Raw genomic sequence first — 126,528 nt, 5'->3', positions numbered from 1 at the left:
TTTAAGTGTTAATTGTATCTAAAAATACCTTCTCAGAAACATCTAGAATGGCACCAAATAGTTGAGTCCTGTAGCGTCGCCAGGTTGACACATAGAATTAACCATCCTCAGGCCTGTATGTGTGTATGTAGGTGGGAGGAGGGAGAGGATAGGGAACTCCATTTGGTTCAGCAACCAGCCCATCACATTCTGTTGGCATGAGCTCTCTGACCTTTGCTGAAAACAGTAGGACACAAACACTTTTTCTTCTCCACTGGATTTGAAGTGGGAATATGTGACATTCGGGACTGGTACGGTCGTAGAGAGCTTGTGGGCCTGCCAGGGCTGAAGGCAGGGCCAACTCCTGCCGAGCAGAAACCATGCCGAGTGGTAGAGCCTGGTGGTGTCATCTGAATCCTAGACTGATTTGATCCTCAGATGGAGCCTTGGAACACCCAGTTATCCAACTCTGCACATTCTCCATGTTTGCTTAAGCCAGATTCTTGCAACTTAAAGAATCCTGAATGACGTATCATCAGAGCTTATGATCGGCATAAGAAGGCCTCTGGTACCCAAATTGGTTGTTAGAAATCGACTGTTACATTTTCAGCTGCAAGTCTGGATAATGGCCTAAAGGCGCCTATAGGAGATGGCGGAAGATGTAGACGTTCCACGCCGCCGAAGCACTTCCTACCAGTAGGGGGCGCCAAATACCACATCAGTCAAGCGACAAACCTGAACACTGTTTCTATCATTTAATAGAAGTGTATTTTGGTTCTTGGGTGAGAGGAGAGAGAGGTAATTCGTGAATCTGATCACAGACACATTTCCATCTCCCTGAGAACGTATTAGGTCTTACAGGGTTAAAGAAACAACAGAGGAGCAGCCCCTGGCAGGCTCAGTGAATACTAGTTAATACTTCCGGCCTGGCCCTTCCTAAAAGCCGCGTGCAGGGTGCTAATTTGGGGTCAAAGTTCAGATGGAAAGAAAGACAAGTTAAACGCCTCGCAGCACCTTTCCCACACTGCTTCCTGTAGGAATGTGTTCCCTGTTCCCGGGCCTGAAAGCGCAGGCTCCAGTTCAAGTGCTTGGAGCCCCCAGGGGAAGGGAGCAGGAAAGCTTGACCGCGGGGATGTGGGGCGTGGGGTTCAAGCTCCCAGGCTATCCCGCTGAGAGCAGTGGTGTCCTAGCCCACCTCTTGGGCAGAACCCGAAGACTGGATTAAAGAACATTTACACAGTCCTAGCCACGATGTCGGGAACATGTGGGCAACAGGGTTGGGGAAAGAGCTCTTCTGTAGGTCTGGGTTCCTGATGCGGTGGGTGGGGACAGTCCCCTCCTGCTGTTTCTGCATATGGGGCACCCTGAAGAGACCCATGAGAAGCGTGATCACCTCCTGCGGGCCCCTAGCAGAATGGGGACTGCTTTCCAAGAGGGGCTGATCTGGGGGGGGCCGGGGGGGACGAGGTGATGTGATCTGAAGCTGAGATGAAGGCAATGGTTCCCAATCCCCTGCCGTTTCTGGGGTTCACTCGTCCTGTTATTTAACTATATACGTTTTTAAATCAACTGCCTTGGTTTCTGAAGTGATTTTATTTTGAAAAGAAAACATTATGTTGTAATATCACCATAAATGGAAAATCGGCCTTCCTTACCCAAGATAGACGGGAGCCATAAAAATAAATCTACAACTATTGAAATAAAATATTTGCCTGAGTGCCTCTAGAAATTGGTTTCCACACCAGCTCGTGGTGAGGCCACCGTACTTCCGGGGAAGTTGACTGAGGGAGCAGAAGGGCCTTCTGTCTGCTTTGGGTGACCGCTGGAGAAAGAGGAGCACTCTGGGCCTCAGGCCCTTCCCGGGGAGGCTGGAAGGGAGGCAAGGAGCAGGAGCCACACCAGGTCTCGCGGAGCATGGGGGGAGGGGTTGTCATCACACTGCAGGGGTGGGGATGGGAGGACCCTCTACCAGGCACCGGCCTTTCCCTGTTAGAGCAGCTGAGTCAGCTTGAGGGACACCTTGGGTGGGGAAAGGGGAAAGTGAGTCTGGCAGGGCCAGCGAGAGAGCAGGTGGGGTGTTGGAGGAGAGAGCTTTGTCGGGGGGCAGGGGGAGGGCTGGAGGCCAATCTAGAGCACATCACTTGCACAGAAGGGAGAAGTAGCTGGTTTTCTGCAGAAGACGGTCTTAGTCAACGAATGCAGAACAGAGACAAGGAAAGGCCCGTGGATTTCAGTCCTTGTTCCTTCACTAACTGGGAGAAGCTTTGCCTAATACTTAACATCTCTCCGCCTCAGTTTAACATGAGCCCTTTGAGTGACAATGATTAGTCTGGGAATTGGTCTTACCTTTTGTAATTTCATTTTATTTTATTTTTGCAATTTGCAAATGGGCCACTCCAGACCTTGGGGGTCACCAATACGTTTGTAGGTGACAAGGTGTGTGGGCCCTGCCCACGGTTACCAGTATCATTGCCTTCTGTTTCCTGATCAGATCTGGTCTGAAGAAGAGATACCCCCCTCTCCCTCTGTCTCTCTCCCCCCATATATAATGTGACTGTTCAGACAGGCCCAAAGTTTTCACGAGAAACTAAATGCAAGCCACATGGCCAGTCTGTGCCCTCCGGGTCATGTCTGCCTTCAATTCCACCAAATGGGTATCAGTGAAGAAAAGAACAAATGCCTTAATAATTTGCCTTGTGAGGTGCCTAAATGATTATTATTAAATAGTTCAAAATGATCAGGAGAAACTCCCGCCAAAGGGAGAGAGGCACGGACATATGACTTAAAATTGTTTTAAATTTCTGAACATCCCCTCCTGCCATATGCACAGCGCCTTCTAGAAAGGATGATTCTCTGGAAGCTCTCATGATTGTCATGTGGTAGGAATCTGCTGACTCAGAGGGGCTGGCCTTGCATGAGAAGGTGCTGGGAGATTGACAGTGAGGGTGAGGATATTTGGTGGGGGGGATGGATCAAGGTAGCAGTCAAGGAGGTGATATTAATATGGGGTCAGGAGAATGACTTAGGGAAAGACTTGCCCGATGAGGTGTTTTTTGTTTTTTGTTTTTGTGTTTGTTTGTTTGTTTGTTTGGGATTTTATTTTATTTCAGTATTCCAAAATTCATTGTTTATGCACCACACCCAGTACTCCATGCAATACGTGCCCTCCGTAATACCCACCACCAGGCTCACCCAACCCCCACCCCCAAAACCCTCAGTTTGTTTCTCAGAGCCAAATTGAGCCCTGTTTGATGGGTCTTCTCTCTGCGGACAGTCACAATATGCTTGGTTGGATTGGATTTCTCATCAAAGAGCGAAGGGACCAAACAGAAGCACGGATCAAGGGAGCAGTGAACCCCGGGGATTTATGTACACGTCCCGAGAGAGGCCTCGTTCAGAGAACTTGGCCCTATCTGCCTTTGGAAGTTCTCCTAGTGCATTAAAGCCAGGCAAAATCAACACAAAGATCAAAGCGGGTTGGTGAAAACTGGGGTCTCTGAGGTGTTAAAACTTCAATGCAGAATCTCATTTGGGGCTAGCGTCAGGAATCTTTATCGGAGATCCTTCATGGGCGTTCTAACCCATTCCCAGCCTCAGACCCCCCAGTCACAGAACCTCAGGGTGGGAGAGACCCATGGAACTCCAGCAAGGTCCTTCCCATTTGAATCGAGCCTCCCCGCTCTGGGGCCCCAGGCTTGGCTTGAATCCTTCCAGCGCTGGCTCTCTCTGTCTCCCGAGTTGGCTCCTACCGTTTGAGAACGCTTTCCAGTGCTTAGAAATTTCTCCCCGACGTTACAGTTTCCTGTAGTTTGACAAGTGTTTGCTCAACATCATTATCCAAAGAGGACTACCTAGAGACAGAGCTGGACCAGCTCCAGGAAACACGGCTGCTAGTATAGCCCTCCTTCAGCACGAGGTTGGAAGACACGTTTTTACCATCCCAAACCTCCTTCTTTGCAAACTCATGTTCAGGAGACTTTTTTTTTTTTTTGTATCCAGGCTACAAGGACAAGGAGTCAGCCTGACTCCCTAATCATGATACACTAGGGGAGACAGATGTTTACAGCAGCCTTCCCATGGAAGAAGGATATGAGGCAAGAAGGTACTTCCACACACCCCCCCACCCCTGACTTTGAAATCCCCCTTGGAATCTCCAAGCCATCCCAAAGGTTTACCAAAATTCTTTAAATTTTTTCTTCTAATTTATTTTTACTTAAACCCTGAAAAGGGGAGGTTGGGAGGAACTGTTAGGGAACTGGGAATTGTGAAAAGAAACAAAAATGAGGTTTCACCAGTAGTAACATTTAATACTCATAGAGTGCTAGGGGCCTTGGGGGGGTGGGGGGTGGATCTTTGCAAACCTGTTAACTCTTCCAAACCTCCCAGCTACCCCACGAACCAGGTCCTGCGACCATCCCCGTTCAAGGGAGCAACTTGTAGCAACTTGCCCAGGGTCACGTGGTTACTAGGTATCTGAGAGAACTCTCTTGAGGTCCCCGCTGAATCCACTTCCTCTTCAAAAAAGTTACATCCATGGCCTTATGATTGAGACATAAACTCCCCGAGGAAGTGTCAGCCCTGACTGTTGTGCTGTTCTGTTGAACACACTGTTTCCTGTTGAGTAAGGTCACACATTTTATCACTTTATTTGCTTAAATTTCAGGCTTTATTTACTAAGACCATAATTCCATGAGCTGAGGGAACTCTTGATTGTGTTGAGTAATTCGATCAAGTAAGAAATTTTGCTGTGTTTATATCCCATTTTTCCCTTCAAAAAATCACAGCCCTTGCTTGTGCAAATTGTATTGAAATAAAGACTCAGCCAAGATTATTTGGCCACAAGTCCCGCCTCTAACTCAAAGCTTTCCAAACCTTATTATGAATACAACTCACCCGGCAATGCTGTGAAAATTCACATTCTGGGGGAGCCTGGGTGGCTCAGTCGGTTAAGGGTCTGCCTTCAGCTTAGGTCATGATCCCAGAGTTCTGGGATCGAGCCCCTACGGGGCTCCCTGCTCAGTGGGGAGTCTGCTTCTCCCTCTCCCTCTGCCTGTCTCCTGCCACTCATGCTCGTTCACTCTCTTTGTCAAATAAGTAAAAAATCTTATAAAAACATTCAGATTCTGATTCAGTAGGTCTGCAGAGGAGCGTGAAACCCTGTATTTCTCACAAGCTCTCCTGTGTTGCCGCCGGTAACACTATATGGAAGGGGGGCTTGAGTTGGCAAGGGACTAGCCAGCCCGAAGAAGCCACCTACTAAGTCAGTTGTTTGATCCACAGATAAAAACAAGCTGAGTTTACTTTTACCATTTTGGCCAGTCGTATTATCATCCAAGTACCTCTTTTATGGTATTAGGTGGGGCATCTAGGAAAACCAACAAACAAAAAATGCCACACTAAATTAATCAATGTATTTCTACCCAGTTTCCATTACCTTAATGTTATACTACTCAGGCCAAATTTTTACTTAGCAGAAATGCATCTGCCTTGACTATAGAAATACGTTCTTCCTATGAAGAAAAAGCAAAAGCAAACCTAGTTCATTTTCAAACAGGCTGAGCTTTTATTTCTGTGAACAGTAAGAAAACTGGCCAGAAGCCTACTGATGCCTCAGCCAATCAGAATAATGTGACCATAAATGTCCATAAAGTCCCCCCTCAGTGAATCTCTGCCTCTTTATTTCTGTCGTGGGGATGTGTGTCTTGTTCTGTGCCACAAACTCTGCCTTTTATGTCTTTATTCTCCTCTTCTAAAAGAAGAAAGAAAGAAAGGAAGAAAGGAAGAAAGGGAGGAAGAAGCCGCCGAGGGACCTCATCAGGGGAGTGAGCTCCAGCGCTGGCGTCTGAACGACACAGTGAATTGCTTCTTGCATTTGACAAGGGGCCACTTTCTTCCTGAGCAAGCACGTGCTCACTAATTGAGCATCCGATTTTACAAACGCTGTAACATGTAAGATCTCATTTAATTCTGATATCCACACCTATGAGAGAATTACTTTTCTTATTCATACGCGCAGGTAACTGGATCGAGTTCCCGAGGCAAGGAAGGGACCGAGGTCTGTCCGTCTGTCAAGGCAGTGTTCTTTGCACCATATCTTGGTATCTCCACCTTCTTAGTGACTGAGACAGTTGGCCTCATGCTTTTTTAAATTTTTAAACAGAGAGCCAGCCTGAAAGCTTTACAAAGCCACAACCTAGAATCCTGCACATACCAGTGTCCCTGGACACTTTCTGGAACCATCTAATCTGGGTCCTGATTCCTCCTCTGCCAACTGAGCCCACTCCCACTTTGATGGTGTATCATCTTGTCCTTGGCTTGTGCTGACTTCCTCACAGTCTGCCTCCCCACACCCTGTCCCCACCCTGTCACCCAAACCGTCCCTCTGGAAGGACCTACTTCCTCTACTTTCACAACCCAGCTCCCACTTTCCCTATAAAGCAAAATTAAAAACTTGAAGCCTTCCCTGGCTGTCTTCGGCCCATCACAACCTTTCCAAACTTAGAACTTTCTCAGCACTCTTGAGGAGTGAGTGAGACCGATTTTCTTAGGTGGAGTCTCCGAAAAGGATCTCTCTCTTGAAAAATTTCTGCTTCAGATAAATCCACGTGGACTTGGAATTGAACTTCTCCACTCTTACTCCTCATTGCCCCTCAACTGCCCTTGACTTTAGAGACTGATCAGGAAGCGAGTTGCTTGAAAAGAGGCCATTATCTTCCACAGTCTTTGAATGGAGGCTTTGAGCTTAAGTCTGGATCTCAACAATCTTCCTTAATTAAACAAACATTTATGGGCACCTATGTCATGGTGTGGCCTGAACCAGGCACTAGGACTAGCGGTGAGCACGACGGCATGGCCCCCCTCCCTGGGCTCCACAGGCCAGTGAGACAACACAGTAGAGTGGTTTCAATAGTCAACCCAGGCCTCTCATTGCCTGGAGAAACGTTCCTCTTCTTTGGTTCCCCAGACACTCGTGTTGGGGTTCACTCCTTCCCTGTGTCTTCACCCTGGTTATGCCTGATGCCCCACAGCTTACCTTGTGCCCTCAGACTTAGGCTTACACGTACAGGGCGCCATTTGTAATTTTGTTCCTTTTCCTACTTATCACCTCAAACTCTTCCTGTGTCCAAGACCGAGCTCTTCACTTTCCGCCCGAGATTAGAAGGGAGAGGAAATTGCAAGCAGTGAATAAAATAAAAGATAAAATGGAATTTCAAGTGGAAAGAGGTCCAAGTGGGTCTTTAGGCCCATCTGGCCATTTTCTGAACCCACAGACTTAGCGACCGTGCCGGGCTTCTTCTGTGTCTGTCCCTCTCCATAATGAGCTTGGCCGCTCCTTCAAGGCAGGGAGCGCCCCTTCCACCATTCTGTATTTCCACGGCCTGCTCCAAAGTCTCACAGGAGCTTTGCACGCACACGGGGAGGTGTGTGACGAGGACACGGAGCCGGGAGTGGCCTCTGCTGCTTCTCTATGGATTCACCTGACATCGGATTGTGGAGTCAGGACTAGACAGCTCTCACACTACAAGGTCAAACTTCGTTCACCTTTTCTGATTGAATGGAGTTTGAATTGTGTCCTGATTTTTTAAATTATTATTTGAGAAAGAGAGAGAGAGAGAGAGGGAAAGCACAGGGGGAGAGGGAGAGAGAGAAGCAGACTCCTGGTGAGCAAGATGCCAGATGTGAGGCTCCATCCCAGGACCCTGAGACCATGACCTGAGCCGAAGGCAGACACTTAACCTGCTGAGCCACCCAGGCGCCCCATCCTGATTTTTTATAAACAAATCAAAACAGTTACATCCATGCTGCCCTTCCCCATCTCTCAGGGATGGCAGATGTGTTCAGAAAAACAACAACAGTGTCATCATCAACAATAGAAAGGCAGAGACAGAGGCAGAGACAGAGAGACATTAACCTCAGCTTGAGACCATCATGTTCGCTTTCCCATTTTTTTTTTTTAATTAGGGTTACTCCCACCTACAGTAACCAGAGCTTAATATCACCTCAAGATGCATAGCTGACATTTCAAGGGCTCCTGACGATTACTTAGCCAGACTGTCAGCCCTTCCGAACACTGGCATGTTCCCGTGAACATCTCTCTTTGAAGTCAGCAGGCATCGGGTCCGTGATGAATCACAGGGCCTGGCTTCCTCAGGACAGAGGGCTGCCAAAGCTCTCCCTGCTGCAGAGCCTGGAAACTCGCTGACCCCATTTTTTCCTGCCCTTTATTTCAGCGCCCGCTCCCCTCCCCCACACCAGTGTTGCGCCGTAGCCCCAGCTTCCCAGCGGCTAAAGAATCTAGGGTTTGAATGTGGCTCGGTGTTTCAGCCTTGCAGACAGAGGACCCTGTTCCGAAACAGAACAGCACGGGATCATCATGCCTTTCTCCCCGATGCCCACGGTTGGGTGCACATCCGTTCTTTACTTCCTTTTTCTCCCTGCCTCCGCTCATCCTCTTTGTTCCTGCAGTGAACAGAACATACAGGGTGACGACTTGCTCCACATGGCTGTAGATCCAGACAAGGGGACCCATGGGTGCACGCGTGTGTTCACGGAGGTTGCGGGGTGCCTGGACCTCCTAGGACTGAAACTCCTGTCTGGAGGAGCCACGCTTCCCCTCCCTGCCTGCTCCCTGGTGTTAAAGCCTTTCTCCGCTGTTCTCTTGCGGAAGAGGGTAGGATTCCGGGTGCAGACAGTTGGGTGGCCAGACGCAGAGTTGGCTTAGTAAGCCGGGTGAGGGCCAAGAGGAGCTCTCTAGGTCACCCTGAAAACCAACCGCAGTTTGCTTTTCACTTGGTTAACAACTCTGAAGGTGTAGGTCTACGGAGACGACTTTCTCGTCTTTCATTCTCTGTCCAGGTAGCTCGCACTGTCACCTGCCATGTTCACGGTCCTCAGTGAGGAAGCCGGGATACGCCAGTCTGTCCCAGTCCAGGCGCACCCCTGAAGCCCGATTCTCTCCTGGGCTCTCATTTCAAAAATGTTTATTGACTTTCGGGCAAGTCACCGTCTTTGCAGTGGTAAGAGAGAACAAAGATTTAGGATACAGGGACGAAAGGGATCTGGGTCCGGTCCCCTGGAAGAAAGCAGGCAGGCCAGGAGAATCTATGCACTAACGGCGTGGCCTCGGAATTGACTTCTGGCTCCACGCACAGTAACGGTGTGGGCACGGAGCAGTCACTTCCTTTTTCTGAGCTTTTGGCTTTCTGTCTGTAAAAAGGTGGTAACAACAGAACGTACTTTACATGCTTCTAGGAGGGGACAGGTGATTCATGGAAAGGATGTCCCACGGTATGTGACACAGAATTTCTGGATGAGTATCAGTTCCTATTAGTGTTATTATTACTACAAGCAAGGCGAAGTTGCTTCAAGCGAATCTAGAAGCTAGAAGGCTTTATGGAGAAACTGCCTCTCAAGTGGGACAGGTTAGCCCCTGTTAGGGGGAGAGAACACTCACGTTGTCCACCTGACGCTCCCAGGGCCATCCTGGGCCATCCCGTGGGTTGCCTGGAAGCAGGGTGAGCTTGTGTTCTAATGCACCGGACCGAGCATGATTAGACCTAGCTCTCAGAGTGAGCCTGACTGGCTATCGTTTCTTCCTTCCTTTGTGGTTGGCTCCCTGTACAACAGAATCTTTTCTCTCTCCTTCTGTTTGCTGACAGGCTGACAGGTCAGAGCAGGCGTGACAGAGACTCTCCGAGAACCCACAGAAAACAAGATCGTGCAGATTTGCAGAGTTCAACAAATACATTGACGGTTATGTTTTTCAACTTCACCTATTTATGTGAAAGGGAGAGTAGGAGTTTCTTTTAAGCTTTTTAATGATTCAGCCCACAAAAGTACCAGTTGACTAGGGGCCAATGATGCAAGGAATCTATTTTCTCCGTTGGGGTCCATGGGAATACATTTTGCTGCTCATCCAAGGGAATCTGGGGGATGTAGGCAAAACTCCTTCAACCAGAGGTAAGCATCTCGAATAACATAAACATCTTCCACAAACATGTTGCTGGTTTAAGCCTCCAAGAGGGTCTAACAATGTTTAATAAAAGAAATAAGCATTCAATATTCAACCCTCAACTCTACCCAGTATCTAGAGAGTTCCATTTTGCTTTATTTCATGAACCATGTTCAAGGATTCTTTTTTTTTAAATTTTTAAATTTTTTAATAAACATATAATGTATTATTAGCCCCAGGGGTACAGGTCTGTGAATTGCCAGGTTTACACCCTTCACAGCACTCACCATAGATATTCAAGGATTCTGTTCAAAATTTTCTTCCCACCAAAGCTTCTTCATTTCTTCTCAAAATGAAGCAGTATGTTGATCTCAACCCTATCAACCTCTTCGTTTGAGACTAAATATGGCCCCCCTAGTAATAATATCACTTATTAATATATGAGTTAAATTATCTATAATACATTATATAATTGCTATATTTAATTTATGATAATTCACAGTAATAATAATCTCTGATAGAGTCTTAATCTAGAAAGGACATGAGATTATTTGGCTGAGCCATTTGGTCGTGACCCCAAGCTTGAGAGGGATTTCAGATTTGGGCCACAATTAATTTGAGAATCGAGTAAAGAGGAGCCAGGTGGGGACCCTGTTGTAAGGATTGATTCTAAATGAAACTCGCTGAGTTATACCTGTAGAACACGATGGTGTAGAGCTGTAGTATTAGTACTACAGTGTCAGTACTACAGGCTAATGCTATAGTACACACGCTCCACATTGAAGGGGAGAACAGATTCAAGGACAGTAAGGTTCAAAAGCTGTTAAGCCTCCCGAGTCTCACTAAGGCTCTCACTACCTTAATATTCAAGTAACTCCCAGGCTGTGGCTTTGTTTTTATTCTAGAAAATTTATTGAGAGCCCGCCATGTGCCAGGCGCTGTTTTATACCTTGGCGATGCAGTAATGAACAAAACTGAAAAAAGTGTCTGCTCTCATGCAGCTTCCAGTCCAAGGGAGAAGCAGGCCTGGCCCCAGTTTCCAGAGCCTGGAGCCCGCAGGCTGGTTTTCCAAAGGCTGCCCTCTGTCGCTCTGTGTCCCTTCCTATATACGCCCTGCCTTATCCCCTGAGATCCTTGACTCACCAAAGTTCCGGGAGACCAAGGATGACAGGAGAGTTTGTCCTGTCTCATCTGTAATGAGCCCAAACTAGAAACACCCTCAGTATTTTTAGTTTCCTTAAAAAAAAAAAAAAAAAATCAGAGACCTGGTGTTTTTCTCATCTTCTCCGGACAGGACTCTTCTGCTGCCTCTGATTTATTAAACTCCCTTTTTATAAATTTAGCAATCTTCTTCACCAACCTTAAAAGATTTGTGTTCAAATGTTCAAAGACTTAAAAAATGTAAAGACAGCACCACATTCTTGCTTGATAGTTTCCTTTTTTTTTAGAACTGATGACTTGGAACACTGTTTAATTTTTATTTCAGTTGGTGATTTAATGTGATACTAATGTAATCTGTAGTAATAGTTAAATGCACTGAGCACTAATTACATGCTAGACATTGCACTAAACAATTTGCCTTATATCTCCTTTCATTGCAAAATAACCTTAGGATTCTCCCCACTTTAAAGACACAATTTTGAGAGGTGAAATGAATTGCTCAGGGTCACAAAGCCAGCAGATCATTGATCTGGGTTTTGAAATGAGCTCAGCTAACTCCAGAGACAGATCCCTAGACCGCATATAACCCTCTGCTTTTTTTTTTTTTTTTAAGATTTTATTTATTCATTTGACAGACAGAGCTCACAGAGAGGCAGGCAGAGAGGCAGGCAGAGAGAGAGGAAGGGAAGCAGGCTCTCCGCGGAGCAGAGAGCCCGATGTGGGCAGGATCCCAGGACCCTGGGATCAGGACCTGAGCCGAAGGCAGAGGCTTAACCCACTGAGCCACCCAGGCAACCCAACCCCCTGCTTTCTGTTCCAGAAAGTTACCCTGCTCCTGGCAATCATGGGAATATTATTTCCAGGGGTGGGGGGCAAGATTCCACATCCTCTTTGACCCCATGACATTAAAGCATTGGTCAGCTTCCCAAAAATCCTTCTTAATTAGAAGGAGATAGATGTCATTTTACCAGTCTTAAGAGAGACATGAATGCCAAGGTCAGTGGTCAGGTGGAATTTATGAAAACATTTTTATTACTTAATAACCATTAACTGATCTATCCGGCTACCAGAGGAATTCATTTTGAAAAAGACCACCAACAATTTAATAAGTTACGTTCTATGGCAATCGCTCTTTCCGTATGTTCAAAGTAGTTGTTTAGGACGTTAGTTTTCATCTGACTTTTAATACATAAAGCATAAAGCAAGCATAAAGTTCAAAGTGCAAATTCCTTGGACATCTATTTTTGGGGAAAAGGCCAAGGACATTTTTCTCTCTGCTAAGGGTTTCCTAAATAGGGGTCTTGAGAGTCTGTTTCTTTACCAGAGATTCAAGCCAAATGAAATATTACTTTAGTCAGGCTTTATTTACAGTTCATCTCAATGCCTGGTTTAGTCCCACTTTCAAAGTTTAACAAAAATTGATAGCTCAAAAAGTCCGTGTTTATGTAAATATGCAAAATAGACAGGTGACTATGTGCATGTGCGCATATATTTGGTTGCCTTTGGCCTGACAAAAAGGAGGCTGCCCAGTGACTTTGGTTCAGTTGTAAAAATGAATACAGGTTTTATTCAAATGCCTGGAATTTGGGGCCATTTGAGGTTCACACGGGTCATGCGCTCTGTACAGTAAGAGGGAATAGCCCACGTTAGAGAGGTTGGGGGGCACATAGGGAAAGGAGGGTAAGCAGGGTAGTGCATCCCAGACAGAGCCCACGGGGGCCACACTGCCTCAAATGCCTCAAAATGCATGAATACTTGCTAAATCGATGAACCAGGATGACACAGTCTATTTCTCTTTAGGAAAGGGGAGACGGAGAGTGCCTGGATGGCTCAGTTGGTTAAGTGTCTGCCCTGGGATCAAGCCCCGGGTGGGCTCTCTGCTCAGTGGGGTGTCTCTTTCTCCCTCTCCTCCCCACTTTTGCTCTCTTTCGCTATCTCTGCCACTATCCTTGTCTCTGTCTCTCTCTCTCAAATAAATAAATAAAAATCTTAAAAAAAAATAGAAAAATGGAAAGGGAGAGGAACACACAATTTCTAATACGAAAGTGTTCTTTTTGCTGTGAACTCTGTGAAAGGATGTCACAATTTCCCCCCAACAATCTCTGGGGCTGCCGTGTCACTCCCCATTAGGACATCCCACTTCCTGTTTCTCTTAAACCTGTTCAGATGACAATGACCTGGAGGCCGCCGAGAGTGGGGATCCAGTAGATCGAAACAGGGATCTCTAGGGTCAATCTTAGTGGACTCTGTCTCCAGAGCAGTGCCAGAAATTATCCCCATAAGGAGTTTCTTACTCAATGGGTCACATGGGGCAAAGGGGTGGTGGTGGGGAGAAAGGAAGGGAAGGTCCCGGCAAAATGCAAATAGGAAAATGAAACTTAGAAGTTAAAATTTATTTTTTGAAAAACTAAGAACTTAAGAATTTAGCTTTTTAAAATAAAACAACTGGGGCACCTGGGTGGCTCAGTGGGTTAAGCTTCTGCCTTCAGCTCATATCATGATCCCAGGGTCCTGGGATCGAGCCCTGCATCGGGCTCTCTGCTCAGTGGGAGGCCTGCTTCCCGCTCTCTCTCTGCCTCCTTCTCTGCCTACTTGTGATCTTTGTCTGTCAAATAAATAAATAAAATCTTAAAATAAAATAAAATAAAATAAAATAAAATAAAATAAAACAACCACAAACTCCATATGGGTTCAATTTGTTGAAGTATTCCGTGTGGCACTTTTCAATAGCTCGCCCCCCCCCACCCCGCCCCGTCCACACACACACACATACACAGAATCTTTGTATCCACCATCTACAACACCTCGAAAGCTACAAGGTTGCCTTTAGGGTTCTCAGTGAAAATGGATATTGAGAAGATAGATCAGAAACAGATCGAAATCCAAATAAGAGGCTCACTTTGATAGCACATATACTAAAACAGAAGTAACACCGAGAACATTAAAGCAAAAACGACACCACCGAATGGGATCTGTCACGTGCATCGTAACAGGACGAGGAGGTAAATGTAGATTTCAACATTTCCCATGCAGTGGTGTAATACTAACTCTAAGTGGACAGAGACTGTGCAAGGTTGTATATTCTAAACCCTGGAGCAACTGTTTACACACAATGCAAGAAGATACAGTAAAACAAAAGTAGAACAATTAAAATGACATTTAGGAAATATTCAAATAATACAAAAGAAGGCAGGAGAGAAGAGAGGAAACAAACAAAGGCAACAAACAGAAGTAAGTCATAAAATAGTAGGTGGAAATCCAACCACATCAAATATGACATTAGAGGTTGATAGACTAAAAAGATGGGGATTGATTGTTTTCCTAAATGCTCTGTCCTGCAAACTCCTTTTTGACATCGATCACTATTAAAAATAACAGTAGCTGATCTCTTACTTTCCTGCTGCCTGAAGACCAGCTGCATTTACACTCCTCTCCTGTTAGTTGTTACATTTCACTATAAATGGATATTTATTAAGTGGTTCCATCAGGCAGCCGTCTTCTAGCTCTCCGGAAACTAGAAATCTGGCTTCAATAAATGGTTAGAAAAGCTACAGATCTGTATGTCAGCTCCCGGTCCGAGCGACACCCACCGAACACCCATTCCTGAATGTCTTCTAGGGCAAAATGCAGCAAGGACAAGAAGAAGGATATTGCACAAATTGCTGAAGCTGCTCCCTGCTGCGGGTCCTACCTGCATCCTAGGCCTCGGTTTACAAATGTAAGAAACAAAATAAAAATGAATGGCAACAACTCTTCGGGCAGTTACCGTTGATGCTTCTGCTTCTCGCAAACCCGTCAGAAAAACATCGAACCCACAGGGTCTGGAGAGGAAGGGGTTAGTCAGATAATGAGATTTGGAGCTAAACCTTTAGCAGATGGAACTTAAGGAAACACATCTCCCACTCATTCTTAGCTTATTCCGTTTACCCAAACACTCGGATCCTAACTTAAATTGTAATGGGCTGCATTGACAAAATTTAAACAAAATCATATGGCGCTGTCCCACCAACTCTCTCTGCAAAACATCCTGAGTGAGGTTTGCTCATTTCGTGTTTGTATTTGTCCTTAGTTGTTCTTATTTCATCAAGTGAACAAGACGGAAAAACAAACACGCCGTCTCTTACCCCACACATCTGGAAGTACACGCCGTCTATTACCCCACGCATCTGGAAGTGAGACACCCACCCATCTGAACAACTGAAGTTTTGAACCGCAGGGGAAGGAAGCGTAAGAAAATTGTCAGAGTAAAGATTTTTCTCAAGCATCATCTCTTACATCCTAACATTGAGTTGAGAGATTGATGGATGGCCCGAATCCTGGGGACAACGTTCTATCTCTAAAAAGTCGTCTAAATTCATCATTCTTTCCAGGTTGTTGGTGCAGGGACAAATCGGGTGTGTGATCAACATAGTTTCTAAAACACGTGTATTTTCTGAAGGATTGGGAGCCTTCATTCATCCTAAAAGCCCAGGCGAGTTCGTCGTTTACCAACATCCACGTGAGAAGCATTTACGGAGCACCTGCGAGCCCCCGGGCATTGGGATAGCCACTGAGACGAGGGGGTGAGCAGTCGGGGTCCCTGCCCGTAGCCAAGTGAGAGAGGGGACTATGAGTGAAACGACCATGCACACGTGGACTACTGCAGACACTGCTCAGTACCACCCGCAGAAGGTCGGATGCTCTTAGAGTGTAACTGGGAACGGGTCCGGGGGTCCGGGCAGGCTTCCTGGAGAAAGCCACCAACCCAGAGATCTGAGAAATGTGAGTAGGAGTGACCCGTCCCCCACAAAGCATCCTGACGGAGGAAGCCCGAATGTCTGAAAGTCTCCTTTGCTCAATTAGACAACAAGGCTCTCTGGTTGTTTCCTTCCTTTCCAAGACACACTGAGGCAGAGCCGCTGTTTAGATAACGACGGGAGTTTAGGCACAGCTGATACCCCACACATGCCAGAATGGGGAGATAATTCATTTCTTCCATAGCAGTTTTGGGGTTTTTGTGGTTTGTGGGTTTTGGGTTTTTTTTTTTTTTTGAGGCAAAATATGAACACTAAATTCAGTGGAGTTTTCTGGGAGATGAGAGAAATGGAAGCCAACAGGGCATGGGAAAAATCTATTTTAATCTTATGGAAATAACCCTGTGTTCCCATTTTCCCCATCTCTATTACTTAGGATTACACTTTTAGGTTAAGAACCAAAATCCTACTTACTGAGGAGGATGGAGTACTATTCGGTGCGGGGCAAAAACCAAACCAAACCAAACACAGAGCATAGCTTTCCAAACACTTAACACTTCATTTTACTGGGATGTTTCTCCTCATCCAGAAGGATCTTCTACTCAGATGCATTTTCCATCTGTATGTAGCCTGGGAACAAGTCAAATAATGTAATGCTTTACCCCAAATTCCAAACCCATACAAAGTTCTGGTGGACAGAGCCTTTCCTTCTCTGAGCCTGAGAAGTCTTTCTTCCCTACGCCACTTTAGAAGAAGAAGGCTTTAAAAGGCATGAGTGGGGTATAGGGACCTGTAGAACTTTGCACCATGGACACATTCTGTTACTAGAATAGAGGGCAGGAATTCCTACATCAACAGTTGCCTGAAATGAAGCATTTTTAGCAGAGGCTCATTCCAGGCCAGCCGGGGAGAATGGAGCAGGAAAAGCCTCTCTGTGACTCAGAAGCTGCCTTCCCTTATAAAGTCAAGGTTCTCCAGACTGGTATTTTGACTACTCTTGGAGGAGGGGCTGCCTGCCTCCAGTTTTCGGGAGAAGCCAGGGTTTTCTGTTCCTCTCTACCAAAAAAGCTCTCTGTGGACAGATCTGTGCGCAAAATGCAGACCTCGCCTACATTCCTTTAGGTCAGTGGAGAACCCGTGTTACCAGCCTCCATGGTGGGTTTTTGGATAAACTTCTCGTTGTCATGGACTCAGGGACACAAACATGTTTTCAGTTGTTCTCTTATGAATTTGAAGCCTAAGGGCACCAAAGGCTGCCAAATGTAGACTTGCTAGGTTCTTCCCCTGAAAGAAATCACCGCCATGGTCCATTCTTGCTGCAAAGTCAGAAAGTCCATTAAATGCACAGATCTGATGCTCCAAATATAGAATGAAATATTGTGGTTAGGCCAGTATTTCGGATAAATGAGAGTTGCTCAATCGGACACAACTGAATGAAGGGTTTTCAAAGACGTTCATGCAAGCTTAGCATACAACATACACGTTAAATACAAATTACTTGGCAGGATCACGCCACAGCTTCGGGTCACAACCAGAAAAATCCCAATTACTGTTGTACATGACAGCAAAAAAGCAGATAACGTCTGGGCACTCCGGTCATTAGAATTCTGGGCAAAATATATTCTGGGCAGTCTAATGATCATTCCGACAAAATCTTGAGATATCTCATTCAAAAAAACTCCGATGTATGTATGTTCCAAGGAGTTTCCCAAAGCAGGGGACAGGGAGAAGAAAACCTCATCAACCATCTTTCTGTGTCGTGGCAGTTAAAAGGTGTGCAGGCATGTGGACCTTCGTGGCCGCTGCCCTGGCTGAAGTAATTTGCAGAGATTCGGCCTGCTTTCTTCTATGGGTCTTGACGAGACGGGACTTCAAGGGAGAAAATCGTGAAACAAAATGTTCGACTTCATCAGTTCCTCTTCCAGCTCTGCAAACTCAAGACACAAAGGCTCTTGTGTTCCTTTTTGTTTGCGTTTGCTAGTGTGTGCTGCATTTAGCAATTTGGATTTAAGCCATGTGGGCTGAGGTGCAGATACACACAGGAATGGAGTGATAGAGGGGGACAGAAGATGGAAAGTCACCAGAATCTGGCATTCCCCACAGTGACCCAATGAAGAGGATGTCACATCGTCCCCATTTCTCAGATGAAGAAACCAAAGAACTGGCATGCCGGGTGATTGGCCCAAAGACCCGCAGTTAAGTGGGAAAACCAGGGTTTGATCCCAGCCGAGTTTCAGAGCTCCTACTTGATGATGCCTGTCATCATGGAGAATCGGATTTCCAGCTAGCGTTTAAGGGGGTGGGGGAGCTCCTCGGCATGAAATTACCCTATAGGGTCTCAATTTTGTTGGAAAAGGAAGTGAATGCCTCGAATTCCAAGTTGCAGTTTTTGGAATTCTTGAGGCATCCAAAGAAATCTCCCAGGGTCCTCCCTGTTCGCTTTCTTTTCTAGGAGCTGGAGTATGTCTGACGCTAAAAAGAGTGTCACTTTCACACTGGGGTCATCTTGGCACACAGCCTGACCTCCCTTAGTACCACCGAGGCCACTTTGCTCCTTGTAGGGTCTCCTCACTCAAGCCCCGGAATCTTCTACTGGAACCCTAAGTTCCTAGTGCCGACCACCTCCCCCTGGATGGTGACCATGTGAGCATCTCCCGACACCTGATACCCGCCTGGATTAATCCCAATATAGCAGATAATTTGTGCTGTGCCCTTTGATTGCTACTTTACCGTTTTCAAACAGTTGCGCAGTGTTTGTCTTTCTGTAAGTACTATAAGCTCAGGAACCCTGCAAACTGGTTGAGCAGGCGTCATCGTCATTTTGCAAATGGGGAAACTGAGGCACAAGTCACATGTCCCACCGATTAAAGATAAAGTTCTGGCTCCCGGGGCAGAATTTCACCCACTATATCTGAATCAGCCTTTCCTTTTGTGAAAACTATCAACCCCTCTAGCCTGTTACCTCATAGAGGCCATTGGAAGAGTTTATATTTTAGAATTTAATAATGCAGAGATGGGCCGAGGGAAAAAGGTCATTAAAATATAGGGGTTCACACACTTATATAGTTGAGGGTGATAAAACCAAGGCTGGAGGGGTGAGCAAACTGTTCGAAGCCACACAGACAGTTAGTGGCAAAACTGAAATGGAAGACAGGACTCTAGTCTTGTCCAGAGCCTACCTCCCCGTGTCTGCGTGTCTGCCGCCCACTCGACTCTCCGATGATGTATCCCTGGGACCCAAAACCGATGACAAACAAGGATGATTGTAATGACAGACTGATCCTCGCTGTTTCTAGACATCTGAGATTTCAAATGCCATCATCCCTCTCGCCTCTTTACTAGGGGCTTCTGGATGGCTCTTAGTTCAATGCACCTTTCAGGAGCCCCCCTCCCAGAAGAGGCTCAGGAGAGGCCCAGGAATGTACATTCTGACAAATGGCCCAAGCGATTCCTTAAGTTTAGGCCATACATTGAGAAACTCCTACTTCCTACCTTTAAAGATTGGGGTGGGGGGAAACGTGTAGCTACACTGAAGGAACTATTTCCTCTTGTCGGGCTCATCGACCAGCAGTGATGGTGATCAACAATCAGTTAGCTGCACGTCAGCTAAAACCTGTGGTCAATCCTAAAACAGAGCCTCGTCCAAGGAGTCTGCCGTTCCGTTAGTAACAGGCTCCTTCGCTGAGCCATTGTCCTTTGTGCAAATGCACAGAGAAGCAAGGTGGCTACCCTCACCTGCCTTGACTGATGACCTGATCTCCTGAACTGGTCCACTTTGCTTGGCCGAGGGCTCTGTGCTATGCATTGTTGGGTAGTGGATGCGTACTCTTACCCCTCATGGGTTTGATCTCCTCAGGGTGCGATCAACCACACTCTGCTTCAGAAAAAGAGGGCAAAGCTGTCCGTTGCAATAATCCTAAAATGTGCTAGAGAAAACCTGGGGCCAGAGAATGGCCTTATCTCACGCATCTTACCGGTTCTTTTCTTAAAATAAATTAGGAAAACTTTCTGAAAATAATGACGTCTGGGATCGTCATTGAAGCCCTTTTAAGGTTGGGGGGGGGGCAGAAGTTACGTAACTGCATTCCTGAGATCCCACTCCGGGCGGAAGGAATAATCATCCGTCTGGCTGCCTCCCAAGGCTGGCGGGCTCCCGGTGACCCGCCAGCGCACCTGAGAAAACAGAAGAGCTTACAACAAGGAGGGGCGATGAGGGAATCACTGGAATGCATCCTCCATGTAGAAACAGGAGTCTAAGATGGTTCGTTCCAACAGGCTTTTGAGAAAAGGCAGGAACAGGATTTAGCAGGATAGGAAGTGAGAAGGCATCTCAGGCTCTGGAAACAGAAGGCAGGAAGGCTTTGAGGTGGGACTCTGGATTTGTGTGCCGCGGGCAAGGGCGGGGAGCCGAGGACATTAAGGAAGCTTGGGGAGCTTGTCTTGAAGATTGCCAGGGGGCAGCAAGCGGGAGGGAGCCTCCTGCAGTGTTCTTGCTCCCCGAACCATTGAACAGTTGTGGTCACGCAGAGGGAAAGGGGACAGTTGGTACAATATGCAGAGATGGTGCGCAGGGTACCTGGGGGTACAGTCTAGACTGAGATAGGGCCTCTTAGGAAAAACGGAAATCAGAAACGAGGTGGCAGAGGGAGAGTCTTAGTCTAGCTGGAATTAGAGCCTAGAGCGTAGAAATGAGGAATGAACACGCAGAGATGAGACCTTTAGGCAAACCTGAAGGAATGCACGGCTCCGTGCACATTGCGTTTTCTGCCTGGTGCTTTATTGGCCACACAAGGAAATCCGTCTGATGACTCCAGAACCCACCTCGGTGTTGCCCCAAAGTGCGGTGTTGCCCACACTTGCCCACTCACCTTCTCTGCCAGCTTTTGATGAGAATGACACTTGGTTGCCGACAAAAACCAATCCGCCCTCCAAGGACAGAGATGTGCCAACACTATGGTGACCCAGAAGAATGGGCGGTTGGTTTGGGTCGCAGGTCCAGATCTGAGCCGTAGTGGGTACTGATGAAGTGGGTGAGTTTCCTAAGGCCCCTTCTGGAACAGGGGCGGAAATCACCGGGCTCTATAAACTCAGGTGAGAGTTTAAAAAATAAAAACTCTCCACAGGTTCTAATCATAGCCCTGCTCGTAATTAGGACCTGCTACTTAATCTCTTCATTTGGAAGGGCGTGAAATTTCGTGCATCTCAGGATCCGTGTGTTCTTGCCCGGGGATTTACCTTGGCCCTCGATGGGAGTTCTGTTCTCCTAGGAATCCACTACGACATTATCTGCTATTTGCTACAAATCCCACACTCCCCAGAAACTGCCCAGAGAACTGACATCCTGGAAACTTCCCGAGATTTCCTGATGGCATTTATTCCCCGGTCATGGTAAGCACTTGCTAGTTGGACGGTCACTTTTGCTGACTGTAGATGCCGAGATGGTGTGTGATGTTTTTAGGTTCGGAGGATATCCACCATCTGTGGTCCTATCATCAGAGACAAGGACCCGAGAGTTTACGTTGTGCCTTCTCCTGAGTGAAGGTTGCACAACCACATCTAAAAAGCTGATAACAAAGCAGGCTGGAAGATGCAGATCTGAAGGCTTCTCCATTGAGACGACTGTGCGCCGGATTTGATGCCCTTTTCCCCCTATTCTGTCATATCGTCGTAAAGCATTTTTTTAAAGAAGCATTTATTTATTTTAGAGAGAGAGTGTATGGAGGGGCAGGGGCAGAGAGAGAGAGGGAGAGAGAATCTCAAGCAGACTCCCCGCTGAGCACAGAGCCCACTGTGGGGCTCAATCCCAGAACCCCGAGATCATGACCTGAGGCGAAACCAGGAGTCGGTCGCTTAACCGACTGAGCCACCCAAACGCCTCTCATGTAAAACATTTTTTAAAGTTAATTCTTGGTGGCATTTTATACCTACCCCCCCCACTCATTCTGGAATTAATAACCCATTGAAATACTGTCAGGATTGGATTGGTCGTCTCATTTATACCCCAGTTTACCAACTGAAGGCTCACAGAAGGGATTTACCTAATGTAATTCGGTTGCCTGCATTGAAGAACAAGGGAATCACACATAAAGCTTGCAATTTCGGCCTTCTCTTAAAAAGTGGAAAATCTGTCAACTCTGAACCAGCGTGCCAGCAATGCATAGGAGCTGAGTGGCAGCTGACGCCTTCATGGGCTTCCTGGGCCCCCTGCTCGTTAGCGGCATCAATCACTTGGCCATTTTCAGTTATTTTTTGCCTCTCACAGTGTTCGGGTTTGCAAAACTTGCCCTGGCTTTTGAGACCAGATAGATGGCTGGCAAAGGGGAAGAAACATCCTATAGAGGTTGTGCAAGTAGTAAGGTTCATTAATGAGAAGGTAATAACCCCTTCGATTATATTCTCTGGAGCACCATCTGCAAACCCTAGTCTCCAGGCTTTTGTGATTTTCACCCAATGGTAACGCCTGGTACTTTCTCATTGAGATGAGGCAAACCCTGTTTGAAGGTAAGGACAAAGGGAAGATCACATTGAATGTCAGGGCTGGAAGAACACGGGGGAAATCACTCAAATTCTCACTTTAGAAACAGGTTCCTGAGATCCAGACACGAGCAGGTCTTGCCACAGCGGCTTCCTGGTGGCAGAGTGGGGACTGTGCAATTCCCGTGACCGGGGTCTTTGTTTCACACTGTGGGTGGTGGCTCTCTGCTCACCTGTACTAAGTTTTCGCCTGGTATGTGCAAATCACCAGACCGGGAAAACCATCCCACTGTGAGAGCTGTGTATTGTGTGTTGGTAATGGCGGATCGGGCTGAGTCTGGTGTTTCACAGAACGGAGGTGGGCAGTAACACTCAGCGAGATACCCGGTACAGGGTCACTCATACCACAGTATTGGAGAGCCAAGTAGTTAAAGGTCCTCAAAGGTCTCTTCAAGGTTTCTACGTAATACAGAAACTCATTCTTTAACAGCCCTGATACCGTCTTGCTTCCAATCCATTAATTCAATGGACAAGACACTCTGTACCTCTCCAAGACATTTGTCCTCTGTGTTGTTGGGTTGTTAGAAACGTTTCAGTTTCTTGGTGACGGCAAATGAAGTCCATTTCCTTGTGACCCATGGGTGCCAGTTCTACCTTCACAAGGAACACGAAGATGCGTGTCCTCCTTCATAGTGTGTCATCTGGGCCGCCCTCAGTCTCCCCGAGGTCCTGACTCCCACTATGCCTTCTGTTGCTTACAGCCATTCCTCTGTGTGGCCGGGCTTCGGGGCCTCTCTCAACCCTTTCATGCATCACTGGTCATTTCCTTCACTATTAAAATGGAACACTTCCAAGCTAAAATAAAATAACATAAAATAAAACAATATAATAAAATAAATAAAATAAAATAAAGTGAAATAAAATAAAATGGAACACTTCAAAAATAAAATAAAATAACAAAATAATAACAAATAAATAAAATAAAATAAAATGGAACACTTCGGTGATCCATGACTTGAGAAATGATAGGTCAAATCTCTAAACTCAGCTTTGCTAAAGCCAAATGGGGATCCAGGCTGTAGAGACTTTCCGTGGCTTATAAACAGCAATAACTGAACACTCTTCCTGCAGTGAGACTTCCCTGTGACCAGGCCATAGCTTCTATTAGTGACCACTGAGTTTCAGAATTACGTTTTCCGTCACAAACCCTGTCAACGGTTCATGTGCCCACGCTCTGGCTGATGGTCCCACCTTCGATCCACCCTTCCTACACTGTTTCTCTCAAGTCAGTGATGTGAATGAGGCTACTTCCTTTGTCCACCTTCCTGAGGGGGAACATGGAGGTGCCCTACCTTCTCCACGTGTCTTTGGGAATACCCTGTTCCTCTGAGAATGCAGCTGGCCTGATCTGTGCTTTAACCTCAGGTCTAAGGTCATAGGGTTTGAATCCTACACCCATCACTCGATAACGGTGTGACCTTGGGTACGTTATGGGAACTCAGCTTCCGCTTTGTAATTTAAAGAATGGGTATGTTATTAGTCCAGTTGTTGCCTGCTGCATACTAATGGCTTAAAAAATCTTTGTTATTGTCGTTCTTCATGCTCTGAAGTGTCCCAGACGGCTCATGTGCCAAGCGACCCTCCTCATGGGGCCTCCTATATCCCAGGGTCCATAACTCCCTGTCTCTGGTTGGTGCTGACACTTTCTGTCCCTTAGCTGAGTCTACAACAGTGTCTGACTCCAGCCCAAAGCTGCTTATATGTGTACGTGCATTTATATACCCTGCTATATCCTCCACAGTGTGGCCTTTTTTTCTCCTCCAACACGCCGGGTTCCAATTCCAAAACACGCCACGGTGGTAATATCAACAATTCTATATTTATTCTCTGTTTTGGGTCTAGAGGATCCATGACTTGGTTTCTAGACTAAATAAGTGACTATCAGTCCGTCACCACTGGAACCCAGCAAATCCCCCCGGTTGCCATGTCAACCACACTCAGAATCAGAAGGTTACCAGATTGGAAGGCACCCCAGGACATCACGTGATTCTGTCCTGCTGGCCCAGTGATTCCCAAGTTTCGGATACAAACCCTGGAGGAGCCTATCAAAAGTTGATTCCATTCTGGATGATTCGTGTAGGCACTCAGCCCTCAAGGAGGCAGAGCATGACTCCCCATTCTTTAAGAGGGGGCTGTGCTTGGTGACTTCCTTCTGAAAGGTTCAGTACCCAAGGGGCTGGGAGGAGAGTGCCTACGGAAGAGAAACCTGACAAACTTCACCGGGGTAATTAAGACTGACATCGATAGTGATAAGTTCTCTTGATTTCTCCTGATAGGGCGTACCCTTAATACAAAGTGATGAGAATGGCATTTCATGTTGGAATCTTCCTCCAAAATGTATAACCACAGCCTAACCATGCAAAAAACATCAGGCAACTCCCAGTTGAGGGACGCTTTGCAAAATACATGACCAGTACTCCTCAAAACTGTCAAGGTCATTAAAAATAAAGAAAGTCTAAGAAACAGCCAAGAGTCACCAAGAGATACCACCCTGAACGTGCCCGATCTCGTCTGATCTCGGAAGTTAAGCAGGGTCGGGCCTGGTGAGTACTTGGGTGGGCCAAATAGCCGAGAAGAACCTCGGGAGACATGACAACCACTTGCAACGTGGTGTCCGGGATGGGATCCTGGCACAGAAAGGGGACGTTAGGTAAAAACTAAGGAAATCTGGATAAAGTATTGACTGTAGTTAATAAAAAAGGTGTCACTATTGGTTCATTGACTGTGACCAATTACCACACTAATGTAAGATGTTAATCACAGGGTCAGTGGGTGTCTGGGATATGGGAACTCTCTGTACTGTCTTCATGACGTTTCCATAAACCTAAATGCTTCTAAAGTGAAAAGTTTATAGGGGAGGCACCTGGTGGCACAGTTGGGTTAAGCATCTGACTCTTGGTTCCAGCTCAGGTCGTCATCTCAGGGTCGTGAGATCGAGCCCCGCGTCGGGGTCCCCACTCAGCCAAAAGTCTGCTTGAGATTCTCTCTCCCTCTCCCATTGCCTTCCCCTTACACATGCTTTCTCTCCAAAATAAGTAAATAAAATCTTAAAGTGAAAAGTTTATTTTAAAAGGGCTATTCTGAGATCTTCCCCAGGGATTTTGATTTAGAAGATGTGTTTGAGTGGGAGGGGTTTCAGTTTCCTGCATTATTAACACACTCCCTCTTGATGATTTGGATGCAAGCCAATCAACCATAATTTGGATGCTTTGAGAACCCTGGAGTCTTCTGAAGGTTCTCATTTGGGGCGGCACTTTGATTGCCCGTGTCCTTCTCCAGATGCTCTGATTTACTTGATCTGGAGTGTGGCCTGGGCATTTGAGGTTTTTGAAAACCCCTGAGGTGGTTTTTAGTTCAAGGCCATGAGGTTAAATCTTGTGTTACCTAATACGGTAGCCACACACGGATACCAAACCTTTCCATCCTGGCGGAAAGTTCTGTGGGACAGTGCTGCTCTGTAGCATGGGTGTGAAGGGGATGCGTGTGATCTTCTCCCAGAGCCTCCAAGGGGAAGAGTCCCAAAGGATTCCCTATGAGTAAGACATGGGAGAGGCCACACTGAACCACTAAAGAAGATGAGAGTAACCAACTCGTCCTGGTTGGCCCAGGACTTTCTCAGGCACTGACAGTCCCGCACCCCGGGAACCCCTTCAGTTAGAGGCAGACCATGACAGTCACCTTGGCGATCCAAGACTTCTGGAGAGGAGGGTTTCAGCCAGGAGGATTCTCGGAAGTTCGAGCCTAGCAGGGGTGGGGGGTACAGGTAGAGAGGTGAACGGGCGAAGGTCACTCCGGGCAGAGAAGAGGGACCAAAAGTCCTGAGCTGCGAGCCGATCTCTTAGTGAAAAAGTCTACTGTTCCTTTAGCCCTGGGGCAGTGCTGGAGCCTAGTGCTTGCGAGGGGGGCAGATAAGGAGAAGCAGCTTGAGAAATTAAGTGCAGTTCAGAAAGACACAATAGAGAGTGTCCTTCTCCTCCAGGGATTTAGCTCAGCGTGTAAACCCTCTGTTCTGCACAGGCAAGCCTCATTTCCTGAGTCATCCTGCCCGTGAGAATGTTGAAGTTGTTTTGTCCAAAATCCAGCAGGGTGCAACTCTGAAGCCCAGCAGGCATCGTCTGCTTCCAGGAACGCCGCGCAGTGAAATAAACCTAGAGCACTCGAGGGGAGTCTCTTAACCTTGAAACACATTACGTTTTCTTGACACTCGGAGAAGCTTCCAGGAGTCCACAGGCTTCCTCTGTTTTCCTTACTGGTTTCATGGGATCATGGGCAGACAGCTTTACGGTACTCAGATGCCTCTCTTAAGACAGGACCCGGGTACTATCTCCGAAGTGTCTATTAAATGTTAGTAAGTATGCTTAATGTCAACACCGTGCGTGGAAATCTCTCTCTCTCTCTTTTTTTTTTTTAATCTGAGAAACTGTTACACACGCCTGGGCACGCAACAGGAAACATCTGTGTGTGCTGGGATAGGCTTGCCACATGCGCGTGCCCCCGTCCTAATCCCAAAGCCTGGGGGCTTGGGACCCGAGACAGGAAAAAAAAGGAACTTTGCAGATGTGATTAATTTACTAAACTTAAAATGGGAAGATTATCCTGTGTCAATCCCAAGAGCCCTTTGAAGAGGGAGGCGGGATGGGTAGAGTCAGAAATTGAGATTTGAAGATGGTTTATTGTCAGCCTTGGGGGTGGAGGGGCTGCACGCCGGGAAACGCAGCCACCTCTGGAAAACAGGTGACTGGGAAACAGATTCTCCCCCACACCCACCTTGATGTTGGCCCCGTGAAACCTGGTGCGGATTTCCGACCTCAAGAACCGGAATAAAATAAATTCTGTTGTTTGAACTCAGTCTGTTCATTGGGATTCGTTAAAGCAGCAACAGGAAACGAACACAGCATGTCACGGTCTTGGGGTCAAGTTCTCCTCTTCACCTTTGTTATCTTAGCAAGTGTCTTTCTCACCCATAGATCCGGGTCCCTCTTATAGAACATCCGAGGTCAAGGTAGAGTTCCAGGGCTCTGTTCATTTTATTCTCTGCATCTCATGACTGCCTTGTGATAACATAGGATTATTAATGGAATTTTTCATATAAGAATGCTAAGGCAGGAGCACCTGGGTGGCTCAGTCGGTTAAATGTCTCCCTTAAGCTCAGGTCATGATCTCAGAGTCCTGGGATCGACCTCCACGGAGCCTGCTTCTCCCACTCCCTCTGGCTCTCTCCCGGGCTCATGTGCCCGTTCTCTTTCTATCAAATAAATAAAACCTTAAAAAAGAAAAGAAAGAAAGCAAGCTAAGGCAGACAGAGGACCCAGGGCTGGCAAGCAGTAGATCCAGAACTTGATGTCTGCACCGAAACCCCTCCAAAAATGTTTGCTTTGTACAAAGCTAAGGCGTGAGGGCTGATTGTCACCGCATTCCTTCCTTAGGCTGCATGTTATTCCCCTCACGTGGAGTGTGCGAAGTGCCTTCTCTCATGGGAGAGTCCTTGGGCTTCTCAAATTTTGAGTTAATGAGAAGACTAGTAACATTAAAGCCATCTACTAGAGTATTAGCATAACCCTCAAATACCAGCACCCCCGCCACCTCCATGGGAGGCGTCAAATTAAACTTGTCCTGAAGATCTCGTGATGTTCAAGAGCAGAGCAGAGCCTGGCGAAGGTGTGCAGGTGACGTGAGAGGGGCCGTGTGTAGTCTGGGTTTCATGCGTTTGTCTGCCTGCACTGTCTTAGCACGACTCAGCCTTGGGATGTGAGATTTCCAGGACCTGGAGAATGTCAAGAATGGGAGACAGAAAAGGCACCTTGCTCTCACCGTGTCTTCTCCGATGAGATGACTCTTACGAGCTGACTATAGTACGGAATAACCCCTGAGCATGATCAGTCTGGAAAAAGAAACTCCTACAGCCCAAATTTGCAACAGCAGCACAGAATCATCTCACCAGAATCCAGATGGTATGGGTGTCTGCCAGGATTGACAATGGTCTAACTCAAGCCTGCATGGTGATGGTGCTAGAGAATGATCAAGAACTTGTTAGGCAATTATTGAGCACTCACTGTTTACTCAGCTCTAGACCGTGCCCCACCCCTCACCCAGAGAGGATGAAACTCGTCCCAGATCTTCAGGGACTGATCATAAATCATCACTGGGTAATGTTACCAAGACGGTGTGCGTGATGCTTGTGGAAGAGCACGGCTGGAGAGGATTCTTGACTATGTGCTTAGGGTTTGGAATTTATTTTATACTTTTCCTGAATGGCAGTCGAGCCAGCAGACACTTCTGTTTTGCTAATTGGCTCATAGCTCCTTGGATACAGAAGGTATCTGGCCACTTGGCTGGAGATTTCTCTGTGCACGCACATACGCACAGGGTGCTGCTTTCTCTCAGTGAAGGGACTTGGATGGGCACAGAAGTATAAATCTCAAACCAGACAACGAGACCATTTAATCACTTGCCCAGAAATTTACGTTCAGTTATAGGTCCTCTCTGGTTAGTATCACAGATGAAGAAAAGAAAGAGGGGGTGGGGAGGAAGAGAGAGAAGGAAGGAGGGGAGGGAAAAAGAGAAAAAGGGCAAAAAGCTCCTAAGAACAACTAAATCTTGAGTCTCCTTGTAAGTATGTCTGTTTACATCAGTCTGGTTATTGTCAGGGCTGTTGTATATACACTACCATTATCAAGGAGGAAATTAATGCAAAAATTAATAAGGTGAGTGCCACAACTCTTGTGTGTGGTGTTTAAATTTTTTTTTTTTAAGATTTTATTTATTTGCCAGAGGGAGAGAGAGAGAACACACAAGCAGGCAGAGAGGCAGGCAGAGGCAGCGAGAGAAGCAGGCTCCCTGCCGAGCAAGGAACCCGATGCGGGACTCGATCCCAGGACCCTGGGATCACGACCTGAGCCGAAGGCAGCGGCCTAACCAACTGAGCCACCCAGACGTCCCTTGTGTGTGGTGTTTAGAGAGAGAGTCGCCTTACAAAGTTACCAGGCATGACACAGACCCTCCCTGAGACGGGAATACAACCTCTAGGCCAAAGGCCCTCTAACCAGAAAAACAAGGGATTTTTGCTTCACCTGGTCCCTGAGATTAAAAACCACTGGTTTAGTCCTGCAGACCGAATTTCATGTTACATTATGAAATCTTCATATTTGAGCATTCAGACTGTTATGTTTTCTGGTTGATAAAAATTAGACCCACTTGCCAGATTCTGAAAAACACAGAGAAACCTGTTATTATTTATGTAGTCTTAAGCCATTTGAAATTTTCTCCTAATCCACAGTGCCGCCTCTCCAAGATGAACACACGTGTATGTGCGTGCGTACCACCAATCCAACGTACCAGACCCAGTAACGTGAGGGAACAGCTACTCACAGCTGTCAAATAAAGCCAGTCATTCTGGCTCTATCCCGTATCAGCAGTCTGGAAGTACTCACGCTATCCATCAACAAGATTTCTATTATGAATTTAGTTAGGACCCTGGCTTGGAGGAGAGGAGCAGACAAATGTCAAACACTGAAGCTACCCACTGACCCTTGGGCATGAGAGCTTACAGCCAGATCCATGCCCGCTGCCTACCTATCTTTGAGATCCTCACCTGCCTCTCTCTGTCACCTGCCAAATGGGTCAGCAGGTAGAGAGAGGAGGGTCAGAGGGATCCCCCCCACCCTTGAACACGCCCCTGTCTCTCCGAAACTGTTTCTGGGACAAGGGGCGGCATGGACTCTGGTCAGAAGTGGCCCGTCATCATTCTGCTAAATCCCTCGGTCACAGTTGGTGGACATTTGCGATGTGCCAAAGGCCTAAGTGGTCAAGGTCATGCCGAGTCCCAGTCTCCTCTGGGAAACAGGGGCCCGTCAACCCTGTCTGCACTTCAATTCCTAGTTCCATTAACACCACACATGGACTAGACTCAGAAACAGCATGACGGCCATCAAATCACGTCTCTCTCTTTCTCTCTACTTATGATCATTTGAAGCAATATCTTTACTGCAGGCCACCTTCGTAGAGGAATTTTTTTTAAAGTGCCTACTTCTCGAGGCCACTCCTCTCCGTGCTCAGGTCATTCAGAAATGCCCTGAACGCCAGGGGAGAACAGGAACGTGCGGCCCGGCCTGCGTCTGCCCCATCGCACAAGGAGCTCAGTGTCTCTGGGCATCTCAGGAGTGGCTCTGGAGGCTTGGGGTGTTTATCTCCCTCAGGCAGCTGAGCTGCCTCCCGCTCCTTGAGCAGAGCAGTGGAATGCAGTGGAAGAGACCCAGACCTCCGGCCACCCAGATTAGAGAGTTTTGTGCTGAGGTCCCTATATGGTTGTGTTAGCCCAAACGCTGGGCCCAAGTCTGTCTTTGTTCCTTGTTTGGGAAGCCAGTGGGAGGGAAGCAGGCCAAGGGGCTATATAACCCTTCAGCGTTCAGCCTCCCCGAACACCACCCGGAGCAGAGGAGCCCAGCCGAGCCTTGTCAGGGTAAGTGGCACCGACCCAGGGATGTGACTTCCAGATCCCGGCAGCTCTGATATTACTCAGTGCAACCAGACGTCATCGCCGGAGATCGGGCTGGGCTGGCGCGCTCTGAAATTCCTGAATGAGCACGGCAGTAGAGAAATGATTGGAGCTCTTAGCCACTAGTTATTCAACTTGAAAAATAAAGTGAAGGTGCTGTTGGGCGTGGGGGAGGAGGGCAGAAGGGAGACGGAACGGAATCCGTGTGTCACCCGAAGGATGTCTTCATGCTAAATCAGCAGCCCAGATCTCGCAGGGCATTTCAGAGACGCAGACTAGCGATTTCCAGTAAATCACACGTTTATTTATTTTTGGACGCTGGAAACTCCAGCATTTGTTTGCGGTTGGGTTTGGTATGGGGACTTCTCACTGGACTGTGTGTTTTTGTGTGCAGCGAAGGTGCCTGGAAGTGGGTTTTAGAAGCGAACAGAGAGCCTGCTTGCCTGGTCTTTGATGTTGACTCTTTGCGTGTTTGCTTCTGGGTTCCTAGGCTCTGGTTGGTAGTGTCTGCTGTAGGAAAGGCACGTCTCTTGAGAATGTCTGTGAATTTATACTTCAGAATGTACATTGCACAGTCCATTGGTCATTTGCAGCCAAGTGCAGCAGGAAACCCGCTGCATCTTTCTCTGTGAATAAAGAGGGAGGGAGCAGGGCGTGCAGCTGAGAGCGGCTCTGGTCTCAGCCTATGGGAAGTCTGCTTTGCATTTCTCTCTCCCCGGGTGAGGGGGGCAGGACTGCAGAACCAGCCCTGCCTCCCCCAGGCTGAACTTCAACTTCGCTGTAAATCAGGGCTTGGCTGCTTCAGCCCGGACTCGGGTTTTCACACTGAGCTTTTCCTTCCATTTTGTGATCCTTGACTAAATATGGTTTGCATTGCAAGAGGGATGAGCTGGGAACTGCAGTGTTCTCCAATCCCCCACCACCCCGCCCCGCCGTTAACTACTCATTTTTGGCACAAGATGCTCGAGAAACAGTTGGAGCAACCCCTCTGGCCAGGGGGCAGTTCCAAAAGCAGACGCTCGAGTGTGTTTTACCTAATTAGGAAATGCTTTGCTCCAAACTGAGCTGCTCATTCAGGTTACAGATAAGGGCTGTAAATCACTGAGCCAGCTTCTTTCCTGGGACTCAGAGAATTCTTCTCTAATGACAGTGCTCATCCGAGAGCTTAGAAAATCCCTTATGGACTTTTTTTTGCCCAATAAAGACATATTTACTGAATTTTGAGATTTTTTTTCTGCATGCGTGCTGACGCTGGGGTCAGCTTTCGTTCTCTGCAGTATTATCCGAACACTCCCTACGAGCCTGCCTGGCCAAGAAGAGAGTTAATAAGGACATCCTCTCGTCACTATTTCAGAGTGTTCTACTGCCGCTAATTCATCCCGTCTTCAAGTCTTTTGGTTTGGAAAGCCTGCTGAGCGCATCCCCGGGGGAAGCCCACCTCTTGGAGCTGGCTGGCTCTCCTGCATGCCTCTGACTCTTACTGCCCATTCAGTCTTGTCTCCTCTGCCTTTCTCACTTCTCCAGCTTCTTACTCTGCGAGGTCGGAAGCCCGATCACATGAATGCCGAATGGAATCCAGTGTCTGGGAAGGGAAGGGATAGCTGGGGATGGAAAGAGCGAGCAGTTGATCTGTTTCATTCCGACAAGTGGACTCCACAGGTCAAGGCTCTCCACGCTATGCCTGGGGGCAGTATGGAAAGCAAGCCAAGACTAGAGATACAGAGATCTGGATAATGAGGATAATTATATAATTATACTAATCATCATAACTTGAACATTTATTAAGAACTCATAATGTGTATACCACTACAAATTATTTTCAGTGCTTTTTATTAAAAAATCTAACCCCCCATCATAAAAACCCTGTATAGCATGGACTGATATTCTTGCTGTCTTACAGAGAAGAAAACTGTGATTGACAGATGTTAAATAATTTACTAAGTCTTCTTAGTAATTTACAGGGCTTCTGTGGGGTGGAGTCCGGACTCAAACCAGGGTGGTCTGACTGCAGAGCCCAAGCCCATAATCATCATGTTCTGTTATCTCCGTGGTCCTAACTTCACCAGTGTTGGGAACTTGGACAGGTCACTTCAATTCCTCGAGTCTTGATTTCCTTGTTTGTCAGTTGGAGAGAATAGTATCTGATCCATATTGTAAAATGCGTGGCCTCAGCTGAGGTTCACACTCTCTGCAAAGGGTTACGGCACATCTGGAAAGATACAGCATTGATTTCCTGGGAATGACCTAGAAGAACTCCAACTACAAAGCATTTTTGTTGTTGTCGTCGTCGTCATTGTTTTTGATTTTGTTTGTGAAACGTTTTTTTTTTTGATGTTGTAGTTATTTTTCTTGCTGTTATTTTTCTTTTCTCACACCCCAGAAATTTCCTTAAAAGAATTGCCTTTTATATCCGGTTCTGGGTTTGTAGTGAGCTCACCAACTTACAAAAATCCCCCTCAGCTTGAAATCTTAAAAATCTCAGACTGGAGCAGAGAACAGTGGGTGTCCCTCTCTTTACAAGATATGTCCACCTAAGTCTGCTTGGAAAAACGGAAGGCATCTAAACTGAAAGTTAAGGGGCTAGCCAAAGGGACCTGATCGTGGATTCAGCTCTGCCTCCAGTGCCCTTGAGTATAACATTTCCACTGTATTTTCTCATTAATGGAAAGGAGGGCAGTGAATGAAAACGGTCTCTCTAACAAACCTTCAATTTCCCAAATCTACAAAGTTGCTACTTTTGCTTCAACCTTTCAAATTTGGTGATAGGATCCAAGCATAAGAGTAGGATATTAAACATATTGTTTTATTACCAAAGAAGTCATGCTCAGCTTAGAAAATATGACAGGACCCAGGGAAGATCATTAAAAACACCTACAAAGGGGCGCCTGGGTGGCTCAGTTGGTTGAGTGACTGCCTTCGGCCCGGGTCATGCTCCCGGAGTACCCGGATCGAGTCCTGCCATCGGACTCCCAGCTCCACAGGGAGTCTGCTTCCCCCTCTGATCTTCTCCTCTCTCGTGCTCTCTCTCACTGTGTCTCTCTCAAATAAATAAAATCTTTAAAAAAAAAAACATCACTTTTTAAAGTAATACCCATCAATGTCTTGGTAAATATAATTAATCTTTTTTTCAATGCATAAAGATAAATGTTTAAAATAGGATCATACAATGTTATTTTCTCTAATCAATTATTCTTACATGGGATATACTTTTTCCTGTCCTTTATCTTTCCTAATGGTAGCAAGGTAGCCTACTACCCAATGTGCAATTTCTTAAACTCTCCCTCACATGGATGTTTAAGTTAGCTATGATTTTTATTAATGGGGAATAACTGTGGCCCCTAAAATTTAAAGCACTTTCTTTGAAAGTTTCAATTGGCTCTAATGTTTTTCCAAAGGTAAAACAACAGTTATTGGGACCCAGAGGAGATTTTCCTTTTCAACACTTTACATTTAACATTTCAACTTCTCAGCATTTCCAAATTTTCCCATGCTGCCCACCCCTCAAAATCTACCTTGTCAAAAAATTTTTTTAAAATATTTTATTTATTTATTTGACAGACAGAGATCACAAGTAGGCAGAGAGGCAGGCAGAGAGAGGAGGGGAAGCAGGCTCCACGCTGAGCAGAGAGCCCAATGTGGGGCTCGATCCCACAACCCTGGGATCATGACCTGAGCCGAAGACAGAGGCTTTAACCCACTGAGCCACCCAGGCGCTCCTCAAGAAAATATTGTAACGTGATAATCTATCCAGAGAAATGTGTTTAGGTTGGTACAGACAGCAAATTCCAGAAACTTCTTTAACATATGACAAATCACTTATCTGCGTGAAGATCTGGTCTCCTAGTCTGATACTCCCCGTCTGTGCTCTACACTTGTTCATTCATTCACTTGCTTGGTCATTCTTTTTTTTTTTTTTTTTTAAGATTTTATTTATTCATTTGAGAGAGAGAGAAAGAGAGAAAGACAGAGAGAGAGCACAAGCAGGGGGAGGGGCAGAGGGAGAAGGAGACGCCCCACTGAACAGGGAGCCTGATGTGGGGCTCTACCCCAGGACCCCAAGATCATGACCTGAGCCAAAGGCAACACTTAACCCACTGAGCCACCCAGGTGTCCCCTGCTTGGTCATTCTTTAAAGTGCTTCTGAGCACACGTGATAAGCCAGGCACTGTGTTGGAGGTCAGTTGTACGAACATGGACTTCTGAGTTGTGGCTTATAAAAAGTGCTCAGTCTAATTAAAGTACTTTGAAATAAATGCTGTGATAAGGGCCTGTGGTGTGCACTCTAGGAATATAGAGTAGGAGTGGTCAGTTAAGTGCCATGATCACTGAATGACAGCTGAGTGGGCTTCATCCCTGTTCCCGTAGGACCCTGTGAAGCAGCTCCATCAAAATGTGTGAAGAGGAGGATAGCACCGCCCTGGTGTGTGACAATGGCTCTGGGCTCTGTAAGGCCGGCTTTGCTGGGGACGATGCTCCCAGGGCTGTTTTCCCATCCATCGTGGGACGCCCCAGACACCAGGTAAGCAATATCGTACTATAATTATGGAATGTGATAAATATCGCTACATTGACAGTCCCATTACAACATATAAATGTATCAAGATAACAGGTGTGCACCTTAAACTTGCACAACGTTGCCCATCAAATGTATTCAATAAAACAAATTCTGATTGGAATAGAAACAAGGCTATAGGTTAGGTCCCTCTATTTCTGTGTGTCTGTGAGTATCCCCAGACTGTCTCTCATGGTCTCCCCAGAAATGATGTAACCTTGTTAAAAACAGACCTCTGACAATTGATGTCTAGGAATAAGTACGAATTTCATAGACCATGTAGACAGATTATCTGGTGGGTATCTATCAGACATAAAGTCAACCTTTTCTCACATTCCTTTTTGTCTCAGTACGATCATTATCATTATTAGAAATACTGTGAGTTACCTAGGAATGGAAACCACAGCCCCTCTTTGGAAGGAGATTAAAATGAACACCTAGGTCACTCCCTCTCAAAGATCTTGATATTAGACGAAAGGAGGCTTTGCTGCCAAGTACAATTTTACATATCTTAGGGGTTCGTGACATATACGTGGACAGCCACATGATAATTTTATAGAACATTATGTGTAAACAAAATGTTGGGGGCAGCCACCTTTCATCTTAGAAAGTCTCCTTCTGCATCAGCAGTGTCGTTGCTTGCCGAGCTTGTCTGACTGATCTCCGTGGCTCTCAGTTTGGCATATAGTCGTACGAATAATAATAATAGCCTCGTCCCATGAATGAAATCTGAAATCTGTCTCTTTGTTGAACTGCGTGCAATGGAGATATTCGCACAAACCACTATTTATGGCTCTAGTAGCCACAACTGTTTTGTAATTCTGAAACAAGCACTCCGGTGCCAATTAAAATCCCAGCAACGACGATGTCCTTTCTCTTGTTTTTTTTTTTTTTTTTAATTAAATTTTTTATTTATTTTCAGCGTAACAGTATTCATTGTTTTTTCACCACACCCAGTGCTCCATGAAATCTGTGCCCTCCCCAATACCCACCACCTGGTTCCCCCCTCTTGTTTTTTTTTTTAAGCTGCACTTAAATGATTAAAAATATACTTCCAACTAATTTAGGCAAACATCTTAATGTTGATTGGTACAGATTTATCCATTAGAAATCAAGCACCAAGCTTTCGTTTGTCAATATAATACTTTTGCTTATAATGGTAAGAAAATATTCACATCTCTTCCATGGGCGACTGCTTTAACAGTACAGGTTCAAGGATTAATAAGAGGCAAAGTGCCCTCTAACTAACATGTAAAATTTCATGCATTCATTTCACGAGTAATTTCTGAGCGATAAATACTTGCTGGGAAATTTGTTCTAATGGCGAACAAGACAAGGACAGTGTCTGCCCTAAGACAGATGAGCCCTAAGCTCATTAAGAAAGAGAGGAGATAAAAATATATAGTGTAAAGTTGCTTGACCCACAAGGCCTTCTGCTATTTGGAGACGGGGCAGGTCTGTTGCCAATCAACTGAGGGATGTAGTTTAAGAGCAGAGTGACCAGACACAGAATACCAAGTTGCTGGAACTAAAAGAGAACTTCCTCTTGCAATGATTTAACCCTTCGTGATTGGATCGGAATCAGTTCACAAGTTCTGGGGGAGGCTGAGTCAGGCTGTGTTGCGTCTTTATAGGGAGTGATGGTGGGAATGGGACAGAAGGACAGCTACGTGGGTGACGAAGCACAGAGCAAAAGGGGAATCCTGACCTTGAAGTACCCCATAGAACACGGCATCATCACCAACTGGGACGACATGGAAAAGGTACCGGGAACTTTTCTGTAGGTTGAGCCTTCAGGATGCATAATTTCCACGGCCCTGGTTCAAAAGATTTTGCTACGGTTGGGGAAAAAAAAAATCTTGAAATGCTTCTTTGAAAAAAAAGAAATCCCCTGCCTAACAAGGTTTATAAACTAATTAGAGGGAGAGTGTTCTGCAGAGGAGAGCAGTAGTCCTTTGCCAGTGGTAGGAATTAACAGTCAGTTGGCTCAGTCAACTGGATTACCCTCCCAGGGATGGCAGCCAGGAGAATCACCCCCCCCACACCCCGCACCACCGCCACCCCCACCCCAACCCCGCCCTCCCTGCTCTCACCAGCAGCCGAAAGGCTGTGCCTCCCAGTGGAGGAGAGGAGACAGAGCAGCTCTGCCGGGCCCACGCTGGAAAGCTTTTCACCAATCACCCTGAACTGTTTCTTTAAGTGTTTTAGTTTTCACTCTAGAAGCGGGAGTCATGACATTGCACATTTGGTACATTGCTGAACGTTCCCCATTATACTGAAGCTCAAGCAACGGGCACAAATTTTTAAATATTTTAGAAAGTACCTCTCTGTGTTGCATTAAGTGAATGCTTTATCTCCCAATTTAATATAAAAGAGCTTGTGGGAAGAGTTAAATCTTAGTATTTTGTTGTTGTTGTTTTTTAGATTGAGGGAGTGGTGAATGAGCATGGGGAGGGGAGGAGGGGGCGGAGGGAGACTCTTTAATAGCAGGCTCCACACCCAGCGAGGAGCCCAGCGCAGGGCTCCACCTCCCGTCCCTACGAGCATGATCTGAGCTGAAATCAAGAGTCAGATACTTAACTGACGGAGCCACCCAGTGCCCCAAATCCTAAGATTTTAATGTTTGTTATTAGGCATCATAGAAACACAAGTGATTGGAGAAAAAGCAGATAGGCTAATGAGAAAAATGACACTAATTTTTTTTAATGTAGCAAAATATTAGAATCACGATATCTGGACTTTTATTTGTCAGTTCCCTACACACACACGCATGCACACACACACTCACAAACTCATGCACGCACACACATACACACACACAATCTCACCAGTTTAAAAGAAAATAGTATTGCGAGAATTTATCAGTAAAAATGCCAAGGACTCTACTTCCCTACAACAGCATTTCATTAGGTTTGCTTTGTCTGAGATGCCGGATTTGGTTAGGGCTGCAGTTTGCATGGAGGAGAAGGTATTAATGACAGCAGGAAACACTCTGAGAGTTTCTCCATGGAGACAGCAGCATCTCAGAACTCATGCACCTAGACAATTGGGAGGAATAAAACATTTAATCATTTCTAAAACTGAAATTTAAAGTGGAGTGGGAAGAGAGGCTTGCCGAGGGAGGGGTTGGTTGGTTGTTCTCTCAATGATGTTTCGGCGTAACCACAGTATATAATATGACTTGTGGGATTTCTTGAACACTCTGCTACTTTTATCCCATCAAAGGAGTACAACTTTCAAGAGCCTTCTTTCCTTTCTAGAAACCACAACTTCAGAACCAAAGACACTGGGACAAGATAAAGATTCTTTAAAGTCAGTCTGGCTTTTGTTGGTTTATAAAAACTTAGGCAAGCAGTGCCTGAAAGTTTTGTTTTGTGTCAGTTCTGGATGAATCTAATATTCCCAGTGCTAGCAAAGACTTTTTGGGCCCTTAAAAATAATTAATTTAGCCCCTTTTACAGTGGTCTGTTCTTGGCATCGAGGACGTTCAACCACAAGGCAAACACACTCACGTCCAAAGTACCTCACACGAACGAGCTATCAGTGGATACAGGCTTTTTTTCAAAACACCTGACGGTCAGACATCCGCCCACAAATGGAAGGTCCAGAGCGAGTCCACAAGGGCGGGCTTCTCCCAGCTCTGGAGACCAGAGAGGGGGACGGCGGGTGTGGAGACACAGACAGGGACACCTGTCTTCTTAGGATATGTTATGGAGGGAAATTTCCCAAGAAGTATTAAAAATGGTACCTAGCTTTTTCAGGTCAGTTTCATTCATCCATTCATCCATTCACTCATTCACTCATTCACTCATTCACTCATTTACTTGCTAAACTAAATCATTTTCCCAGGAATATTAACTGAAGTGGTAATAGGGGAAAAAGATGTAGTTGGCGCCCGGCTGGCTCAGCCCGAAGAGTGTGAGACCACTGATGTCGGGATGGTGAGTTCGAGCTCCACACTGGCCATAGAGATGACTTTAAACAAAGGTATAGTTGAGTGATAATAATAATATTCATTCTGGGCCAGGCACTGGAGTGAATAGTAACGCTAGGGTTCTCACCAAGACAGACAAGTTATTTTCAAATTACCGAAGGGGAGATGAGCTGAGAAGGGTTAAAATTTGCCTTAGCTCGCACCACCAAGAAGTGGTTGAGCTGGGATTTGAACCCGGATTTGACACGCGGGCCTGTGCCCTTAGCCACTATGCTGTCCCGCCCCCCTGACCTGGGTTTGGGTTTTTGCTGAGTCACTTCCTCGAGGTGAATCCTTGGGTAAGTTACAGTCTTTGAGCTTCAGTGTCTGTGTCAGTGAAAACATGGACATTTGGTGAGTACTTGTAACATACGATCTGGTCCTAGTTTCATGTAGCTCATTCTGGTCCCCTTCTGGGAGTCCGCATCCCCCCACAACATCACCTCATCGTGTTTCTCCTCGGACCCCGCTAGATCTGGCACCATTCCTTCTACAATGAGCTTCGTGTTGCCCCTGAGGAGCATCCAACTCTACTCACCGAGGCACCCCTGAACCCTAAGGCCAACCGGGAGAAGATGACCCAGGTAAAGAGCCACTCCAGGATCCAGCACTCTGGGGTTTGGGGCAAGTCCTGTTTGAAAGGTGCAGGGCAGGAGAGCAGAGAGGGGGCCCAACCCAGCAGTCTCCTCACAGACCAACAACTTCCCTGGAACCTGGGGATTCCTAAGGACAGAAACATCATGATGTTACTCACTCACTTAAGGCAGGAACGGCCCCTGGACTCCAGAAGCAATAGGAAATTAGAATATGTAATGGAAAAGGCTGGGCGTGTTAGCTTACAAACTTGGAAGGGGAAATCATTTCAAAATGTGGGTTAACATCCACCGGGGAATCTGTCGCTTCTCAGCTTCACGAGCTTAATGAATCTACTTAATTTCTTGGATTCCTGGTCTCCTTGTCCGTGTGTCTCGGGAATAAGACTAGTACTATTATTTTTCAAAGTGTTGATGTGAAGATTAGTGAGGCAAAATGTCAGATGTGCTTGGCAGTGCCAGGTACAAGATATGTTCAGCAATAGTAGTTTTTATTGTCATTATTGTGACTTGTGTGAAGCTCAGAGACCTTAGGGTAGGAGATCATCCATTCCACCGGGCAGACAAGCCTTCCAGTTTGGATGAACTAGCAAATAGAAGCATCCAATGTCAGCTTAATGCTTGCTCTAAAGAAGCTCTGGGTTAAGCATTTTACCTGCATTGTCTCTTTAAACCTGAACTATAGTCTATAAATGAAGTTTGTAGTCTATAAATGAAGAGTTAGAGAAGTGATTATGTGAGATATTTGATTACATAAATGAGCAATTCGAGGATCGTATACAAGGGGTGACTACCGCAAGGTCATACAGCTCAAAGCAGCAGAGCCTAGAACACACCTGGGATCTTTTGGGATCAATAAAAGTAAATACTCAGGGCCTTTTCCTCAGAAGAGCTCTTGGCGCTTACACCAACACACGGGCGGTCATTCTCTGCAGGGGGACACCTGTGCACCTGGGAGTCCCTCCACGTGGCGAGCTATGTAGTTTCTGACGGGTGTTCTTATCCCTGGGAATGGTGTGGGGGTGGAAAAACAGTTGGGAATCACGGCTGTCTAGCAAACGATGTGAGACGTTCTGGCGGGTAGACCAGGCAGGGTTTGGCAGACGGAGAAGGGGAGGCCCGTGGGCATCTCTGTGTCTGTCACCTTCTCAGCCGTGACCTGCAGCGGCTCTGGTCTTGTCCCCAGACCGCGTGAGCTGAGGCACTGGCCTTCATATAGGGCCCTCCGCTTCCAGGGGGGCCTGTCTCATCTTCCAGGATCAAGGTCCCTTCCGTTGAAGCCAAAGTGGCCTTGGATTCTCGGGCTGACATTGACTCAGCAGCTCCATAAAAACGTGGAACAGATGGAACAGGAACCTCAGACAGTTCGCAGAACGGGGCTTGTTCCCAGCCGGTCTGGGCTTCTGGTCCAAGGTGTCCTTCTGTAGAACAGAGAAGTCCAAGCCTGACAGTCATCTTTTCTTTGTCTCCGGCTTTAGTACCATTAGCCCGTCCTAGGTTGCTCACACTGCAGCTCGCCTAGTCCAAATTCCTCCGTGTCCGGTTCAGAGACCGGGAAGGAAGCCCGCAGCGGTCGGCTGGTAGGCTGGCGAGCTCTCCAAGTCCTCGTGGGAGCCAGGGCCAGCCCCTGCGTACCCCCACCCCTCCCACGTGCGCACCGCCCCTCCCCCTCCCTGCACACTCCGAGCACCGGGCCCTCTGCCCTGAGCTGGGCGGGCGCGGCTGTGTTCCGAGCCCAGCTGCAGGGGGCGCTCTCTTGACCATTCTTGCCGAGACTGGTGGCATCCCTAATGTAGCTCTTTGGCTTGCTTTGCAGATTATGTTTGAGACTTTCAACGTCCCGGCTATGTATGTGGCTATCCAGGCAGTACTGTCCCTCTATGCATCTGGCCGCACGACCGGTAGGTGGGAGCCCGGATTGGGTGCACCGTCCATGACGGGCTTTGACGGTCGTAAACATGGCATTTGGATGGACTTGGGGCGGGGTGGGTAGCTAGACGGGACAGGCCTAATCCCGGCCCCGAGAAAGACCTTCTTCCCACCTTAAAAAAGAAGCCCCCGAGCTCTATTTCCAGCAGGTCTTTCTCTCTCTCTCTTCCTGCTCTTTCTCTATCTTCCCCCAGCCCTGTCCTGCTCCTACCATGCTGTCACATGCTGTCTCTCTTCTCTTTCAAATCAGAGGCTCAGAAACTCCCCTTCCACTCGCCCAGGTGCCCCCCGCCACCAACGCACCTGCTGCTTTGGTGACTTTCTTTGTGCCCATTTGTTCCCCAGGCATCGTGCTGGACTCTGGAGACGGGGTCACCCACAACGTGCCCATCTATGAGGGCTACGCCCTGCCACATGCCATTATGCGTCTGGACCTGGCTGGCCGCGACCTCACTGACTACCTCATGAAGATCCTGACCGAGCGCGGCTACTCCTTTGTCACGACCGGTGAGGAGGGCAGGAGTGAGGGCCGGGGGGCGAAGGGGCCACGTCTCTTCACGGTGACATCCAGGACCCTGGGGACCATCCAGGGAGGCGATGGGAGGAGACCGTGCGGGTGGCAAGGCCTGATTTCAATGCCCCAAGCTAAGCACAGCCCCTTTTTCACTCCAAGTGATAAGATGGTTTCCTCGAGAAGAACAGTGAGAACCTCCAGGAGGACAGTTAAGCGGGGGTCTATCACTTGGACCTTTTTTTAACCTCCTCTGTTCACAAGTAGGACACTGAGAGGGCAGAGACAGGGGACAGCATCGGGCAGTGTTTGCCAGGGGACCAGGGTGTTGCTCTTGGAGACACCAGGGGAGGGCCGGGGCCCAGTCCTGCCACTCACCAGCGAGGTGACCCAACCTCACCAAACCACAGTCTCCTCATCTGTAGAATGGGGAGGGGGGTCACCCCTCACACGATTGTCATATTGAATGACACCAAGCACATGGAATTCCCAGCACTGAGTAATTCTGCATCTGTAAGTCAGTAAGCCAGTAACCGTTAGCTAGTCTGAAGACCAGCCCGGCAGGAAGCTGTTCAGGTGTCTTCGGCCTCCAAGCGCGTGCTGCCTGTCTGCATCCGCCAGTGGCGTCCTCGATGCCCATGGCCCTGGCTGCCTGCCCTCCCCCCAGTGATCTGGTGTAGTCCACACATTTCCGTGTCTGGACATACCTGAGGTTTATTATAGACCCCGCGCTTGAGCCCTGTGGATGTTAAAGTTTCTGGGGTAGGGAGTTGAATTCCTTCCTACGTTCCTCTTCGGCTCCCTACAAAGAACCTCAGGTGATCTCCAAAAGGCTCTGGGGGCCGAGGTGGAACCAATAGGTTAGAAGTTCAGCCTGCAGGAATCCGAGGAGTGCTTGCTTCCCGCACCCCTCCCTCACTGTGCACCACTGAGCCCCCTGGGCCGGGACCGGGCCTGAGCCAGGGCCTGTCTCCTTCTGGAAGGAAATGAATATGCCAGTGGTGTGACCTGGTACCTACCTGGGCTGGTCAACATGGGTCTCTGGAGCTTTTTGAAAACCATGGGGGCCTCAAAGCATAAGACTTCTTGGACAACTGAAAACCCCATATAGCAAACTATTGGAAGACAAGTGTAACAGAGAGTGAATAGTTAATCCTGAAAAAAAAGTCCCACATGTATCATGCAGAAGGATGCCTGTAGCTAACTCCTTTTCTTCCCATCATGTTTTCCAGACAGTATTTTCCCCTCTGTTAGAGACAGAAGGGGCTCCCTCATGGCCTGTAGTTTAATTGCCATCACGGATTTCGGGTTGCAGGTCGAATTTACGCACATTTTTGAAGGCACCCATATTGGGGGCGAGGCCGAAGGGAGGCGGGGGGATTTTTACCACCTGTCGCAAACCTGCATGTTTGCGTTTTGCCAGCCGAGCGCGAGATCGTGCGCGACATCAAGGAGAAGCTGTGCTACGTGGCTCTGGACTTTGAAAACGAGATGGCCACAGCTGCGTCGTCCTCTTCTCTCGAGAAGAGCTACGAGCTGCCCGACGGGCAGGTGATCACCATCGGGAACGAGCGCTTCCGCTGCCCGGAGACCCTGTTCCAGCCCTCCTTCATCGGTAGGCTTCAGCATCCCCTCCCTGGGTGGGGCGGGGGGAGCACCCTAGCCCCCGGAATCCAGCCAGCTCCTGGCTCTCAGCACCCTTCTGCATGTGGGCACGAGGGCCAGGGGCCGCAAGACCAAATGCATTGCTAAATCAGGGCAAGGAAGAGAGTGTCAGATTTCTAGGGAGAGCAGAAGTCCAGGAAAGGAGTTTTCTTTCTAAGCCAACATGGTCTATGCTGTAGTCAAGCCCAAAGCCTCCTTGGTGTGGGGGTATGGTGAAAAAAGTCAGATGCTCCCTGTGCTGAGGACACAGGAGCCACGGATGGGTGGGAAGGATAGGCTGAATGCTGAGACTGTGGAAGGAGTGCGGGGGTCGGGAGAGGAAACCCAAGAGCTTGTTCCTGCATTAGCACTGACCTTGGACAAAGGTTAGCCTGGTTGTTTACAGAGGGTGGGCTCCTGGAGGGGTGAACCCCGGCTTGGGTGGGATGAAGCACCTCCCTGGGCTTCGGCACCGTTTAGCTTTGAGGGGCGCTGGCGAGGGAGCAGGCAATGAGAGACTTGGGGTTGTCCAGAGCTACAGCTGCTCTCCCTGGCTCTGTAGGGACCTCCTGCGGGGAGCCTGAGGCTCCGCCCCCCAGCGAAGGGATACTGTAGCCCTTGCCCCCCAGAGGCACTGTGGCAAGGCTTCCCCACTAGATGAGAGGTGGGAGAGCGTGGAGACCATCAGGACAGGCGGTTCCCACACCGCGATGCCTGCCTAGCTTCCGTCCAGCCTAAGACCCTCCAGCAGCTCACGCTGCTCTTCCAGGTCTGCCCTGGGTTTTGTCCTCCACCCCCCCAAGGATCATGACCCGTGTCTCCTTTGCAGGGATGGAGTCCGCTGGCATCCATGAAACCACCTACAACAGTATCATGAAGTGTGACATTGACATCAGGAAGGACCTCTATGCCAACAACGTCCTCTCAGGGGGCACCACCATGTACCCTGGCATTGCTGACCGCATGCAGAAGGAGATCACAGCGCTGGCCCCCAGCACCATGAAGATCAAGGTACGGTTCAGGGTCGGGGCCACGGCTGTGCTGCCGGCTGTGATGCGAACCCATCACCGGACGCAACGGGCTCTCGGAGGCCACGTCATACTCACGTGTGCTCATGGTTTCTGAGGCTAAGCAGTGGGTCCACATCCACAAGTTCCACCCTTTATAGGGTGTAAGTCAATCCAGTTCATCAGAGATGCTAAATTATTTGGCACAAAATTTCACCTATAATCATCCTTGGCCATCAGCTACTTTCAGGAGTGAAGTTCAACAGAGCTCCCCATATGGGCATAGGCCTTTATTTTTCTATTGAGATATAACTCACATGTAACGTTATATTAGTTTCAGGTGTACAACCTTAATTCAATATTTGCCTGTATTGTGAAACTATCCCAACAGTAAGTCTAGATGATTTTCATCGTACCTCTTAAAAATATACATTGCGTCATTTTCCCCATCACGGAAATCGTGCCTCTCACACACAGAACATCACTAAAAATCAGACGAGCCAGACCTGTTTCCGAAGAGGTTTAAATGTTGTAGATTCTATCCCACGTGCTCTTTTTCCACTGCCAACCCTGATCACAGCGCTGTGGCCAAGAATTAGAGTCCTATCTCTGGCTCTCTGTCTGGCCCTCCTTTTGATCTAGGTGCTCAGAAGTGCAGAATCCCTCCAGGATGACCAAGTTCAGTCCCCGAGCCACCAAAGACCCTTCTATTATGTGTGTGCACTCCCAGTCATGGGAACTCAGAGATGAAACAGACAGTTCTTTGGAGGCAAACTGACAGGTGCCTAGAGACTTCTCCAAAGCTGTTTTCCTGCTCTGAAGTCAGAAGCCATGCTGGGACTCTCTAACCCATGTCCCAGGGAGCGGAAGAGAGGACACTCGCGTGCAGACCACACACGCGAGAAGTATTCAGATACATTCTCTGTTACTTGCACTCCCTTGTCTTTTTTTGAAAAGGGTTTGTAGGTGACAGAAAGAGAGATAGACTGGAGTTCTCTGCCCACACTGCAGGCTCTGAAAGACTGCGTGGTGAGAGGAGAGACTCTTTCCCAATGTTGGTGTTTCTTGGATGTTCCTCTGATTGGCTGTCTCCCCCTTACTCCCACCTGGGGTGAGGGGGTGGAGAGACATGCAACCAGCTCTGGTCAGTGAACACACTGACAAAGCCCGCCCAGGTGGGGGTGTGTTACGCGGCCAGAGCTGGCCAGTTCCTGCTTACCCAAACCTAGCTTCTTGAATAACACGAATGTGGAACTTGCCACTCCCGTGGGGGGAGAGAAAACCCGTTAAAAAATCTGGGGCCGAAAGGTGATGACTTCAGGGCAAACTCAAACTGGATGGCGGTGGTTATAGGAACTCTGCACTGTATTTGTCACCTTTCTGTCCATCTAGAATTACCCCCAGAGGGTAAGGTTGTTTCTAAAACAAAACATAACAAAACCACACCTGGGAGAGGTCCAGGTTTGAATATTGGGTCTAATGGGTGGACAACCAGTCTGACCTAATGTCAGTTACTTAAACCTCTCTCAGACTCTGTTTCCCCATGTGTGACATGGGGCTAATTTAATACTCTCTAAACTGGTTTGAGGTAATACGTGTAAAATGCTTAGCATCATGTTAAGCACATAGTACAAGCTCAGTGAATATCAGCTACTTGTATGAAAAATACATGTTCAGGGGTGCCTGGGTGGCTCTGTCGTTAAGCATCTGCCTTCGGCTCAGGCCATGATGTCAGGGTCCTGGGATCGAGCCCCGCATCGGGCTCCCTGCTCGGTGGGGCGCCTGCTTCTCCCTCTCTCACTCCCCCAGCTTGTGTTCCCTCTCTTGCCATGTCTCTCTCTGTCAAATAAATAAATAAAATCTTAAAAAAAAAAAAAAAGAAAGATACATGTTCAAACAGAGCTTGGGGAATAGACAGGAATTAAACCTTTTCACCATGGTTTTGGAAATACTTTGTCTTTTTGCCCAAGTGTCCATATTTGTCCCTACCCAAGTATCCCAGTCAGGAGTGGGGTTGGGAATTTGCTCAGCCGTTTTGGGGTTCCTGCAGGTAGAAGGGACCCCTATCCTGAGTCACTGGCCTTGTTATGATCATTTCTCTCTACTTCTAAACCATTCAGTTATTTAAGGAACATTAGCATGGCCTGCATGTCAGGCCTGGGTAGCAGGGAGAGCCAGGCAGGGTAACTTACTGGGACCTACCCCAGGGAAATGTCATCCAACAGGGGACCCTGAGCCCCCCCAGTGTGAAACATTGCATCTCAGTAGACTTAAAGAGGTGGGAGGAGGAAGAGTCTAAATTCCCTGTTTGCCTCCCTTGGCTTAGGGTCAGGGTGGGGTTAGGGCCAGGCATCTGACAGCCAAGACTCTCCCCGCTGTCCGCGGAACTCCAGCGAGGTCCACCCAGTCTGGACCCTGGGGGAATGCCCTGCCCCGTCCTAGCGCTCTAACGGCCCTTCTTTCTCATCCCGGTCAACAGATCATCGCCCCTCCGGAGCGCAAGTACTCGGTGTGGATCGGCGGCTCCATCCTGGCCTCCTTGTCCACCTTCCAGCAGATGTGGATCAGCAAACAGGAGTACGACGAGGCCGGGCCCTCCATCGTCCACCGCAAATGCTTCTAAAACACGTCCTTGCTCTCTGTCTCTGGCACACAACTGTGAATGTTATGTGGAGTAATGCCTTCAATTCTTTTCCAAATCATTCCTAGCCAAAGCTCTGACTTGTTACCTATGTGTTTTTTAATAAATCTGAATTATGTTACTGGTCACCTGCTGTCTTCGCCTCTGCTGGGCCCCCTGTCGCGCACCTGCTTTCGTAGGTGGACCAGTGCCTCCCCCTGGTGGTGGGTCCTGGGACACGACACGGCTAGGCCGGGCTCGCTCACACTAACCTGGCAAGTTCGGAGCAAATGCTGTCAGTGGAAACAATTTGAAAATACACACGAAGTAAATGGAAACATGGATGAAAGTGTATCAGTAGGATAAGCCACCCTGAGTTCACAACTTGCCCGTCATTACATTACTTTGCTGTCTTACAACCTCAGTACTGGGAGCCTGAGAGTGAAAACAGAACAGTAACTCTGGGTATTAGAGATACAGGTGTGTGATTATAATATATATGAAACATATGCAACAATAAATATACAGATTTTCCTCGAATTGCAATGGGTTACATCCCCACAAACCCAACCTGAGTTGGAAATATCGCAAGTCAAAGTGCATTTTAATGCATCTAGCTATGGAACATGGTTCGATGAGCCCAGCTGCCCTCAGATGTGCTTCAAACACTGACACTAGCCTCCCGGTGGGCAAAACCACCTGGCACAAAGCCTATTTTATAAAAAGACAAGTGCTGGATATCTTGTGTAATCTATGAACTATTGTGCAGTGAAAGACGGGTTCGAAATAGTGGGAAGCGTGTCTGTCGTTGACCTTGGGATCTGTGTTCGAAGCTATGGCCCAGCCTCAGGAGAGGGTATCTACCACACAGCACTAGCCTGGGGGAAAGATCGAAATTCAGATTCAAAGTGCAGTTTCTGCTGAATGCCTTTTGCTTTCACATCATCATAAAGTTGAACAATCTGAAGTCGAACCATTGTAAGCTGTGTCCATCCATATGTGTATTAAAAGAAAGTACGACTTTAAGTCTTTCAGGGGAAACAGATTCTTAAAAGAACAAGAAACGGGGGCGCCTGGGTGGCTCAGTGGATTAAGCTGCTGCCTTTGGCTCAGGTCATGATCTCAGGGTCCTGGGATCGAGCCCCGCATCTGCCTCAGCATCTCTGCTGAGCAGAGAGCCTGCTTCCCCCTCTCTCTCTGCCTGACTCTCTGCCTACTTGTGATCTCTCTGTCAAGTAAATAAAAAAAATCTAAAAAAAAAAAAAAAAAGAACAAGAAACGCTGCTCTAAAATCTCATGATGCATCTGGATTTCAGTTTCCTTTCTTCTGTAGCTACAGAGAGAGTCACCCGAGAAGGGACGGGAAGGCCAGCAGGACTCTCCCAGGCCCGCCACACAAAGGGCTTTATGCATCTCCTCCCTCATGTGTTCCTCAGAACGAGGGGGGCACGTTATTATTATCACGTCCCTTTCACAGATGAAGGAACAGAAATTGTTCCCTTAATAGCATTGTACAGAGGAGCTGTCCACTTCAACTCCTCTTTTACCCATTTTGGCTTGGGAGGTACAAAGAGGCACAGAAACACCTTCCCTACTCATAGGGGCCTTAGTCTCAAAGCGCTTTTCTGCTCGGGCTCCTCAGTGCCCTCTGCAGCCCCCAGCTGGGTGCCGCTTGTCCCTTGTGTGGGAAAGTCTGAGTCGGGGTCAGCAACCACGGGCTGTCCTTCGAGTGAGGGGTGTCTGTCCATCTCTTGTCTCTCTGTCTCTGTCTCTGCAGCATCTTACTGCAGACCTACCCAAGACTTGACGCCTGCTTGGCCCAGAAAATCCAAGCTTTCCCTCTTCCCTCGTCTTCTCTGGCCCTGTGGCTGGAGCTAATAATAGTAATACGACAAATAATAAGAGTTGGCATGTCCTAACTTATATTAAGACCTTATTTTATCCTATGACAACCCTACGGAGTTGGTACTCTTACTGCCTTTTGACAGACAGATGGAGGAACTGAGTGGTCCTACCCCTGGGAGAGGAGCAACTTGACCTTGGCTGCAAGCCGAGCTCTCAGCCCTTAGGCCAGTGCACCTCAAGGCACAGGCCACACAGGTCAACATCACTGGGGGCTCTTGTTAAGTGGGCAGATTCCTGGGTCATAATCCAAAGCCTGCTGAGCTAGCGTCTTTGGAGCTGAGGCTGGAAGCTTGAGTTTTAATCAGATTTCTCTGGCGATTCCTTCGCACATCAAAATTCGAGAACCGCTGTAACTGGGAAATTTCCCAGTTGCAGATTCACGCTTACCAGGCAAGGGCGCTCCATACCTACTAGGTCATAAAACTTGGGCATTAGTGCAGGTAGTTGTAGCCAAATCGCTCTTGTAATTCAGCCAAAACCTGCCAGCCACGCCCATCCTCACTACAGGGTTTACAGAGCCAGTCTACTGCCCTGTTCTACCTCCTGTCTATCACCAGGGGACGTGCACTAAGGGAATGAGGGCTTGGAAGAGTCTGAGGATCTGAGAGAGTCCTGGCCAGAGGCAGACTCAGGAGAACCAGAAGCGCTCACTAAAGGAGCCTCCGTGAAACGCTCCGTCCTTGTGAGCGCCCAGCTTCAGCGCCCACGCACCTTTGCCCAGTCTCAGTTCTCCTCTCCTTGATTCCACAAGACGCCCCGTGACCTGAAAGGCTGGGCAGGTGGCAGGGGCTTGTGGATGAGCCTCATATGAATCTCGAGGACATAAAACCAGCAAGCAATTTGGCCACTTGAATCCCCTTTCCTCTCTCAACGATACGGAACTGGACTCTCGAACCTATGAATTTCCCCATGACAGGCTTCTGCAAACCCACCCCCCCCAAAAGAACACGGGTTTCCAGGAACACTGATGCACAACTGTGTTGTGAACAGATGGGTGGGAGTGTTATTCCTTTATTTTTTGGAAACCAAATAAGTCTCTGTTGCCCGTTTGGCATCACTATGGAACCGGGCCAGCCTGGATCTCTTCAGGAGGATTTCTAACACGGAGTAGCCTGGAGAGGAAGGTCGGATTGCAGGGGGGGAGGAGGCTGTCTGCGCCAACACACTCGGTTCCACCAGAAGCCACTACTGCGGCTAAGCTTACTCGAAAAGATATGGAGACGAGGAGGAGGAGGAGGAGGAGGAGGAGGAGGAGGAGGAGGAGGAGGAGGAGGAGGAGGAGGGAAAGACCCAGCCCTAGAATTCCACACCAGAAAACCAGATATACAAGTCATGTTCATTCCCAGGAGACCCATGTTGCGTCAGGTGCTGCTCGAGGGGCACCTGCTGTCAGCTAGGACCGGGACAGGTGTGAGTCATGCAGAGAGAACAGGCGCGGCTCTGGCAGATGGAACTTCCGGTCTGGAGGGGAAGATGGACATGGCACAGGTAGCCGGGGTGCGAGGCGAGGGTCACAAAAGCGGAAATATGAATATGGCAGACGGGCTCTTACAGCCGGGGCTCGGAGAGGCTCCCCCTGAGGACGTAGTGCTTACGAGAAACTTAGTAGGAGTTAACCAGGAAAATAGGGGGGGAGCTGAGGGGGTTGGAGGCTGGGGAAGGGGAAGTAGGATGTCGGTGGCCCCGGTTCCCGGCAGAGGCCGAGATGGGACAGTGCCCCCGTGGAGAACTGAAAAGACAACCCCAAGGCATGGAACCACACATAGTCTGACACATAGTTTGACTATGACTAGGCTGTGATTTTCCAAAGCAGAGTTCATAACGTTTTCTCTGAAACGTCGGTCTTGAAATCAGACAGCCGCTATGTCAGGAAGGCCATTTTGAGTGACAAATTTTGCTATTGGAATCATTTTCCATTTGTCAGCGCTTCATCTGGTGGGTTAAATTCTCCCTCTCATCTTCAAAAATGTATCGGGAAAAAGAACATCCAGGGACTGCCACCTCTCTAATTTATTCCCGGTGGCTACAGCTCTTCCAGAATGTTCTTGTGATCATTCCATGCCCGCTCTGATCTCTGAAGGCAATATAAATGATTATGGTTTGCCTCGTCACTTTTGTGACATACACTATCTTGAAGGAAAACTGATGAGGACAAAAGGCTTTTACGTAGTGTAGTTCAGGACAGTTTTTCAGAGGCTGAAGCTCAGATGTCCCAAACATGGCATTTTCGTATTCTTCTTACGTCATGTCTCTTTCTTTCCCTCCACATTTGGTTTTGAAGCTTATTCCTCTGTCCTATCATTGGGTCCATTATTTCCTCCCCTCTTTAGATCACTCTGCATACACTACAACCTGAAACTCCTTAAGAAATGGCCTAAAATCGGGGCACCTGGGTGGCTCAGTGGGTTAAGCCTCTGCCTTTGGCTCGGGTCATGATCCCAAGGTCCTGGAATCAAGCCCTACATCAGGCTCTCTGCTACGCGGGGAGCCTGCTTCCTCCTCTCTCTCTGCCTGCCTCTCTGCCTACTTGTGATCTCTGTCTGTCAAATAAATAAATAAAATCTTTAAAAAATAAAAAGAAATGGCCTAAAATCATCCATTAGATCTCCGTCTACAAAATGACATCCCTTGTCCATACAAAAAAATATATGAAGCAGGCAATTTCCACCTCAAATTAAGAACTAGCCCTTGTTCTTTTTTTTTTTTTTTTAAAGATTTTATTTATTTATTTGACAGAGACCGCAAGTAGGCAGAGAGGCAGGCAGAGAGGAGGAAGCAGGCTCCCCACCAAGCAAGGAGCCCGATGCGGGGCTCGATCCCAGGACCCTGGGATCACGACCTGAGCCGAAGGCAGAGGCCTTAACCCACTGAGCCACCCAGGCGCCCCCTAGCCCTTGTTCTTAAAAAAAATGAAAAGCTTGTGATTTCAGATGGATGTCCCCAGATAGCCTTCTTCCCTGTGAATGCATAAACCGCTGAGTTTCACATGAAGAAAAGTAGTATTTAAATGCCATCGGTATGGCTCTTGCCAGTTCTGTCTCCTGTATTTCTAATATTTTTAAAATTCATTTATTTAAGAGAAAGAGCGAGAGAGAGAACAAGCAGTGGGAGGAGCAGAGGGAGAGGGAGATGCCGACTCCCCGCCGAACAGGGAGCCCGATGCGCGGCTCGATCCCAGCACCCCGGGATCACAACCCGAACTGAAGGCAGATGCTCAACCGACTGAGTCACCCAGAAGCCACTTCTCCTGTATTTCTAATCTTACCCAGTCAAAAAGTCAACTGTCCTTGGTAAAATGAAATTCTTTTTCGTTTAGAAAAATATTCTAACAGTATTCTAATAAATAAATAAAGTAATAAATAATATAAACATAAACATGATATTTATATTTAAATAAATATAATAAATATTAATAAAATATAATATAAATAATAAATAAATAGAATATTCTAAAAATATTCTAGTGAACTTGATAAATGCCTGGGACTGGGTGTCCCACAGCAATAAGCATGTGATGACAGAGTTCTAGAAGCCTCAGGCAACTTCGTCGTCAGCTCGGATTTTATTATTCAAATTTGACTCTGGAGTGTCTGGCTGGCTCAGAGTGTGTGGCTCTTGATCTCGGGGTGGTGGATTTGAGCCCCACAATGGGTGTAGAGATTACTTAAATAAGTTTTTTTTTTTTTTTTTTTTTTTTTTTAATTTTGGCTTTAGGGGCACCTGGATGGCTCAAATGGTTAAGCTTCTGCCTTCGGCTCAGGTCATGATCTCCAGGTCTTCCAAGTCTGACTTGATTAAGTATGACTTAATCAACTGGCAATTCTTTTTGAAAGCTATCTTCTTAATTCTGTAAATCTGTGGGAAGGCATTTGAACACCAGATCACAGGGAACAGAGTAACAGCTATTCACATGCTCATGAATGCTACTTCTTAATATAATTATGGGATTTCAGGAGATATACAGTAGCGCTTCTATAAAGCATGGCAAATGGATAAAACATTAGCTTTTTGGCACTGGCCTTGCTATGGACTGAACGTCCGTACCTCCCACCTCTCCCCGCAAAATCCGTATGTTGAAATCTGATCCCCGGTGTGATGGTGTGTGGAGGGCGGTGTTCTGTAGGGGTGGTTGAGTCAGGAGGGTGGAGCCCTGATGATGGGATCACTGTCCTTATAAGAAGAGACTCAGGGGAGATGAGCTCTGTCCACCACATGAGGACACCGAAAAAGGTGGCTGTCCGCAAACCTGGAGAGAGCCCCCACACACAGCCCAAACGTGTGGGCTTTCCCTCAGACTTTGGGCCTCCAGAACTGAGAGAAATGAAATGTCTGTTGTTTAAGCCACCCAGTTTGTGGCATTTTAGTCAGAACAACATAAACAAAGACATGCCATTTGATAACTAAAAAAAAGAGTCTTCGCGGACATCAGTATGACGAATCTCTCAGAGCCACTAGTGTGGCTGTCCCCAAGAAAAAGACGTTCTTGCCTCGTGAAGAGCCAAGATGCTAGAAGAGGAAACACGTCTCTCGAGGGAACAAAGGAGAGTTTTTTGCATATTTGTTGTCTTCGTGACAAATAACACGCTAAATTCTAAGAAGAACAAGGAGCTGAACATTTTCCTCTCTTCCTTGATCGGTGCCGAACACATGACATTCCTCAAGCATTCTTGTCACCTAAAACACTCTCCGGCTACATAATTCTGTCAGACGGGCCAAACGAGAAACATCCGCTTTCCACGTGTCGGGGTCACTGTGGCTGGTTCCCCAACGAAAACCTTTGTCTCAGTCCAAGCAACTGAAATACCACAGTCTTCCCAGCACGACCTGCGTGTCTGCGGTGTGGGATGAAGCGCGGGGAGATACGGAGCCAACCCTGGGATATGGCCTTCGCCGCCACGGTATCTCAAATATATGCCAATCGTTCCGCAAACACTTCTCACAAGAATCCAGGAGCCACTTCAGGAGCTGAGCACAATCCACACACAACCCACCTTGCTCCTCGATAACTGACAGGGTCTGTGGAGAAGACAGTAATTTCTGCAGGACAACAGAGAAAGTCGTTTCCCGTTCTGTCCGTGAGAACGAAAGAAAACCACCTCAGTAAATGTTAAATACTGTGTGAGTTTGGTGGACTGCCACAATAAAATACCACACGTAGAGTGGTTTAGACGGCAGAAATTTATTTTCTCACAGTTCTGGGGCCTGGAAGTCTGAGATCAAGGTATGGTCAGGTCTGGTTTCTTTGGAAGCATCTTTCCTTGTAGACGGCCAGACAGAGAAGACCTCCCTGTGTCCCCTCTTGATTTCCCTGTGTCGGCCTCCTCATCTCTCCTCCACATAAGGACCCCAGCCTGATGGGCTGAGGGCCCTCTCGTGGCCTCATTTTACCTTAATTACCTCTTTAAATGTTCTACCTCTGAAGACAGTCACATTCTGTCTCCACAATGTTTTTCCTCCTAATTCAACCAACATAGTCCACAAACCTCCCATTCCTCCCTGCATTTGATCCAGGTAAAAGCTTGGATTATCCCGATACCAGCCGCAAACCCCAGTCCAAGCCTCAGTAATGTTGTCTTTATGCCACCTTACTCAGCTTAAAGGTATTTCTCTTCATGTTCCCTGTTCCTTGATTTATAGCTAGGTGCTTTTCATTGCAGGTGCACTTGGCAAGTGATTTTCTTATTTATTCTCTTGGGCTGAGAATTATCAGTTATTTCCTATACCTCATTTCTTCTCCCCATCACCCCTATTAACTTTCACAGTAACAAGCTGTACGCTTTTATCTGAGTCTTTTTTCATTCTTCTCTCTGCAAGCGTCCCTGCTCTGAGTCCTCTCCACCAAGTTAATGAATTGTCTGCTCCCCCAAGCCCTTTGGCACCGGCTCCCTGAGTAGAAGCTCACTGTTCTGGTATCGGCCACTCACAAAGCTCTGAGCTTGACATTGAACGCCAGACGGCTCTCCTGTGTGCAGCCAGGTGTCTTCTCCCACGTGGAAACTGCTCATCTTCGACCACAGGAAGGGTGGCAGGACCCGATGGCCCGTATGGGAGACCCCCGAGCACTCAGGATCTCTTGTTTGGAATTGCCTTTGATAGGAACGGGGAAGAAAATACAGCAAAGCATCGAAAACTTTGAAAACGCATGCGGAGACCTCTCCAAACACCAGACATACCGTTGTTTGCAGCATTATTTATTGTGTGGTTGTTGTATCTGGGGGATTCACACTATTGACGTAACACAACGGTGACCTCTCCGGAGACAGAGCAACCCAAAAAGAAAACTTCAAAGTGGGCAAGAACAATAAATATCAAACTTTCTGATCTAAAATGTATAAATATAAAATATCAGTCATTTCAGGAAACGTGTTAAGAAAATCCGGCTACCGCACGTCCACAGGTAGGTGTCGTGTCGACGGCGCTCGTCTTCAGAACACATCACCTCAGGTCCAGTGTGGTTATTTTTATGTCTTTTACCAACACATGTTTGCATATCTAGGTGAGAAAAAAATGGTTTTACATCATGATGTTTACCCTGTTTCTCCGCAGAAAGGGAATATGGACTTCCGAACTTAAAAACGTTCCTAATTCTGAGGATGTTTCCGATCAGAACAGAGAGAATCGGACTGATTCATTTCTAGCAAAAACACACGGACAGAGGTTGCCAAGTTAATTGTCGCTTTAAGTAGATTTGAACTTCAAAGCAACGTTTCTCTGATGTCACCACTGGAGAACCACCAGGCAAGCAGTTAGAAAGAAAAGATGTAGTCAAATGGTGTTTCTTTGGGGCTATCTGTGGCTACCCCAGAAGTATGATTACAGTTTCCAATGAACTGTTATGACAAAATTAATCTGGCCACAACAAACGGAAAGAATTCATGAGACACTAAATATCATTTTCTTTCATTGTCTGCTTAGCTGGGGTCTGAGGAAAACTGCATTTCTTTAAGTATCCCACAGATGCCTAAATGGAAAGGCAACTTTATGCACAATGAACTGTGCTACAGAAACACTGGCAATCTCTTGTAAATGAAATAATCGTGCAAAGAAATCAGAAGTAACTAAAAAGCTTGCTGAATTTTCAGGATAAGAAAACCCCAAACTAAGCAGTGTTTTATCCCATATTACACTGCTGCTGTTTCTCTCCTTCAAAGGGGGGAAAAAAAAAAGGAACAGGTGGAAAATAAGTATCTGAAGAAAAAAGAAAATAACCAGCACAGTCTACTCACACTGAACAGCCTGGGGTCCTTGGTGTGCGGATGAAAGCCTTTCTTTTTACAAGCAGACACCTCGAGCATGCCGGCATTGGTGAGCCGGAAAATGCCGGTGCTGTTCCAGGGTGGAAACAAAAAGTGGAAAAATTAAAGATCATCTGGATTTTCAGAGCGAGCTGGGGGAGGGGTGGGCAGTGGGGGACAGAGGGAGAGAGAGAGAGGGAATCCTAAGCAGATGCCACGCTCAGTGCAGAGCCCGATGCGGGGCTCGATCTCACCACCCTGACATCACGACCTGAGCTGAAATCAAGAGTTGGATGCTTAACCGACTGAGCCACCCAGGTGCCCCTCCTCAGTGATCTTTTAAACCGGTTTTGCAATAAGTGGCCCAGAGGAGAGAAACTCCCGAGGGGCCAAAGCCAACTCCATGCACCTGCTGGGCTGCAATGGGGAAGAGGCAGCTGAACTTGTCCCATGAGACCAGAATGCAAAACGGAGGGGCCATGGGAGGAAATGACAGGTGGCAGATATTTCTACTTTTTCTAATAACACAGACACTGTTTAAAGAAACAGCAAATATTTATCAAGCGCTCACTGTGGGGCCAGACACCATTTCTAAGCCCTTTCTACAGACTGCCATTCCGGTTCTTCTTCACATCAGTCTGGATGGGCAGGTGTCAAGGATAAAGAGACTGAGGGTCATAGTGGTCAGGGATCCTGCCAGTCACACGCCATCTGAAGCTGGAGCCAGGATTCCACTCTTAAGTGTGTCTGACTCCTCTGCTCATCATCACTCTCTCATAATCATTGTCTCCCAAATCTAGAAAGGCTTTGGAGGTCATTAAGTGGAAGCTGGAAATTTTCTTACAACATGAGGCAGGACAGGAGAATGAGGAACTCAAAAGGCAAACTGAAATAATGTCCAGCTTATCCACTTGGAGATCATGCTCCCTAAGTAAAGAGAACCGGTAATTCTACTATGAAAGGGCCTTAAAAGCCCTATGACTACAGAGCTAAAGGTAAAAGGGAGCTGGCCGGCACCAAGCTCTGCTTCCTGAGGGCACGGGGTGCCTGCCTGTCCAAGTGTCACCCCCTGCCACGTGGATGCACTTGAGCCCAACAGCCCGAGACATACCTCACTGGGACCCGGTCCCCAGGGCCACTTACTCTTTATGCTTTGGTGAACAAACAATGGCGATCGCCTCCGGCAGCATAAGCTGATAGGAACAGTGCGTGTGGAGATCAACACTGGACAAGAACGCAGTTTGGGTCGGATGCGTCTGTAAATGGGAAAGAGGACAGTCTTCCTCGAGGAGTTGTCTCCACCAAGGCTGCAGCCCATTCTAGAAATCTCTCGTAGCTGGCTCTTTCTTTTTCTTTCTTTCTTTCTTTTTTTTTACCATCACTGATTAATAAAACCAGGATTTTAAAAACTGTATCCCTGGCACAGTCCCTCCCCTCGTGTACCCTGGGAATAACCACGAGCCTGAGAAGAGGCTCCTGGAAGTGTCCATGCGCTTTCTGCTTATTAGGACACACAGGACTGGGAATTAATTAAAGAGACTCACGTCACAACGCAGCTAGGAGATGCTCCTGTTGGCATCTTAATTCCACACACGGGATCCCGAAGGAGCCCAGAGATAATTTATATAAAACCACGGACACGAAAGGAATCTTTTCAATGAATTTACCCCATTTTCCTATGTGTCCTTCCGTGGATCGTCATTCCCTACAAATGGGAGAAAGAACTCTTCAGGTTGTCGGGGGCGTCTGGGACTCATCCTCCACAGCAAGTAAATACCCATATGATGAGAAGGAAGGGGAGATTATAAACCGAGAGCTGTATCTTCCAGGTTTGGGGCTATAAACAAGCTTGTGTTCACGAGAGACACATCAGAGGTTCACACTCAAATAGGAAAAACACATGCACCCAACGTGATTTTAAAATTCACAGTCAACCTCAGTTACCCTTGAGAAAGGAATGTGACCACTTTAATCATGAAATCAAGGTCCTTGGGTGTACCGCCTGGGTCCTGGGCCCATCGCTCACTGGCTGTAGGACACTGAGAAGATTACTTAACCCCCTCATGCCATTTCATCAGCCTTAAAATAAGGACAGTAATCATTTTCTTCATGGGGTTGCTACATTCAAACTAATGAGATAATCCACGTAAAATTCTTGCAACAGTACCTAGCACAGAGAGGAATCAAAATTATTCCCCGTGTTATTGCTGTTATTTTTTTAAAGATTTTATTTATTTGACAGACAAAGATCACAAGTAGGCAGAGAGGCAGGCAGAGAGAGGGGGAAGGAGGCTCCCTGCTGAGCAGAGAGCCCGATGCGGGGCTCGATCCCAGGACACTGGGGTCATGACCTGAGCCGAAGGCAGAGGGTTAACCCACTGAGCCACCCAGGCGCCCCTGCTATTGTTATTTTAAGACTGTCTTTTTTTTTTTTTTTGAGATGGGGGCCATGGGAGAAGGAGGAGAGAATCTCAAGCAGACTCCCTACTGAGCACAGAGGCCCACCTGGGGCTCGATCTCACGACTCTGAGATTGTGACTCGAACCACAACCAAGAGTTGGAGGCTTAATTGACTGAGCCCCCCGGGTGCCCCAATATTGTCATTATTATCTAAAGGGCATGAACCCATAAAAACAGCTTCATGCCTTTGCACTTAACTATGGTCTGCTAAAGAAATGCAAGATTTGGGGCACCTGGGTGGCTCAGTGGGTTAAGCCTCTGCCTTCGGCTCAGGTCATGATCTCAGGGTCCTGGGATCGAGCCCCGCATGGGGCTCTCTGCTCAGCAGGGAGACTGCTTCCCCCTTCTGTCTGCCTGCCTCTCTGCCTACTTGGGATCTCTCTCTCTCTGTGTCAAATAAATAAATAAAATCTTAAAAAAAAAAAAAAAGAAATGCAAGATTTCACAGCTCATTTCCACTTTATTTAACAGATATCACAGAATGAGAGGAAAAGCCGTTGATCTCTATTCACAGAAGATACATATTCTGCAAAGAAAAAATGACTCCCAGTCTTGGTCTACAAAGACGTAAGTCAGCTGAGGACTGGAAATTATCCCAACGTTTACAACCCAGAGCTTTAGTGAGGGTATGACTGGGAAGGCCTGACTGCCTGTCCATCTGATTCAGTGCAAACCTTCTGTTACTACATAGAACCATCTATGCCTCAGCAAGAAAGTAAGAATTTGCTCAGAGGGACCCCAGCACCGTGGAAGCAGCCAGCAGACCAGTCACCGCTGCCTGCCCCATTTCTTTAGAAACAGAAGGCACACCGTGAGCATCCCGAGCCCTTCATTTCTGGCAAGAGGCATCACTTCTACTTGGACAATAAGCTCTTTGTGGGAGAATGGCGCTCCAACCCTACTCCCTCTTGAGAAATAAAAATGACCATGACCGTGGCCACGACCATGATGATGACGATGGCTGCAGGTGCCACTCGCTCAGGCACTGACTCATTTGACATAAGAAAAGTGCTATTACCATCCCCATATTGCAGATGAGAAGACTGAGGGTAAGCACAAGGGTCGTGCAGGGGGCCGTTTAAGCTGGGAAATCCACATGAGAATCCAGTCCTATTAGACTCTGATTCCGCCCTTCTTTCCAAGGACTAGCTTACATCTGAAAAAAGGTAGCTCTGGAATTTTTTGCTACTATTATGTCAATTTAAAAAAATCGTAAAATGTTATTTACAACCATGAAAATTTAGAAAAACAACAATTTAGGGTTTTCATCAAACCACAATGATTTGCAATGGTGAAAGAAACAAAAAAGCAAAATCCTGGAATTTTAAAATTTTGCCAAATTCATTATTTAAATGGCTTAACCTCATTATTGCATGTATTACATACACAGGTCACAAGGGAAAACCTGTTTTTAATGTGGAAAACGTTTTATAAGAAGTAAACGAACTATAAACTAACATTGACTCCTGGGTGTAAGTAAAATTTAATGGGGTATCATTCTTTCTCAGTTTGTGTTATAATTTCTTGGGCTACAATTTATTTTGCTTTAAAATGCCTTCCTGTTACAGAAAATCACATTCAACTAAAGAACACCTTGAAAATTCAGTAATTTCTAAGCACCCAGTAAGGCACCTTACTGTTAAGGAAAACAGACATATGGGAAGTTTTGCAAACTCTTCATCATAAATCATTTCTTGTGTTTGACAGGTGGTTTATATTTTTCAAAGAGCTTTCATATTCGATGTCTTGCTTATGGCTCACACACAACCAGTGAGGGAGAGGGGACACTCATTAGCCCCACCTGGTCAGTGGGGGCACCCAGAAGCAGAGATGACAAAGGATACATAGGAACCTAGGTGGAAGGGTGTCTGGGTGCCTCAGTCAGTTAAGCGTCTGCCTTCAGCTCAGGTCATGATCTCAGGGTTCTAGGATCAAGCCCTGCATCTGGCTCCCTGCTCAGTGGGGAGTCTGCTTTTCCCTCTCCCTCTGTCCCTCTCCCTGCTCATGCTCTCTATCTCAAATAAATAAATAAAATCTTGGGAAAAAAAAAGAACCTAGGTGGAGCTGGGACTAAGATCTCCTCTACCTCTGAAATTACGTTAACACCAAGTGCTTGCTGATTTTGCGTGTGGGGAGGGTAGGAGGATCTAAGCATGTGTCCCGCCTCTCTTCAGTACATCCCTATAAAGCAAGTAAAATGAAAAATGGTCACTCATCTCTCTTTAAGGGTCCTTGAATTATTCCACATTCACTCTGAAAATCTTGGCCAACATCCCATGATACTGGGATGACTTATTCCTACCCCAGGTCCACATGTATAAGACTGAATGGAAAAATTGATTGAACCATGGATAGGAAAAGTTGAGTGTCATCACCAAAACCAGTGGCCACGATTTTCTGAGTTCCTAGACAAACGTGCTATGAAATTCACTGGCATTATCTCATTTAACGCAAACCACTGCAGGAAGTTAATTACTATGACATCTGTTCTGTGGATGATAAAGCTGATGCCCAGATTGCTTACATAATTTACCAACATTCCTGTAAGGAATTTTTAGCAGAGCTGGGATTTAAACTCATGGCTTTTAATTAGTAAGCCCTTTCTAGCCCCTATGATGGCCCGGGGGTTGTTGGAACCCAATATTTTTGGCCCCATTGTGACTGTTTATGCAGTGATAAATTCCTCCTTGGCCTGTTGGGGAGACGTGGAAAAATCTATGGTCCCTGTTTGATATATAAAAACATCTGTTTCAAAGAAACATTTTTAGAAATTTTCTTAAAATATTCCACTTCTGACCCATGGCAAAGAGAAAGAGAATATTAATAACGGTCTCGTTAAATTAGTTAAAAATCTGACTAGGTCTTCATTAGGCTACAGAAAATCATCAAAGCAAGTCACCCAATTTCCAAATGTTTCTCTCTCCTTTAACGTTGGATGGTAAGGAAAAAAGCATACTATAGCCTTGTCCAAATCTGGACTTGACAGGCTTAGACATGACCTAACATTGGAGAGAATGCTTTACTATGATGACATTTATTCCACTTGACAAAAAAATCAAGAAGAAGAAACGATTTAAAGGAAGCTAAATTTCTTCAGGGAGGAAAGCAGCACCCCACGGAAGATACACCGAAACCCAACGCTCACACGTACGTGGATCCATCCCAGCGTGAGGAGGCCATGTTGGTCCTGCACACCGAATAATTCCTCCACGTTCTCCACGTCACAGTAGTCCGGCCCCGCTGACTGCTTTGGCACGATCACATGGGTGATAGTAAATTCATTATGCGTCTAAAAAACAATCAGCAAAAAAGAGTAACAAGCATCTGGGGAGGGGGGGACCAAAAAAAAAACACAGCCTGAGCTGGAAGCATAGCGTTTTGCGGGAAGACTAGAGAGTGCCCCACCATACGCATCCACAAAATCAAAGCCTCGCACGTAAAAATGGGTTATCTGCCAAAAAGGTGAAGCAGCTCTCTGGACCTCAAAACCTCTTTTCAGGATAGTAAATGTTTAACAGGGGCACCTGCGTGGCTCAGTGGGCTAAAGCCTCTGCCTTTGGCTCAGGTCATGATCTCAGGGTCCTGGGATCGAGCCCCGCATCGGGCTCTCTGCTCAGCAGGGAGTCTGCTTCCCTTCCTCTCTCTCTCTGCCTACTTGTGATCTCTGTCAAATAAATAAATGAAATCTTGAAAGAAAAAAAAAGAACATGTTTAACAAATAGGAGTCCGCCTCCCAGGCTGCTCCATGATCGTTCAGTTAATAAACAAGGCCTCGATATAGTACATGTGCAGGGGAAAAGATCCAAGTAACAAAGCATCAGGTTTATCTGGAGGGGGAGACACCAGTTACGTGGTTTTGTGGATTTACTGAAGGACGTTTCTAAGGTTTGTGGAGGTTGATGGCCTTGTGTATTTTATTTTACTAATTCTACTTCATTTCACATCCAGACCTAATTTCTCTCCTGCCATTGGGGGAACTCACTGAGATCTTCCATAATTAAGGGGATGTTTTGGGTTTGCATTTAGGAAATGAAAAAGGAAAAACACAATACTCCCTTCAGGTCAAGGGAAGAGTTGAAGGAAGGTGTCTGGGAAGAGGTGATGGGATGCTCAGGGAGGAGATGCTTGTGCTGGGAGGAGCGGTCTGCCCTCCACACCACCACCTTCTCTCCGGTCTCAGGGCTTTCCCGCCCCACTGGGAATCGTCTGGCTGGTCCTTGAGAGGCATGATGTGAGCGCGGCATGGCAAAGACTATGGTTGTTGGAGGTTACAGAACGCCAACACCAAGTGCAGTGCTTAACACATCTAGGTACTCAGCACACGTCTGTCTGATGAAGGAATGAATGAATGAATGAATGAATCAATCAATCAATCAAACTAGGTACAATATATGGTCTTGAGGAAGCATCCAGAACACATTGCCCCTGACGGACAAACAAGGTGACTGAGAGAACATGGTGGGTCATGCTCCTGTGTTGGTCATCTATGTTTCCTCTCTCCTGGAGGACACGTGAATGCACAGAATGGAGCTACGGCAGGGAGAATGTGAGCTGAGTAGACCATAAGCCATTAAGCAACAGTTCCCAAGCTAAATGTTTAGATGGAAAATGTGCCTGGCCCAAGGGCACTTTCCACAAGACATTTTTCATCCTTGCAAGTAGCAAACTAAACTCATCTCCTCTCTTTGGTCCTCCTTCTATTTTGATATTGTCTTTCATCACATATTTTTTTTTAATAAAGATTTTTATTTATTTATGACAAAGAGATAGCGAGAGAGGGAACACAAGCACAGGGGAGCTGGAGAGGAAGAAGCAGGCTCCCCACCCAGCAGGGAGCCCATATGGGGCTCGATCCCAGGACCCCAGGATCATGACCCGAGCCAAAGGCAGACGCTTAACTGACTGGGCGACCCAGGCGCCCCTCATCACATATTTCTGATCTTCCATGAGTAAATGGGACCTGTGCCGTAAGATTTCAGCTTGTTGAAACTCCTGTCTGAAACTAAAGAAAACAAGAGAACCCTAGTTTTATATTCCACATGGGTCTGCAAAAGGTTGGTGAGATGACACCTGCCTCAGAGCAGAAGGGGTAAATTGGATAATTAGATAATTAGATAAATGTATGGGAAACTAACAACCGACATGGAAATCTGACTCAGAAAACTAGACGGCTTTGGAAATCTGGAGACCTGTAATCCATCGTTTTTCTTTCTCTTTTTAAGATTTTGTTTATTTATTTGAGAGCGAGAGCAGGGAGGAGGGACAGAGGGAGAGAGACTCTCAAGCAGACTCCACGCTGAGCATGAAGCCGGACTCAGGGCTCGAGCTCACAGCCCTGAGATTATCACCTGAGCTGAAAACCGAGAGTCGGATGCTTAACCGAATGAGCCAATCAGGTGCCCCAAACATGTGGTTTGATTCATTCTCTACAACCGGCTTATATAGTATCCCTAAAATTTTACAACCCATTTCCTAGAAGGATCATTCCATTAAAAACGACAGTAGTTTTGTGTTCATTAATCTAGATAAAGACATCTTCATAATTTTTGCAATTATGGATTGCCTTAGGCTGCCATCTTAGGCATCTTAAGATGCCTTTATTCTGTTTTGCTTATGGTAAGAAAGTCACCACATCGGACCGTATCGTGGGCAGACAGACATGAAACAAAGGCCATACCAGTTTTCCACAGAGTATCCCGCAGGTTTCTATTCCTCTCACTGTATTAGATTCTGCGAGCAGCAGAAATCTGTGGCAAAGGTCTCTTGGTAAAACTACACACCGCAGTCCTTCCACCACTAGATCTAAGAAATAGGAAAGGAAGAACCAGCTAAAGAAACAAATCTTACACCCCGCCATCAGAACTGTTTTTGGCAAGCAACTGCAGGGCGATCGAAACATACAAGATGAAATTATTATCAGGCGCTCCGCTTTCTGTGTTTTATTTTTTTAAAAGTCTTAACAGTGGGCATCAAGGCGAAGGAAGGTAAAATTCCGCTTTGTCTATAAACTGGTTCATGAGCGAGGGGGAAGGTGCCATCTTCGTGATGGGGTGATTTATAAAATGGTTGCCTAGCATAACTTTTAAAATAAATGGACACAAGACGCCATCCGACAGTGTCCGCCTTTGGATTTGGGCCCTTGCCGGGGGTCACAGAGCTGCCCCCAAGCGGCACTAACTGTTGGCAGAAGCACAGAATCTGCCTGGAGGTTGGCCACCCCCTGTGCCCCAGACCCTCCTGGGGCAGCAAGACGCGAAACATTGACGTTTTTAAGGCAAATCCTGCGCCGACCATTTTCTCGGCACCTTCTTTGCAGTGTAAGTGTTTCCCTTTAGGATTCAGGTGGTTTCTTTGGTGAAAATACAGGCATGAAAAAAAATGCTCGGAATTCTCTTTTCAAATCTCGGCCCCATGACCCCATGAGAAGGCTGCTGCTCTGTGGGGGGCAAATCACGCTGCCTGAACGTGAAGGTTGCGGGGGAGGAGGGGTGAGCCGCCTGGCACTGAAACTCACGCCCCATCCCGCCGTGGCACCACCACCGCGGACGATGGGAAGAGGAGCCCGTCCCAGCGGTCCCGGGCGGAGCTGGGAGGCGGGGTCCGAGGCGAGCAGGGAGGCAGCCCGTCACTTACTCTGCACGGCGCCCAGCGCGGCCGCGGGCTTCAGAGCCCTGTTCACGGGAGGAGAGTGGCTGGCATCCCGGGCCGCCTCGCCGCTCGGAGGCTGGTCTGCGAGCACGTGCAGCAGCGCGCTGTTCCTCGGCGCCGGCAAGCAGGACAGGGCGCTCCCGTCCATCTGCTCCGACAGCGCCCGGCTTTCCTGGCTTCGCATCTGACCCCGCGCTAACTCTTGCTTCTTGAGCTGGTCTTCGAAAAACAGGAACTGCTCCGACTCCAGCTGCTGCTGGCGCATCCGAGCCACCCGCTTCCTCTCGGCTTCGATCAGGCTCTGATGCTCCCGTTGTTTCAGAATTTCCGCCTTGTATTTGTTCTGGAAAAGGTGGCGGCCGGGAATAGGAGGTTAGTTTCCATGGCAACCCCAGCCAGCGGGGACGAGACCCTTCCTGGCTAGACGGGGGCGGGGAGAGGCAGACAAGGCCATGTGCCCGCAGGGACACGCGCACCATGGCCCCTTGGTCTGCTCCAGGCGGGGGCTCTGAGTCCGCTCATGTTACCAGGGGCGGGCCACGACAGTCAAGTTCCCTCCATTCCCCTGCGCTTTAAACAAATACCGGAAAACCAAGGTCAGGGTTGGCTGCTTGGCCTGCCTGACGGAGAAGCAGCGTGGACCATCTCAGAAATGGTTCTATCGCTCTAGACATCACTGTCCAACACGGTAACGCCCAGCCCCGTGGGCTACTTACGTTTAAATTAATTTAAATGAAATGACATTAGACACTGAGTTCCGCAGTCCTTCCTGCCAGCCACCTTTTAAAACCATGTGGCTAGCGGCTCCCGCTCGGAACATTTCTACCGGGGAGGAAGTTCTGTTGGTCAGTGTTGCCCTAGAACCTCTTGCCCTAGACTCTAGAACTCAGACAGCCAGAACTTTCCGGAGAAGGGGGAACCACAAGGAAACGGTCCTCAAAATGTGGCGCAATCATCTCCATCAGGATGAGCCAGGGACTTGTTAAAATGAAGATTCCCAGGCTCCCCAGTCTTAAAAAAAAAAAATCTAGGCATTATTAGGTTAGAGACTACAAATCTTTAATAAGCCCCTCAAATTGTTTTGAGAAAAAGTAGCTTTGGTAGGGTTGGGGTGGGGGCACAGCTTACAGCAGCACATTGGGGGTACCCACAAATCCCCCAGAGTCTGGGCAGAAGTGCGGATGCCGGCCCAGCAGGAGTGGGGCGTGGCGTGAGAGTCTGCATTTCTAAGAAGCTCCCAGTGATGCCTGTCCTGCCTATAGCAAGGGTTCACTGACAGGCAGGCCCATCTCTCCCAGGTGTAAAGGCTGCCACTCTATCTCCACAGAGATTTCTCCGTGACCTATACTTTGGGACACTGTTGCCACCTGGGACCAAACTGGTGTCATCAAAGGAAGACCAGGCGGTCCCTCCCTGGGAGACCCTGAGAGGACAACCCCAGGTGTGTTGCTGACGGGAAGAAGACTGGCCTGGGCTTTTCTCTCCTTTGCTGTTGGTTTATCTGAGCGTCCAAGATCATTCTCATGTATCATAGTTCAAGTCAAATCCAAATGATCAAAAGTCCCACTTGAGGGAACGTTCAGACTGCCACATTCCCTCAGTCCCTTGGTCCAAACGCTGCACTCAACGCTGACTTCCAGCTACGCCCATGGGACGCCGGGAGGTCCCTGGGCCACATTCAGAGCTTACAAGACTGAACTCCAGCGAGAGTCAGCACGGGTGATAATTCCAAAGCACATAAACACGCAATCGAACAAGAAAGGCAAAGCAATTTTTATAACAATGCTAAAGACTTTAAGAATTCGAGTTTTAAACTTGAGGTCCTAGAGACGGATCAATTTTTTTCTCTTAATGCCATTCCATCTCTTAGACATCATTATCACTGCTACTCTTTCTGTAATAATGATCCAGAAGCCACCATCCATTGGTGATACGATTACATTTTGCTCACATAGCTAGCTAATATTTCCTCTCAATGTAATATTGACTGTAAGACTGAAGAATTGAATTCACGTTTCCAAAGCCTACATAGTAAGATAAATCAGAAATTATATACTGTTCTCCCTATCTCCTACTGACTCTGTTCATCACCAAAGAGAGGTCATCTGTCTTAAGGTTAAAGTGGCAAGAGCTGGTCAAAAAGCTGCCTTTAAATCACTGTAGGAAATTTGTTTTCCAATGCATCACATGATTAGATGTTGCAGGGAAATAGATACCACGTCTTTGGTGCAAGTGCTTAACCTGTATCTCAACATGAATTTTTTATTGCTTTTACATCACTGCGTCTTTAATTTTTAATTTAAATGGACATGACATTTGAAAAACTCACATGAACATGAAATTCAAAAAAATATCTGCACACAAAACAGTCACGAGATAAATGTACCAATGGAACTTACTTTGCTTTGCAAATATTCTTGGTATTCTACGTTATATTTCTTTAAAAGGTCCTTTTTCAATTCATCTGTCCTTGGGAATGCAATCTCCTTCAGTTTCTTTTAAAAATATATATATACACATTGATTAGTGGGATTCTCAGTATAGTCTTTCAGATCATCAGCTGAGAAAGAAAAACAGCTGCCATGTGTATTAGAAATCAAGACACGAGTAACCAAAGATGATGGTGGACATAGAAACCTCTCTTCGCTATGGCTCCAAAACACAACTTTTCAGTAGGGAAGGGAAAGCATTATCCCTTTTGTAAGAGCTCCATGGACTCCACTAGTTAGATAAGCATCCCGTCTAGGGAGGTACCCCTGTTTTTAAGCAGTGGGCTTGTAACTGCACATTCCACTGTGGGCAAATGTTACGGCATCATAGTTGGAAGGGACACTGGAGAACGCGGTAGGTAGGGACTGCTGGGCTTGACTGTGCATACAAATACAGATTCCCAGGCCTCCTCCAGGTTCCCCTGAACCCACAGGTTTAGGGAAGGGGTTAGGGAACTGCATCTCAAACAAATTCTCCGTGATTCTTCTTAATGGCCAGAAAATCTGGGGAACCTGATTCAGCCAAAGTACCACCCTCCATTTCAGAGATGAGGGAACAAAGCCTATAGAGATTAGAAGGACAACTAGCTAGTGGCCCCATTATGACTAGAATCCAAATGTTCTGACTCTGGCCAGGCTCTTTCACTGAAATTTCTATTTTTTTAATCTTTTGTCATCCATCCATCCAGCCTCCATCCATCCATCCATTCTCCCATCCATCCATTCTCCCATCCATCCTCCCATCCATCCATCCATCCTCCCATCCATCCATCCATCCATCCACCCGTCCATCCTCCCATCCATCCATTCATCCATCCATCCATCCATCCATCCATCCTCCCATCCATCCTCCCATCCATCCACCCATCCATCCTCCCATCCATCCATCCATCCATCCACCCGTCCATCCTCCCATCCATCCATTCATCCATCCATCCTCCCATCCATCCACCCATCCATCCTCCCATCCATCCACCCATCCATCCTCCCATCCATCCATCCATCCTCCCATCCATCCTCCCATCCATCCATCCATCCTCCCATCCATCCATCTTCCCATCCATCCATCCATCCATCCACCCGTCCATCCTCCCATCCATCCATCCTCCCATCCATCCATCCATCCTCCCATCCATCCATCCATCCATCCTCCCATCCATCCATCCAACCATCCATCCATCCTCCCATCCATCCAACCATCCATCCATCCATCCATCCTTCCATCCATCCATCCATCCATCCATCTACCCGTCCATCCTCCCATCCATTCTCCCATCCATCCATTTATTCAGCAAGCATAAACAAAGAAAATGTATATGTTTTTGGAGAATGGTTTCCCATGAGAAAAAAAAAATAAGAATAAAACTAAATCAGAGCAGAAGAGTCAGCTTGGCAGCTGGGCCCCCTCAAGCCCCATACAGAACAGCCTGAGTCTGAATGAACAAGAGAATTCAGTGGAAATTGCTACACAAGGAATGGCAGTGAGTGGCCCTTCAGATGAGGGTGTATAGAAAATTTTTTAAAATGTAGATGACCATTTGACAAAACCTGAGTTCTTACAGGCAGCCTCAGGCCAGACTTACTGGTAAGACAGCCTTTTCTCCATTAGATGGTCAAGCATCTTTGGAGAGTTACTTAAAATTTCATGTTACGATTGGCTTTGTATATACCATTTTATCTTCCTCCATGTAAGATCAACGCAAACTACTTAACACAGATACATAGGAAACATTTTTAAAATGTTATTTAGAAGGATATATATTCTCAGCTAAAAATACTGTTCGCTCTATCAGGTTGCCAAGGTTGACGGCGAACACGCAACTTTTCAGCAACTGTCTTCCTTTTCCTTGAGACTATTTCAAGCCACCGCTTACCCTTAAACACTTGATTATGCCTTAAGCTAGTACTCCATAATACCTTCGTAACAGCCTGCTTTTCCGGGTAGTACAAGAAAAGAATTAGAACTTCGGGGCCACTTTAATAATCAACACTAATTTTCAGTTTTGGGGTTCAGGACTGTATGGAAGAATCAAGACCAGCCCAAATGACTCTCATACAAATCTGGGGAATTGGACCACCTTTCTTTCAATCCCTGGGGGGAACGGCGAATAATGCTGTCTTCACACCACAAAGAGATTGAGCACATTCTTGATCATTTTCTTTTTCTCCCGGCTTCCAGTTCCAATTAGACATCCCACACTGACTCTGTAACAATGTTTATAGGTTCCAAGAAGAAATCGAAACATCTTGCTTGGCTAATGGAATGAATTTTCTGTGCTCAAACTCTCCAGAGGATGAGAGGAAGGGAGGGAGGAGGAGGAGGAGATCGATAATGGAGACGTATGGAGCATTTGATCCCCCGGGGGAGAATAGACCCCACAATACCTTCATAATATCCTGCTTTTCTGGGACTGCACATTGCTGGTAATCTCGATGGCTGGGAAGCTTTTCTACAAACAAGCTAGAAGAGAAAGTACATCTTAGCATTACAGGGCAGAAAAAGCTCAGCGATGGTTTCCTTTTTTAAAAAAATTTTATTTATTCATTTTTAGAGAGAGAGCGAGCGAGCATGCATGAGCAGCGGGAAGGGCAGAAGGAGAAGGAGAGGGAGAGAAGTAGATTCTGCTGAGTGCGGAGCCCAGTGCGGGGCTCGATCTCACGACCCTGAGATCATGACCTGAGCCGAAATCAAGAGTCGGACGCTCAACTGACTGAGCCAACCAGGCACCCCCATCAGTGATGGTTTCTAATACGAGAAAGAAACTCCTTTTCAAAAAGGACGTGCTTAATCCATTATTATTTAACCTACATTCTTTCCATCAGCCTTTCCACCGAGGGCTGGCAAGAATATGGTTTTAGCATTCCAGGGGAGTAAGCTTGGCGGATGGAACGCTGAGGTTAAGAGGCTCAGGACACTCCCTAACAGACCCTGTCACTTCGGTCCTTCTCGGGTCCTGGGTGCCTGATCCGCCGGAGCCCTAGCTCTCTCGCGTGCCCTGCCGGCGACACAGAGAATCGTGTAAAAATGTTGAGAATTAGAAAGATCAACATAATCCCTAGGTTGAAAAAGACTCAAAGAACCACTGATGACTCAGGAGAGCCATCGTGTCTGTGTGTCTATATCAAACATTCATTTTTTAAGAGATTTTATTTATTTATGCATGTGTGAGAGAGAGAGGGAGAACGAGAGTGGCGTGGAGAAGCAAGGAGCACGACGCGGGGCTCGACCCCAGGACCCCGGGATCACGACCTGACCGAAGGGCAGAGGCTTCACCCACGGAGCCACCCAGGCGCCCTGAGAGCAAAAATTCTTAACTGAAAATTCACAGCTGGGAGAAATGACAGTCAGAATCCCTAGTGGATCCGAGGAGGTGCTAATTAGGAATTCATTATTTTTCCTCACCTTTTTGAGGAACAAGGGGCAGCAGAGGTAAAGGGAAATCCTTAGACCAAGCCAGATTCATCACTTCCATGTAAAATGAAGATTTTGCTTTCCAAAGGGCAGGGAATTCTTGGTTTTTGTTGGTGGTGTTTTTTTTTTTTTTCTTACTGATGTCTCCCTAGCTGGTAGAACTATGTCCAGCTCATGATGTGTGCTCAGTAAATATTTGTTAAATAAACAAAAAGTCCTTCCTTGATAGACCATGATGGGCTATCAATGCTATTTATGATCAGCTGATCTGCAGTACCTTATAATTACTGCTGTCCTCTCACTCACAGACCACACATGCGCTCATCACATTGCCCTACAGGGAACATGGGGATGGTAAAATAATTCATTTCTTGGATGAGAAAATTACGGTTTAAAGAGGCTACATAAGTTGTTATTTGCCTAAAGTCACTCTTCTTTCTAAATGGACTAAAGGCACAAATGTTGGGAGTTGAAGAGAGCTTAGAGAAGTCCTCCATTTGGAGGTAAGAGAGATTTCTGCCCTTACATCTTCCATTTGTAATAAGGAACTGAGGTCCACGGGGCGGAGAATTACAAATTGTCACGTGGTTAATGACGGAAGGGAATTCCAACATTCCAGTGACTTGCTAACGCAGACAGTAGAGGGGCCGTTTGCTTTACCACACTTACCATCGATGCCCCCCCTCCATGAACGTGGACAAAAAACATCAGCAGAAGGCAAAACAGAAATTTTAGCGAATGGTGACTTAGAGTTCAGAAATCAAAGTTTTTGGGATGTGTGTGCTATCACTGATGTCGAACAGCTTCCAATGTCATATTTATCGTTCGCTCTCTAGAAACCAGTGGTTTCCCCAGGTAGGCTGAGTGTTGCCAGCCACCAGCTTTCTCAGAAGTTCTCAGGTTAGGTCCCGAACTGAACGAGGGATGTCAATCATCATGTGACTTTTAATTAAAATCAGAGTATGGGTTTCAGGATATGTCAGTAACGAGCATGTGTCTGATGGAAAGTAGGGTATTTTTTCAACAGTTTGAGTCTCTTTTATACATATTGTATTGTACAGCTAAAGAAATTGCCTCTTTTTTTTTTAAATAGATTCTATTTATTTATTTGAGAGACAGAGAGAGAGAGCAAGCATGAGCAGAGGGGAGGGGCAGAGGGAGAAGCGGGCTCCCCGCTGAGCAAGGAGCCCAATGCAGGACTTGATCCCAGGACCTGGGGATCATGACCTGAGCCAAAGGCAGACACTTAACCGAATGAGCCACCCAGGTGTCCCAATAAATTGCCTTAAAAAAAAATATTAAGTAGGGGTGCCTGGGTGGCTCAGTTGGTTAAGTGGCCACGGCTTGATTTTGGCTCAGGTCATGATCTCAGGGTCCTGGGATCAAGTCCTGGGGAGGGGCTCCAAGCTCAGTGGGGAGTCTGCTTGAGATTCTCTCTCCCTCTCTCTCTGCCTCCTCCCACTCTCTCTCTCAAATAAATAAATAAATCTTAAAGAAAAATACTAACTACAAAGTGAAACTGATTGCAGCTTTCTTTTTTTTTTTTTTTAAGATTATTTATTTATTTGACAGACAGAGATCACAAGTAGGCAGAGAGGCAGGCAGAGAGAGAGGGAGAAGCAGGCTCCCTGCTAAGCGGAGAGTCCGATGTGGGACTCAATCCCAGGATCCCGAGATCATGACCCGAGCCGAAGGCAGAGGCTTAACCCACTGAGCTACCCAGGCGCCCTGACTGCAGCTTTCTATCCCTGAGTCAGATCTTCTTATAACTACCCCCATCCCCAGCCAACAAGTCAAATTTTAAAACCCTTAATGGTCTGTTCCAGGCTCTGTGGACAGAGCTGTAATGTGGCTCCTGCTCTCACGAAGCCTACATTCCTGTGGGGGGAGGACAGCACAAAACAAGACATATTCTTGGGAAGAGTGCCAAAGACAGGCACACGCAGGTCACTACACTGCGCTACTGAGAGACTTTTTCACGTCCCTGAGTCTCCCTCCATGCCTGAGCCTCAGGGATGCTGTGGGGATGCCTTTGAACACATTACTTGGTAACTCAAAAACCTGAGACATTTAATGCTTTTGGAGATTGCAAAATTGGCCTGAATACGAAAACGTTCCTGGAGTCCAAACCATCTCGCTGAAATAGCACATAAATATTTTCCCCCGTTTTTCTCATTTCAAAGACCTCCCCCCCACAAAAAAGACTTACGTTATAAATTTATTATAAAGGACGAAGGCATTTTCCAAATTTCCTTCTTCCAAATACACCGACGCCATCCTCTCCATCTCCACTCCAGATCTAAAATAACGGCGCGGAGTGATGTCTTCTGTGACGGTAATGTTACACCCGAGCTTGCTGAGGGCTCGGACTCTCTCTTCTGGGCTCAGGGAAACATCTGTGTGGTCAGGCATAGCAGCTAACTTTTTCTGCAAAGCAAAAATGGAATCTCTGAGTAGACATAGGAAGTGAACAGGACTGAAATGACAGGTGTATTTTCCGTACTGAATCCCCGACACCAGTACCTAAGGAAGGTGTTTAGTAAGAGTTCATGGTAACAATGAAAGTGAAATCTTTGGGCAGAAACACATGGCTTCACACCAAAAAGACACGCATGTCTAGGATAAACACACTTTTGTGTTGGGGGCAACCCTCCTTTTAGGGTTCAGGGTACCATGCTATGCCAGTTCCTGGGTATGCAAATGTTTTAGGTCATTTTAAGTAAAGTATCACTAAGCCTTGTGTCTTCATGGCTATTTCCATTCTGGCCCATGTGAAGCAGGCCAACAGGCAGACTCTTGCCTGGGTAGGGCTCACGTCCTTCCCCCCTGAAGGGTCTCCAAGAGACGGCCTGCAGTCAAAGTTACTCTAAGGATTCAATTCTCTTCCAGAATATATCCAGTTTAATAAGAAGCTTTTAGGACCTCTGTGCTTCTTCACCCAGTGAATAAAACCCCATAAGTCCTCTTATGAAACCATAAGTCCTCTTCAATCCTATGGATACCTCCTATTTCTTTTTTAACATAAAAAGACTCTTGGACCTGCACATAATAGAGTACATTAATAGGCACGGTTAATTAGTCCCTGACTGAGAAAATAATGGAAATCATTACTAAGAAAAAGTCAGTGATGTTAAGGCATACATTTGTATTTTATTCATGAAAATAGCGTCTGTACACATTTGGGAAAACACAGAACGTACGCATCCAGGATAATTGTTCCGTGATTCAGCGAAAAGGTCAGTGCTTTGGAAAGGCAAAAATGTCAACATTTTTTTTTCCTGTTAAAGGCTGTAGAGCAAATATTTGGGGCTTTGTAGACCTTAGAGTCCCCATCACAACTACTTAGCTCTGCTGAGGGACAAGCAGCCACAAACAACATGTAAGCAAAGGATCCTGGTTCTGGTTTTAAAAATGTTTTCAAAGCAAGTAGGTGACTTTGGCGCTCAGACCACAGTCTGCTGACCCCAACTCTAGACCACTGCATCTCCAAGCACGCTCTATGCACCAGCAGTATCAGCATCAACTGGGAGTTTCTTAAAAGTAGAGTCCCCAGGCGCCTCGGTGGCTGAGTGGGTTAAGCGTCTGCCTCCAGCTCAGGTCATGGTCCCAGGTCCTGGGATGGAGCCCCCAGTCCAGCTTCCTGCTCAGCGGGGAGCCTGCTTCTCCCTCTGCCCCTCCCCCTGCTCCTGCTTTTTCTCTCTCTCCTCTCTCTCTCTCAATAAATAAATAAAACCTTTAACAAAATGTTTAAAAAAGAAACCTCCCAACAGGCCTCCCCTGTCATCTACAGATTGGAGGCGGGCTTGAAGAACCCAGGGTTGAACTTACGTTCCCCGAGGCACTGCAGCATGCTGCCCGTTTGGGAAATGCTGCCTTAGACCCCTCTCGCATCCTTTGATGAACAGGAATGGAATTAGCCCAGAGCAAATTTAGCTCCCGGAACTGCCTCTGTCCGTCAAGGGCAGCACCTTTGATTAAAAGGTCTGTAGAAAGTTAAAGAAGAAATCCAGGTGGAATGGATTTTAGTCTGACCAGGACTGATCCAAGCCATCAGGACAGGCTACAGAGTCCCGTGTGTATAGCTCTTTTCATACCCGGGAAGGGGGCCACTGTGATGGTAATTCTGTAGCAGACAGAACCCTAGAGACCTGGAATTATTTTTTTGTTTGTTTCTTTTTTGTTTTTTTAAGATTTTATTTATTTATTGGAGAGATCCGATGACAGGGCTTGATCGCAGGACCCTGCAATCATGAACGGCTCCATCCCAGGACCCTGAGATCATGACCTGAGCCGAAGGCAGACGCTGAACCCATTGAGCCACCAAGGCGCCCTGATTCTTGTTTCTAAAGGTGAAGTCTACAACCAACCTCGGAGGCATAAACCTGTTCTCCTCCCTGTTTCCTTCTCCCCGAGGAGGCTGGGGTCCTCAGGGCCTGGGCTTCCCAGCCCGGAAGTCTCCAGCGATCCCTCCCAGGACAAGGTGGCAAGTTCGATTTAGAGCGGAAGGAATAAGGAGACTTTTGAGTGTCCCAGTGTCTGTCTCCAGGGCCAAGTGATAAAGAATAAAACAGACACTGGATTTTCGACCTTGGCGTCTTCAATCAATTCTCACTTGGTCCAGAATCGTGAGAACAGGGAGTGTTGTGACTGCACACAACACCCAGCCCCGCCTCTGGGACCTCACCTTACACGAAGGCACACTTCCTTCTAGCCAGACCCGGCTGGGCTGCTCCTCTGGTTTTCGAAAAGACTTTCTAATTTCTGAGAAGCTGCTCGAGGCCTCCCCTCCTCAGAAGCCGGAATGGAAGCTGGCGGCGTCTCAGCCTCAGGCCTGAGCGTGGGCGACTTGTCCAAGGGAGAAGCCCGGGTCAGGCAGCCACACCACGCGCACCTGTCGCTCCCGGCAGCACTCAGGGAAAATGCTGCTATTCGACCAAGGATAAAGGCGTCAATGGCATCAGAAAATGATCAGCAAAAAAACTATGGGAATTAGCACATTTTCCAAAGAGGGTTTCCAGGTTCCTACACGTGCAAAAGTAATTGGTCCAGTCTTTGTTACCAAACAGTCTGCACTGAATTATAATTATTTGTGCGCAGTGTCCATGTTCCCCCCAGGATGTAGCATATTCCTTGCGGCACAGACAATCATCAATACATGTACCAAATAAAGGAGGAAGAAGGAAACAAACAGGTGCGATGTGATTATAACTAGATTTTACTTGGAAGTGAAAATAAGATTTATTTTTCCTCTGTGGAACAGTCTTATCCTTTCCAGATTCAAAAGTGATCTCAGAAGTAAATGGGGAAAGAGCCTCACGTCTTCATCGATCTATAAAGTCGGGTTTGTGATATCTTACAAAATACAAAATCTCCCGATGAAAAAGCCTTAGTGTTCGTTTGACAGTGACATGTCTACTAACATTTTAATCATGGCTACCTAGTGTTCCGGAAAACACGTAAGACACGCCAAAAGGATGATCCCTTCCTCTGTGGGTGGGATCCCCCCCACAGTGCCCCGACAGCATGGGGTCGGAAAACAAAGAAGTTCCTACAGTTCTCCACTCCTCGTCCTCTCAAAGCAACTAAGCATCTGCGAAGGACGTTCCTGGCAAAGAGGACGTGGGTCATAACCTATTTCAGAGCAAGAACCAGGCCTTCCATTTCTTTCTTTCTTTGTTTTTTTAAGATTTACTTATTTGACACAGAGAGAGAGAGAGCAAGCACAAACAGGGGGAGTGGGAGACAGAGAAGCAGGCTCCCCGCTGAGCAGCGACCCCTATGCAGGGCTCGACCCCAGGACCCTGGGATCATGACCTGAGCCGAAGGCAGATGCTTAACCACTGAGCCACCCGGGTACCCCCTCCATTTCTCTGTGATCTGGGGCTAAAGCTTTGCACGGGCAGGTGCCGGCCGTCAGGAGAAGGCTAACGATCATAACAGCTTCCCCTGATCAAGCCCCCATGATCGGCTGCGAACATTAAAATCATTGTTCCCAATGGCTGTAATGTGCAAAGTAGAAAAACGGGGCCATGGAGGTTACATAATGTGCCTACATTCTCACCCAGAGAATGATCTGGGACACACAATATGTCCCTGCGATCCCAGGGCTCCTGTCATCCCTCCTAAGATGTAGCCAGAGAAGGGAGAATGAGAGTTTCGAGCGTGCGGACCTTTGCACTGCATCCCAGAGCAACACGGACCTGTCTCCCTTGGTCGTTCCCACACCGGGGAAGCTTCCAGGTTTTCTCCTTGAAGAAGCGGAGGCACAAAGGTTGAAGTCCCTGCTTACGAAGTCGACTCTCAAGTGCCCCTCCCCCGCCCTCTTGGAATCTAACCAGAGAGATTAAAATTTCGCACTTTTGTGGACAAAAAGAATTATTTTTAGTTCTAGCGAAGAGGGCTTTATTAGTCACTTCCTCAAAGGAGGGGACCGCACAGATGGATAAGAAGCGACAAGTGCTCAACTTCGTGAAGGGAGGGTGACTCATTTCCCATGTGACATGTTTCTGTTCTTCTTTTCGGGTTTTCAGGCTGCATGGAAGGTATGGGTTGGCGCTACCTACCAGAGAATTCACAGTAAACGGCGGGTCCATCTTGTCCTGTCCGCAGAATGAAGGGGTTCACTGTCTCTTCTCAATCACTTCATCTGTTTCAAAGACAAAAAGCAGAGCTATGGTTATTATTTATTATTATTCTTTTTATTTATTTATTTATTTTTTAGAGAATCCGAGTCTCAAATCTCAAACCCTGGGTTATTTCTGGCTCAGAATATAAACACTTCGAAATGACTTACATAACCTGAGTTTTTAGAGAGACTTTGGAAATCTCCTCCTGAAAATACAAAACGGCAGGTGGTTCGGTTTCCTTGAAAGCAGACCTTTGAAAACGGGGGTGGGACGAGACTTTGTGATTGCTTAGTGCACGGTGTGTCTTCTGGGGGCTTTCTTACTCAGAACTCCACGCAGGGTTGTGAAGTGGGTTTACTTTGTTCTTGCGGTCAAGAGCTTGGACGCTGGGGCAGTGGCCTCCTACACTGGGTGGAGTCGGTCTGGGCCTAGGCTAAGCTCTTCTAGTTGTGGAAGGTGGAATTGTAAGACAGCTCTTGGACTCCTGCCCCTCGGTCTCCAGGCTCCCTTTGAGTGTGCAGGAGACCTGTAACCGACTTCTAATCCACAGAACACAGCAGAGGTGAGGAAATACTTCTCCCATGTTTATGTTATGTCACGTAGCAAGGATGAAGAGATCTGTAGATAGATTAAGACGTCTGACCAGCCGGCACTGAATCAATCCAAAGATGATCCTGGGTGGGCCTGGCCTAATCAGGCGAGACCCTTCAAAGACTGAGACAGTCTCCCGCTGGCCTGGAAGACTCAGCCGCCATAAATAACTACAGCTGCAGGGACAAGAATTCTGCTGGAAATCATGTCAGTTTGGAAGAGCACCCTGAGCCTCAGAGGAGTCCCTAACCCAGGGCAGCACCTCCCTTGCTGCCCTGGGAGCTCCTGAGCAGAGAAGCTGGGTTATGCTGTGCCCAGACGCCAGACCCACAAAACTCGGAGATAATAAATGTACGGCGTCTTAAGCCATGACGCTTGTGGTGACTTGTAAAGCAGCACAAGAAAACAGGTGTGTCAGCTATGAGACTTTACGTACATTATATGGCCTTTTGTGGACAAGTGTTGTTGGGGAAAATAATGCGACCTATGTCATATTGATGCAATAAGGATGAGATGAGTTAGCAGAGGAAGTGCTTGGCATAGTTCCTAGCACAGTCAAGACTACAGAAGTGTCCGCTCTTACCAGAGTCTTTAGTTTGCAGTTGTAGAACCTGAGGCTCGGAATTACATGAATGTGCTCGGGTTCAAACAGTCCCTCCATGAATATTATCTCCTCTCTGACACTATTTGGGCTCACACTCCATGTCACCACTTCCCACTTCTAAATTTATTTTGGCTTTTCACTCCACAGATCATTTATGTGTTGCTGGACACAACTTCTCTTCAGTTCCTTACTCATGACAGGTGGGGTTTAACCTATGTTCATTCATTCCGATCATAGCATTCTGTGATTCTAGAGATCTCACCCGAAGATCATTCAACCCTTCTGGCTTTTTTTCTGGCCTGAATCCACGCCCAAGAAACCCTCCACGGAAAGTCACGTGGCATGTTCTACTCTTTCCCCTTCATCCCCTCTAGTGATGCCTGGAGTAGACAGGGAGTTGGTTTTTTTTTTTTTTTTGGTTTTGGTTTTGTTTTTGTTTTTTTAAGACAGAAACCACAAGCAGGCAGAGAGGCAGGCAGAAGCAGAGGGGGAAGCAGGCCTCCCGCTGAGCAGAGAGCCCGATGCGGGGCTTGATCCCAGGACCCCGAGACCACAACCCGAGCTGAAGGCAGAAGCTCAACCCACTGAGCCACCCGGGGGCCCCTAGACAGGGAGATTTAAGCTTGTAGCCTGCAGGAATGGCCGAGAAAGAAACGACCTGGGGGGAGCCACAGTCACAGTGTAGCTTAAAACCCTAATTAATTCTGGTATTCTGGTGTCGCAGAATGCAGGCAACATAATTTCGGGGAATTACGAGTCCTTGGTAAGAAGAAATAAACCAGGGAAAGAAAAGAAGAGGAGAGGAAAGAAGAGAAAAGAAGGAAGGAAGAGAGAGAGGAAAGGAAGGAAGGAGGGAAGGAAGGAAGAGAAAGAAAGAAAGACATTAAAACAGTTAAAGAGTCAGAACAAAAAGGCTTATGGGAAATTTGGGGCTGGGTCGGGGGAAGGGAGGGAAGGGGACAATGAAACACTAGTTAGTCATTGACTAGGGTCTTGCAGAAGCCTAGAGTTATTTTTTAGGGGTTGCTCAGATCCTTACATGGAGAACAAACAATTTTAACAGTGCTTCTTAAACTTTACTGTATCAAAAGTTATGCCAGTCTGGGGCTTTTTTAAAATACAGATTCCTAGAACTCACCCACAGGGCTTCTGAATCCAGTGGTTGTGAGCCCACCCATCGGTACTGATGTTTAGGACATGGTCCGGGGAAATCCAAACAAGACTGGCAGAGACGCTGTCTTTGGGAATGCATCAAGCAGGGCCCCTCGCTGCAAGCGAAGGCACCCACTCTTGAAATCACAAGATAATGGAAGATCACAGATTTCCAGGAGGGCCAGGGAAATGGGGATTGGAGGCTATGTCATCCCCCAAAATCACTCAGCGGCACTGGTGTGAGGGGAAGGAGGTCCCCCAGCTTCCCGCACAGCCACCAGCTGCCGTGTCTGGTTTGATGTCACCAGTTTCTAGTTCAAAGTATGGGATGGAGTTGTGTGGCTGGCAGAGCCTAGGTCGCATGCCCGCAGCCGGGCACCGGAAAATGCAAATGCCCAGCCCTTGACACTTCCTCGGGAGGCCGTGGGATGGGCCCAGGGAGAGAAGGTTCCGGGTGGCCAGGCCCAGGTGCCCAAAAACAATGACCAGCGGGCACAAGACTCAAACCAACTTTTCTGTAATGAGCTTCTGAATGTACAAAATGCATAATCCAGTATATCTTGAACACGGGCTTTAATTAACTTGCCATAGATGCAAACCCATCACTATTCACGCCCGCACGGGAACTTACCTGTAATTCACCAATAGAAACCGACTCCCCTCAAATCTAAGACGGAAGAAGTTTATAGATGAGTCGGTCAACTCATTTCTTTGAACCATGCACTCCTCAGAGGGAGCGGTCTTGCCTGAATTTGTTTTTTAACCTCTGATCCTAGCATCTATTAGTTCCAACACAATCTGTTACCCAAGTCAACATAGCCAGTGACGTTCTCTAGACCAGTAGCTGTCCAGGTGTGCGGCAGGATCCCCAAGACCCCAGTGAGGGGTGTGCAAGGTCAGCATTATTTTCTTAATATCCCTCAGACGTTATTTGCTCCTTTACCATCTATCTGTCATAGTTCTGCAGCGGAGATGTCCAGAGGGGGGACGGCTAACCGAGTGCTTATTTGCATATCCCTGTCAACGTCTGCTTCAGTTTTTAATACAATAAATATAAATCCATAGAGCCCATACAGGCAAAGCTTGTGAGGATCCTTCATAATTTTTAAGAGGGCAAAGGGGTCCCAAGTCCAAGACGTTTGAAAAACACTGCTTTAGGGTTGGCTGGGTGGCTCAGTGGGTTAAGCCTCTGCCTTCAACTCAGGTCATGATCTCAGGGTCCTGGGATCGAGCCCCGCATCGGGCTCTCTGCTCAGCAGGGAGCCTGCTTCCCTTCCTCTCCCTCTGCCTGCCTCTGCCTACTTGTGATCTCTGTCTGTCAAATAAATAAATAAAATCGTTAAAACAATGCTTATTGAAAAACACTGCTCTAGACCAACTATGCAAACAAAACAAAACAAAACCTCGCCATGTGACTTCAATCTAAACACCAAAAGTGTGGTCCAGAAGAATCTAAAAGGGAAAAAGTACATGTTGAGTGTCACCTTCCGTTGGTGCTACTGCGGTCCTACTAAAATAATTTTAAAAACTGAGGGCAGGGGCTCCTGGGTGGCTCAGTCGGCTAAGTGTCCGACTGTTGACTTAGGTTTCGGTTGTGATCAGAGGGTCGTGGAACTGAGCCCCGAGTCGGGCTCTGTGCTCAGCTCTGAGTCTGCTTGTGACTCTCTCCCCCTCTCCCTCGGCCCTTCTCCTCTCTAAAATAAATATATAAATATTAAAAAAAAGAAAAAGAAAACTGAGGGCACCATGGGAGGTGCCTGACCTCACAGACCCTGAGACCCAGAAAAGCAAATGCTACACACTGCCTGTATTTGCGATATCCACTCTTTTTCTCATAGAAAAACACAACTGTTAGCTGATATATAGCGGCCCTGGTAAAAACCTACATTTTTCCAGCCTGCCTTGGCCTTCGATGTGGCCGTGTCCCCAAGCCCTGCCAGCGGGGTATGAACAGAAGTACTGTGATCAAAGTCTGGATCCTGCCCCTAGAGAAAGGGACCTGGCCTCCCCCACCCACTGGGGCCCTTCCTGCCCGCTGGGACGCGGCCACGCAGGTGCACGAAGACAGGAGCCCGCGGCATGGCAAAGCAAGAAGAGAGAGGAAGCCCTCCAGGTTGTTCACACTCAGACCGGGACAGAGACAAACGTCTGTCTTGTGCAATACTGTGTCTTGTTTAGGCAGCTGGACTTGCATCCCGACAAACGCAATAGTTTAACCTAGAAAGGGTGATGCAGCATAGCCCGAGGGAGACCGTGGCCGACACCGGTAAGGAAACAGGTATCCTCCATCAGGGGGATCACGTCCTCCATGACATCCCCAACAGTCGGCTTGGCTGCCTCCACGCCTTTGCCCTGGGTGCAGGCAGTGGCAGAAACATCCTCCTCCCTCCTGTGACCTCACAACTCACCCAAATCCTGCCCAGCCAGGGAGAGCCTGCATACCCAGCCGGAAGTTTCAGACTTCTTCCGATATTAAGCTACAGCCCCGAAGGCAACATTTGATTGTTATAAATGCTTAATTTGGTTGTTACAGAAAACTTTAAAAATTCTAAGTTAGTTATCAATATTTAAAAATTGGGAGATTTCATATAAAAATTCAGGTTTTAGCTTCTCCTAAAAAAACAAAAACAAAAACCAGAGGATCTGGCGCCACTGGGCCCAGTACTTGGGACATTTGTTTTTATCTTCTATTGTGAGTTTAAAACAGTGCCTGCTACGCATACATATTTGTTGTGTGAATGAGGAAGCAGTTCCCTTAAAGTCTAGAGTATACTCTCCGTCACATTCCCAGACATATAACAAAAATTTGGTAAATTTTTGGATCTAAATCTGTGCCAAAATATGTCCCCGAAGTACCTGGGTGGCTCAATCATTAAGCGGCTGCCTTTGGCTCAGGTCATGATCCTGGGGTCCTGGGATCGAGACCGACATCAGGCTCCCTGCTCAGCGGGAAGCCTGCTACTCTCTATCTCACTCCCCCGACTTGTGTTTACTCTCTCGTTGTGTCTCTCTCTGTCAAAAAAATAAATAAAATCTTTATAAAAAAAAATATGTCCCCCAAATGCACTAGCCTTCAAGAATTTACAGGTAGCTCATTTAATTCTCTTAACACATGTCTGTTCATTAATTCAGTCACATATTCATTCAACAAACATCAACTGGACATCTAGGATATACCAGGCATTGTTCCAGGCATGCGGGACATGAACAAAACTGGCAAAGATTCCTGCCCCTTGTGGAGTTTACATTCTCATTGGAAGAGATAGGTAAACAATAAACCTTTTAAATATATTGTATAATAAGTTAGAAGGTAATAATGTGCTTTTGAAAAAAGAAAAAGAGCAAAGGGAACGAGGAGCCCCATGGAGGGGGTAGGCTGGGCAACAGATGACAGTATGAAACAGAATTTTCAAGGTAGGTCTTATCTGAAGCCAAAAATGAAGCAAGGGCTTGTAGGAGATGAGGGAGAGGAGAGAGATGGTGCAAAGGCCCTGAGGTAGAAGCATCACGTGCTTGAGAAAGGGCAAGGCAGCTGGCTGGAGTGGCCCGCCAGCCTGATGCTGGCCGCACCACGTTCTTGTGCTCCTCGCTTGTCAGCAAGGATTGTGGGAAGCAGGCCAATAATGACTTTAGGTGCTAAAGATAAGATAAACACTGAAATTTGGAGGATCAGAAATAAACACCAGAGAATGTCGAAGGCAGAGGGGAAGTACTCGGCATCATGCACCAGTAACACCTAAGTTCCCTTTGGAAGTGGGGGCTCCAGGGGCACACAGCAAAGGCAGCCTCTGTGGCCGGCCTGGCTGGGCATCCTGGCTGCATCGTCCTCTTGCCACTCATCCTTCCTGGGCCCTCCCAGGCTCACCTCCCTCACGCACAACTGGGTTCATCACTTCGGAAGGGCCCACAACCTGTTGCAAACATTCACCAGGAAGACCCGCTACAATCCCTACTTGCTCCCTAACCTCCCTCCACCCCGGGGCGGGGGTGGGGAGGGACATTTCTGCGACTTCATAAATCTGAACCGCAGCCCACAGATACATTGAGGGTTCTTTCTGCTTTAGAGCCCCCTGTCTTCTTGCCTCGTCCTCCAGGCCCTTTTCCTCACTGTAGCCTCCAAAGACACACCACTTCCCTCTTTCCATGACTTTTTAAAGAGGTGGAGGGGGAGTATCTGACTTCTGTGAATCCGGGCACGCAAGGGATTGGGGAACCGGTCAAAACCATATATACTCACTGAAAACGCGGAGACCAACTCCTGTCCCTGCTGCCCAGCTAAGGGGGACCTCCTGGAACCAAGGGAACAATTCCCAACCACGCCCAGGGCGGATGGGACAGAAAGCGGGGTCTCGCTCAGGAGTGGCCTGGGAGGGAGCAGGACCCTTTCCTACCTGACGCCTCACAGCTCTGAGTTTGTGAGAGTTTATTCTCGCTCTGTGCCCACAGATTTACAGCCCAGGAGCAGAATTCCTTTTGAATTTTGGGTCCCAATGGGATGTCTCCCAATCTCAACTCTCCCCCTGCCGTCCCTGCAAGGCTATGTGAAAGCAGCTCTATGATGCTGCCTTTGCATTAAAAACCAGCTGCTGGGGGGGCCTGGGGGACTCAGCCGGTGAGGCATCTGTCTCCCTTTGGCTCCGGCCATGATCTCAGGGTCCCGGGATCGAGTCCCACATCGGGCTCCCTGCTCCGTGGAGAGCCTGCTTCCCTCTCCATTCTTTACCCAGCTTATGCTCTCTCGCTCTCTGAAATAAAGAAATAAAAATTTAAAAATAAATAAATAACTGGAAATAAAAACCAGCCACAGATAATGCCAAGAATGAAGGAGAAAATATCTTGCCTAGCACAGTGTTTATCTCATGACCTTTTACTTGCATGCCTTTAACTTTCCTTTTCTTTCTTTCCTTCCTTTTTTTTGTGGCTAAGCTTAGAATTCTGATCCACTTCCATGCACACAACCATATTTTCCTGAATACAGGGGGTGTCTACCGGACAGTGAGCAGCCTCCTCTGGGAGCCAGCCCAGCGGAAGAGGCAGCGAGGTGAGCTCCCGGGCGCGTCCTTCGCTCGCGGGTGCTCCCCTGGACCAGAATGCCTCGGCGAACTGGAAAAGCAGGCGCGCCCTGCTGGCGGGGAGAGAGGCTGGGAGCACCTCGTGCCACCTCCCAGGCTCTCACTTCTAATTGGCCAACCAGCAGCCTTTCTTGTCCCCGCTGGGTTAGAGTTCATGTTTTTCAGGAACGACACGGTGCAATTTACTGTGGTGGAGAGAAATAAAGGAAGTGCTCGTAAGGGAGGCTGTGAGCTGCTGCGTCAGCATCTGATTTAGATAAAGGGGGGTATAGGGTCATTCTCACGCCTCAAAGGACAGGGACAGAGAGAGAGGAGTTTCCCAAGTCATTCTCTTGCAGGTTGGGACCGGCTTTAGAAAGGAAATGACCTAGATCCACACGTGCTGTTCACTTTAAAAGACTTAAAAATCCAGGCATTAAAACCAAAGATTACTTTCTCTTATCCTCATCGGTAAATATCTGCATATCAGAAATACGCTGATACACTGCCTTTACAAAAGGCTGATACATGTCTTTACAAATAAGACAACACCTTATTTGTTCTAAAACACGGGGAAGATAAATATGAAATCTGATAAGAATATTAGAAATAGCTTTATTGCATTTCCCCCCTATATTTGTTAAGTTCCCTACGGGAGTACCTACCAGATGTCAGGTTCTCGTCTTACCCCTAGAGGGGTAGTCCAGATTAAACACACCACAGCAGTGTGGTTTAGATTAGATCAATCAGCAAGAATGCAGTTAATACAGGAAAAGTGATTAAATAAATTCCGGCTCCAGTGCATGTTTTACATCACTTTAAGATAAGTCTAGGCTACACTGAAAGCTATCAAGTCTCACTTTGGTCATAAAGTAATTATTTCTCATAGCATAATAGGGTTTTGATCCTGACTCCAGAGGGAAGGGGCAGGGACCTTTGGCACCCACAGCTTGGGCTTTGGGGCCATATACACCAGTAGGAGAACCCAGTTTCCACCATTTATGAGTTGGGATTGCTATAACGTCTTTTTTTTTTTTTTAAGATTGTATTTGTTCAAGGGAAAGCACAAGCAGGTGGGGAGAAGCAGAGGGAGAGGGAGAAGCAGACTCCCCACTAAGCAGGGAGCCCAAAACAGGACTCGATTCCAGGACTCTGGGCTCATGACCTGAGCCGAAGGAAGCCGCTTAACTGACTGAGCCACCCAGGAGCCCCATGACACCTTACATAACCTTTTCTGTGTACTTTATCTTCCTCTATTAAATGCAGGAAGAGAACACCCTTCTAGAAGAATTCAGCTGAGCTTAAATATATGAGAAATATATACGTTAAGGTAAAACGTAAGGTAATAAACAGAAGTTCTATTACAGAACGGCAGCTGTTAAGCTGCTGAGTTTTACCCTACACCTATCCTCCTCTGAACTGTCACCACGGAAGATGTAAGGGCCATTGTTTGGGACACTCCCAGGATTCTGTAAGATATTGCCTAAGTGATACGGGGTTTCTCTGGCAACATAATGAACTCTTCAGCTTTGTAATTCCAATGGCAAAAGTAGTGATTCCGCATCACTAAAATAATAATAACACAGTTTTGTAAGATTTAACCACTTTCGAATATCCAAGATACTGCAGTCTTCTTTGATTAAAATATAATTACTGCTCAACTCTTGCTTGATGAGTCAACCTTATTTCAGTGTACCTGCCCATAGCCATGCTTTCCTCCATTTCTCATTTGCTCTTGTCTAGAAAATCAACTAAAAAAGAACTGCTTTACCAAACTTCTGTCTGACTTCAGTCTTTCTGTCCTTTTAGTTTTAGATCACTGATGGAATAATTTACACTTATTTGTAAAATTACAGTGAAGACTGGACATGGGTCTCAAGGACACGGATCTTTCCCCCCCCCCCTTCCAGTGTTATAAGAGTAAGGTAAGTTCTGGGCAGGTGAGGGATTACTGTTGTACTATACATCACCTTTAATACAGCAAAAAAGCTATCATTATCATAATACGGACTATGAACAGGAAGCTTTCCTTCCCTGGGTAACTGGAAGAAAGCACTAACCCTCACCAAAGCCTGAACAAATAGAGGGCATTTGAGCCTAGAGATAAGACGTGCAAACTCCAGGGTCAGACCACCTGGGTTCATATTCTGACTCCAACCACTAAATGTAGGATTGAAGCTTCTGCAGCTGCAAAGTGGGGTTGAGACCAGTAAGTAAGGTAAAAGCTCTCGATGACCGTCAAACAGAGAGCACGATGCTTGGTGCTAAAGAAAGACCACACCATTACCTACATGTTACAGATGCGGCAACAAGAGTCCAGAACAGGTAAGCAACTGAGCAAGTGGTGGGGCAGGGACTCAGGACTAGGTGCACAGATCCCCGAGTTCAGGGTCAAGCAGCATGAGATAGTCAATGGTGAAAATCAGGGCAAGGTCAGATCCTTGGGGCTTGGATAAGGATGGTAGGATTTACTGCAGAAATGAAAACTCATGCCTTTGAAATCATCTAAGCCACGCATATACATGGAGGTGGCTGGTGGTGTGGAGAGTTGGGGGAACTGGGGAGAAACTTCTAACTACTGACTGGATTGTTTTAATGGTTCCTGGAATATTCAGGTTTTCTGCTTTCTCCTGGAGTCCGTTTTAGTAGCTCAAGTTTTCTATTTTTTTTTTTTTCCCGTTTTATCTGTTTGTCAAATGCAGATAGTCAGTGTTCTCTTCGGGTGTTTTAAATTATTAATGGGTCCTGGGGCGCCTGGGTGTCTCAGTCGGTTAGGTGTCGGACTTCTGGTTTCGGCTCAGGTCCTGATCTCAGGGTTATGAGTTCGATCCCCACGCCGTGCTCCATGCTCAGCTCGGAGTCTGTTTTAGATTCTCTCCCTCTCCCTCTGCCTTTCCCCACTCTCTGCCCCTCCCCCTCCTCCCGGCTTTCTCAAATAAGTAAATAAATAAAATCATTTCAAAACAATTAATTAATTAATTGGTTGGTAGTTATAGCTCCCTTTTCTTTCCTAATATAAATTATTTGTGAATTTTCCTCTTTCTTTCTGGGTTAACATTGTCATAAATTTCACTACTTCATCGATGATTTCCAAAGAATCAGCTTCTAGGTTGGTTTATCTTTGCAACCTTATTTGATTAATTTCTGTTCTTATTTTTATTATTTCATTACTTTCACCATCTTTAGAATTAAGATACCACTTCATTTCTAGCTTCCTGAGGATTGTTCCTCATTTTCTATGGTTTATGATTTTTCTGCAAGGGTATTTAAGCAGAGAAAAGAGAGAAATGAAATTTTACTTCGGCATTACAAATATCTGATTCATAATCTTCTCTCTGCCAAGGAAAGAAAAGGGCATTCATTCCCTTCACTTGTTTTTTAGTCTGTGGACTGACCACCTGGAATATGGAGTTGAGACATTCAGACACATAATTATTCTACCAAGACACAGTTCAATTCAGAATACATGCTGGTTTTTAATGTACGTTCTAAATTGTGGTATTCAAAAGGCATTTCACATGCTCATAAATGTGCTAATTTCAGATTCTGGTTTTTTTTTTCTCTTAATGAGATGATCCAATTAATATGCATCATAAAACACTTAGAAAATGAATCTGGGGTGTCGGGGAGAAATCCACATTTGTACACAATTATTTTGTCATCTTAAATCTGTATGAGCACGTTAATTTTGTTATTCTGCTGTTGAGGTACTAAAATTTCCTGGAAATTATCCCTTCTAAAAATAAGCCCTCCAAAAATAAATAAATAAAAATAAGCCGTCACTAAGCTTTAATGAATCCTTTAACACGCTTCCTTTTTTTTTTTTGCTGCAATAAGCCTGCAACAAAATACTATCCAGGGGTTATCTAATTCGATGAAGCATAATGAGTCAGAATAAATTTTTAAAATAATCTCATTTTCTTGCCTGCCAGTCTCCTGAAGCTTGGAGCTACAAGGTCAGTCCTTGGGCATTACGAATCCATTTTATTTAATTTTCCTAAGTTTCCTAAGGACAGTCCGTGACCAGGATGAATCGAGCCCAGCACTTCTACTCCAAAGCAAAAGCTGTCCTCGAATACTTCTTGACAAGTCTTTCTCCGACGTTCCCCGACCACAGGAATTTTAAGTGTTCCACATGTTCCTGTGGATCGCAGCAATCACATTTTCGGTTTTGTTCTAGACAGTCTCTTCGGTGCAGTGGACCAAAGCGAAATCAGCTGTGTCCTTCCACAGCCGTGCCTGGTGGTCCATTTTAAAATGTTTAAGGAGTCCCTCATGCTGCCGGTGTGGTTGGCAAGCGCCCGGCCGGCTGCTGGGCCTCTGGGCTCACCACTCACTTCCTAGTTTCCTGCCCTGTCGCCGACATCCTCTACCCTGACGTGAAGTTTCCCCTGAGTGTGGTTCCTGGGCCACCTGCACCGTAATTCCCTGGTAGAGAAGGAGAGTGCCTGTCACAGGAAAACAGATTTCCAGATGCCACCGAGTCAGATTTTCTGAGGAGAGTGCCCCACAAATCTCTATTTTTATCAAGCATCCCAGCAGATGCACAAGGAAACCTGAGGCTCACTACATCAGATCAAACCGCTGTAAGACGGCTACAAACACCCCCTAAAAGCCTGGCCTTCATCAACCGCCTATTCCCTACTGCAGACCGAGCTCCTCCTCTGTGATGTGGAGGGGTCCCCCCACAGCTGTCCTCACCCTGCTCTCAACTATTAATTTTCTGTCTTTTCCGTTAACGTATCTTTATCTCATGAGACATGTTTTTTCATGACTCGAACCGACGCTGCATTCGAGCGTTCGCACCGTGTCTTCAAATGTCTTCCATCCCCGTCTGCCAGGACACCCAACTGTGCTTCCTCACATCTTTCCTACGAGCAGTCCTGGCTCCAAGTAAATCCAGGCCTTCATTTATTTGTACAACATTATTTATTCGCCGATAGTGTGTGCTAGGAGTTAGAGTAACAACGGTGACCAAGGAGACCGATCATATCCAATCTTACGACATGAACATTCTGCTAGGGGCAGGGTGAGGCAGAGATGTGTGGGAACTGCTACAAAGACAAAATACAGGAAAAAGAGACAGTTGTGCTTTTTTTTTTTTTTTTTTTGTTTTTGTTTTGCCAAAAGATACCTCAGACACAACAGTGCGTCTTCCTCAGTGCAGGGGGAGGCAATGTTTTGCCCCATTATTACTGATGTCAGCTTTGATGTCTTGTTTGAATCACGTCTGCCAGCTTTCTTCCCTGTAAAGATACTATTTTCTCCTTTGTAATTACAAAGTATCTTGTAGGGAATTACTTAGAGAACCTGCAAATGCACCTTGGCGCACTAATTGTAGCATCCAAGATGATTCTCGCCTGAACAATGATTGCTATAGCATCTGAAAATAGTGAATTTTCTATTTCTAGCTTCCCTTCGACACTTCTTAGTTCAGGTGGCATTTTTGGTCAGATGTTGTTTCGTTTTTGTGCAAAATGCTTCAATTTCAGCCTGTTAAATGGTTCCATCTCTTCTTTATTGTATCTGGATTTTTCATCTTTTTAAAAAACATTTTATTTGTCTTTTTGAGAGAGACAGAGAGAGAGCATGAGCAGTGGAGAGGAGGTAGAGGGTGAGGGGGAAGCAGACTCCCCCACTGAGCAAGGATCCTAATGAGGGACTCGAGCGTAGGACCTAGAAATTGTGACCCGAGCTGAAGGCGGACACTTAACTGACTGAGCCACCAGATTCACGAATGCCAAAAAAACTCCAAAAATTGTGTCCACAGATCTTTTCCGCCAGTAATTTTATGGTTGGATGTTTCTGCATAAATATCTTTGATCTGTGTGGGAATTGATTTTTGTAAAGAGTGAAACAAGGCTACAGTTTTCTTTTACCACTAGGTGAAATGGCCCTGAATCTCCTCCATCACACTTAGCTTCTTTTTTAACTCAAAACTCTGCCCCATAAGGTGATCTGCCCAAACTAGGCACTTAGTACCTAGGTATTACATTAAAGGAGTCTCAGGGGCGCCTGGGTGCCTCAGTGGGTTAAGCCTCTGCCTTCGGCTCAGGTCATGATCTCAGGGTCCTGGGATCGAGCCCCGCATCGGGCTCTCTGCTCAGCGGGGAGCCTGCTTTCCCCCCACCTCTCTACCTGCCTCTCTGCCTGCTTGTGATCTCTCTCTCTGTCAAATAAATAAATAAAATCTCAAAAAAAATAAAATAAGTTAAAGTAGCTGGTTACACCTCAATAAGCTGAAAAAAAAAAAACAAAAGTCTTGCAGCAATGGATAAAGTCACAGAAGAGAGGAACTGGCACCCCACAGGATGGGAGGCAACCACGGGTGAGGAACCCCAGATCTGGACTGAGCCGTGAAAGGATCGGAGAAGGATAAATAGTTATTGAAGGAGATTCTGAGGAGAAGACGTAGACCTTGGAAGTTAAGGGAGCACACTGAGGTAGGGGAGCACAAGCAGGCAAAGATACCATCCATGCTGACGCTGACAGGAATGGCAGATGGCGGGTGCTTCTGACTTGCACAGAGGAAACTTCTCCCTCACCTCAATTTAATGGCACCAACATCTGATCAATTGCACAACACCTGGCGAGACCTGGAAATAGACCCCCTGCGTCTGCCGCCTCCCTGAAGTCCACAGCCAGTCTGCCACTGCGCGCACACACACACACACACAGACACACACACAGATGCGCGCACGCGCACGCATGCATGCATGCACGCTCATGGAGAAACATCAGACCCACCCAAAGGGAGGGAGTTTCCATAAAACAAATGGCTATTGCTCAGGGCACCTGGGTGTCTCGGCCGTTAAGCATCGGCCTTCCGCTCAGGTCATGATCTCAGGGTCCTGGGATCAAGCCCCACAGCTGGCTCCCTGCTCAGCAGGAAGTCTGCTTCTCCCTCTCCCACTCCCCCTGCTTGTGTTCCCTCTCGCTGTCAAATAAATAAGTCTTTGAAAAAAAAAAAAAAAACTGGCTATTGCTCTTTCGAAGTGTCAAGATGATGAAAGACAGAAACACTGAGGAATGGTTTCAAATTAAAAGAGAACACAGAGACCAGACCACAAGATGCCAGGCACAATCCTGGACCATAAGGACTCGGAGGAAATGCGAGTAAGAGCTGTGCATTAAACAGCAGCGATGGGACAGTATTACTTTCCTGATTTTGAGAACCACTGTGATTATGGAAGCTGTGAATATTTGGGGGAAGGAGGAGAAGGATATACAGAAAATCCATGTACTATTTTTGCAATTTCTTGGAAGTCTGACATAATTTTATTTATTTATTTTCAAAGTCTGACGTTATTGGGATGCCTGGGTGGTGAAGTCAGTTAAGCACCTGCCATCGGCTCAGGTCATGATCTCAGGGTCCTGGGATGGATCGAGCCCCACATCTGGCTCTCTGCTCAGCGGGGGAGCCTGCTTCTCCCTCTCCCACTCCCCTTGCTTTGTGTGCTCTCTCTCTCTTTCTGACAAATAAATAAATAAAATCTTAAAAAAATAAAAATAAAGTCTGACATTATTTTCAAATTTTTTTTTTGAAAATTTTATCTATTTATTTGAGAGAGAGAATGAGAGGAGAGAGCACGAGAGGGGAGAGGTCAGAGGGAGAATCAGACCCCCCGCCGAGCAGGGAGGCCCATGTGGGACTAGATCCCAGGACTCTAGGATCTTGACCCGAGCCGAAGGCAGCTGCTTAACCAACTGAGCCACCCAGGTGCCCCAAGTCTGACATTATTTTAAAGCATTGTTTTTAATGCTCAATTAGTACCTTAAAAATCCCTCAGAAAGGAAAAAAAAACAGCAAAAGGAAGAGTCTCCATCCCTTGCAACAGTTATAACATCAATTGCTTCTAAAGTGTAGGGAGCATCTGCAGAAAAATAAGAAAGAGACGGAGTTCAATAAAAATAAGTAAATGGAATAAACAAATCACAAGAGAAATATAAAGGACTAAGTAATGTGAAAAATGCTTCATTTCACTATTAATTAAGAAACCACAAATCTGAACAAGGTATCTTTACTGGATTGAAGAAAGTTTACATGATTGATCATACTAAATGTTAATGAGGATTGGAAGAAAAATTGGCATTTTTAAAATAATATGGATTCTTGTTGACCAAGCAATTCCGTATCTAAGATTTCCCCTTAGGCCAAATAACATAACACACACACACACACACACACACACACACACCCCTCTCTCTCTTTCTCCCTCTCATCTCAGCATGGTTTAAAAATATGAAAATTTAGGAAGTAAAAATAGCCATCAAAAGGGTGTTACTTAAAATAAAGACTATCTCTAGTTGATGAAGCCATTAGAAAGGGCTTACATCTACATACACCACACCAGGAAGATGTCCAAGATCTAGCAGCATTAAGCAGGAAAAAGACAACTGCAGTAGATTAGCATATAAAGCATGACTCCGTCCTTGGGACACTCACACTAATGTAGTTGATGTATACCAGTATTTGCAAGAAAAAAGTCTGAACAGCACACACACTGATTTCTCCCAGCTGTTCTCTCGAGGATGGGGTCATGAAGGCCTTTCATGTTCATTTATTCATTTCTGTGCAGTTTGTTCCTGGGAGGTATCCCTTCATAACCTGACAAATTATACTTTCATGATGCCTATCAATTTTGAGGAGCTAGCTCCAGATTTTAACCCTCGCCCTGCCAGGTTCCAGATGGGCAAATTTTGGTAAATTACTCTCTGAATCTGTTCCTCCGGTCCAAACAGAGCTTAATTGTGTCCTTCTTCGTGCACAATATTTCTAAGGTAGTGGATAATTGTAGTAGTTACTCAGGGGCCTTCTAAATCCAGAGGAGCTGGTCTGGCCTGATGGCGGAGCTGGGGGAACTCAGTGTTACACACATCACACGGAGCTGCTGGAAAGAGTAGGGAACTGGCTACAGACCTCCAGAAAGCCAGAGAAACCTGCTGCATAAACCCTTTAGAGTCAGTTCTGCCAAGTTCAATGCCCTAAGCGCCCCCGCCCCCTTACTCTCTTCTGCCTTTATGGTGACAAAAAGTTGGTTTGGTCCATCTCTCCCTTAATCCTCTGTTTCTGGACCAGATGCTGTGTGTCGGGATCACACGTGTCACACTTGTCTGCATCAGGTTAGTCCCCTGCTCAACAAAGCACACTGGTAACCTCGTGCCTACCAGAAGAAGTCTAGACACCTTTTCTTGGAGGCCCTGGAGGGCCAGAGATGTGCTGACCCCTTTTCTTGGGCACAAAGAGACTCTGTATTCCGCTGTCCCCCGGCGTCTGTTTCCCTCCTACTTCCCTCTTTGATCAAACCCTCTCTGCTCCATCCCAGCACCTGCCATTCAGCATGTGTGATGCTCCTTCTAGAAATGCCCATCAATCCTATGGTCTTCTGATTCCATCGTCCACAATTACTAAGAAAACAAAACACAGGATATAGTGCCATTATAAAAACTCCAAGACGGCCTTCCTGTATATGTTATTACTTAAAACTAGAAACACAAATCTGAATATGAAATCAGATCTAGCTCTTTGGGTTTCTTTTCTCTCCAAGTGTGGTTTACTGACCATCTGCACATCAGAATCCTCTGTGAAGGTGGTTAAAATGAAGGCTCCCCGGCCCCACCCAAATTTCCTGAATTATAAGTTGGGGGCTGGAGGCCGTTGCTTTTGGGAGACCAGTTTGAGACACCTCCCCCAGTTATCTATCTAAGTCTTTCAATAACCTTATACTTGGCAACAGAAAAATAACCTTTATGCCATAAGAATGTGATACCCATCTACGTGTCTATAAACCCCCCGTATTTTAATCTCATGGATTTTCCATTAACCAGAAAAACAAAGTTCCACCCCCACTCACGATTCCAAGTGATCTTCATCTTTTTTGTTTTGTACTCGCTTGATTCATTGAGCCATTTCTCTGACCCATTTTTACAAAAAAGCGCTGATTTCAGGCCTCTCTCTTCTAATTTTGTTCCACCCATCATGTCTATTTGCTTCTAATAAAGAAAACTTATCTTGGGGAACAATTCATAAGCCAGCCTTTCAAGGATGAAAGACTGGAGAAAGATCCTGAGTCACCCTATCAGAAGATGGCAGCATGAACCCACAGGCTTAAAGTCCTCTCTACGTCTCTCCTTCCTGGTTGAAATGCACATTTCCGGCGTTAAAAGCTCTGGGTCTAGCCACAGGATGAAGAGAAGCACATGGTTCTTAGACGAGCTAAATGCAGCCATAATGGCGATTACTGGTTCTAGTTTTCTTGCTGCCTTTAACTAAAAGGTGCACAGCTGATTGCTGTCCCAAGCCACTAGCTTCTGAAATATTACTCTCTCATAAGGGACCCACACTCAAGTTGCTTTCTGAGCACCCACCAAGGAAAACAGACCGGCCATGTTCACTCTGAGCCAGGAAGGGTTAATAATGAGTCCTCACAGGCCTCCTGTTTCCAAATTACCCAGAGATTTCATCAAGTCAAACAACTGAAATGAGTAATTCCTGACGTGTCTCTGAACAGATACCTCTTGTAGGAGGCTGAGTTGAACCTCTCGTTTGGTTACTATGATCCCACTGAGACGAAGGTGTAGCAAAGGTTTAAAAAACAAAACACCAAATCCACTGGAACTCAAATTCTTTTAATAAGGGCCTTTTTTTTTTCCTTTAAATTTAGAAAACATTTTTCTCTGGTGCCCTTACACTCCCCTGGGGAACAGGGCCACAGGGCATCTCGCTCAACCTCCTGACTTGCGTGGTACCCTAGGAGCTGTGGTGATAACCCCAGGCTACTGAAAAAGGGACGGAGAAGCCAGCCTGGTCCACGATTCACGCCCGCTGAATGTGCTAGAAACTGGAGGGCAGGTGTGGTGAGGAACAAAGCATGCACCTGTCCAGCTCCTCCCAACCCACAGGGCTTCCTGGGATCAAACCAGGTAGGAAGACTTTCAGGCTGAGCACAGCCACGGCTGGGGACCTTTGGGAAATCCCATCTGTATTTTCTTTAAATCAGATTTAAGCTCACAAAATTTAAAAACAGCTCCTTTAAAAGGCATTGAACTTTAGTTAAATAATCATGTATAATTGCTACGAAAAATTAAATCGAAGGATGCAATTTTTTTTTTTTAAAGACAAAATTTAAAAATTTTTCCTCAACTAAATAGCACCCATTAACTTTTCACAAGATCAGGGAAAGCTTTTGCCTCCTTAGAAAAAAGCAATACCAGTTACAGACTTCTGGAAGATATGTAGGAGAACAAAGAATTACGAGAACGAATGTAATTGTAAAATATTGAAGTCAGTGGCGACGTGTTCCCCCCGAAAGAAGCTCTGGCGGAATTTTGGATTTTTTCCTCTTTGTTGCCCTGGCAGTTTTCCACCGATAATTAAAATGTGGCCTCTTATAATTAAACATAATTACTTCAACAAGTCAGGAAATAGCTAAAAATTTTTTGCCGTTATTCTGGAAGATGCTCTGAATAAAAATGGTTATTGTTTTAAAGACTGATTGATTGATTTTAGAGAGAGAGAGGAGCGGAGAGAATCTCAAACAGACTCAGTGCTAAGGACGGACGGAGCCTGATGCCGGGCTCGAGCATCACGATCTGAGCCAAAATCGAGAGCCGGACACTTAACCAACTGAGCTCCCCAGGGACCCCCTGAACAACACTGGCTATGATATGTCATCATAAGTCCACCGTGGCTCAGGAATGGAAGACATGTGACACTCTGGGGGTGTAGAGAGAGGTGGATGACATAGATGGTGGATGGCGTTTTCCAGAATCTTGATATCTGCCCAATAATGCAATATACACATACACATCAGTGACATCTCTCCTCATACCCAGTGACTCCTTACATATACAGCATCTCCCTGACATAATATATGATATAATATACATTATATAACGTATAGAAATGTATATAATACATGTCTTACAATATATATACTATGTACATTGTACAAACTTTATATACTCGATGTTAAAAAATATACAGTATTACAGTACATAAATAATATATAATGGATACAGTAGAGTATTATGCATTCATTAGGGAGACATACCCTCTCTGCCTCCAGCAAAGAACAATGAGTATAAGGAGATGTACCAAATGGATACGCACTATGTATGTCAATGGTCAGAAACAAAAAAACAGCATGTTTCTCAAGCACATGTGAAAACACAAACTGGAACCCTTCTTAATAAAGAACTTCATGAAAAACACAATCTGCAAAAGACCACAACATCCAGGAAAATGAGCAAAAATTTTGTAGGACTATCTGGGTACTCATTCTCTATTAGAGATAGCCAGTTCCATTAGGAAAACAGGTAGCAGAGTCTGTGTTTCACTCCCAGCTACGACCCTGAGCCTCTTTGCACACAATTTTTACTCTGCAAAAATGACACCTATTGCATAAAGTTGTTTTATGAAGTAATAATAACAAAACATACAGCCCTTAATGTTGTGTCAGAAACTTCCAAACACTTTTCATTTACACCTACTTTATCCATTTAATCCTGCTCCAAACCTTATGAGACAGAAATGAATATCCCAACTGAAAAATGAAGAAACAAAGGCCCAGAGAAATCAGTCGACTTGCCCAAGGACACACAGCTTGTGAATGGCGTAAGGAACCCATGCTTCTAACCACTCCATCATCCTTGAGACAACACGTGTTAAGGTTTTGTACAGTGTCTGGTACTGTACAAAAGAACTAATATCTATTAATTAATATCTAGCCAGTGTGTGTAAGACTCTGAAGTTACACCAGGGCTCAGCAGGAGAGGACGCTGTGATCAACTGGATGGGGAACAAGGGAGCGGTCATGGTCATGGTCATGGTCAGGTGCACTGACCCTCTTCCACATAATGACATTGGTCTGCCTGCCTGACATTCTTCCTTCTCCATTCAGTGTCACTGTGATGCTCCCTGGTCAGGCCATCATTATCTGACACTAGATTCCATCCCAATTCCCTTCTACGAATCCAATCAAGTGCCAAAGAGCCAAGTGCCAAAAACTCTTCTAAAAGGACACTTCCGTCACTTACTCCTTTCAAGGAACCTACCTAGAACTGGCCACCTCATCTAATCAAAACTGTACAGCCTGGCTTAACAAGAGGCCTTAATAAGACATGGACTGGACACGCCTTTAAGTCAGGTTCAAGGGCTCACGTGCCTACTTACTAAATAAATCCCCAATAAGAATGGTCATGCTTCATTATGCAGAGAATAGCAGTGTTGATGTTACTTCAAAACAGTAATAAGCAATGTTTTATTTTATACATTGGTTTTTAACATAGCCCAATAAAAAAAAATTTGAAATGTTGAAGAATCTCATATGACTTTTGATCAGAATGAAATGAGCTTGATTGAAAGACGTAAAGGGAAGCATATCAAAGAGAAAATGTGCATTATTAATGTGCACTCTCATGTTAATATCCAAGTAAATTTCAGACCGCTTTCTAATCTCTCACCCTGAAACTGGATCATGAACCACAGGTTAAACTTCTAATGATTGGGGATGGAAAGTCACTGTATTTAAAAAACAAAAACAAACGAACAAAAGGTATAATATCCTTAATATTCAAGATCAGTGAATGCACCCATTTCCAAGAGTACCTTGAGAGGCTAACTAGAGCAAATCAAAACATATGAATTATTTGTATTTATATCCAGGGGCTGAATTTTAATAAATCTAAGTTACTTAGTAAGCAGCAGGCCGAATTAATAACCTCTAAGGCAGTCACATTAATGGACAAACATAACACGGATTTAATTTAAAACTTAAAAAATCAAACAACACGTGCTCTGAAGAGTTAGCAATTTGCCAAATGTTTAATTGGCTCTTCCACTTAGCATGAGGAGATAGAGGAATGTGCCAGAAGTTCACCTGATTTGCTTAGAAATACCAATCATTTCTGACAAAAGCCATGTCCAGAGGCAGCTACATCCAGAGCATTCCGGAGCTGAACATTCTGCTGTCAACTCAGGGTTTCTGAATGTCCACTCACATGTCCGACTGGACAATTCAGATAGTTGGCCTGAGCAAGTCAACAGGTACCAATACAATGCTGTTTGTTTGTTTCTGTTTTGTTTTGGAGGGACTTTTACCATTCCTTTGGTTGAGGAAATCAGTCTTGGTTGAACGTATCCACTCGGCTTCCACTGGATGAAATGATTGGATATTCATACCAAGTTAAGGCTAAAAATACTTCATACTAGAAGAGGTGGATAGAGGAGCTAAGTTGGGAAGATAAACATTTTAGAATTGCTATTCATGTAACAAATATTCATTGAGCAGCTGCAATCCATTAGCCTAAGGGACCAAAAGCTGACTCACATATTCTCAAGGATGACCATGAGTCATTTCTCATAGTTTCAACCCAAGTGACTTACAAATCCCCTACAGCATTGAGGAAAAAACAAAAATGCTCACCTTGGACACAATCATAAACCCAGTGGATTAAAATGCAGTCTAATTGGTAAATGTATCCTTCCAGGTAGGCAGCTGGGATTCCTAGGCTCCTCTCACATTCTTCCTGCCCCCTCATATTTTGAGCAAGAAGTACCAGGCTTTTCTTCCCTGTAAAGGGCATCCTCACTCTCTGGATTGTAGCTGTAAGTAGGCTTGGGAAGGGACCTTAGCGGAGGAATACGAATCAAGCTGTGTTAGGTCCTATGTGCTATGTGTAAAGAGAAGTAGCTATTATTAACAATTCCTTGACTATTTTTATCAGTCTTCTCAGGACCCAACACCAGAGACATTCTCCTCTCCAAAAGAAACCTCTCTGTGGAAGATACCCTGGGGCCATGATTCTACCATTTCTTCCTCCTTCCTTCACTCCTCATGATCCTACCGAAAGGCCATAAAAGTAGGCAAGAAACTGGCCCCCAGAAGCTGGCAATATGAATAAAGGGCTAGGATTCTCTGCCTGATCATTTCAACAGTACTTACCTTACAAAAGAGCATAAGACAACACATTTCTTCTTCAAATTCCCAAGAACCGGCTCCTACAGAAAGGACCGCTGAAGCGTATGCAAAAGCAGGTTCCCAAGCAGCAAACTACGTGCCATCTATATGCTTGGACAGAAAAAACAAGCAGCCCGTTCATTTTCTAGGAAGACTCCAGTAACATTTCATGTCTTTGAATGAAGACACGGGTTGGAGAAAATGGTAAACAAGAGGGGACTCTCTCTCAAAGGCACTAACGTGTACTAGAAAGAAGCAGAGATGTTTAGAGGGTGGCTACAGGACGCCGGCTAGGATGCACTGGCCGAGCACACCTGTGAAGTTTAAATGAGCATCCACGCCACAAATACAAGACTGCGAACGGAAACAAGCTCTGGAAAGAAACAACACAGAGGCTTCATCTCTGTGTGAAACAACCACAGAAAAAGCAGCTCTACCTCCCCCACCCCCAATCTTAGAGAAGGAAATCAAACATCCAGGTGTAATTTAAATGCTGGAACACACCTTCCATATTGACCTTGACAGGGCCTTGAATCAGGAGATCATAAATCCGCACCCTCGTGATAGCCTCGATCATTTTGGACACCCCTAAAACCTAGCACTTCATTTCATTCTCTGCGATTAGCAGGATGTTTGCAAAGCAGGGCGCTCGCCGGAGCTTCCTTTGAAAGATGTCTGTTGTACTTACATCAAACACTGATTTCCAGAAAGCCGTCCCCGCCCCCACGCCGACCAAACACAAGACTTTCTTCAATTCTCTCAATCAGGTTCTGCTTCCTAAACAATGTACTACTTATACAACTTTAATTTTTTTTTTCTTCAGTAATTAGAGCACCTTAGGCTCTTGGATCAGCAGCGGGGGGTGTTTTAGAGAGTTTTGGAAAATTATGTCTTGGCGACATTCCACTTCCTTTGTGGACTTCATTAAAAGGCCTGGGTTAAGGCTTCCGCGCTCCAGGAGAGAGGACGCGTCTTAAGAGTCGCGCAGAGAAGGCACAAAAGTCAACACCACCTAGAAAGGCGCGCCCCCCAGTCCGGCAGGGGTGAAGGTCCGTTTGTCCTGCCCTCGCGCCGCCTGCCCCGCCCCGCGCGCCCCAGAAGCGGAGCTGGGGTCCTTCCGAGCGCCGGCACCCTCGCCAGGGCTGCACCCCGAGTAGGAATCAGAAGCCCTCGCGCCTAGGTCGCCGCCGGAGTCCCGGCCCGCCGCCGGGAGCCGCCGCTTCCTGCCTTCCCCATCAAGGTGAAAGTAACCCCTAGGGGCCGGCGGGGGCCGCGCACCGGCAGGAAGGAAGTGAGCCCCGGCAGCGCGCCTCTTCTCCCGCCGAGCGAAGCCCGCGGCCGGACGCCTGCCGGCGGGAGGGGAGGCCCGCGGCCACCTGCCCCCGGCGTGCACCCTCGCCCGGGCCGGAGCGCACTCACACTCACCAGCAACCCCGGTGTCCGGAGCCCGCGTGGGACGGCGGCTGCGGCGGCTGTCCCCGCGCCTGCCTGCCGTGTGGCCTTGGCATCCGTCTGGCCGCTGCAGCCCGGGCCGCGGTGGCTGTCGCTGGAAGGCCCTGCGGCCGGGTGATGCGCCAGGAGCGCCCGCTCGCCGGCCTGGGCCGTGCCTGCCACGCTGCCCCGCCGCGCGGCGCGGGGTCCCTGCTCCGTCCGCTCAGCGCCGAGCCCGCGCCCCGCTCTCCTCCTCCTCCTCCTCCGCCCCTCGGCGGCCGCGCTCCCCAGAAGCAGCGCCGAGCAGGTCCCCGGAGAACCCGCGCGCAGGCCGGCGGACCCGAGCCTGCAGGCGTCCGCGCCGCCGCCGCTGCCGTAACAGAAATTGGCGCCGCGATGGTCCCGGCCTCCCCGGCCCCGGCCCCCGGGGGCCGCCTCCGCCCCTGCCTCCGCCCCTCCTCCGCCGCGCGGGCTCCCGCAGTCTGCAGAGAAACCTCGCAGGTGGCGGCCAGTCCCCGCGGCGGCCTAGAGCGCCGGGGAAACCGCCCGCTGCCACTTTCTCCTCTGAAACGCTGCGCGTCCCCTCCCCAACCCCGAGCCCCTGGGACCGGCGTGCGCTCCACCAGCTTCACCGCTGGCCCCGAGAGGGTGCCTCTGAACGGCGTGGTGCACGCGCGCCCCATGCAGCTGGCCGTGGCCGTGAAACTCGCACTGGAGTCCGAGGAAGGCTGGCGCGTGGGTGCAAACCCCACTCGTCCTCGTGTTAGATATTCCGCCTGGAGGTTCATCCATAACTCACCCCCACCGCGCAACACGTTAGTCCTCTTCCTCCCCTCCCTGCCTCGCGTACTCGGGTGACGCGATCGAGTCAGCCACCTTCTGGGTATCGTGTTATTATCCTGGGCAGTGGTTTTCAGTATGGTCCTGGCGCTGTGCCGGGCACCCTCGGGATGAAATCTTATTTCATCCTCTCCACGGCCTGATGAAAAGAGCTCTCACGTTTCCCACGACTGCGACCCAGAGAAGTAATTTGTCCCCGGGCACCCACTTAGAAAGTAGTACAAGTTAAGATTTAAATTCTGAGATGACGTCACTACGCGGTATTTCCTTCTGTGGGCCCGGCAGATTCTATGAATTTATAAACATCTTACAAACACTGCTGCTGCTGAGGAATCACAGACACTGTTCCACTTGTCTCGAATTTAGGGAGGAGGCTATTTCCAAGAGAAGTGATTGCAGAGTTGGGGAGTGAGACAAGGTTAGGCTTTTCCTAACCCGCTTTTCTTGGGGAGACCAAACTTCCGGCCCTGTCTCTGCCCCCAGCTGAGCTGCTGGGCCTCGGGCATGTCCCACCTTCTTAGGTCTCTCCTCTCCCTGTGTTGGTGTTTCAGATGAAAATGTTTGACTTTTGGAGGCGGCCTGCAGCCCTGATTTTTGAAAAGCGATGGTGTCATTGTTTTTCTCACTTTGAATTTAGTTCCCAATTTTAAAATCAGGAAATTTCACAAAAACGCAGAATTTTGGTGCGTTCTGAAAAGTTGAAAGAACTGGCAACGTTTGGTTCATGGTGGGTTCTAGCTCCCATCAGCTGGAGCCAAGTCGGAGGTGTCCCCTTGACCCTGGGATGATGCTCTTCAGTTTTCCACAGTCCCCACCACTCCCATATGCCCTGCCCCACTGACCTTTGAAGATAGGATAGACATTCAAGTGTGCAGTTCCAGACTGGATAATCCCATGACCTACTAGACAATCTAAAAATTCAGTTGTAGTTAAGAAGATCAACCAGATTCCTAAAAAAAATATTATAAAACAAAGAATTTCATGTTAACATTTATAGTGGTCATTGATCAAGATCTTGCTACCTAGAATCCAAACTTTCATAAAAGCCAAAATGTCCCAATACTCACTGTCTCCACCCTCTGGCATCCCCGGAATCATCCTATGACCTCAGTTCAGCCCAGTTCAGTCTTTGAATCCAGAGTCTGTGACACAAACAGGAGACATTCTAAAAATAATGTCATTAGCTATGAAGTGATGTTTGTGGTCATAGGCAGCAATGCTCGAGGTGACAGTTTGACATGTCCAGTGGCAATACCAAGTGATGTCCTACATGGCCTATGTGACATGTTCTGGTTCCAACTACCCTACCTGTTTGATGGACTTGATTCTCCAGCCTTTCTGTCTCTTTGGTTTGCTACCTGCTGGCCTTCTGAGACATCTCTCTTCCTATTAAGTGATCAGAATTGGTTTCAGTGTTTGCCACCAAAACTCTGATCTAGTGACTTTTGGGACGATCCAGGTCTGTCTTCCTTTCACTAATTGAATTAATGAAAAGTGGGCACCAGTGTCTTTATTCTGCTTTTATCTTGGAATTTTTAAGTGTGTTATAATTTTATCTGCACTTAAAAAAAAAAAAAAAAAGATTTTACATGAGCATGAGCCAGGCGGGGGAAGGGGCAGAGGAAGAGGGACAAGTAGACCACGCTGTACACGCCCCACTGAGTCTGGCAGATTCCCAGCCCCAAGATCAGGATCACAACCAGCCAGAGCAGAAGTCAGATGCTCAATTCACTGGTCCACTCAGGTGTCCCTTGACTAGCACTTTTAAAGATTTTATTTTACTATGAATCCAATGTACAATTTTTTTAAAAGATAGGATTTTTTCCCTCTTACTAATCATATTAACAAAGATCGTGTGTAAGTAAACATTACCCTCAATACCAGTGAGGGTGCCATGAAATGACCCCCTCGTCTGGTGGTATAATTTTATACACAGCCAAGGAAAGGAATTTGTCAGTGTGTTAACAGAAGCTATGAAATGTAGCCTTTCCCCCAAGTAATTCCACCTCCAGGAGGGAGCTGGTTCTCAGGAAATCTGAAGTGAGAAGTAGGACTTCTCCAGTAAGATGTTGATCATCAACTTTAGGCATTAAAGTTAGGTTTATGATGAGTTTTAAATAACATTGAAGCTGCTGGTGATCCAATGTGATCCAATGTTAAACAAATCAGGGTATAAAATGGTGTCCACATATAATCTCAACTAGGTGAAACCACAGGGAAAAAAATCTAGAATTTATCAAAATTATCCCTAGAAATAGCTATTGGCAATTATACTTGCCTTCTTTACACTTGACTATAATTTTAATGTCTTATACTGGGCATTCTTACTTAGGAAAAAGGAATATTTAACAACTACAAATATACAGAATTGGTAGCCAGAAAAATATGAGGTTGTGTTTACCACAGTGCCTTGTTCGTAATGGGCACATCACCAATATTTAAGGTAAGAACGAAGGTAGAAGAAGGGCTGGAACGAGGAAAGGAAGGGGGTCACACTGTTTCGCGAAGAAAGGTAAGTTAAGGGATTGGAATTACTGTCATTCACTTAGTTGATGGCATATACAGAAACAAGGCAGTGCATTCTAAATTGCTTTATTTTGTTTTTTTAAGGTTTTATTGATTTATTTGAGAGAGAGAGAGAGAGCATGGGCAGGGGGAGGGGCAAAGGGAGAGGGAGAAGCCGACTCCCTGCTGAACACAGAGCCCAACATGAGGCTCTATCCCAAGACTCTGAGATCATGACCTGAGCCGAAGGCAGACGCTTAACCAACTAAGCCACCCAGGCGCCCCCTAAGTTGCTTTATTAAGTCACGCTGCATTTAAGTGTTTCCCACTTGTGATGTGTGGCAAGACATTGAATGTCGGGCGCCTGAGTGACTCAGTGGGTTAAGCCTCTGCCTTCAGCTCAGGTCTTGATCTCTGGATCCTGGGATCCAGCCCCACGTCGGGCTCTCTGCTCAGCAGGGAGCCTGCTTCCTTCTCTCTCTCCCTCTGCCTGCCTCTGCCTACTTGTGATCTCTCTCTCTGTCAAATAAATAGATAAAATCTTAGGGAAAAACAAAAACAAAAACATTGAATGTCTTTCTCATTGGAGGAGTAACACAGAGCCGGTGCTCAGCCTTTTTCCTGTCCCAGGACATCAGAGAGAGATCCGAGAAAGTGGAAGGACCACAGGGTGTTGGTGCGCACGACAAGGAGGTCCCCTTTTGCCTCTGACTGGCTGCCATATGGAGGTCTGCCCTTCTCTTTGGGGCCCCAGAAGTCCAAGAGTTTGGAACAGAGTCTAATCAGCACATCTGTTGACATCCTAAAAGAATCTTATTTGCTGGCACTCACAATACAAGGATTAACTGGGCAGGGTTGAATTTACATAAGTCAGGAGACCAAAATTACATTCGTACACTCCAGTAATTGTTTGGTGTTTGCACATAAAGTGACGGTCCCTGGGGTCATAACCTCCTTCTCTCGGGATCCTTGCTGAGTCTAGATGGACTGGAGTCCTTGTTCTTTGTTTACAATAATTCCTGGTTCTGTATTATCTTTAAAGTCGAGGGAAAGACAAGAGCTCTAAGACCCAGCTGATTCTACTGGAAGGAATATTCATCTTAGAGACTGTGTGCTTAAAAAGCCTGTACCTTAAGAACATGTGTTCCTACAATTAGGGGTTCGCTGTTGTTCATTCCAACAGTTCTCCCAACTATGGCGCAGTGACCCCGCACATTTGATCTTCAGACAGATTTCAAGATCAAAACTATTTTCTTTTTAAAGATTTTATTCATTTATTTGTCAGAGAGATAGAGAGAGCACAGGCAGACAGAGTGGCAGGCAGAGGCAGAGGGAGAAGCAGGCTCCCCAAGGAGCAAGGAACCCGATGCGGGACTCGATCCCAGGATGCTGGGATCATGACCTGAGCCGAAGGCAGCCATCCAACCGACTGGGCCACCCAGGCATCCCCAAAATGATTTTCATAAACACATGAATACATCATTTGACTTCTTCACTCTCCTCTCATGAGCTTGCCATGGAATTTTCCAGAGCTACAGGTATGATGTCACCACAGCTGGAACACAGACCCAGGAAGGAGAATGCAGGCAGATCTCTGAAGCCAGATGTGAAAGAGATTTCTAAAATTATACAATGCCCAATTTCTCACCAATTTTTGTTTTGCTTGGGAAAATAGCGTTATGTTGTAATGAAAATGAGATATTCCTTTTCACATGCGATCAGTTTCTTATTTTTTTAATAAATTAGTAAGGTATTAAAATTTTTAAATTTATTTTCTAATACAGTACAAACGGGTAGTTACAAGTCACATAAACAGAAGCTCTCTGGGAGCCTCCATAGTTTTTAAGATCATTTGAAGAGTGTCAAAAACTCCCGAGACCAAAAAGTTTGCAAACCACCAGTCTAGGCTATTACAGAGCTAGTAAGTTCTAAATGACCTGTTCTTTGAGGAATTTCATCATAACTGTGGCAACTGGCCCATGTCACTGAACGCAGGAAGTGCGTTCAAAAGTGCTCCAAAAACAGACACGGCAGGCACCTTTGACTTTTTCCATTTGGGAGATTCGTTTTAGTGCTCCCTTCCTGTCAGTTACTCTAGGCTCGGATTACTTTATGTCCACCGTGTTCCTGTAGCCAGTACACCGCGTGAGGCTTCATAATTGCTGCAGCTGTGTCTTCTCCTACCCCCCATCTCCCTGAGCCCAGTTTTCCCCCTGGAAACACAGGATTGATGGCTCCGGATAGCTCTCCAGGTGGTCACGAAGCGAATTAATATGCAAGCATTTTGCAAACTCGCGTGTGCTTGGAAGATAGAAGACTTGCTACTATCAAACATTTCAACACCCAGATAGACATGTGATGAAGATGTAAATTCTCTCTTGAGCTGATATTATTTGATGCCTTGGATTTAGGCCCATGACATGTGGGTAAATGAGAGACGAGTGTTAATAGGGACGCCTGGCGGACTCAGTGGGGAGAGCACGTGACTCTTGATCTAGGGGCTATGAGGTTGAGCCCCATGTTGGGTGTAGAGCTTACTAAAAAAAAAATATTGGGGCACCTGGGTGGCTCAGTGGGTTAAGCCTCTGCCTTCGGCTCAGGTCATGATCTCAGGGTCCTAGGATTGAGTCCCGCATCGGGCTCTCTGCTTGGCAGGGAGCCTGCTTCCCCCCTCTCTCTCTGCCTGCCTCTCTGCCTACTTGTGATCGCTCTGTCAAATAAATAAATAAAATCTTAAAAAAATTAGTTTATAAAAAAATATTAATAGTGTTTGGGATGTTGCTGGACTTTTTTCTACAGATCTTTTTTTGCAGGTTGTGGGGAAGTCCAGAAACGGGGAGAGGAGAGGGGTAATGATAGAACAGCATCTGACCTTCACCGTCAAAACATGTCCTAGAACAGTCACATCTCCCCTGGGACTGCTCCCACGCAATAGAAATCCTTCCATGGTAGGCTTTAACTATTATTTAAAAGCTATTCAGTAGGTCCAAGGGGCATCCCTTTGAAAGAGAAAGTGCAAAACACACAAGATGGCATGATATTGGTTCTTTAAATTTAAAAATCTCTTTGGTCAGCAGAGAAAGAAGGTCATCTTCTGTTATAGAAAAAAAAAAAAAAGTGCCCACTAAGGTTTTTACCAGAGTGAATAATACTGTTTTAAAATACAATTCTTGGGGTGCCTGGGTGGCTCGTTAAGCGTCTGCCTTTGGCTCAGGTCATGATTCCAGGCTCCTGGGACCGAGCCCCGCGTCGGGCTCCCTGCTTGGCAGCAAGCCTGCTTCCCCCTCTCCCACTCCGCCTGCTTCTGTTCCCTCTCTCTGTGTGTCTTTCTCTGTCAAATAAATAAAATCTTAAAAAAAAATACAATACAACACAATCTTAAATTTGTGGCTCTGTAGGCAAAGACATGACCTTTTCCAAGGACACATAGTTTAAATAGCAGATCTGTAAATATATATTGGGGCATAGGCTACTGGGCTTAAAACTCAGGCTCGTAATGTGGCTAACACGTACGTCTGAGCCTGCTTAGGCTGCCCTCACCGAATACCCAGACTGCATGGCTTTAAACAACAGAATTTTTTTCGACCTGCTCTGGAGACTGGAAGTCACAGTCAAGGGGCCAGCTGATTGCTTTCCTGCCGGGAGCTCTCCTCCTGGCTTGTGGTTGTTCCCCTTCTTATTGTGTCCTCACATGGGTGGGGACTGAGGAAGATCTCTATCCTCCTCTGTTTTTTTTTTTTTAAGATTTTATTTAACTTTTTTTTTTTTTAAGATTTATTTATGTATTTTAGAGAGAGAGAGAGAGAGAGCGAGCGCATGCCAGCAGGGGGAGAGGCAGGAGGAAAGGGGAAGAGAGAGAGACTCAAGGAGACCCCCTGCTAAGTGCAGAGCCTGCCGTGGGGCTTGATCTCACAACGCTGAGACCATGACAGACAGACGAAACCAAGAGTCAAACCCTTAACCAATTGAGCCACCAAAGCATCCCAGATTTTATTTTATTTTTAAGTAATCTCTATACCCAGTGTGGGGCTCGAACCCACAACCTTGAGATTAAGAGTCATACGCTCCATCGACTGAGCCAGCCAGGCACACCATCTCCTCTCCTTCTCTTCTTATAAGGCCACCAACCTTGTAGGATTAGGACCCCAACCTCATGACCTTATTTAAACTCGATTATCTCCTGGAATCCTGCTTCAAATATGGTCACACTGGGGGTTAGACCATCAACATGTGAGATTTGGGGGGAATGAATTCAGTCCATAGATCTTATTTGCCATTTAAACATAAGTACAAAATAAACCATGGATGAAATCTCATAGTTTCCTATGTGTCTCTTAGAAACTACAGGATTCTTTGTACTCCAAGGGACAAAATAATCTTGAGTGTGTCATGGCACACAATGATTTATTCAGTTTCTCTGATTAAATATCAAAACTTTGCCATCATAGGTCACTCTGTCATAGCACATGACTTAGTTTTGAGAGACTCAGATGAACCCAAGGAAATACCCCTTCCTCCAGAAAGAGAAGGGGGAAATTCTTTCAAATTTTTTTAAAAAATTTTTTATTAACATATAATGTATTATTAGCCCCAGGGGTACAGGTCTGTGAATCTCTAGGTTTACACTTTACAGTACTCACCATAGCACATACCTTCCCCAAAGTCCATAACCCCACCACCCTCTTCCTACCCTCCTCCCCTTGACCACCCTTAGTTTGTTTTGTGGATTAAGAGTCTCTATGGTTTGTCTCCCTCCCGATCCCATCTTGTTTCATTTTTTCCTTTCCTACCCCCCAAACACCCGACGTTGCCTCTCAACTTCCTCATATCAAGGAGGGCATATGATAATTGTCTTTCTCCAATTGACTTATTTCCTTAAGCATAATACCCTCTATTTTCATCCACGTTGTTGCAAAAGGCAAGATTTAATTCCCTTTGATGGCTGTTTAGTATCCCATTGTATGTATATACACCGCATCTTCTTTATCCATTCATCTGTTGATGGACATCTAGGTTCTTTCCATAGTTTGGCTATTGTGGACATTGATGCTATAAACATTTGGGTGCACGTGCCCAGAAGGGGGAAATTCTAAAAGCTTGAAGATATTGCCTTTCTCTGACTTAATGATTTTTTTTTAAATCAGAAAAACCTATCGTTCTTTGAGGTGGGAGATAGAGTGCATTCTGAACAAGGAGAATCTTCAAGTTGTAGAATCAGAAGGTACCACAGATATCAGCTGATCCAACCTCCTTAGTTCACAGAAGAGGAAACGGAAATCTTAGAAGGTGGTGGTGGGTTGTCAAGGTCACTGTTGCCTGCACGGGGCTGTTCCATTATAGTGGGGAAACTGATTAGCTTACCAGGAGCTAGTGTGACTAGATTTTACCTTTAATGATCGTACGTCCTTTCCCAAGCATTATGCCAATTGGTTCTCTTCACAATCCTGTGAAAGGAAGGCCTTGTGTTAGGGCAAAGGATGAAGGCTTGTGTTTCTAGAAATGATACACAGAAAGGAATGGGGAGAAGAATGCAAGTCTGCAAACCAGGGAACAATAAAGATCGGGGTTAAAATGGGACTCAGATGCTACCTAGAAACAAATGGGCATTGGTTACATATTATAAAGGGCTAAAGACAGCTTGTGGAAGTGGACTATTTGGGTGGCAGAGTCATTGATCACAAAGAATGGGGGTACTTAGAGTTGGACAGATTGGTCTTCAAAGGGAAGTTGACTACTTCTCCCAAACCCTAGTTTCTTAACTAGTAAATACAGTAAAGTTCTTATGAAGAGTAGATGAAATCACATCTAGAAAGCATGTGGCACTGTGTCTAGCACAAGAAGGGATGCCAAGTCAAGCAATAATGGAGGTTGGAGTAAGATGGTGAAGAGCCAGATGGAAACGTCGGCCTAATAATCCCACAAAATTAATCTTGAGACGTAGACCTGGGGGTCCTCTGCTGAGGAGTGATGAGTACAACCCGGAAGATGGATGAAAGCTTGAAGGACAGTGAACAGGAAAGGCCTGAACACCAAAGATTGAGCCTCAGTGAATGTCCACGTGTACTGGGCTGCAGAAGGTGGTTGTGTTTCCAGAAGAGGAGTGAACACATACACCAGGTTATAGGGAATGGTTGAGTTCTGGGGCAGGACTGGGATGCCCACTATGGACCAGGTATCCCAACGGAAGGCAAGAAATAGATGGGGTCCGGGGGTCCTCCGAGCCCGGGCAGCTTCTGCCTCCAAGGTGGGGCAGCAGAAAGAAGGATGTGGTAAAAAGAAAATGAAAGACTGTGGAGTATGGAAAGACATAGAGAAAAGAGTAAGATCCTGAAGGGATCCGGACAAGCTGCGATCAAGAATGCAGGTGTGAGGATTCATTTTCAGGAGGAAGAAGACCAAAGTTGAGTCATGTTCTCCTGCTTTGTAACTCCTCCTCAGCAAGCTTTTGCATTCAAAGAAAAATCCATTCAGCATCCAACCTTTATTTTTTTTTTAATTTTTAAAGATTTTATTTATTTATTTAGAGCAGGAAGAGGGGCAGAGGGAGAGGAGAGAGAGAACCTCAAGCAGGCTCACAGTGAGTTCAGAGCCAAGTGCAGGGTTCGGTCTCATGACCCTGAGATCATGGCTTGAACTGAAACCAAGAGTCAGAGGCTTCACTGACTGAGCCACCCAGGTGCCCCAGCATCCCAACTTTAGATAGCAATTTTAAAGCCTTGCTGTGTATGTCACAAAAATGTTGAAAGGGTTGCTTTCACAATGTTATTTTTTTTTTCTTTTTCTTAGTGTCTTATAAATGGCGGTCATTCCAAGGCTTTTGTTCCAAGGCCCCTTCTCTTTATCTTAAATCTGTAAGGCTTCCTAGACTCTTTCTACTGATCTGTTCTCACTTTACCCAGATTCCTTCCAAAGAAAGAGAAACCAGGATTAACCTAGCAAGCAAGGGTCCTTTCAGCACCTCCCCTAACCTCTCCAACTCTGAGAAAATGGTGGAAGCCTGAGAACCTATATGAACTCGTATCCTTGTCACACACCATTCATCTGAGACATTAAGAAAGAATGAAAAGTATGGAGTCAAAGACACATTGTAACCACCCCCAAATGAAGTTCTTTTATTTGATATTCCATAAGGTAGACGTGCTTCCGGGAGCCAGGAGCTGTCTTACCAAATACAAAAATTCAACAGTCATCTGTACTCAGCCAAACAGCAGTTACTGACTTCACAGCATTGGATTTTAGGATATTTAGGGAGATAAGGTTTGAATGGATGACACATTACACTGTCTTGGTCCAAAGTTTTTCCTCTGTACTTGGACCAATAGCATCACGAACATGAACCATGTCTGTAGAATGTGAGTTTATTTACTAGAGAGGGTCTGCTAACTAGATCAGTTAAGAGAATGGGTTTAGAGTGAGACAGACTTGGTTTGAATCTTGGTTCCAGCACTTTGCAGCCCTGTGACCTTTGAGCCATTAAGTTAACTCCTCTGAATTTGAGTTTTCCTTTCTATAAAACAGGAATTGTCAAGGATGCCTGGGTGGCTCAGTCAGTTGGGGGTCTGACTCTTAATTTCAGCCCAGGTCATGACCCTGAGGTCAGGAGACGAGCTCTGAGGCTCAGGTCATGGCTCAGGCTCTGAGCTGAATGCTGAGTCTGCTTGAGATTCTCTCCCTCTGCCCGTCCCCCTGCTTAGGATCTCTCCTCCTCTTTCTCTCAAATTCTCAAATAAATAAATAAATCATTACGGCTAGTAATAAAAGAGAATTTCTGATTAGTAAGTCGAACAGATGGGTAGAGTCAGCTGGAGAGACATCCCTGAGCTCTCCTGCGAGTTCATTAGCCACATGGTGATACAAAGCTATGTGTGCTGGGGGAGGAGAAGAAAGGGGGAGACAGAGTCTGCCTCCCTGTCTCTGTCCTTACGGGTCATTTAGCGTGCAGATACACAAGCCGCCTTTCCTAGAAAATGTTGTGCTCTTCTTAGAAGCCCTGGTTCATCTTTCAGTCCCGATGTCAGAGCCAAAAAGTGATGTCTGCAATGCAGGCTAGACTCAGGAGACAAAATGCATCTTTCAGCAGATGTTTCATTAAGCTCTGACTTAGCTTGATTAACATCTAGATTGACCTAGCCTACAGAAGCTGTTGCAAAGGAAACAACATCCCCTAGCCTTACGTCAGTGCCTAGAGAACGATTTCAATTCCAGAAGTGCCTGGATGGTGGAGAACAGATTTGTATGTGATCTTTGGTTTCTTCTCTTCCTTTGTTATATTTTTTCTTTTTTCTTTTTTTAAAAGATTTTATTTATTTATTTGACAGACGGAGATCACAAGTAGACAGAGAGGCAGGCAGAGAGAGAGGAGGAATGAGGCTCCCTGATGAGCAGAGAGCCCGATGTGGGTCTTGATCCCAAGACCCTGAGATCATGACCTGAGCCGAAGGTAGAGGCTTTAACCCACTGAGCCACCCAGGCGCCCCATCTTCCTTTGTAATTTTTCTAATTATATTATTTTCCCCAACCTTCCTGAAAAGAACAAGCTTGAAAGTTATGAAGGAAATACATCTCCTGTCTCACACCAGTGTGAAAAGCCGGCGTGAAAGGGGAGTTGGGCCACCGTGTTCAAGGAGATTTGGAGAGGGGAGGACCTGGAGGCAAGCATGTGGGCATAAAGTGGGAAAACTTTGAGTTTATCTCTAATATGTTCTTTTTTTCCTCTCCTGTCTTCCCATTCACTGAAAAAAAAAGTCCATTATGGCAAGATAGAGATTTCTTTTTTCTTTTTTTTTTTTTTTTAATTTATTTGACAGACAGAGATCACAAGTAGGCAGAGAGGCAGGCAGAGAGAGAGAGGAGGAAGCAGGCTCTCCGCGGAGCAGAGAGCCCGATGTGGGGCTCGGTCCCAGGACCCTGAGATCATGACCTGAGCTGAAGGCAGAGGCTCAACCCACTGAGCCACCCAGGCGCCCCAAGATAGAGATTTCTGATGCTGCCAAAAAGACGGGGTGGAAGGTAAAGCCTTTGTTTAGGAGACAGACCTGATTGCTCTGAGTTTTATAAAAATGCTAAGGCCCTTCGGTGATTCTTCTGATGAGGGGATCGAGGATAAGACGCCCAACACGCTGCTTTAAACTATGAACCCCTGGTGGGTGTTTTGCCGCGTAAATCTGGGATGAGATTTGGCTTTAAGAAAGCTGGTATTCCCATCTGCTTCCCACAGAACCCTCTCTATGATGATACGAATATTCTTTTCCTCTTACCCCAGGCTTTAGGATGTTGGATTCCATTTGTAACGGTTAATTTTATATGTCAAGTTGACTGGGCTAGGGGATGTGCAGAGTTGGTAAAACATTATTTCTGGATGCGTCTGTGAGGGTGTTTCTGGAAGAGATTAGCATTTGAGTTGGGAGACTGGGTAAAGAAGATCATTCTCTCCTGGGTAGGGGACACTCCCCACCCCATCCACTGAGGGTCTGAATATGACAAAAAGGCAGAGGAAGGGCCAATTTGCTCTCTCTGTTGGAGCTGGGACATCTGCTTCTCCTGCGCTCAGACATAGGCTCCCAGCTTCTCAGGCCTTTGGGCTTGGACTGCAACTACCGTGTTCCAGACTCATCTGTCAAGTGTAAGGGCCTGGGTCTGTCAGCCATTTGTATGTCCTATTGGGAGAAATGTCTGTTCATGTCTTCTGCCCATTTCTTGACTAGATTATTTGTTCTTTGGGTGTTGAGTTTGATAAGTTCTTTAAAGATTTTAGATACTAGACCTTAATCTAAGATATTTGCAAATATCTTCTCCCACTCTGAAGGTTGTCTTTGGTCCACTGTTTCCTTTGCTGTGCAAAAGATTTTTATCTTGGTAAATCCCAATAGCTCATTTTTGCTTTTGTCTCCCTTGTGTTTGGAGATGTGTCTGGCAACGGGATATAATGAGCACTGGGTGTTATAGACAACTAATGAATCACCAAACTCTACCTCTGAAACTTATAATACACTCCATGTTAATTAATTGAATTTAAATTTAAATTTTAAAAATAGATGCTTGCAGGGGCGCCTGGGTGGCTCAGTGGGTTAAAGCCTCTGTCTTCGGCTCAGGTCATGATCTCAGCGTCCTGGGATCAAGCCCTGCATCGGGCTCTCTGCTCAGCGTGGAGCCTCATTCCTCCTCTCTCTCTGCCTGCTTCTCTGCCTACTTGTGATCTCTGTCAAATAAATAAATAAAAAATCTTAAAAAAAAATAGATGCTTGCATAGCAGAAGTCTTGGAAAGTAAAAATTTCCCTATAGAGCAAATGGGTAGACATGCTTACTGCCTATTATAAAGATCCAGTGTGTTCTCCTGTGTTCGGGTATCTATCTGGCTCATGGGCTTTGCTCCCACAAGAACCTATTGGCCTGCAAGTAGGGCAAATTCTCATACCCTTTAGCTTTTGCACTTGCTGCTAGAATTGCTCCCATTGCTGTCTTTAGAAATGGGAGCCAGTCAATAGAAGAGAAATGGCATCTCAGCCTTTTCTCTTCTGAGCTTCTAATTCTAAGCTCACATGGCAGACTGCTTCTAATTGGTGGGCCTAGATCATGTGATGCTTGGGGTAAAAGGGGCCTGGGGACATCCAATATTTGTTTTTCTACAGTTTCCATAGTAGGATAGTCTCCAAACACAGCTTGTTCAGGATGACAGGAGAAAAAAAAAAAAAAAAGAAACAGACAAATGTCCACTATATCAATGGTTATTCTATATTTCCCAAATTGATACATAACAGGAATTTTTAGGACTTTGTCAAAGGTTAAATGCAAAGCCAGAGGTCTGTAATATTCTTCAGGGAAAGACTAAATTCCATGGCTCCCCGCAGAGATGTTTGTGTCACTCAGCAAAAAATACGCCAGATGGCGCTCTAAGTAGTAATTATACTTCTGCTTTCCCCTAATTGCGTTGGGTGCATTGTTAGAGCGGAACAGAATCCTTCTAGGAAAAGAAGATCGATGTGGCCAGATTCCAGTTGTTCCTATCATATTTCTCAAACGAGATGGCTTCTCGGGCTGTAGGTAGATCAGGGCTAGAAGGAACATGTGTTACAGGTGTCCAAGGCCTACCATAAGGACAGGCAGTGACTCAGTTGCCACCATCTGGGGTAACAAAGAGAAGGCAGGACTGGAGATGGGAACGTTCTCTAAGAGGATGGTGATCTGGTGGGAATGGAGAAGCAGCCCTCGGGGAAGAGGTCCTAGAGAATCACACTTGTTGGAGGTTTTAATCTATTCATTCTATAGAAGTCTTGACGTGTGTGTGTATGTTTAAGAGTAACATACATGTAGAAACATGATAACTTCAATTAATTATCCTAAAGTGAACATAACCATGAAATCATACCTCAGGTTAAGAAATAGAACTTTGTCAATATCCAGACACTCAAGTGCCTCCCAATTGCCATTTCCTTCCCTTCCTCAAAGATAGTCACTAGTAATTCAAATATCTTATTACTTTTCTCTTTTGAACTTTATAAAAATGGAATTGTGGGGCACCTGCATGGCTCAGTTGGTTAAGCGACTGCCTTTGGCTCAGGTCATGGTCCTGGAGTCCCGGGATCGAGTCCCGCATCAGGATCCCTGCTCAGCAAGGAGCCTGCTTCTCTCTCTGCCCCTTGCCCTGCTTGTGCTCTCTCTCTCTCTCTCTCAGTCTCTCTCTCTCTCAAATAAATCTTTAAAAAAATAAAAATAAAAATGGAATTGTATGTACATCCTTTTTTGTGTCTAGCTTCTTTGTTCAACATTATGGTTGTGGGATTCATCTGTATTTTTGCATGTAACAATAGTCTGTTCATTTGTATTGCTGTATAGTATTCCATTATATTCCTATATAAAATTTTATTTATCTATTCCACAGTTCATGGAGTCCAACTTTTGTCCATTGCAAATAATGCCACTTGAATTTTTTTTATGTCTTTGGTATTTACATTTTGGTTAAGCATATGCTAAGAGTAGAATTTTTGGACTCATGAATAGAACTGCAGTAGATGTTCCAAAAAAATTTCCAGAGTGGCTGTAACATTTTTCACTCCACCTGCACTGGGTTTAAACTTGGAGGGACATCAGGCATTTGAAGATGAATGGAATCGTCCATCTTGGATCCTCAAACTTCTTTGGTGCTTAACTGATGTTGGGGAGGAAGAATTCTCTCTTCCATTCGAAGACCTTCTAGTTGGAGTAAGAATCAAATTGACATTGACGTGAGGCAGATTAACAAGAGAAAATAAAATTTAATTTTATGTGTATGGACATGGAAATTCCAAAGACAGTCAGGCAAAATGAAGTATACGTATGAGTTAGAACTCAGCGGGTAGGGGTCTGGGACTTGAAAGCGAAGGAATGCCGTTCACAGGAAGATAGAAGAGCCAATGTTTGTAAACAAAGCCATACTGGGCCCTTCAGAAACAATGTGACATAGAGGACTTTGATCTAACAGCCCTTGCTAGGTTCCTCCTTGGTTACCACACCTAGTTCAAATCATAACATAGTTATCAATAGTGATATCTCTCTTACTGGAGCAAGTCCTCTATCTGAATTATTTTGAGCTGGGAGGTAAAAGCTTTTCCTGAATCTGCTGGGTTTTGATTGTAACTCAAAATGATATTCATGTCCAAGTGGCCCATCTTGGGTCTGCCTGCCCTTGGCCCCCTGCTGAGTGTGTGGGCTGAATGTCCGTGTAAGAACCTCTCATATTTCTTTTTTCTTTTTTTAAAGATTTTATTATTTATTTGACAGACAGAGATCACAAGTAGGCAGAGAGGCAGGCAGAGAGAGAGGAGGAAGCAGGCTCCCTGCTAAGCAGAGAGCCCCATGCGGGGCTCGATCCCAGGATCCTGGAATCATGACCTGAGCCGAAGGCAGAGGCTTTAACCCACTGAGCCACCCAGGCACCCCAAGAACCTCTGATATTTCTTAGCACCAGCTAAGTGACTTCCTTCTTTGTGAGATAGTTCCTTTCTTCACCCACACTTTGTTTCTTCCTGAATCACTGCCAAATTCCTGAGTGTATAGTCCCCTAAAGGTCAGAATTATAAACTAAGAGTCAATATTTGGTTCAAATCAGTTTCAAAAGCTCTTGAGGAGCACAACTCACTTGGCCACACCATAAATTTCCTTAGAGGATGTTTATTTTTTCCCTCTAAGGAAATGGTTTTGCATATTTCTCTCTTTTTTGCAGTTTCGAAGCCACACATTGAAATATGGATTTCAGTTGGAAAATAGGATTTCGTATCATCTTCTACTTGGAGACATCACATAGCCACAGTGAATATGGATACTTCTGTAACTTTTCTTCTTCTTAGTGTTTTAAACATAAAATAGAAAAAAATATTGACTCCCATATGTTTAATATTTTTCCTGTTGAAATGTCACTGGAAACCTGACACTAGCTTTTAGCTAATTCAGCTTTTTTGTTTGCCCACCTACAAATAATGCTGCAAATGATACCGTTTGCCTCTGGGCCAATGTCAGGGAGACCCACTCTGAGAGGAGAACATTCTAAGAATTATGGACTTATCTTCTGCGCCATTTATTTGGTCAGAGTTAATAACACCCATGTTGGAATGCAATGGGACAATGGCTGAGCGAGTTGAACTTGGAAAAGTTCAGGGAATCCAAGCTCACAGTGACCAATGGGAGCCCCAGTGGTCTAGGGATATCTGGGGAGCCATGAGTCAAGGTCTGGAAATCGAGACACCATCATGGCAGCAAGTAGTCTACCTAGAGGAAGGTTTTTCGCTACGTTCTGCCTCTTGTCACCTGCTGATTTGGGGCAGATAATTTTGCCTCTTAAAGTCTCAGTCTCCTCCTCTGTACAAATGGGGATAATGTGGTGTCAGCCTCCCTGAGTGATTGTGAGAGAGCACTAACGTGAATGAGGTCCCTCAGACGTGCCCAGTGAATAGTTAACACTCAGTAAATCCTAGCCATTATTTTTTTTTATTATCTCGAGAAATTACTATCCTCATAGTTTGAGCCAGACGATCTGTGTGAAGCACCTGGCAGACAGCTTGGCCATGGGAAATGCTAAGTAAATGAGAGCTGTTGTCATTGATACCAAGGAAATGTTAAGGTAGTCACAAAAAATCATACTGAGGGCTATATTGTAACAGGAAAGGGAGTCACTAAGTACCGGTAAAGGGCAAATGTGGGATGCAATTAACTGCACAAAAAATATCTCACTTTTTGCAAGTTAATTTACGAAGCGCACACACATCCTTAGGAAGGTTGGAAGGCTGTTTACCAAAAGAGAGGCCAGATAAGGTGATGGCTCTAGTGACAGATTCTGAGGCCACATGTCCTGGGTTTTGACTCTCATGTTGCCATTCAGAGTCAGGTCACCCTGGTGAATTATTTTATGTCTCTGGGCCTCCGCTTCCTCATCTGTTAAATCATTGTTGGGTTTACCGTGGTCAAAGATTGTTGACCACATTAGAGGAGTTAATATGTATAAAGGGCTCAGACTACTCCCTGAAACACCAAGTACCAACTATGTGTTTGTTGGAGGGAGAGAGAGAGGGAGGGAGAGCGCCCAAGCAGGGGGGAGGGGCAGAGGGAGAAGCAGGCTCCCCGTGGGGCTCGACCCCAGGACCCTGAGATCATAACCTGAACCAAAGGCAGACGCTTCACCGACTGAGCCACCCAGGTGGCCCCATAAAAATGTCTATTTTAAAAACTAAAAAACTAAGATTGAAATCAGGTGCAGCCATGTTTCTCAAACTTTCCTTCCTGTTTCTTTTTGAGGAAGCTTTGGAGGCACGCTTCCCTAAGTGACGTTTCTCCATGAAACTGGGGTGCCGCAGGGACCCTGGATCTCCGTTTACGCGCTGTGTTTATACCTGTGCTGCAGGCACAAAAACTAAGTTTCTCTTCTCCCTCCAAGAAGTAAGTTTGCTGGGAGGGGAGAGTGACAGCATCCTCACTGAGCACATGTTAGTTAAAAGAAACAAGCAAATATTGATGGCCAAGGAAGAAAAACCCAGGGTAAAAAATGTAGTAGGTCAAAGCCCTGGTAGCAGGGATTCAGACCCGTGCGTGAATCTGTTCCTATTTCGTGGGTTATTTACTATAAGGTCTTTTTTAGGTTTTATGCCTAGAATAGAAATGAGCAAGCAATTCTGGACCAAAAATGGCCTATGGAGAAATGAGTGTGATCATTGAGAAAGTAAGGCCATTAAAGTCAGGAATAGTATTTGTTATACAGCTTTATTACTTAAAAAAAAAAAAAAAAGATTTTATTTATTCATTTGAAAGAGAGAGAGAATGAGCATGAATGGGGCAGGGGGTGGGACAAGCAGACTTCCCACTGAGCAGGGAGCCTGATCCCTGGACTCCAAGGTCATGACCTGACTCTAAGGTCATGATCTGAGCCGGAGGCGGACCTTAACTGACAGAGCCACCCAGGCATTGCACAACTTCATTAATCTTATGTGAAGAATTTTTAGAATCTCAAACTCAAATGGATTTATTTATCCATTTTTAATATTTTATTTATTTTTTTTGAAATAGGCTCCTCATTCAGTGTGGGGTTCAAGCTCGTGACCCCAAGATCCAGAGTCACATGCTTTACCAACGAGCCAGCCAGGCGTCTCACAAACGCATTCATCTACAAGTTCAACACTGCCTTTGGAGCCAGATAAATGCTTCCTGCCCAAGCTTCTAGATCAGAAAGATAAAAAATCACAAGTGGCCGTGGACACCAGCTTCAGAATCATCTGGAATGTTTATCAACACGTGGTCCCCCAAGTCCTCACATATTCTGGTGTGAGTGTGGGGAATTAACATTTTAGCAAGCGGTCAAGATTTTTGTAGGCACGTTATGGAATAATGATAAGGAGGAGGCTAATAACCACCCTAGCTCATTTGCATAGAGCCATGTGTGCTGAGACCCCAAGGGTTCTCGTACATCCCAGGAGAGGGAGAAAGCCCAGGGCACTTGAGCAATCTTGGACGTCTTCAAAGCCTCGGACAGTGGGCTCCACCCACTTACAATCTGTTTGAAAAAATAAGGATGTGAGACGTTTCTTATATTCTAAATGGCCCGTGGAATGCCTATGCATCCGTTTCATTAGTCGGTTTAAGCCGTGCACCACACAGCTGCCTCATAACATGGTTGTGAGAGTCCGAAATGCAAACTGGGAAGAGGGGAAGGGAGGCTGAGAACATAGACGAAAACTCCCGTCAGGCAGCATGCTGAGCGCCTTCCAGAATGGTTGTCCCCGGATGCTGTGCTGTGGTTTTTCAGCCTTTTGGAGGCTGCCATTCTTGATGCTTTCAAAGCAGTATTAAAATGGCAACATAATGGAATGTCTTGGGTTCACTTGTTTTGGTGGATTCATGATTGACAGGGAGAAAGAAGGAATGCCTTGAATTAAAAGAATGATCCATGAGATAATGACCTTGGGACCCTGCCAAATGGTTGGCCGAAAATCTCTGGGCTTTACCAAGGACTGGGGGGAATAGGTCAAGTTCTAAAGAGGAAAGCTCAGAATCTGGGCCCACCACCACCAGTCTGACAAGGCCTGACCCTAACAAAAGCTAAATTCAAAAAAACAAAACAAAAAGTCCAGAAAGCAACCCTTTATTAGGACATAGAACAAAATAAACAAAACTCCAGAAGAAACTGAGATTGCATTTCATAACCTCAGAAAAGAATGTAATAGCATGAACGTTAAGGCCCCACAAGAAAGTAGATATAACTTCTCTCTTTGTCAAGCCCTAAAAGACACCGAGAGCGAGAGAAAATTGCAGTTCGAAGTGTAAATGAAGTAGGTAACGTCCTCTGCCCTGGGGCCAAGTAGTTAACCTACACCCTAAAGAGTATAGCTTGTCTCCCACTGTTTTTATTTAAAAACTGGTTTTACTGCAAAATGGCAAAAGCCTTATAATTTAATTCTTCCAGCAGGTTCCCCTGTCACTGGAGAAATAGTGCATGGTTTGCTGAAGTAGGTGGTTATATCCCATAACAGCATCCAACGTAACAGATTCATCAGTGATATAGTGACTTTTTAGCTTCTTTTCTGCTTTTACCAAGAAATAAAAATAAACTCTCATTTCAGGTATGTGAAGTTATCTAGAAAATCACAGCATTCCAATGACGGTCAGAGCAAGAGCATGGTATTTACTCTCGATGTTTCCATTACAGCACATGCTAGTAACTGATTCTGGGAGTACATGACGGAGGGTGACACAGAAGTAGAAGCCGCCGAGGAATTAAGTGTGGCATAAGTGTTAAGCAATGAAGTGACCTACTTCATATTTAAACTTAAAATGTCAAAATTTTTTTTTTTTTAAATTTTCAGGGATGGCTGACCCCATTTCCTTTTCCATTATCATAAACCTCTTTCTGGAAAATTCAAGACTGATTTCAAATTTGACAAGATTTTTTTTAAGTCTTGGAGGAAGGACCCTATCTTAGTACAGAACAACAATTAATGCAATTTGGCTTCAGAATCCGGGACTTTATTTTAAGCGAACAAACGATCTAAAAAGCTTTCACAAGCAGGAGAATTGTAGAAAGAGATGGCGGGACTCCAATGCATAACACTCAGAAACACAAACATTCTGGTGAGCAAAAGTGCTTATTTGATTGGATAGCCATGGTTCACCCTTAAAGGTAAAATGAAAAGAAAAAGTTGTTATGTTATTTAAAGAAGAAATAACCCTATACAGTGAAGCTGGAAACATGCATGCCTTCCTTGATCTGGGATTCCGAATGTCGCTCATCTGTAGCTTCTACTCATCTCCAGGGTACTATATCAGCTAGAGCCCAGTAAGGAAAACCATACAACTTACTTTTTAATTTTTTATTATTTTATTATTTATTTTATTTTATTATTTATTATTTATTATTTATTTATTATTTTATTTATTTTATTATTTATTTTTTTTCATTTTTATCTGTATTTATGTATTTGATTATTTATTTATTTGAAAGAAAGCCAGGGCGAGGCGGGGAGGGCAGAAGGAGAGGGAGAGAGTTAATCTTAAGCAGGCTCCACCCCCAGCACGGAGCCAGAGGCAGGGCTCGATCCCACGACCCTGAGATTGTGACCTGAGCTGAAATCAAGGGTCAGATGCTTAACAAATGGAGCCACTCAGGTGCCCAACCACAGTTATTTTAACTGAAAGAATTTAATATAAGGAATTAATAAAGTGGGTCTTGCAGGGCTGAACAGGCAGAGGGGGTAACACTTTGTTACACTGTTACAACAAAATGGCAGAAGCAGCCACCACCTCTTGGACTAGGGGAATGAGGACCAGAGGTTGGGGTTACCAGAATGTAGGAGCCGCAGGGAAGGACCCTGAAATGCTGGGGACCCAGGCAGTGAGGAGGGACCATGGTCTGCTTGCTGCTGTGGGAGCTCAGGGGAGGAGCTGCACCTCGTTGGGCTGGAGGAGGGAGGTGGTGGGAGTTGGTACCTCCGAAGGGCTCGGTTCGACTCTTCCAGGCAGTGCCAGGAAAAGCCAGATCTATCGCTGTTTCCAGGATGAAGGGCTATTGCTGGGCTTAGGCGGATGGGATCAGCAAACACATAGGAACCAGCAGCTCTCTTTCTGCCTCCTCCGTCTTGTGTCTTCCTGGAGTGCTCCCAATGGGGGAAATCTAACAGGAGGCCAGTGGGGCACAGAGAAATGTAATTTACAGAGAGCTTGTGTGAGCATCACAGATCAACGTGCAGGGACGTGCTTTTGGTGCCAGGAGGAAATGGTTGTCAAATGACAAGAATAAAGCAATTTAGTTTGATATCCTTTGGACTGGGGGAGAACCGTGCCGCAGGAGGACTGGGACACTCTTCTCAAGGGAAGTGGGGCACAGGCCAGTTTTATCGAGCATTAGAAGCAGCGATATGGACACAGGACACTCCCCGGCTCGCAGGTCAATCAGGGAATAAGGTAAATGTCTTTGGTTTAAGCTGACCGGCCAGGGTTGACGACTTGACCTTGTTTAAAACTATGATATCAGCACAGATTCTTGGCAGTTGGCTATGGGGTGGCTGGAAATGCCTCCTTTCTGGTCAAATGGAGCATTTACAGGAACAGGAAAATTCTCTCAGTTTTGGTTTGCTGATGTGACATTCTGGGCAAGTGTGGCCCATCTTGGGCATAGAAGTTTATTTCAACACAACCTAACAATGCATTTTCAACAAAATGTCCTTTATTTCTACCTCCTACCTCCTCTTCTCTCTATTCCCACTGCTGCTCTCCTGACTTCCGCACGATTATCTCTGTAGCCTCTTAACTGGTCTTTCTGTTTTTTCTTCTGCCTGCCTCAAATCCACTTTCCACACAATGGCTAGAGCAATGGCTTTATTTTTATTTTATTTTTTTTGAAGATTTTCTTTATGTATTTATGGGAGAGGGAGAGAGAAAGAAAGAGCACAAGAGCGCGGGGTGAGGGGCAGGGAGAAGCAGACTCTCTGATGGAGCAGGGAGCCAGACTCAGGGCTCCATCCCAGGACCCTGAGATCATGACCTGAGCTGAAGACAGATGCTTTAAGGACTGAACCACCCAGGCGCCAGTTTAATTTTAAGTTAAACAACATAATTGTTCAGTAGAAGCATTCCCCATGCGGTATTTCAGAAATTTATCTAAAATTCAAATTTAACTAAACATCCTGTATTTTTGTTTGGTAAATCTGGGAGTCCTACCTGCGGGCCAAGTCATCGCTATTTGAGACTCACTGGCCTGGGGTGTTTTTACCAATTGCAATGAGTCAATTTTTTTTTTTTTTATTGGCTTGTTTTTCAGGGTCAACCCTACATCCAAACAGTACCATAATTATAGTGAGTATTGTGCCTTTAGAACCAGATTGTAGGGAAGGAAAAAGAATCTTTCCCCTACCCTTCTAGGTTCTGTGGCTGAGGACCCTCGTCACAAAAGTCGGATTAACAAGAGAAAACAAACTGCAGATAATAACATGTGTACCTCATGTGTCCACACAGGAGACCCAGGAAAACTGAGTAAAACCCCTTGAAATGGCCCAAACCAACACCTTAAACATCATCTCCAGCTGAAGAGAATGGAAGATGGGATACCGCAGATTTAAGTCATTGCTTTCTCCATTAATCGGAGAACTAATCTCCAATGGAGATTTAGAATCAACCTCCTCTTCCCCAGGGAGGCCCCTTAGTAACTGGGAAATTTCTTTTATATATATAAATGTCCTTTACAAAAAAGTAACTTCTACTCTGTTTTCAGAGATTCTCTTGTGTGTCCGAAGGTTTTCAGAAACAACCGTATCAAAACAATCCTTATGTCCAAGAGGCGTATGTTAGGGTGGTGTATTTTGCTACCTTTCTAGATGAAGTCAAGAGAGAGACATGGAATCCAATTCGGTGAGTTTTGGTCCTGACGGGAAGTTGAAGAATCCTCTGGATCAGGGAGGAAGGAGCTTGGAGAAGGAAGCCAGCAGCAGCCTTAGGGAGGCAGGGAGGGTGAAGAGTTCTGGGGCCAGCAATTTGTTGAAAGAGGTTATAAAGAAACTGAAAGGGGTTATAGAAGACTTGCGTAAGAACGTGAAGCACCCAGGGGAAAAAACGTTAATGTTTACATCAAAGGGAAAGATATTCAAGTGTCTTAAGTGTTTTAAGAAACGCAAAATCAAACCAAGCCAAAAGGAAAGTCAGCTGCTACGTTGGTGGTTACTGCGGACTCCCATCCTCAACAGAAGAACTTGTTCATTCTTAACTCCTGGGAGGTTGGTCCGAAAGCCAAGTCCAAGGTAAAGTATGTAATTCTTGTTATAAAACTTACAAAAATAGCTCATTCTGTCCATCAGTGGAGTAGGAAGAAGTTCCCTGAATATACGTAGGCTCAGGTCTTGGATCCTGGCCCCTTACTCTTGGCCACTGAAGAAACTTCAGAGACTGGAAAAATCACATCAGTTTGCTTGGGATGGTTGAAACTGGTTCTT

At 46.2% G+C, this 126,528-nt stretch overlaps 2 protein-coding genes across 4 annotated transcripts; one reads left to right on the top strand and one right to left on the bottom strand.

Moving 5' to 3' along the window:
• Positions 1–30,700: 30,700 nt before the first annotated feature.
• On the top strand, positions 30,701–48,919 carry ACTA2 (actin alpha 2, smooth muscle). 2 transcript variants are annotated; one of them, XM_080822714.1, is made up of 9 exons: positions 30,701–30,817; positions 35,219–35,372; positions 37,040–37,168; positions 39,852–39,962; positions 41,788–41,872; positions 42,246–42,407; positions 43,835–44,026; positions 44,885–45,066; positions 47,542–48,919. In XM_080822714.1, the coding sequence occupies exons 2-9, from the start codon at positions 35,244–35,246 to the stop codon at positions 47,683–47,685; spliced, it is 1,134 nt and encodes a 377-aa protein (XP_080678840.1). In that variant the 5' UTR covers positions 30,701–30,817; positions 35,219–35,243; the 3' UTR covers positions 47,686–48,919. The 2 variants fall into 2 exon arrangements, with proteins under 2 accessions (XP_080678840.1, XP_080678841.1); XM_080822715.1 differs by lacking the exon at positions 37,040–37,168 and having other exon boundaries at positions 30,775–30,817; positions 47,542–48,034.
• Positions 48,920–55,758: 6,839 nt separating this feature from the next.
• Positions 55,759–103,265, bottom strand: STAMBPL1 (STAM binding protein like 1). 2 transcript variants are annotated; one of them, XM_080823662.1, is made up of 11 exons: positions 103,046–103,265; positions 78,395–78,477; positions 74,041–74,258; positions 70,805–70,880; positions 68,330–68,425; positions 65,916–66,273; positions 64,960–65,084; positions 62,434–62,571; positions 57,966–58,078; positions 56,814–56,913; positions 55,759–56,079 (listed from the first exon to the last, which is right to left on the bottom strand). In XM_080823662.1, exons 2-11 carry the CDS (start codon positions 78,422–78,424, stop codon positions 56,023–56,025), a joined length of 1,311 nt encoding a protein of 436 aa, XP_080679788.1. In that variant the 5' UTR covers positions 78,425–78,477; positions 103,046–103,265; the 3' UTR covers positions 55,759–56,022. The 2 variants fall into 2 exon arrangements, with proteins under 2 accessions (XP_080679788.1, XP_080679787.1); XM_080823661.1 differs by lacking the exon at positions 103,046–103,265 and adding an exon at positions 102,241–102,512.
• Positions 103,266–126,528: the final 23,263 nt, after the last annotated feature.

Source organism: Martes martes (assembly GCF_963455335.1).
Source record: "Martes martes genome assembly, chromosome: 14".
Taxonomy (NCBI): Eukaryota; Metazoa; Chordata; class Mammalia; order Carnivora; family Mustelidae; genus Martes; species Martes martes.
The sequence above is the reverse complement of the archived record's forward strand: the minus strand, read 5'-3'. Positions and strand labels throughout refer to the sequence as shown.

Bases quoted from the DNA above. Each gene is read 5' to 3' on its own strand.
- ACTA2 (XM_080822714.1), top strand. From the start codon at position 35,244: ATGTGTGAAGAGGAGGATAGCACCGCCCTGGTGTGTGACAATGGCTCT. The intron at 41,873-42,245 runs GTAGGTGGGAGC...TTTGTTCCCCAG, and splicing joins TGCATCTGGCCGCACGACCG to GCATCGTGCTGGACTCTGGA. The intron at 44,027-44,884 runs GTAGGCTTCAGC...TCTCCTTTGCAG, and splicing joins GTTCCAGCCCTCCTTCATCG to GGATGGAGTCCGCTGGCATC.
- STAMBPL1 (XM_080823662.1), bottom strand. From the start codon at position 78,424: ATGGACCCGCCGTTTACTGTGAATTCTCTG. The intron at 70,881-74,040 runs GTAAGTCTTTTT...TTTCTCTTCTAG, and splicing joins CTTTATAATAAATTTATAAC to CTTGTTTGTAGAAAAGCTTC. The intron at 68,426-70,804 runs GTATTGTGGGGT...TATTTTTAAAAG, and splicing joins AAAAGCAGGATATTATGAAG to AAACTGAAGGAGATTGCATT.